Source organism: Hemitrygon akajei, chromosome 9 (genome assembly GCF_048418815.1).
Source record: "Hemitrygon akajei chromosome 9, sHemAka1.3, whole genome shotgun sequence".
NCBI classification, from domain to species: domain Eukaryota; kingdom Metazoa; phylum Chordata; class Chondrichthyes; order Myliobatiformes; family Dasyatidae; genus Hemitrygon; species Hemitrygon akajei.
In genome coordinates this window covers 103,193,198-103,337,376 of record NC_133132.1, presented here as the reverse complement: position 1 = coordinate 103,337,376, position 144,179 = coordinate 103,193,198, and the positions used below count along the sequence as shown (strand labels likewise).

At 42.3% G+C, this 144,179-nt stretch overlaps 2 protein-coding genes across 2 annotated transcripts; one reads left to right on the top strand and one right to left on the bottom strand.

The window, feature by feature from the left end:
* Window positions 1-36,389: 36,389 nt before the first annotated feature.
* On the top strand, window positions 36,390-102,697 carry ddx43 (DEAD (Asp-Glu-Ala-Asp) box polypeptide 43). Its single transcript, XM_073055361.1, has 17 exons — window positions 36,390-36,789; window positions 37,267-37,322; window positions 44,192-44,330; window positions 45,193-45,327; window positions 45,450-45,531; window positions 64,794-64,950; window positions 65,077-65,195; window positions 70,288-70,398; window positions 72,521-72,662; window positions 73,832-73,932; window positions 75,998-76,085; window positions 78,297-78,424; window positions 87,239-87,348; window positions 97,186-97,324; window positions 97,728-97,815; window positions 100,883-101,020; window positions 102,406-102,697. Exons 1-17 carry the CDS (start codon window positions 36,390-36,392, stop codon window positions 102,412-102,414), a joined length of 2,142 nt encoding a protein of 713 aa, XP_072911462.1. The 3' UTR covers window positions 102,415-102,697.
* A 6,875-nt stretch (window positions 102,698-109,572) lies between these two features.
* Window positions 109,573-138,421, bottom strand: LOC140733410 (cyclic GMP-AMP synthase-like). The gene is made up of 5 exons (XM_073056696.1): window positions 137,385-138,421; window positions 133,436-133,658; window positions 131,275-131,553; window positions 128,825-128,924; window positions 109,573-114,700 (listed from the first exon to the last, which is right to left on the bottom strand). The coding sequence occupies exons 1-5, from the start codon at window positions 138,294-138,296 to the stop codon at window positions 114,343-114,345; spliced, it is 1,872 nt and encodes a 623-aa protein (XP_072912797.1). The 5' UTR covers window positions 138,297-138,421; the 3' UTR covers window positions 109,573-114,342.
* Between the last annotated feature and the right edge of the window lie 5,758 nt (window positions 138,422-144,179).

Sequence of the window (144,179 nt, the reverse complement as noted above, 5' to 3'; positions counted from 1 at the left end):
CCGACATCACCAGCACACTGCCTCAGAGAAAGGTTCAGTTGAACACGGATTTCTGAAAGTATGACCAAAAAAATGGACTACAAAATAAGAACTTCAAGAAACAAAATTTATTCAATGACTTTATGCACAAGAGTGGATAATATGTATGATTATCATTGATTAGTGCCTGGTAGATTTTATTTATTTTTTATTTAGAGATACAGTACAGAACAAGCCCTCCTGATCCAGCAACTCATCTGTTTCACAATACCCTCATTATGGTACAATTTATAATGACAAGTAAGGCATTGGACTATCTTGTCCATTGGTGTCTCACTACTGCGATCCAGTTGGGTGCAGTACAGGAGCCCCAGGACCCACAACACCAGATTCAGAAACTTAACCATCAGGCTCTTGATCCAGAAGAAATAACTTTACTCACCCCATCATTGAACTGCTCCCACAGCCTATAGACTCTTTCAAGGACTCATGTTCTTGATACTTATTTCCCAGTTATTTATTATTTTCCCTCCTTTCTTTCATATTTTCACAGTTTATCTTTTGATTGTTTGTCCATCCTGTTAGGGGTATTTTTCCTTGATTCTAGTGTGTTTCTTGTATTAACTGTGAATGCCTGCAAAAAGATGGATCTCATGATTGTATATGGTGACATATGTACTTTGATAGTCAATTTACTTCAGACATTGAAGACCATGCAGTCACGGAGAGAATGTAGAAACTCCTTAGAGACAGTGCTAGCTATTGAACTCCAAACTGTGGAACTGTAATAGTGTGCACTAATTGCTATTCTACTGTGGCACCCCCATGGCATTTTAGATTGTATTTTAGTCTTGAGGGCTGTTAAGACAATACAGTATTGTGTGTGGGGGGTGGGGTTGGATATAATTTAATGGAATCCAAATACCATTCAAAGCAGTTTAGTTGATGGGTGTGTAGCAATGGGACTATATTTAGCAGATAACTTATCTGAGCATTTGCCCTGCAGAGCAAACGTTTCTAAGTGCAAATAATCAGCATGGAAAAACACTCAATTAGCAAAACTTCTTCCTTCCATGGAAATTAATTTATGTCAGTACAGCAGCTATTCCAACTTCCACACCCACAGTAAATTTATTAAGATGAAGCTTACAGTTCCATCTCCTTGATTGGCTTTATTTTTCTCACTGAAATTCCTCCTAAAACAATGCAATCAAAAACAAGATATTTCATCTATACTTTGCCAAGGCCCATCCATTAAACTAGTTTGCAGACCATTGCATTTTCAGTGAATATTTCACGCAATATGGCCAGAGGAACAGAGGAACATTTAAGTTAGTGTATTTCTTTTACAGATATCCCACCTCCCCTGGAAGTTCCGGGAGCCTCCCACATTATGATTGCAGCTCCCTGACCCCTGCAAATTATATACAATATCCCAGAAATCGTTTTTTTTTTTAGAGTGAGCGAGTGGGGGGGGGAGGAGGAGGAGGGAGGGAGGGAGAGAGAGAGGGGGGGAGAGAGAGAGAGAGAGAGAGAGAGAGAGAGAGAGAGAGAGAGAGAGAGAGAGAGAGAGAGAGAGAGGGAGAGAGGGAGAGAGGGAGAGAGGGAGAGAGGGAGAGAGAGAGGGAGAGAGAGAGAGAGAGAGAGAGAGAGAGAGAGAGAGAGAGAGAGAGAGAGAGAGAGAGAGAGAGAGAGGAGAGAGAGAGAGAGAGAGAGAGAGAGTGAGAGAGAGAGAGAGAGAGAGAGAGAAAGAAAGAATCCTCTCTTTGTGCTAAGTAGACCTATCAGTTTTCTCTGTGGGCGGGCGGGCGGGCTTTACAGTCACCTCTCTTTCATTGTCCATCAGTTCAGTTTAGTCTCCTGCACCGCCATGGCAGAGTGTTTCAAAAAAAAGAATATAAAATGTACTTCTCCCCAGACTACACTAAAGTGTACCCCTGCCTGATAGGGGTCAAAAATAATGACGGTGTTGCTCGCTGCGCTGTTTGCAACACTAACTTTTCTATTGCCCATGGTGGATTAAATGACCGTAAAAGACATGTTGAGGTGAGTTTAACAGGTGTCATTCGGTCGTTAGCACAGCTAACGTTATTTAAACTAGCTGGCTCGCTGCTAAGGAACTACTCTATTGACGTCCTACATGATGAGGCCAAACTCCCTGTACCTACACCCTTGAAAAATTGTCGCGAAAATCTTGCCTTTAAAATCTCGACAGCCCTCCTGATTAAAAGGAAGCTCTTTTTACACTAATCCCTGATGTTTATTGTCCAGCCAAGATTGCCGCGAAGCTCTGATTTAAAATCTTGAACATGAACCTGAGTGAAAGATAGCTTTTTTAACACACCGCCTCTTGCTGATTGGTCGCTCCTCAACTCGGAGAAACTGCTGCGAAAATCTTGCCTTTACAATCTCGACAGACCTCATGATTAAAAGGTAGCTCTTTTTACACTAATCCCTGATGTTTATTGTTCAACTGAGAGAAAACTGCCCCGAAGCTCTGCTTTCTAAATCGCGATCGCCCTCCAAATGAAAAGGTAGCTCTTTTTACACTCATCCCTGATGTTCATTGTCCATCTGAGAGAAAACAACGGCGTGAAGCTGTTTTCTAAATCTCGATCGCTCTCCAAATTAATCTTTTAACACTCAGCTCTGAACTTTGAACTCGAACTGAGAGAAAATTGCCTCGCCTCAAAGCGCTGCTTATAAAATCTTGAACGCGGATCTGACAGAATGGTAGCTCTTTTATTACACACTCCATCTTGCTGATCGGTCGCTCCTCAACTCAGAAAAACTGCCCCAAAATTCTTCGCTTTTAAATCTCGATGGCCTTTATGATTAAAAGTCAGCTCTTTTTACACTTAGCCCTGATGTTTATTGTCAAACCGAGAAAAATGCCTCGAAGCGCTGCTGAAAAAATTTTGAACGCAAACCTGACAGAAAGGTAGCTCTTTTTTTACACACTCCATCTTGCTGAATGTTCGTTCTTCAACTCAGAGAATCTACCACGAAATTATTGCCTCGATAGCCCTCCTGATTAAAAAGTAGCTCTTTTACACTAATCCCCGATGTTTATTATTCAACTGAGAGAAAACTGCTGCGAAGCTCTGCTTTCTAAATCTCGACCGCCCTCCTGATTGAAAAGTAGCTCTCTTACACAGCTTGAAGTCGATTGTCGAACTGAGGGAACTGCCGAGAAGCTCTGCTTATGAAGCCTGGAAGCGGACCTGACTGAAAGGTCCGCTTACGCACTGCCTCTTACTGATTGGTCGCTCCTGAACTCAGAGAAACGTCCGTGAAACTCTTGCCTTTTAAATCTCGATAGCCTCCAGATTAAAAGGTAGCTATTTTTATGCACATCACTGACATTGTTGGTCCAATTAAGAGAAAACTGTCGCGAAACTCTGCTTTCCAAATTTCGATCGGCTTCCTGATCTTTTTGCAGAGCCCCGAGGTCTCCCAAAATACACAAAGGGAATCCCCACTACTTTCTTGATTCATTTTTGTTCACTAACAATTGTCCCAAAAAAGCGGCTGTCCCAATTAACCGATGACCCAATTAAACGTATATACAGTATACATATAATCTACCATGTATCAATCAACACACATATATACACTGTTTACTAAATAATCTTCTTTTTCAGGTGCCTTGCGCGTCACACGCTTGGACGATCATGGCTCTCCACATCGAACGATCCCTTGCAGCGTCAATGATATCTCGCACACTTAGATCTGTTAGTTCTTTCACAGTGTCCATATATTTTCTTCTTTACCTTCCTTGTCCGCCTTTTCCAGGCACACGGGCTTGTAAGGTAAGGAATTCTATTTCTCCCTTTCTGATGATATGGCCCAGCAATTTAAATTTCCTCTCATTTAATGTTCTAATTAAAGATCTTTTTCTATGGGCAAATAGGAGTAATGGCTCATTAGTTACCCCATCTCTATATGATATTTTGAGCATTTTCTAAGAAAACACATTTCTGTTGCTTCTAAGTTTCTTTGGAGTTCTGGTCTTATAGTCCCTGTTTCAGAAGCATACAGCAAGATTGACCAGATGTAACATTTTAGTAGCCTAAGCCTTGTTGTCATAGAACTGTATCTGTTGGTAAAAATTATCTTTTATAATAGCACTGTCGACGTTTCGGCCCAAGACCCTTCATCAGGACTTAGTGCTTCTCCTTATAGATGCTGCCTGGCCTGCTGTGTTCCACCAGCATTTTGTGTGTGTTGTTTGAATTTCCAGCATCTGCAGATTTCCTCGTGTTTGCAAAGTAATTAAAGCTGGTCTTTTGTTCAGTCTCTTGGTTACCGAAGTACAATTGGCAGTTGGGAGTATCCTGCTGTTTTGATATTACCATACATTATTTGTTTTTTTTTACAGTTGATAGTTAGATCAAAATCTGCACTTGTTTGTATTACTTTGTCTAGGAAGCTTTGAAGTTCTTCTGCAGCACGTGGTATTAGAGTGGTAGAGTGGTTTTCGAGTTGATGTTAACACCTCCAATTTTGGTCCCATCTAGGTCTTCTATTTCTCTGAGAATCATTTCACTATAGATATTCAATAAATCCGGTGAGGCAACACATCCCTGTCTAGCTCCTCTTTGAATTTTAGTACAACTGCTTATGTTATCATCAATTTTTACCACTGCCATTTGATTCCAATACAGTATAAATTTTGAAACGGTTGTTGCTCCCTTCCATCAATGTTTAGTTTAGCGAGAATTTGAAATAATTTTTTATGTTGCACTTTGTTGAATGCTTTAGTGAAATCAATAAAACATAAAAAGACATCATTTTGATATTCAATTGCCCTGTCTGAAAGCATTCATAGTACGAAAATTGCATTCCTAGTTCCTCTATTCTCAATAAACCCATATTGCAGTTTAGAAGTTTTTTTTCTTTTTTTTCAAATCTCTTTATTATTATTATTCAAAAATAGCACAAGTGCATCGGAGTAACAACATTTACAATGCCTTATAAAAGAGGAAATTATCTTAAGGATTGAAAATTTTGTGAATAAAAAAAACCCTACTAAGCAAGAAAAGTGAGGAAAAAAAAGAAACCCATTGGGGGTACAACCCCGGAGCCATGCGTCATACAGAAAGCTTCTAAAAATAAACATCAAACCGCCAACAAGAAAAAAAGATATATCAAAAAAATTTACATTTAGATCGTGGAGGAAATCTATCAGTTAACTGAAATGATAATAACGAGCAAATGAACCCCATCTCTTCTCAAAATCAAATAAAGGTTCAAAGGTTCGACTTCTAATTTTCTCCAAGCTAAGACACAGCATCACTTGAGAGAACCATTGTGACAAAGTAGGAGCTGATATATCCTTCCATTTCAAAAGATGGCCCTCCTAGCTATCAATGTAACAAACACAATAACATGTTGGTCAGACACAGAAATACCATGGATATTTTGAGGAATTATTCCAAAGAGCACAGTCAATTTAGAAGTTTCTAGCCTTAACTTGTTCTTAATTCGACTCAGAACAATTCTCAACAAAATTTTTATTATGTGACTCATAATACTGATTTTCTATAATTTTCACAGTCAGTAGTTGCAGGAATTTTTGCCAGAGTTATAAATACTGATTTCAAAAGATTGTCAGACAATACACCAGACTCATATATGCCATTAAACAGTTCAAAAAGATTATCTATGCCCAGATCTTCTAGGGCTTGTATCACTTCCACTGAAATTTCATCAGGTCCAGTGGCATTACCATGTTCCATGCTTTTCATTGCTTTAGTTATTTCTTCTTTGGAAATAGGTGGGCCAGAATTGGGGTGTTTAATATCTGGGGGTTCCCCTCTATTATCTTCAAACAACTGTTCTATATACTGAACCCACCTCTCACATACTTTATCTGGATCTGTTAGTATGGGATGTATAGGGTGATTGGGTCCTGACTGATCAAGAAATGCCAATAACGATAATATGGCTTCTACCACCCAAGACAACTCTGCCTTCACGTAGGATTTAGGTCCGGGTGCACCCTGGCTCACTGAAGAAGCTCTGTCTATGGCAAGTGTTTGGCACAAGAAAAATAACCAATGATGGTGGTGTCATCTAAAATCACTGAAGTCTTCAGCAGCAGGGAGATGGATTCCAAGCTTTGGTAGAGGATTGTCTTTAACATAGAATAGTACAGTACAGTACAGGCCCTTTGGCCCACAATGTTGTGCCGACCCTTAAACCCTGCCTCACATATAACCCCCCACCTTAAATTCCTCCATATACCTGTCTAGTAGTCTCTTAAATTTCACTAGTGTATCTGTCTCCACCACTGACTCAGGCAGTACATTCCACGCACCAAACATTCTCTGAGTAAAAAACCTTCCTCTAATATCCCCCTTGAACTTCCCACCCCTTGTCTTAAAGCCATGTCCTCTTGTACTGAGCAGTGGTGCCCTGGGGAAGAGGCGCTGGCGGTCCACTCTATCTATTCCTCTTAATATCTTGTATACCTCTATCATGTCTCCTCTCATCCTCCATCTCTCCAAAAAGCAAAGCCTTAGCTCCTTTAATCTCTGATCATAATGCACACTCTCTAAACCAGGCAGCATCCTGGTAAATCTCCTCTGTACCCTTCCCAAAGATTCCATATCCTTCCTATAGTGAGGCGACCAGAACTGGACACAGTACTCCAAGTGTGACATAACCAGAGTTTTATAGAGCTACATCATTACCTCGTGACTCTTAAACTCTATCCCTCGACTTATGAAAGCTAACACCCCATAAGCTTTCTTAACTACCCTATCTACCTGTGAGGCAACTTTCAGGTATCTGTGGATATGGACCCCCAGATCCCTCTGCTCCTCCACACTCCCAAGTATCCTGCCATTTACTTTGTACTCTGCCTTGGAGTTTGTCCTTCCAAAGTGTACCACCTCACACTTCTCCAGGTTGAACTCCATCTGCCACTGCTCAGCCCACTTCTGCATCCTATCAATGTCTCTCTGCAATCTTCAACAGTCCTCTACACTATCCACAACACCACCAACCTTAGTGTCATCTGCAAACTTGCCAACCCACCCTTCTACCCCCACATCCAGGTCGTTAATAAAAAGCACGAAAAGTAGAGGTCCCAGAACCAATCTTTGTGGGACACCACTAGTCACAACCCTCCAATCTGAATGTACTCCCTCCACCACAACCCTCTGCTTTCTGCAGGCAAGCCAATTCTGAATCCACCTGGCCAAACTTTTCCTGGATCCCATGCCTTCTGACTTTCTGAATAAGCCTACTGTGTGGAACCTTGTCAAATGCCTTACTAAAATTCATGTAGATCACATCCACTGCACTACCCTCATCTATATGCCTGGTCACCTCCTCAAAGAATTCTATCAGGCTTGTTAGACACAATTTGCCCTTCACAAAGCCATGCTGACTATCCCTGATCAGACCATGATTCTCTAAATGCCCATAGATCTTATCTCTAAGAATCTTTTCCAACAGCTTTCCCACCACAGTCGTAAGGCTCACTGGTCTATAATTACCTGGACTATCCCTACTACCTTTTTTGAACAAGGGGACAACATTCACCTCCCACTAATCCTCTGGTACCATTCCCGTGGATAACAAGGACATAAAGATCCTAGCCAGAGGCTCAGCAATCTCTTCCCTCACCTCGTGGAGCAGCCTGGGGAATATTCCGTCAGGCCCTGAGGACTTATCCGTCCTAATGTATTTTAACAACTCCAACACCTCCTCTCCCTTAATATCAACATGCTCCAGAACTTCAACCTCACTCATATTGTCCTCACCATCATCAAGTTCCCTCTCAGCGGTGAATGCCGAAGAGAAGTAGTCACTGAGGACTTTGCTCATTTCCACAGCCTCCAGGCGCATCTTCCCACCTTTATCTCTAATCGGTCCTACCTTCACTCCTATCATCCTTTTGTTCTTCACATAACTGAAGAATGCCTTGGGGTTTTCCTTTATCCTACTCACCAAGGTCTTCACATGCCCCCTTCTTGCTCTTCTCAGCCCCTTCTTAAGCTCCTTTCTTGCTACCTTATATTCCTCAATAGACCCATCTGATCCTTGCTTCCTAAACCTCATGTATGCTGCCTTCTTCCACCTGACTAGATTTTCCAGCTCACTTGTCACCCATGATGCCTTATAGCATCATAATTTGCCCTTCCCCAATTAAAAATTTTCCTGTCCTCTCTGATTCTATCCATTCCATGATAATGCTAAAGACCAGGGAGCGGTGGTCACTGTCCCCCAGATGCTCACCCACTGAGAGATCTGTGACCTGACCCAGTTCGTTACCTAATACTAGATCTAGTATGGCATTTCCCCTAGTTGGCCTGTCAACATACCGTGACAGGAATCCATCCTGGATGCACTTAACAAACTCTGCCCCCTCTAAACCATTGGAACTAATCAGGTGCCAATCAATATTAGGGAAGTTAAAGTTACCCATGATAACAACCCTGTTATTTTTGTACAAAACAGCAAAGGTTGGGCAACGTCTAGTGTATGATTCCCAACTGGGAACACCAGTAGAGGTCAAATGCTCCAGTTAGATGAGCACTGCGGCAATAGACGGCAACAGCAAACTGCTGTTGAAATTGCTGCCTAGTCAATCATGGAAAGAAACAAAAGAAGGAAATCAGACAATAGCATGAATGGGGTTGATTCTAATCAACAAAACAACACCTCGCTTGGTAGAGGTAGTCATGTGCTGCAGCTGACACCAGACCGTCATCCAGAGCCTGTTAGCAATAGGGAAAGGCTAAGGGTAGCAACATGGAGCATCCATACACTTCACCAGAAAGGAAAGTTGGACAACACATTAAATGGAATGAAAAGGTTGGAAGTTGATATCTTAGGCCTGTCAGAAATTAGATGGATTGACAGTGGCAAATTCACTAAGAATGGTTCTCTTATAATGTATTCTGGAGGTGAACAGCATATGTATGAAGTTGGAATTATTTTAAACAAACAAGTATCAAAATGTCTTATGGGATATTGGATAATATCTGATCGTCTGCTTTTAGTTAAATTAAGGGGTAACCCTTTCAACATTAGCATAATCCAAGTCTATGGGCCAACAAATGATGCAGATGAAGAGGATATCAACAAGTTTTATGAAGATCTCGACAATGAGCAATGTAAATCTCAGGATGTAAAACTAGTCATGGGAGATTTTAACTCCAAAGTTGAACAGGAAAGGGTTAATAACATCATAGGTCCTTTTGGATTAGGGGAGAAAAATGAAAATGGAGAAAGGTTTACTGATTGGTGTGTCAGAAACAACCAAGTGATCACCCATACTTGGTATAAAAGCCATCCACATAGACTGTGTACTTGGATTAGCTCTGGAGATAGAACAAGGAATCAAATAGATTTCATTACCATCAATGAACACTTTAGAAATAATATCACAAATTCTAAAGTCTACCCAGGAGCAGACTGTGGTTCAGATCACCATCCAGTAATAGCTACCATTAAAACAAAATTAAAGAAACTTGAACATGGAAAAAAGAGAAAGAAGTATACGTTGGGAGAACTTAAAAATGATAACATACTTAAGCAACAATTCAAAACAGCTGTAGAAGAACACCTCAACGAAAGCTAAACAAAACCTATTTGGGACAGATTTAAATGTTATACAGCAATCCAACACACCAACAAGGGGTGGATAACCCAAAAAATTCTAGATCTGTTGGAACAAAGAAGGTTAGTGAAGAATAATGAAGTGCAATACAGAGAGCTAGACAGACAGACCAGACAGTTGTGCAATATTGCAAAGGGAGAATGGCTGAATCAAAAATGCAATGAAGTAGAAGGCCATATTAACTATATAATACAACCATTATATAAACATCCACAGCAAGGGAAATTTTAAATTGTCCCATTTCAGCCTAAAGATTTAATTGCTGTAGAGGATTTCTTACTCTTGTGGGATATGTCTTTCCTGACAAGAGGTGTCACTCTGCTTGGCAGGAGAGGCATGTAGCTGTGAAACAATCTCGGATTCTGGGGCCTCCTCCATGGTGGTTGTAGTAGTTGACTCTGGGACCCCAGCAAATGGTTCTGACACCTTTTTTCTCTAACGGTTGTCTCCGCTCTCCTCTTTTGATCAATGTGTCATCGGCAAATGACATAAGATGTAATCTCCACTGTGTAGGAGAGTGGTCCTGTTTTGTCTTTAATCTTTCCAAGTAACCACTTTTGATCACATCTGCGGTCCTTCACCAGTTCTGCTTGTCCAAGAGTGAAACATCAAACTTCCTTATTTGAGGAGTCCTCAATTTGTCTTAGCAGTTTGTCCTGCAGACTCCTGCTGAGACTGGGTTTGAGGAGATCCAAGCATGAGGGCGAGGGAGAACCTAGGAACAACTAGTGAGTTGTTGGTTGTAGAGTGTGCTGCATTGTAATATGCAAAGAAGAAATTAGTGATTAGTGACTATGCAGTGTTAGTGTAGAGTGTTCTGATGTTGCTCACAATCTGTTCTTTAGGCTCTAGACAACCCTTTCTGCCAAGCCATTTATAGCTGGGTGGTATGTTTTACTCCATTCATTTTCAATGATTGAAACTGTTTTACAACAAACTGTGATCCATTGTCACTGACTAAGTGTTCTGGAACACTTTTCAACATATCATCAGTATGCAAGGCTGTAGTGGAGGCTAGTGGGAATACATCTGACCAGTTTGTAGTTGCATCAACTACTACAAGAATTTATGCCCATAACTGGTCTAGCAAAATCAACATGAGTCCTCTGCCAGGGCAATGCAGACCATTCCCAGGGATGGCGGGGCACTGCTCTTGGCAAATTAAGGACGTGTGGGCATCCCTGCAGAGGAAGCTGCTTAATGAGCCAATCAATCCCAGGCTAACAGACAAAGCTTCAAGCCAATTCTTTCATTTTGGCCATGCCTAGATGACTGGCATGTAACTCCTCCAACACATTAGCTCTCAGCAGGAATGGTACAATAACTCTCAATCCCCACATAAGGCAACCCTCTGTCATCCTGGGTGCGGGTAAAAATGGGGGAACTGGAATTACTGCTGCACATTCCAGCCACTTTGTGTTGCCATGTGGCCCTGAGAGAGTGTGGAGTCTTTTCTGGTTTCCCCTTTGATCATCTCTGCCGTAATAGGGAGACTTTCAATTTGCATTAGGGAGAATATATCAAGAAGAGTGTCCTCTTTTGTAAATTTTTCAAGAATTTCTTTTTCTAAGAGTAAATGGGACAGTCCATCAGCATTTCCATGATTAGTTATCCCCTTGAACTCAGTCTTGTAATTGCGTTCTCCAAGAAACAGAGCCCATCTCTGCATTTGTGCTGCTGTTAATGGAATATCCTTCTGTGAATTCAAAATAGACACTTCTGTTTGATGATCAGTAATGAGGGTAAACTCTCTCCCATACAAGTGCTGGTTGAAATGTTTTACACCCTAAACCAGTTTCAAGGCCTCTCTGTTAATCTGTGTGTATTTTTTCTCTGCGGCAGTAAGGGAACATGAGGCAAAGGCTATGGGGTGTTCACTTCCATCACTCATAACGTGTGACATGATTTCACATATGCCACAAGGTGAGGCATCAATAGTAAGCTTCACTGAACAATGCCGGTCATAATTTGAGAGTACAGTGTCTGATGTCACCATTTCCTTTGCCTTTTGGAAAGCCACTGCTTTGTCCATTGCCCGATCTGTAGTAATGAGTTCTAGGGAAGGAACACAGTAGTCAGGTTTAGCAGGAACCTATTTTAGTAATTGACAAATCCTAAAAAACACTGCAACTGTGCCAAGTCCTTTGACTTTGGGGCATCCACCACTGCTTGAATTTTTTCAGAATACTTGTATAATCTTTGTGCATCAATAGTGTGACCACTGTAAGTGATGCTTAGTATAAAGGATTCACAATAGTTATGTCATGCTCTGAGCCCGTAATCTTCTCATCTTTGTAACGCTGTCTTCAGATTTTGGAGATGTTCCTTATCGTCCTCACCAGTAATCACAATGTCATCCAGGTAACTCTGAGTGTCTGGACAGCCTTGTAGCACCTGGTCCATAGCTTTCTGCCAGAGTGCAGGTGCAGATGATATTCCAAAAATAAACATATATGGCAATAAAGCCCTTTGTAAAGTGTTTATGGTGAGAAAAGCTTTGGACTCTTCCTCCATTTCCATCTGCAGGTGAGTCTCAGCTAAGTCCACTTTGCTGAAGTGTTTTCCTCCAGAACGGTTTGCAAAGATATCCTCTATCCTGGGCAGAGGGTATTGATCTACTCTCAGTACTGGGGTTGATGGTGATCTTAAAATCAGCACAAATTCTGACAGACCTATCCGCAAGTAACCAATGGAGACACCAACCTCTGAGGGATGAAATGACAGAAGGGATTACTTGAAAATAGATACTCAGTTGAAAAAAAATTGTTGTTCCTTTTCATGCCTTATGGCATATTGGGTGGCAATCTTGCCATTTCTTTAATACTTGTGTCTGTGTTTTTACGAGGCTGAGTTGCTAGCTTGATACTCAACCCAGCACGGATGGCAAGTGTGCAAGGAGCTGGCCAGATTTGAACCCGGAACCACTCACTTCGAAGGCCAGTGCAGATGCCACAACACCACCAGCTAGCATTTGAAAAACATAGTGTTCAATAAATCTTAAAGAAATTCTGGAAAAATCTGGGGTTAGAAGCGATCAAGCTGTAAAGGTCCTGGTTAGACCACACTTGGAATATTGTGTTCAGATCTGGTTGCCTCCTTGTAGGATGGATGTAGAAGCTTTAGAAAGGATGCAGAGAAGATTTACCAGCCTACTCCCTGGACTAGAGACCATAAGACATAGGAGCAGAATGAGGCCACTGTAGGGACTCCTTAATTTCATTAGGCAGAATTCACCCGAACTGTAAGGGGTTAAATTTGCCCTGTGCATTACGTGTTGCGCATGTTATTATGCTATTACGTTTTGAGGGTGGAGTTTTTGCTTATATATGTACGATGTTGTCATTTGTTTGCCATGGGAATAAGGTGTACGTTAGAAGTAATTACACTGGTGTCAATTTTTGTTGACACTCCTACACCATTTTAGCCCATCGAGTCTGCTCCACTATTCAAATATGACTAATTCATTGTCCCTCTCAAACCCATTCTTCCCGTTAACTTTGATGCCCTTACTAATTAAGAACCTATTAACCTCCACTTTAAATATACCCAATAACTTGACCTCCAAAGCCATCTGTGGTAATGATTTCCACAGATCCACCAGTCTCTGGCTGAAAAGATGTCCTCTTTATTTCTATTCTAAAGAGGCATCCTTGTATTATTTTCTTTGCTAAGGGGCCCAGAACTGTTCACAATACCCCAAGTGCAATCTGCTGAATGCCTTAAAAAGCCTCAGCATGTCTTATGAGTGAGTTAGGGCTTTTTTCTTTGGAGCAAAGGAAAATGAGAGGTGACTTGACAAAGGTGTGCAAAATGATAAGAGGCTTAGATTGAGTGGATAGCCAAAGACTTTTTCCCAGGGCAGAAATGGTTAATACCATGAGCATAATTTTAGGGTGATTGGAAGGAACTATAGGGGGGATTCAGAGGTAGGATACACAGAGAGTGGTGGATGCATGGAATGCACAGCCAGAGTGGTGGAGGGGAGGGTTATATTGACCTTGGGTTAGAGTCTTTTAATTATTCTCATATCAAGGCCCTGGTTAAGGGAACAAAGGAAGTATATAGCAGGTGTAGGCAGAAAGGAGCAAATCAGGTACAGAGGATTATAAGAAATGCAAGAAGACATTTAAGAAGGAAATCAGAAATCCTAAAAGAAGGAGTGAGGTTGCTCAAGCAGACAAGGTGAAGGAAAATCCCAAGAGCTTTTATAGATATGTTAAGGGCAAAAGAATATCAAGGCCCTGGAAGACCAAAGACCTATGCATTGAGCTGAAAAAACACAAGGGCATCATAAACAGACTTTTGCATCTTATTTACCCTGGAGACAAATACAGAGTCTATAGTAGTGATGGAAAGCAGCAGTATGGTCATGGACCCTATAGAGAGTGCAGGGGAGGAAGTGTTTGCTTTTCTGAAGAAAATTAGGGTAGATAAATTCCCCACATTCTGACAATGTGGTCCTTTGGACCATGTGGGAAGCAAGTGCAGAAGCTGTAGGTGCCCTAGCAGAGATATTTAAAACATTCTTAGCCACAGGTCAAGATCATAGGATAGCTAATATTGTTCCATTTTTTAAGAAAGGCTCTTAGAATAAGCCAGGAAATTATAGGCCAATGAGCCTGAAACCTGTAGTGGCCAAGTTATTGGAAGTTATTCTAAGGGATCAGATATATAAGCATTTGGATAAACAGGGACTGATTAGGGATAGTCAACAGAGATTTGTGTGGGAGGTTGTGTCTAACAAATCTTATAGAGGTTATCAGGAAAGCTGATGAAGGCAAGACAGCAGATGTTGTTTACATGGACTTTAGCAAGGCTGTTGACAAGGACCTGCATCGGAGATTGGTCAAAAAGATTCAGTTGCTTGACGTTCAAGATGAGGTAGTAAATGTGTGGAGGAAGCTGGAGAGTGGTAGTAGATGGTCAGCTCTCTGACTGTGAGTGTTGCAGGAATCGGTGCCAGGTCTGTTGTTGTTTGCCATCTTTATCAACAATCTGGATGATAATCTAGTAAACTGGATCAACAAATTTGCAGATGACACCAAGATTAGGGGGGTAGTGGACAGCAAGGAAGACTATCAAAGCTTGCAGCGTGATCTGGACCAGCTGGAAAAATGGGATGAAAAATGGCAGATGGAATTTAATGCAGACAACTGTAACTCTTTGGGAGGATAAACCAGGGTAAGACTTACATGATGTTCAGTGGGGCACTGAGGAGTGCAGTAGAACAGAAGGATCTGGGAATATAGATCCAAAATTCTGTGAAAATTGTGTCTCAGGTAGATAGGGTGTAAAGAAAGCTTTTGGCACATTGGCCTTCATAAATCAAAGTATTAAGTGCAGGAGGTGGGATGTTTTCTTGAAATTGTTAAAGATGTTAGGGAGGCCTAATTTGGAGTATTGTGTGCACCTACCTACAGGAATGATGCCAATAAGATTGAAAGAGTGCAGAAGAAATTGAGGACCAAAGCCATAGGGAAAGGTTGTATAGATTAGGACTTTATTCCCTAGAGCATAAAAAATGAAGGGAGATTCGAATGAGGTACACAAAATTATGAGGAGTATAGATAGTGTGAATGCAAGCAGGCCTTTTCCATCGACATTGGGTGAGAGTAGAACAAGAAATTATGAGTATGGGTGAAAGGTGAAATGTTTAAGGAAAACATGAGGGTGAACTTCTTCACTCAGAGGGTGGTGAGAGTGTGAAATGAACGGGCAATGAAAGTGGTGGATGTAGGTTTAAGAGAAATTTGGATAGGTACATGGATGTGTGGTGTATAGATAGATAGATAGATAGATAGATACTTTATTCATCCCCATGGGGAAATTCAACTTTTTTCCAATGTCCCATGGTACAGGTCAAAGGGACTAGGCAGATTAATAGTTTGGCATGGACTAGATAGGCCGAAGAGCCTTCTTCCATGCTGTAGTATTCTTTGACTCTAACACTATGACTTCATTGGGGCCAGCGACATTTTTAAATGTATTTAGATCCCAGAGGCATTTCTCCCTCCTGCCTCCTGACATTGACCAACTTATCTGTTAAGAAACAATCTGTTACAAAATATCAGCAGTATATTCAGTATGGTTTTGTTTCTCAGTCTCAATGTATGTTTTAATGTTGGCTTTCTGTCTGATATTCACCAATTTTCCTGTTTGCCCAGGGTGAGAGGTTATTTGATAGAGGTGTACAAGATGATAAGAGGCATAGAAAGAGTGGACAGTCAGAGACTTTTTCCACAGGATTATACAAGGGGGTATAATTTTAAGGTGACTAGAGAAAAGTATGGGGGTTATCTCAGACATAGGTTTTTTTAGAGTTTGCTGGGTATGTGGAATGCACTGCCAGGGATGATGGTGGAGGTAGATACATTAGGGTAATTTCAGAGACTCTTAGATAAGCACGTAGATAATAAAATATGGAGGGCTACAGTAGAGCTAGAAAATTTGTAAACTCTTCAGAATGTTCTCTATTTCTGCATAAATATTATCTAAAATGTGATCAGATCTTCACATGTCCTAAAGCTAAATAATAACACATTAAACATTATACTTGTTCATTTATTTATTGAGAAAAATGATCCAATATTACATGCATTTGCCAGAAAAAGTATGTTGACCATTGTTTTCAGTAACTGGTGTGACCCCGTTGTACAGCAATAACTTCAACCAAACATCTGCAATAATTGTTGATCGGTCTTACACATTGGCTTGAAGGAATTTTAGGCCATTCCTCCTTTCAAAACTGCTACAACTCAGATGTTGGTGGGCTTCCTTACATGAACTGCTTGCTTCAGGTCCTTCCATAACATTCCTACAGGACTAAGATCAGGACTTTGACTCTGCCTTTCCAAAATGTAAATTTTCTTCTTTTGAAACCATTCTGTTGATGATTTATTCTTGTCTTTCAGATCATTGTTTAATTGCATTATCCAACTTCTATTAAGGCTCAGGTGACGGACTGCTACTGTTACGCCCCGAAAAACCAGGAGAAATAATCATGACAAAGACGTGATGTGGTTTCCTCATTGAGAATTTACTCAAGTCAACAAAATATACACAAATTACAAAAAACATATCTTCACAACAAATTAGTCACAACAGAATGCATACCCTCTGTAAATTACAGCAATACATAGTATTTCCCTGAGACGTCATTCACATTTTCTCTACTGTTACTGGTGCATAATATGTAGCATTAGCTCAGTAAACTCTCACAACTTAAAGTTACTAAATAAATAATACACAAACAACTGTGCAAAATGCATTTACATAGGTGTACATGTAAACTCACAAAGCAGCAAAACACGCGGTATCGGTACACAGAATGGCGGCGGCTCCGCTCACACACGCGCTTTAATACACTCGGCAAACATTGCTCTTACTTAGTCGAACGTTACATAAACACTCTCTTGGCACTTTACACATATTAGGAAGTTATCATGACCCCTTTAACAGCGTAAATTACCGACAACATACCTGAAAAGCGGGGAGAAATAATCATGACAAAGACGTGATGTGGTTTCCTCATTGAGAATTTACTCAAGTGAAGAAAGTACCGCGATGTTCCCTGGGTATGTGGGTGGAAACAGAAGCAATCGTCCTCTGCTAGCAGATCAAGGCTACTCTGCAGATCAGTGATAATACTATCAGGGCTTGACTTTACACAATAAAGAATGAAAGAAACAATGAAATGAATTAAATACCTGTTAGTACTTTAGCCCTTTTTAACATGTGTTTTCACTGTTTTTAAACAATTTTTGAACTTAACAGATCTTCAGTGTCTTATCCTTTAACTTGTCACACACTCCCCTACAAAAGTAAATGTTGTCCCAACATTAAACAATTTTCCCTTTTCCCTTTTTTTCCAGTCTCTCATGAACTTGGCACTGAAGACCTTCTGTGAGTTGGTACTCAAGGGTCACAGTTTGAGGACTGTCAATAGTCCATAATCACAGGGCCACAGTCCCTGCCTGGTGACGAGCCACTGAAACAGTCTATACGCAGTCTTTCAACAGTCCATTAGTCTCTCATGGCAATGATCTGCATAAACAGTCTATGCATTGCCCGTGACGTTAGTCAAACATCAAGTCTGTAGGCTCACACTGGCTGGTGTCCATACATGGGGGGCGGGGGGAGGCTGGAAGTAGAATGGCTGTACGGGTGGCAGCCGTGGGACCAGTCCTGGTGTATGGTAGACAGGCAACATCTGAGGTGCTGGCTGGACACTGTAGCAGGAAGGGGCGCCAAGCTGATCGTGGGTCATACGTCTCGGCGGGTGTCTCTGCCTTTGTGGCAGCTGGTAGGGCGACTCCTCAGGTTCAGTAGCACCACCTGATGAAGACGAGGTGTGTGAGGAATGCTCATCAGGCAGATTTCCAGCAGGTAAGTCTGTTTCCTCCCCAGGCGGGTTTTCAGCAGGTACACTAAACTCCTCTTCAGGAGGCTGCATGGGTGGTGCAACAGGAGCTTGTGTTTCAACCCTCCTTTCTGCTGGTGGGTGCCTGTGTTCAGGCTCCATCTCTGGTTCACCCAATATCTCATTTCTTTCTGCTGGCACCGTGGGGGGCCGGAGCGGCTCATAATGAAGCTCATACTCATCCTCACTGTCCTCATCCGATTCCCGAGTTTGATGTGCAGGCTGGTGTCTCTTTTTCCGTCTCCCCTGGTCGTTTGTAGCTATCTCTGGTTGTGTCTCAAAAGGCAAGTGATCACAGGGCGTTAGCAAGTTTCTGTGCAGGACTCTGGAGCATCCCTTACCCCTTTCTGGTCTCAGTTCATAAATTGGCAGGTCTGACCCCATTTGTCTCACCACTGTGTGGACTGTGTCCTCCCAATAGTTTCGGAGTTACCTGGTCCTCCTCTGGGTGTCTGGACACGCTCACCAGGTTGTAGCACTGAACTCCTTACTTTTGTGTCATAGTACCTCTTACTCCTTTCGGCAGCCCTTTGAGCATTTTGGTTCACAATGGCATATGCTTCCTCCGTACCTTGTTTCCATTTTTCAACATAATTCCGCTGATCACTGGAACCTGGCTCTGTGCGCAGTCCAAAGAGCATATCAACTGGCAGCCAGGGTGATCTCCCGTGCAGGAGGTAAAACGGTGAGTAACCTGTCACTTCGCAGTGTGTGCAGTTATAGGCACACACCAGTTTGTTCAGGGACTCCTTCCGGTTTGATTTCTGTGTCTCCGTCAGTGTCCTTAGCATTTGCAACCATGTCCTATTCATGCGTTCCACTCGACCGCTCCCCATCGGGTGATAGGGCGTTGTTCTGGACCCAGCCACTCCACTGACCTTCTTTAACTGACTGAACAACTGATTCTCGAACTCTCCTCCTTGGTCGTGGTGGATGCGAGAGGGGAAGCCAAACTTCAGGGCATAGTCATTGAAGATGAGATTTGCAGCAGTTTTCCCCGACTTTGATGTGGTTGTGTACACCTGAGCAAAATGTGTGAAGTGATCAACAACAACAAGGATGTACTCATACCCACCTTCGCATCGGTCGAGATGGAGGAAGTCAATACACACCAATTCAAATGGCTGGGTTGTCACAATATTTGTCAAGGGGGCCCTGGTATCGTGGCAGGGCTTTTTCTGTTTTAGACAAGTACAGGCTTTGGTCACATAGTGCTCTGTGTCTGATTGCATATATGGCCAGAAGAAGCGGTCACGCACTAAAGATACTGTGCGATCAGCGCCTTGGTGTCCCATGTGATTATGCAGTTCTTCCAACACCTTCCCTTTGTAGCTTTCTGGCAAGACTAATTGCTTGTGGGCCATGGTGGTTCTGTGTAGAATGCCATCATTGTCTATTGTCAGTTTGTCCCATTCTCTGAACAGGCATTTTGTCCTTGGACTGAATGCTCTCAGCTCTCTGACTGGTGGCTTGGAACCTGACAGTTTACTCTCTAACACAGGTCAGATGACGGGGTCTGATTTTTGTGCTACTCTTAACTGCTTTTTTGGTATGGGGCTGATTGACGCAGTGGCTGGCTCATTTTCATCTGAGGCTGACGTGGATACCACTGTGAGTGACCAAGTTGCTGGGGACTCTTTCTGTACCTCAACAGCTTGTATGGCGGCAGCGATGGTGTTAGGCGGCAGTTCCTCTGAACATTCTCTCATCATTGACTCTACATCCAGCGGCATTCTCGACAAAGCATCGGCATCACTGTTCTCTTTTCCCAGTAAAGTGGTAATCAGCCAACTCTGCAGCCCACCTGGAAGTGGTCGCGTTCAGTTCTGCAGTCGACAGGATGTAGGTGAGCGGGTTGTTATCACTATATACAGTGAAGGTCGGGGCATAGTACAGATAGTCATGGAACTTGCCAGTGATCGCCCATTTTAAAGCCAGGAATTCTAGCTTGCCTGCATGGAGGTGATAGTTCCTTTCAGCTGCCGTCAATGTGCGAGAGCCATAAGCAATAACTCTAAGCTTGCCGTCTTGTTTCTGATACAGTACCGCTCCCAAGCCCTGGTGTGATGCATCCGTGTGTACAGTGAATGGCTGGGTGAAATCAGGGAAACCTAACACTGGTGGATGGAGCAGACAGTCAATCAGCTGTTCAAGTACTTGTTGGTGCTGGTTTGTCCACATGATCGGATTGTTTGAGGGTACAACATGGCTCGCTTTCTTTACCCTAGTTTGCGGTTTTCTGTTGTCAGGAACTTCAGCCGGATCTGTTTTCAGGAGCTCATACAGACATCTGGCTTTCCATGAAAAGTCTTTGATGTACTGCCTGTAGTAGGTGAGCAAACCAAGCATTTTTCTGAGTTGGCTCACAGTCTGAGGTCTGATGTCTTTTAGTGCTCTAACAGCTTCGAAGTCAGCTGGATCAACTCTACTGCCCTCTGCAGAAACCCTTCTGCCCAAATAGCGGACGTCAGGTTTGAATAGGTCACACTTACTTGGTCGAGTTTGATGCCGTACTCTGTGAGGCGTTGCAGCACTGTACGTACATTATTCACATGGTCGTCAAAGGTTTTACTGAAAACCAGTGTATCGTCCAGATAAGGAACGCAGATGTCATCCCCAAGCCCTTCCAAACATTCCTCCATACAATGTTGGAAGGCCGCAGGGGCGTTCATGAGGCCGAAAGGGATGCAAATCCACTCATAAAGCCCCCACGGGGTAACAAAAGCTGTCAGTGGTCTGCTCTCTTCTGACATGAATCCCTGGTGGTAAGCTTTTCCCTGATCGAGGAGGGAAAACCAGGAGTTACCACCTAGTCTGTCCATGGTGTCTCGGACACGAGGGACAGGCTGACGGTCAGGATGGATCTTCCTGTTCAGGTCTCTGTAATCTATGCACAACCGGAGGGTGCCATCTTTTTTTCTAACGCACACAACTGTGGAGGAGTATGAGGAGTTTGACTTCCTGACCCAGCCCTGTGCTATTAGATCGTGGAGGTAACCCTTCATTTCCTGGTACAGGGGGCCTGGCACTGATATATATGTGTGTTTGACTGGTTCGGTGTCTTTGAGGGAAATAGTCATATGCAAGTTTTCAATGCGACCAATATCATTGTTCAACCTCGAGAAGGAATGACCCTCTTCTCTAAGCATCTGTCTGACTACCGGTCTCTGATCCTCACTGAGGTGACTTAGATCTACAGGTGGGTCCCACTGTTCACTGGCACTACCTGTGGGTCTCATGCTGGTGTGGCTCACTGTGGCTGGTGTTGCAACTTTCTCAGAAATCAGGGCGGGCAGAACTGTCATAATAGTTTGTACTGTGCCGATTAAAGTGCGCCCCGGACGAACAATGTCATGGCCAGTTGGGTTAGAAACATTATCTGTGATGACTGGGAGTACACCCTTCCTGACTCTGACTAATGTGTCATAAAACTCAAGGCCATCTGCCCACTGCGGATTCAGGTCTGGCTGGAATAACATGGTCACATCCTCTTTAAAAGGCTGTGCAGCTACACGACAGTTAACTTGAATAGTACCGTGTTTTGAGACTGCAACCTCCTCTTTCTTCATTTTCACCGCATACTCATCTTCTTGCTCTGCACTAACAGCCAGGATAAAAGCTCTCACCTTGTTTCCTTTGAGACCTGGGAAAGCTTTCCTCACCGTGCTGTACTGTTTAGTCTTCTCGGTCTTAGTCAGGATGTGCTCAATAACATTGAAGCCAATGATGGGATGAGACAGGTGCCAGCCTTTCATTACAAGCACTGGAATGGTCAGTTCTTCTGCTTGGTCAGGTTCAGAGGCTAGACGGAAAGTCATTGCAATCCATCCCAAGTACGGCACTTCCGTTCCGTTTGCGGCAGTCAATGTCAAATCATCACATGAGTCAAGGATCTCCGAGACATCTCTCAGCATTGTGGTTGGCAAGTATTTCTCTTTCCACCTTTCATCGATTATTGACACCTGAGAGCCTGTGTCCCATAAAGCTTGCAGTTGGTGGCCATCCAGGTAACACTCGACAATACACTGCCTGCCAACTAGCGAGGTGACTTTGTTGGGGTGGCGAACCTTCTTTTCACAGGATGACCATTGTTTCCATTTGTGTGGTGAACTAGATATACCTGTCTGGACTGCTCCTGTGGCTCCTCCCACAGACACCTGCTGACTGCTCCTGTGGCTCCTCCCACAGACCCCTGTATAAAGGCGACTGAGGCCTGTTGCCCTGCCTCATTCCCCAGGCAGACCAGTGGCATTTTTTTCTCGTACCCTTCAAGGCTCTGAACTTTGGCACTCCGCGGTGGAGAAAGAAGCCCAGGCCATAGTGGAAGCACTGGAGGCGCTATCTCGACGGCAAAAGGTTCACCTTGCTGACCGACCAGCGCTCGGTTGCGTTCATGTTCAGCAACCAACAGCAGGGCAAAATCAAAAATGATAAAATTTTGCGGTGGAGAATAGAACTCTCCACCTACAATTATGATATCCTGTACCGGCCTGGCAGACTCAATGAACCCTCTGATGCCCTATCCCGGGGAACGTGTGCTAGCGCACAGCTCGACCAGCTGTATGCCCTTCATGCACATCTTTGCCATCCGGGGGTTACCCGATTTTACCATTTCGTTAAAGCCTGGACGATGACCAGGGACTGCCAGATCTGCGCTGAGTGCAAACCGCACTTCTACCGTCCTGACACTGTGCAGCTTGTCAAGGCCACCCGCCCTTTTGAGCGACTGAGTGTTGACTTTAAGGGCCCCCTTCCCTTCACCGACCGCAATGTCTATTTTCTCAGTATTATTGACGAGTACTCGCGGTTCCCCTTTGCCATTCCCTGCCCCGACACTACTACCACGTCCGTCATAAAAGCCCTGCGCCAGCTCTTCACTCTGTTTGGATATCCCTGCTATATCCACAGTGATAGAGGGTCCTCCTTTATGAGTGACGAGTTGCGCCGGTTCCTGCTAGCTAGGGGCATTGCTACTAGTCGAACCACGAGTTATAATCCCCGGGGGAATGGACAGGTGGAGAGGGAGAATGCCACAGTGTGGAAGGCCACACTTTTAGCCCTTAAGTCAAAAGGGTTGCCGGTCTCCCGATGACAGGAGGTCCTCCCTGAGGCACTCCACTCTATCCGCTCCCTGTTGTGTACGTCCACCAATGCCACCCCTCACGAACGCCTATTCTCTTTTCCCAGGAAGTCTGTCACTGGGACCACCCTACCAGTTTGGCTGACGTCCCCGGGGCCAGTGCTGCTACGTAAACATGTGAGGAGTAATAAATACTCCCCGCTGGTCGAGAGGGTTCACCTCCTGCATGCTAACCCCCAGTATGCCTACGTGGTCTTGCCTGATGGGCGGGAGGACACGGTCTCTATCCGTGACCTGGCGCCCGCAGGAGCAGCAGACCACTACCCCGTACACTCCATGGTAACTATGAACCCTGTACCCGAGGTGACACCGCGCACACCGTGCCACACCCAGACTCCTCACGACGCTCATGTACCGGGCATCTCGTACGCGTCTATTCCGGGGGCCTCGCACACACGTGAGGGATCCCTGACACCTCCAGTTGAGCCAGAACCAGCCCAATCTCCGCCTCCAGTGCAATCACCACCTCCGGCACCTGTGCAATCACCACCTCCGGCACCTGTGCAATCACCACCTCTGGCACCTGTGCAATCACCACCCCCGGCATCTGTGCAATCACCACCTCCGGCACCTGTGCAATCACCACCACCGGCACCTGTGCAATCACCACCGGCACCTGTGCAATCACCACCACCGGCACCTGTGCAATCACCACCACCGGCATCTGTGCAATCACCACCGGCACCTGTGCAATCACCACCGGCACCTGTGCAATCACCACCACCGGCACCTGTGCAATCACCACTGGCACCTGTGCAATCACCACCTCCGGCACCTGTGCAATCACCACCTCTGGCACCTGTGCAATCACCACCTCCGGCACCTGTGCAATCACCACCGTCACCTGTGCAATCACCACCGGCACCTGTGCAATTGCAGCCGGAGCTACGTAGATCGCAGTGAAAGATTCGACCACCTGATAGACTTAACCTGTAAATATACTTGTAAGAAACTTCGCCACCTGGGGACTCTTTTAAAACAAAGGGGGGGTGAATGTGCTGAACTACATATACCTGTCTGGACTGCTCCTGTGGCTCCTCCCACAGACCCCTGTATAAAGGCGACTGAGGCTCCTCCCACAGACCCCTGTATAAAGGCGACTGAGGCTCCTCCCACAGACCCCTGTATAAAGGCGACTGAGGCCTGTTGCTCTACCTCATTCCCCAGGATGTAGTGTTGTTCATTCTTCCAGTCAATAAAATTGATGCACCATCAATAACTCACGCTGAGATGTAGGAAGCGAGGTATCGGCTTTTATACAGGGGTCACATGGGAGGAGCCACAGGAGCAGTCCAGACAGGTATATGTAGTTCACCACAATTTGTCAGGTAAGTCTATACTGCCACAATTTGCACGTTTCTGGGACTCTTTGTTTGTCACAGTTAACACCCGTCCTGTGGTGGTAACCATTCCCTGTTTAACGGAGCCTCTCTCGGTGGTCTGATTCCTCTAATTTTGCAGCCGCGTTGAAAATGTTCTCCACTTCCACATCGGTAGCAGTGCTCCTGTCTGCTGGCAGACAAAACATCTCCGTGGAGCATGGACAGAGTGGTTAGTGTACTGATTAGGTCCGTACTGAGGCTGTATTGGAGCAGGTGCTTATGGCTGACTGTAGCTGTTGTAATACTGTGGCGGTGAAGCAGGTGACTGAGGGTCTCTATCCGGCCTGACTGCAGGTGGGGCACAGGGCTGTTGCTGAAACCTCATCTGTTGTAGAGTCTCTTTAATCTGAGCTATCTCGGCACTGAGACCTTTTAAAGAAGCTACACCTGTTTTGAGCGCTTGTATCTCCGTTAACAGTTCAGGGGAAACCTGTGTTTTGTCTTCCTTCACCCGGCACTTAGCAGGTGGCCGATCCTCTGACTGCACTACGCTTATACTTGTTGCTGACTGTGGGGTGTTAGACTTCTTTTTGTTTCTTCTCTCGGCCGTATTAGCACAGGCGATGTTCAACCTCTCTAACAAAAGCTCATCTGAGGTCTCAGTATCGAGGAGTTGAGGCTGCATGTCTACCCTGATACTGTCATTCTGGAGACCAGTAAGTAATGTGTGTAAACACAGGCGCTGGACTAAAGCTGGATCACACCTAAGCCCTGATTCTGACTCTTGGGAAGCAAACAGCACTTTCTGCCTCAAATCTAGAACCCGCATGAGAAAACTCTGAGGGGTTTCTCTGCTGTTCTTTGCTTCAGAAGCTAGCTGCTTGTAAAGCTCTGTGGCGCTCTTTTCTTGGAAGTGGGAGCGCAGGATACGTCGGAGTGTGGGGAGAGTCAGGTTGGGTCTTCCCTCCAAATAGCTGCGTAACTGTGAGCCGGGAAAAATAGTTCTAATTACTGCATCTACTATTTCTATTTCAGGATAACCTCTGTTCAGTCTATTCTCAATCTGCTGAGCAAAGCTGGAGAATGTCAGTTTATCCTTTTGGCCTGGTTCACCTATTTGACCAGAGATTTTGAAATCTTTGTGCCAGCATGGGCTTAGCTGCTGCGGCTGAGCACTGACGGAGGGCTGCCTGCTGACTTGTGGGCTCACGGTAGTTTGAGACTGGTACTGAGACTCATGAACAGCAGCATTAACAGGGGTGAGCTGCTCACTTTGCCCGGCTGGGGCTGCTCCATTATTTGTACCCTTAGTCAAGTCTGCAATTCTCTCCTTCAGTCGCAACAATTCCGACCTGCCGTTATCGTCTAACTCTGCCACTTCTTCTCTTTCAAGAAATTTCATTACATGAGTCGCTAGTGATATGCAGGACTTTCCTTCAAACAGCTGTTCTTCGCTCACCTGATATGTCAAGAAAATCACAAACTTCGAGCAAAGTGTCTCTAGTCAGGGTATGTAGCCCTCCTACTACCGCTTCCTGTAGCTCTTCTAAGGCTGGTATGTTGACAGGACAGGAGAAACTTACTGTGCAGGAGCTGGCTCTGAACTGGATGGCCTTTAACATCCCTGATGATCTCTGACTGGCCTCAGATGATGTGTACTCCACCACCAACTTCCAGCTCTCCTCAAACAGCAGCACCTTTTCTCATTACAGTACGCCAGAGTTGTGTTGTGGGGAGAATTTAGCTGCTGCAGAATCCGGCCACCAGGTTGTGGACACCGGACATCTGAAGTGCCATCTCAGCGGTGCCTCCCTGAAAAATGGGGAGAGATAATCACGACAAAGACGTGATGTGGTTTCCTCATTGAGAATTTACTCAAGTCAACAAAATATACACAAATTACAAAAAACATATCTTCACAACAAATTGGTCACAACAGAATGCATACCCTCTGTAAATTACAGCAATACATAGTATTTCCCTGAGACGTCATTCACATTTTCTCTACTGTTACTGGTGCATAATATGTAGCATTAGCTCAGTAAACTCTCACAACTTAAAGTTACTAAATAAATAATACACAAACAACTGTGCAAAATGCATTTACATAGGTGTACATGTAAACTCACAAAGCAGCAAAACACGCGGTATCGGTAAACAGAATGGCGGCGGCTCCGCTCACACACGCGCTTTAATACACTCGGCAAACATTGCTCTTACTTAGTCGAACGTTACATAAACACTCTCTTGGCACTTTACACATATTAGGAAGTTATCATGACCCCTTTAACAGCGTAAATTACCGACAACATACCTGAAAAGCGGGGAGAAATAATCATGACAAAGACGTGATGTGGTTTCCTCATTGAGAATTTACTCAAGTGAAGAAAGTACCGTGATGTTCCCTGGGTATGTGGGTGGAGACAGAAGCAATCGTCCTCTGGCTAGCAGATCAAGACTACTCTGCAGATCAGTGATAATACTATCAGGGCTTGACTTTACACAATAAAGAATGAAAGAAACAATGAAATGAATTAAATACCTGTTAGTATTTTAGCTCTTTTTAACATGTGTTTTCACTGCTTTTAAACAATTTTTGAACTTAACAGATCTTTAGTGTCTTATCCTTTAACTTGTCACACTACCCTGATGTTCTCCTGCAAAATGTCTCGACACCATTTTGAATTCATTGTTCCCTCAATGATTGCAAGCTGTCCAGGCCCTGATGCAGGAAAGCAGCTCCAAACAATGATGTTCCTTCCAACATGCTTCACAGTTGGGATGAAGTTTTAGTGTTGGTGTGCAGTGCCTTTTTTTCCTCCAAACATAGCAATGTGCATTTCTGCCAAGAAGTCCTACTTTTGTCTCATTTAACCATAGAACATTGTCAGAGAAGCATTGTAGAAAATCCAGGTGGTCTTTTGCAAACTTTAGATGTGCAGCAATGTGTCTTGAGAGATAATGGTTTCCTCCGTGGTGTCTTTCCATGAACACCATTCTTGTTCAATATTTTTCTTATAGAGGACACAGGAACAGAGACTTTAGCAAGTTCAAGAGATTTTTGCAGGTTTTTTTGTTGTTATCTTTGGATTATTTTTCACCTCCTTTGGCATTGCACATTGTGCTCTTGGAGTGATCTTCAGAGAATGCCCTGTCCTTGGGAGAGGCCATAAGACATAGGAACAGAATTAGGCCATTCAGCCTATCGAGTCTGCTCCACCATTCCAACATGGCTGATCTTGAATTCCACTCAACCCCATACACCTGCTTTCTCTCCATAACCTTTGGTGCCCTGACCATAGGAAACTATCAATTTTCGCATTAGATATAGCGACGATCTTGGCCTCCATGGCTGTCTGTGGCAGAGCATTCCACAGATTCACTACTCTCTGGCTTAAACAATTTCTCCTTACCTCTGTGCTAAAGGGTCGCACATCAATTTTGAGGCTTTGTCCTCTAGTTCTGGACATCCCACGACAGGAAACATCCTCTCCACATCCACCCTATCGAGTCCTTTCAATATTTGGTAGGTTTCAATGAGGTCCTCCAGCATTCTTCTAAATTCCATTGAGTACAAACACAAAGCAGCAAAATGCTCCTCATATGTTAACCCCTTCATTCCCAGAATCATCCTCATGAACCCCCCTGGACTCTCTCCAATGACAACACATCCTTTCTGAGATATGGGGCCCAAAACTGTTGACAATACTCCAAGTGCAGCCTGACTAGTATCTTATAAAGGCTCAGCATTATCTCCTTGTAGCTATATTCTGTTCCTCTTGAAATGTATGCCAACATTGCATTTGCCTTTTTTTTAACCATGGACTCAATCTGTTAATTAACCTTCTGGGAGTCATGCACGAGGACTCCTAAGTCCCTCTGCACTCCTGTTGTTTGAATTTTCTTCCCACTTAGATAATAGTCCGTACTTTTGTTCCATGTACCAAAATGTATTATCATACATTTCCTAACACTATATTTCATCTGTCAATTTTTGCCCATTCTTCCAATTTGTTTAAGTCCATCAATCACATTTCTTTCTCAGGACTACCTACCCCTCCACCTATCTTTGTATTTGTATCATCTGCAAACTTTGCTACAAAGCCATCAATTCCATTAACTAAATCACTGACAAACAATGTGAAAAGCAGTGGTCCCAATACAGACCCCTGAGGAACAGCACTAGTCACCAACAGCCAACCAGAGAAGGCCCCTTTTATTTCCACTCACTGACATCTGCCTGCAGCCATTCCTCTATCCATGTCAGTATCTTTCCTGTAATGCCATGGGATTTTATCTTGTTAAGCAGCCTCATGTGCACACTTTATCAAATGTCTTCTGAAAATCGAAGCAAATGACATCCACCGTCTCTCGTTTGTCCGCCCTGCCTGTTACTTCCTTGAAGAATTCTAAGAGATTTGTCAGGCAAGACTTCCATGCTGACTTTGACTTATTTTGTCATTAGCCTCCAAGTACCCTGAAACCTCATCCTCAGTAATGGACTCCAACACTTACCCAACCGCTGAGGTTAGGCTAACTGGCCTATAATTTCCTTTCTTTTGCCCTCCTCCCTTCTTGAAGAATGAGTGACATTAGCAATTTTCCAGTCCTCCAGAACCATGTGATTCTTGAAAGATCATAAACAATGCATCTGCTCTCTCTTCAGCAACCTCTTTCAGAACTCTGGGATGTAGTTCATCTGGTCCAGGTGACCTTTCAGTTTGCCTAGCACTTTTTTGTGTGTAATAGCAATGGCACTCACTCCTGCTCCCTGACACTCACAGACCTCTGGCACACTGCTAGTGTCTTCCACAGTGAAGACAGATGCAAAGTACCCATTACGTTCATCTGTCATTTCTTTGTCCCCCATTACTACCTCACCAACATCATTTTCCAGTGGTCCAATATTAACTCTCACCTCCCTTTTACTCTTGATATAACTGAAAACACTTATATTTATATTTTATATTATTGGCTAGTTTGCCCTCATTTCATTTTTTCCTTTCTTGTAGCTTTTTTTGTTACCTTTTGTTGGATTTTAAAAACTTCTCAAGCGTCCAACTTCCCACTCACTTTTTCTACCTTATATGTCATTTCCTTGGCTTTTATGCAGTCCTTAACTTCCCTTGTCAGCCATGGTTGCCTACCCCTGCCATTTGAGAACTTCTTCTGTGGGACATATCTATTCTGAGCCTTATGAACTATTCCCAGAAACTTCAGCCACCTCTGCTCTGCCATCATCCCTGCCAGTAACCTCGCTGGTGGCGCAATGGCATCAGCGCCGGACTCCAAAGCGAAGGCTCCCGAGTTCGAATCCGAGTCGGGCCACCATTTCCCATCTGTGCCGGGTTGAATGTCGAGCTAGCCACTTGGCCTCGTAAAAAATACAAGGGTCGAGTCAGGAACGTTCATATCATGACCCGGTTAATCCGAAAGGACACCAAACCTGACACCATGCGCCAGACAAGAATGGCTGACTGTCTGGTGCGACACGCTAAAAAAACCCTCCTCCAGTCCACCTGGACAAGCTCCTCTCTCATGCCTCTGTAATTCCCTTTAATTGCGATTCTCTGTAATTGCGATGCTGATACATGTGACCTATGCTTCTCCCTCTCAAATTGCAGTACGAATTCAATAATTTTATGATCACTGTCTTCTAAGGGTTCCTTTACATGAAGCTCCCTAATAAAATCTGGATTTTTACAGAGTACCCAATATAAAATAGCCTTTCCTCGAGTAGACTCAAGCACAAGCTGCTCTGAAAAGCCATCTTGTAGGCATTCAACAAATACCTTCTCTTGTGATCTGATACCAACCTGTTTTTCCCAATCCCCTTGCATATTATTAAAGTCCCCCGATACAATTGTGTCATTACCCTTATTACATGCCTTTTCTAGCTCCCTTTTCAATCTCAACCCCACATCTTGGCTACCATTTGGAGGCCTATATGTGATTTCCGTAATGGTTTTCCTATCCTTGCAGTTTCTTAACTCCACCCGCAAAGATTCGACATTCGCTGACCTTATGTCACCTCTTTCTTACCAACAGAGTCACACCACTGCCTATGCCTTCCTGCCTGTCCTTTCAATACAAAGTATATCCTTTGACCTTCTTTCAGCCATGACTCAGTGATGCCCACAACATCATACCAACCAATCTCTAATTATGCCATGAGCTCATCCAACTTTATTGTGAACACTACGTGCATCTAAATACAACACCTTCAGTCTTGCATTCTTCACCCTTTTGAATTTTGCCTCTGTTGTACAATTTAACTCAATGCACTGTCTGCATTTGTACCCAATCTTCGGCTTGTCCTTCCTTACATTCTTATTACACCCATTTGTAAACCTACTGGCTCATCCTCAGCTCTACCATACTGGTCCCCAGCCCTCTGCAATTTAGTTTAAACCACTCCCAACAGCTTTAGCAAACCTGCAAGGATATTGGCCCCCTCATATTCACATGTAACCCGTCCCTTTTGTACAGGTCCCACCTGCCCCAGAAGAGGTTCCAAGTATTCAGAAATATGAATCCCTGCCCCCTGCTCCAATTCTTCAGCCACACATTTATCTTCTACCTCATTCTATTCATATCCGCACTGTCGTATGGACAGGCAGCAATCACAAGATTATTACATTTGATGTCCTGTTTCTCAACCTCCTTCCTAACTCCCTGTATTCTTTTTTCAGGACCTCCTCTCTTTTTCTATCTATGTTGTTGGTACCAATATGTACCAGGACTTCTGGCTGCTCACCCTCCCTTTTCAGGATATTGTGGACACGTTCAGAAACATCACAGACCCCGGCACCATGTTTTTGTAGAAGGCATTATCCCAGAGGTTCACATATTTTTTCCAACAAGTGCATGTAATACTCCTCAGCTTTTTTTCTCCAGTCCTGCTGAAGAGTTTCAGCCCAAAACGTTGACTGTACTTTTTTCCATAGGTGCTGCCTGGCCAGCTGAGTTCCTCCAGCATTTTATGTATGTTTCATGTAATATTGCATCACTTTTCCCAATAAATAAATGAACAAGTATAATGTTTTTGTGTTATTTATTTAATTGAGTTCTCTTTATCTTGTTTTAGGACTTATGTGAAGATCTCATCACATCTTAGGTCATACTTTTGCAGAAATAGAGAAAACTCTGAAGGGTTCACAGACTTTCTAGCATCACTGAATGTAGGAGAAAAGGGCTGGATTGTGGGAGGGAAAGGGTAAACAGATCTTAGAGTAGAGTAAATGTTTGGCACAAGATCATGGGCTGAAGGACCTGTACTGTGCTGTACTGTTCTATGTTCTATGTTCCATGCCCAGTGAACCATTTGCTAGCTTTTCTGCCTAACTAATTTGTCCTAGCTCCTCTGAACCCTGTCCTCTACACTCAGTGTGGTCCACCTCTCATTCAATGTTTTTCTTGCAGCATGTTCAAGCAATTATTTTGCTAACTGTATGCCAACTTTCACATCAGTTGTTTTGCCTGCTCTGTGGTTCCTAGAATTAAATCAAGCTACAATTGCCTCCTCCTTGCTCTGAGCATAAACTAGGCGAAAAAACAGCCCGGGGTGCACATGTTCCATAATTTAATTATATCCATCACCTTTACTCCAGTGAGTTTTCTTTCGTTACCCTACTGCACTCCTGAATTGCTTTCAGATGCTTATGCATCTCCCAATCTACCACTAAGTCTGACTGGGAATCCAGAAACGCCCTTGGCGTCCCATTGCAAATCAAATCTGCACCACAGCAATTATTGCAAAGCTACACTATCAGAATCTGAATCAGGTTTATTAACACTGATGTGAAATTTGTTGCTTTACAGCAGCAGTATAGCGCAAGATGTAAAAATTACTGGAAGTTATAAAATAAATCTCTGAGAGCCAGAACTCCTGTCAGTGGGAAACAAAGGAATGTAAGGTTTTGTGCTTCTTGGAGACCTGGCTGATGGAGGAGATACCGGATCGCGCTATCAAACCCTCGGAGTTCTTCCTGTTCCAGGCAGAGAGGTCGAAAATCCTCACTGGGAGGAGTAAAGGAGGAGGGGTAGGCTTCATGGTCAACAATGCTTGGTGCGACCCCCGCAATGTGCATGCACTCAAATCCTTTTGTTTCCTGGATTTGGAATACCTGGTGCTGCTGTGCAGGCCCTTCTGGCTGCCTAGGGAGTTCACAGCTGTTACTATCACAGCTGTGTATATTCCGCCACAAGCTGATACTGACCTGGCTCTCAAGGAACTGTACAAGACCATCAGCACTCTGGAGACTGCACACCTAGAGGCTGCCTTCATCGTTGCCGGTGACTTTAATGAAACTTCGAAAAATAGAGGGCTATGGGTAAATTCTAAGGTAAGGACATGTTTGGCATAGCTTTGTGGGCCAAAGGGCCTGGATTGTGCTGTAGGTTTTCTATGTTTCTAATGTTACGAACCCCATAACTGGGTCACTTACCAGCAAAGATGGAGAGGTCCATTGAAGTCTGATGGTACTATTTTTAACAGTATTTATTAGTAAAAATACACAAAAATAATACCAATGCAAATATACAGATAATATACGTCATCAATACTAAATCTAAAAGTGCGGGTATAATAATAATCAATAAGAAATAAGCTCTATCGTTGTCTAGGGGATAAATGTATTGTCCGATGGAAATATAAAAGTCACTCAGTTCATGCAGGCTGCAGCCTTTGGGGACCGCTGGGTTTGCAATGGTTGGAGAGAGAGAGAGATTTGGGAGAAAAACTTGCCGGCTTTCCTTTTATGATTTCGATCCGTCGGGAGTCCCATTGGTGTGGCCGTTCACTCGTGGCCTCTCCTTTAGCTAAAGCCGTTCTTCCGTGGCGAGCCCGCCAATCCCACGCAAGGGAAGGACACACACGAGCCCCCCACCGGCTGTCGCTATTAAACGCTGTCACGGGATTTCTAGCGTTTCTCCTGGTGTGTCTAAAGGGGTTGTTCCCCAGACCCTCTTTTATCCTTACTCACAGGGTCTCAGATGTCAATCAGGTTGGGATGATGCAATCCCTCAACCAGCCCACTCTGGTCGTCGCCTGAGGGGCTTCAATGATCTGAAGTATCTTCAGTACTCAATACACAATTCCGTCTCCAAGAGACAATAGCCGTTATCATTGGTTTTGTTTCACTGAGGCCAGGACACATTCCAAACCTTGTGGATTCTCTCTCATTTCCTGGGCCCCAGACCCAAATTAATAGCGATCTTGCGATTCTCAAAAAGGAGGGGGCAACTTTGTACCCTTCGGCCCCTCAGAGTTGTGGCACATTCGTAACACTAAATACTGCAAAAGTGTTTGTGGATCATTCAGAAATCTGATGGTGATGGGGAAGAAGCTGTTTCTCAAGCATTGAGTGTGGGTTTTCAGACTTCTTTACTTCCTCCCAAAGGTGGTAACAAGAAGAGAGCATGTTTCAGTTGGTGAGGGCCTTAACGTTGAATGTTACTTTCTTGAAGCACTGTCATAAGTCTGTAAAACCATAAGAAATAGGAGCAGAATTGGACCCCGCTCAGCCCATCCTCTTAAGCATGTCCTTGACAGTGAGAACATTTGTGTCTGAGATGGAGATGGCTGAGCCTACACCCTTCTACAGCCTCTTCTATTCCCGTGCATGGGAGCCTCCATACCAGGCAGCTAGAATGCTCTCCACCGTACATTTCACAAGAGCCGTTGATGAAATATCAAATCTCTTTAAACTCCAAAAGAAGTAGAGCCACTGGTGTGCCTTCTTCACGATTGCATCAATGTGTTGGGCCCAGGACAGATCCTCTGAAAGATTTTATGGATGTCCAATGAGAATCCAAATGGGGCTACAACTATCCAAAAGGAAATCCATATGAGGTGTCAACTGAGAATACATGCTCAGCTAGGAATTTGCGGAGCTCTGACGGTGTCCCACTGTAATTGAACATTAAATCTCTGGGTAGAACATAGAACACAGAACAGTACAGCACAGTACAGGCCCTTTAGGCTACAAAGTTTTGTGGAACATTTAACCTACTTCAAGATTAATCTAACCCTCCCCTTCCACATATTGTAACCATCCAGTTTTTTTCATCCATGTGCCTATCTAAGAGTCCCTTAAATATACCACTACCCCTAACAGTGCATTCCAAATACCTACCATTCGCTGACATTCCTTCTATAATTTCCTCCCTGAATCTTATGATCACTTTAGTCCTGGGAAAAGGTCTCTAGTTGTCCACTCAGTTTATGCCTTATCATCTTGCACACCTCTATCAAGTCGCTTCTCATCCTTCTTCTCTCCAAAGAGAAAAACCTTAGCTTGCTCAACCTATCTCCATAACACATGCTCTCTAATCCAGGCAGCATCCCAGTAAATCTCCTCTGCACACTCTCTAACATCCTCATCCACATCCTTCCTATAATGAGTTGAACAGAATATGGTCTAACCAGGGTGTCTTCCAGGTGCTCTGGTTTTCTCCCACAATCCAAAGACGTACCGGTTAATAGGTTAATTGGTCATTGTAAATTGACCTGTGATTAGGCTAGGGTTAAATAAGTGGGTTGCTGGGCAGTGCAGCTCATTGGGCAGGAAAGGTCTGTTCCATGCTGTACCTCTAAATAAAATAAATAAATAAAATATATTGGAGTGCACAAGTGTATTGAAGAAACCTATTTGTAGAGTTTGCTGGGGTTCTTTTATGGCATATTGTTATATTATTTGTATATAACAGTATATATACTGCTCTGACTCATGGTTGGGGTTCATGTAGGAAACCCCCTCCTTTATTCTCTGTACACCCATAGCTGTGTCACCACCCACAGCTCCAAACTGTTAATTAAATTTGCAGATGATGCTACATTGATTGGCCTTATCTCAAATACTAAAGAGGTAGCCTACAGAGAAGAAGTCATCACTCTGCCACAGTGGTGTCAAACAAACAACCTCTCCCTCAATGTCGTAAAAACAAAGGAGCTGGTTGTGGACTACAGGAGAAATGGAGACAGGCCTACCTGTTGAAATCAACGGATCTGGGGACTGAGAGGGTGAACAGCTTTATGTTCCTCAGTATACACATCACCGAGGATCTTACATGGTATTTACATATTGGCTGGGTGGTGGAAAAATCACAAAAGCACCTCTTTCACCTCAGACTGTTGAAGTTCGGCATGAATCCCCAAATCCTAAGGACTTTCTACAGGGGCACAATTGAGAGCATCCTGACTGGCTGCATCACTGCCTGGTATGGAAACTGTACCTCTCTTAATTGCAGGACTCTGCAGAGAGGGGTGCAGACAGGCCAGCACATCTGTGGGTGTGAACTTCCCACTATTCAAGACATTTACAGCAACAGGTGAGTAAAAAGAGCCCGAAGGATCACCGGGGACTGGAGTCACCCCAACCACAAACTGTTCCAGCTGCTACCATCCAGGAAATGTACCACAACATTAAAGCCAAGACCAACAGGCTCTGGGACAGCTTCTCCCACCAGGCTATCAGACTGATTAATTCACACTGACACACTTGTATTTCTAAGCTATATTGACTGTTCTGTTGTATATCTTCTGCACATACTATTTATCACAATTTGCTATAATTTGCACATTGTACATTCAGACTGAGACTTAACAAAGATTTTTACTCCTCACATATGTGAAGGATGTAAAGTCATTTCAATATCAGGAATGCTGCTGGGTTCTGTTCTGTTTGGGGTGTGCTGTTGGGATCAAAGTCTGTTGATGGTTTGGACTGTCCACCAATATTGGGGGTGCTAGTGGGATTAGGGTCTTTATGTGTCCTTAGGTGACCTATTGGGACTGTCTTGTCCTTTTCATGACTGGGATTGGGACCCCACGATGGGGGGTGGGATCAGGGTGTACTGTTGATTGTGGAGTTGTGCTGAGGTCGGGTGGGAATGGAAGGGGCGGCTCTGGTTGGGATGAGGAGCGTTTCCCAGGTGCCGCGCGCCCCGCTCGCGCCTGATATTGGGCTCCCAGGCGGTCACTGCGACTGGCGCGCAGGCGCGGCTGGGCAAGCGATGTCGGACTGGGAGGAGGAGAGCGACCACGAGTGGAGTTCGAAGCCTTATGTCGAGTGGCAGCCGCCTGCACCCAGCCCTGCTCCTGTGCGGCCCCTGGGCCAGAGCCACGGGCTGGGGTCTGGTGACCGGCGGGGATACCGCGGACAGTATGGCTGGGGTGGGCAGCGGGTGGAGCGGCTTGGGGCTTGGGAACGAGACGGTGGGGCTGAGTGGTCGGGGTCGTCCGACCCCCTCAGCTTCTACATGGAGAGCACGGCGGTGGGCACCGTGATAGGTGAGGCCAGTCAAACACCCAGTCCTGGGGGTTAAGGTCAAACACTTGAGTGCGGGGCTACGGCTTAAACACCGGGATGAAAGGGTCGGGATAAACATGGGTATGGGGTCAGAATTAAACACCTGTATATAGGGGTGAGGGGAAAATTCAGGTATCAGAGCTAGGGTAACCATCCAGACGTGAGAATAAGGGTCAGTGTTAAACACCCAGGCTTGAGGATGAGGGTCAAGATCAAGGTCACATGGGTGTGAGTCAGGATCTAACAAATGCCAGAGGTTATTTCCATATTTAAAACAACTGTTATGATTTATAGTATAAATAAAATGAGATATTAGCTTTTGGGATTTATGAAATGCCCTGGTGTGGATATCTGCGATTTGAAAACTCAGCCTTGATTATTTAGTCAAGAATCTTTGCTTGTAAGTTGAGCATTGGTGTCCATCTGAGGGTTTAATGTCATCTTTCACACATCTTTAGGTCGTGGAGGATCAAAAATACGTGACTTGGAAGAAGCATCAGGATCAAAAATTCAGGCAAGGACTTTTGAGAACTCTGTCAAAGCTGAAATTAGTTCTGATCAAGATCAGTGAAATGATTGTAGATGATTTTTGTTTCCCCCTTCCTTCCTGCCCCTTCCAAAAAATCTCTGGCATACTATTGTGCTTAGTTGTGGTCACCTCATAGGAAGGATGTAGAAGCTTTAAAGAGAGTACAGAGGAGATTTATCAAAATGCTGCATGGATTAGAGAGCGTGTCTTATTGAAACTAGGTTCAGTGAGCTGGGGCTTTTCTCTTTTGGGGTGAAGGAAGATGAGAAGTAATTTGATAGAGGTGTACAAGATGATAAAAGACATAAATTGCAGGGATAGTGAGATACTCTTCCTAGGGTGGAAATGGCTAATACCAGAGGGCATAATTTAAGGTGATTGATGGAAATAGAGGGGATGACAGAGGTGGGTTCTTTATACAGAGTGGTGAGTGCCTGGTATACCCTGCTGGAATAGGGGTAGAGGCAGATACAATAGAGACATTTAAGAAACTCTTAGGCATTTGGAGGATTGAAAAACAGAGTGTTATTGTGAGGGAAGGTTTAGATTGATCATAAATTAGGTTAAAAGGTCAGCACAATATTTGGGTCAGAAGGCCTTTACAATGTTGTAGAGCTTTATGCTTGTTCTCCTGGTTGTATGACTACACGTTAGGGACTTCTAATTTAGTTTAAATCAGCTGCTACTCGAAGATGTGGCAATAATTAGTACCAATAACTTGACTTACAGAATTGTTACTGGTCTTGTATGTGTCTGTGCTCTGAACCAGCCTTACTGCTCCATCAAACTATTTGAATTGCTTGTCTCCAGTCCCATTATCACTGGGAAAAGTAGTGCTGTGATCTGGAGAAGCTATTTCAGGAACTATTGAAAGGTATTGAAGAATGGCATTTCTCATTTTATAATATAGTGACCCTTGTAGCCCCTTGAATCTATGTTGACTCTCCAGAGGTTTTCCCTTGTTCCCATCTCCCCCACTTCTTACTTTGTTACCTCGTCTCATATGCCAGTCAATTCCAGCTTGATCATCCTGCTGCCAATCTATATTGTATGTAATTTACAGCAGCCAATTAACCTACCAACCAGCACAGCTTTGGGATTGTGGTGCAGTGAATTTATTTGTCATATAGCCTGCAGAAAGAATGCTGCTTAAAATGGGTATAATGTTCTACTAACTGTACTAAACATTCTGACAGTTTTAATTCTCGAATATAATGATACTGGCTTTGGTAAAAGCATCATTTAATCAACCTAAAGTGATAGTCTTTAGATCTTTATAAGACCATAAGACTTGGGCCATTAATTCCATCGAATCTGTTCCACCATTTAATCATAGCTGATTTTTTTTCTCAATCCCATTCTCTCACATAGACATAAGTTATCAGAGAAGAATTAGGCCATTTGGCCCATCAAGTCTGCTCTGCCATTTCATCATGGCTGATCTGTTTTTCCACTCAGCCCTAATCTCCTGCCTTCTCCTTGCATCCCTTTGTGCCCTGACAAATCAAGAATCTAACAACTTGTGCCTTAAAGACTTGGCCTCCACAGCTGCCTGTGGCAACAAATTCCACAGATTCACCACTCTCTGGGGAAAGAATTTCTTCCTCATTTTTGTTCTTAAGGATGCCCCTCTATTTTGAGGCTGTGTCCTCTGGTCTTAGACACTCCCGCCACAGGAAACATCCTCTCCACATCCACTCTATCAAGGTCTTTCACCATTCAGTAGGTTTCAATGAGGTCACCCGTCATTCTTCTAATTTCCAGTAAATACAGTGCTTTTATATTCTAGTCCTCTTGAAATGAATGCTAATGTTGTATTTGCCTTGCTCACCATAGATTCAGCCTGCAAACTAACCTTCAGGGCATCCTGCACAAGGACGCTTAAGTCCCTCAGTTTTTTGTATCTTCTTGCCATTTAGAAAACAGTTAACTGTATCTTTATTCTACCAAAATGCATGACTACACACTTCCCAACACTGTATTCCATCTGCCATTTCTTTGCCCATTCTCCTAATCTGTCTGTCTTTCTGTAGCTTCCCGGTTTTCTCAAAACTGTGTGCGCCCCCCCCCCCATCTATCATCGTATCATCTTCAAACTTTGCAACAAAGCCATCATCCAAATCACTGACATATATAATGCAAAGAATCGGTCCCAACACAGCCCCCTGTGGAACACCATTAGTCCCCAGCAATCAGCCGCTGTTTTATCCATGCTAGAATCTTTCCTGTAATACCATGGGCTTGTAGCTTGTTAAGCAGCCTCGCGTGTGGCACCTTGTCAAAGGGCTTCTGAAAATTGAAGTACAACAACATCAACCGATTCTCCTCTGTCTTTCCTGCTTGTTATTTCTACAAAGAATTCCAACAACATTTGTCAGGCAATTTTATTATGTGCCTCCAAGTACCCTGAGACCTCGTCCTTAATAATTGATTCCAACATCTTCCCAACCACTGAGTTCAGACTAACTGGCCTATCTTTCTTCTGCCTCTTATCCTTCTTGAAGAGTGAAGTGACATTTGCAATTTTCCAGTCTCCCAGAACCATTCCAGAATCTAGTAATTCTTTAAAGATCATTACTAATACCTCCACAATCTCTTCAGCCATCTCTTTCAGAACCCTGGGGTGTACACCATCTGGTCTAGGAAACTTGTCTCCCTTCGGATCTTTCAATGTCCCAAGAACCTCTCTAGTTATGGTAACTTCACACACTTCATGGTCCCTGACACCTGGAACTTCCAGCCTACTGCTAGTGTATTCCACAGTGAAGACTGAAGCAAAATAGTCAGTTCATCTGCCATTTCCTTGTCCCCCATTACTACCTCCCCAGTAGTGTTTTCCAGCAGTCTTTTATGCACTCCTGCCTTTCTTTTACACTTCATGTATCTGAAGAAACTTTCGGTATCCCTTTTAATATCATTGGCCCGCTTACTTTTGTAGTCCATCTTTACCTTAATTACTCTTAGTTGTCTTCTGTTGGTTTTGAAAGCTTCCCAATTCTCTAATTTTCCTCTATTTGTTGCCCTCTCTTTGGCTTTTATGTTGGCTTACTTCTCTTGTTAGCCATGGTTGTGTCATTGTGCCTTTAGAGTACTACTTTCTCTTTGTGGTCACAAACGAGAAAATCTGCAGTCGCTGGAAATCCAAGCAAAAAAAACACACACACACACACAAACACGCCTCCCCCCCCCCCCCCCCCCCACACCTACCTACCTACCTATCGGGAAAAAGGTACTGTCGACATTTCAGGATAAAACCTATCAGCAGGACTAGAGAAAAGAAGCTGCTGAGGAGTAGATATAAAAGTTTGGGGGTGGGGTGAAAAGAGTTAAACACCAGGTGATAGGTGAAACTTTGGCGGGGGGGAGTGATGAGGTAAAAAGCTGGCAAGCTGATTGGTGAAAGAGACAGAAGACCATGGAAGAATGAAAAAGGGTGAGGAGCACCAGAGGGAGGCAATGTCTGGGTAAGGAGATAAGGTGAGGGTGGGAAAAGGGGATGGAAAATGGTGAGGGGGGGGGGTGTTGAGAGGCATTACTGGAAGTTTGAGAACTACAACATCACACTTGCCAATCTGTAACTATGCTAAAAGTTCATCGACCTTATTCTCTATACTGCGCATATTTAAATATAACACCTTTCATTCTGTATTCACCCTTTTCAATTTTGTATGCCTTTTACATTGCAACTCATTCTGTTGACTGCAATTTTGCCCTAGCCCCCCCCCCCCCCTTGCTCAGAGTCTCACTATACATTGCCTCTGTTTGTAAACCAACTACCTCATCTTCCACGCTATCACTCTGGTTCCCATCCCCCTGCCAAATTAGTTTAAACCCACCCAAGTAGCTCTAGCCAACCTGCCTATAAGAATACTAAACCCCCTATTGTACAGGTCATGCCTTCCCCAGAAGAGATCCCAGTGGTCCATAAACCTGAAGCTCTGCCCCCTGCACCAGTTCCTCAGCCACACATTCACCTGCTAAATCATCCTATTCTTGCCCTCACTGGCACGTGGCACAGACAACAATCTAGAGATTACTACCTCTGGAGGTCCTTTTTCTCAGCTTTCTACCTAGCTCCCTAAAATCTCTCTTCAGGACCACCTCATCTTGTCTACCTGCAGTATAAAACTGGTGCCAATATGTACCAAGTCTTCTGGCTGCTCACCCTCTTCCTTGATCGCCATGGACATGATCCGAGACATCCCTGATCCTGGCACCAGAGAGGCAATATATCATCCAGTGTCTCTATCGCTCCAACAGAACTTCACATCTGTTCCTCTGACTAAGGAATTTCCTATCAACACTGCAGTCCTCTTTACCTCTCTACTTTTCCGAGACACAGCACCAGACTCAGTGCCAGAGACCCAATCACTGTTGCCTCCGCCCCCCCGGTAGGTCATCCCCCTCAATGGTATCTAAAGTTGTATACTTATCATTGAGGGGAATGGCCACAGGTGTACTCTGTGTATTTCCCCCTCTTTTTCTTGACAGTCACCCAGTTGCGTGTCTCTGGCAGCCCTTAACCCCCTTAACAGTCAACAACCTCTCAATCTCTGACTCAAGTACATCAAGTGACTTGGTTTCCATAGCTGTCTGTGGCAATGAATTCCACAGATTCACAACCCTCTGGCTGAATAAATTCTTCATTTCAGTTCCAAACAGACATCCTTCTATTCTGAAATTGTGCCCCTGCTTGCAAGACTTTCCTACAAATGAAGATCTTCTCCACATTCACTCTGTCCAGACCATTCAGTATCCAGTAGGTTACAATGAGATTTCCTTTCATCTTTCTGAATTCTATTGAATACAGGTCCAGAGACATCAAATGCTCTTTTGAATGAAAGGCATGTTCAGCCTTTCATTCTTGTAGACCTTCTCTGAAACCTCTCCAAGGCCAGTACATGCGGCCCAAAATTGCTCACAATATTCCAAATGGTGCCTGGCCAGTGTTTTATAAAATCTCTGTAGTACATCCTTATTTTTATCTTCTAGTCCTCTTGAAATTACTACTCATTCAACCTGCAAGTTCACCTTAGCGGTGCCCTGAAGTAGGACTCCCAAGTCTCTTTGCACCTCTGATTTCTGAGTTTTTTTCTCTGTTTAAGATGGTCTACACCTTTATTCTCCTTACGAAATAGCATTCCAACTTCCACCTCTATATCCATTCTTACAACCTGTTGAAGTCCTCCTACAGACTCTCTTCCCCCGACACTACTTGTTCCTCCACGTTTGGTACTCCACTAGTTACCGACTGAAAGGATCCCTCAAAGTCAGGCAAAATCTCCCCTTAATGAAGCTGTGCTGATTTTTGCCCTGTTATATACTTCCATGTACTCTGTAATTTCAACCTTGATAATGGACTCTTAACTACCAACTACCTAAGTCAGGCTAACTGGCCTATAATTTAATGAATTTTGTCTCCCTCCTTTCTTAAACAGGTGTCAAGTTTGTGTATCTCAGATCCTCTGGAACTCTCCCTGACGCCAGTGTTTCTTGAAAGGTCACTACTAATGCCTCCACAATCTCTTCAGCTACCTCTGAGCTGTAGTTCATCTTGTCTGGATGATTTATCTACCTTCAAACCATTCACCTTCCTCGGCACCATCTTCTCTTTAGTAACAGCCATTACACTTGCCTCTTGAATTTCTATCATGTTACAGGCGTCCTTCACTGTGAAGACTGATGCAAAGTATTTTAGTTTCTTCTCTATTTACCTGTTTCCCATTACCACTATTCTGCTATCATTTTCAAGTGACCATTGTCCACTCTTGCACCTCTCTTGCCTTTATATTAAAAAGAAACTTGGAATCCTATTTTCTATTATTGGCTAATTTGCCCTTGTATTATGGGTGATCATGGTGGCCTGATGGATAGTGGAACACTACAGTGCCGGTGATCACTGACTGGGGCTCAATTCCTGTTATTGTCTGTGAGGAGTTTGTACATTCTACCTGTGACCGCATGTTTTTCTCTGGGTGCTCTGGTTTCCTTCCACATTCCAAAGATACACTATTTAGGGTTAGTGAGTATTGGGCATGCTACATTTACACCGAAAGCATGGCAACACTTGCAGGCTGCCTTCGCTCAATCCTCAGACTGCTGGTTGTTGACACATATGATGTATTTCACTGTAATGTATGTTTTGATGTTTCAATGTACATATGACAAATAAAGGTAAGCTACTTCCATCTCAACCTCTCATAGATTTTTTATTAGTCCTTTGGTTTTTAAAAGCTTCCAGTCCTTTGGCACCCCATTAACTTTTGCCATATCATATGCTTTCTCTTTTGTTTTTATGCTGTCCCTGACTTACCTTGCCAGCCACAGTTACCTTGTGCTCCCTTTAGTGTGCTGCTTCTTCCTATCGTTTCAGCAGCATAATAAACCATGTAAATGTTATGTCTCTCATGTCAGAGATGGAAGGAACTGTCGCCTATCTCACTAAGCATACAGCCGGGTTTGGAGTATTTTGAGTGTACATCAGTGGCATATTTGAGCTCCGTTTACCCGTGCTGGGCGCAAATGTTCTGGGGTACAGGGTTTGTTCAGTGTATGCTCTATAGATAGAAGTATTTTTATATTTATATACAGGACAGTGCAATAGTGTAATAAGCAGCACAATTAAATGTGGTTAAGAACACTTACACCAGTGATCCAGGTTCAATTCTGCCACTATCTATAAGGAGTTTGTGCATTCTTCCCTTAGTCACATTGGTTTCCTTTCACGTTCCAAAGACATGCGAGTTAATAGGTTTATTGGTCACATGGATATAATTGGGAAGCGTGGGCTTGTTGGGCTGGAAAGGCCTGTTACAGTACTGTATCTATAAATAAACTAATATTTTTCATGACAGATACTAAAAGGTGATGTTGAAGTTGAGGTGAAGCTTTTTGGCAGCCATGAGGCCCAGCTGAAAGCTAAAGAACTGATTCAGAATCTAATTGAGAAGAGAAATATAGGTCATCTGAATGGAGTAGAAAGGAATGATCGAGGTATGTCTGATCAGTCCTTGATTTTTCTTTTAACATTGTTTTTGGAATTGAATCATGAGTATCATATTTCTTCAAATTGTCATGGACTAATGTGTATGTTTTGTATTTGTTCTTTGACTTGGGTGTGGAAGGAGGTGTTGATTGAAAGTTTTTGTGATAAAACTGATCCCAGGATTTGGTTCTTGATGTCAACCTGGATTTTAGAGTTGACTTTATTGTTTCTCTCCATGTGTTATATGGACTGTCATTCAATATTCTAAGCACTTTGATTTATTGGGCACTCTGTCATATCGTGTGGTGTATTGTTGGTCTGTGCAGACCCAAGGTAGGTAGATTCCATAGGGGCTTGTCCCATTCCCATCAGGGAAGTTGCAATGCAGCATCCACGCCAGGATTATAGACTCAAAAAGTTATCTCCCTCAACCTGTCAGGCACTTCAACATTTGCACCTATTAATCCCCTTCTTTCCACCTCCCCCCCCCCCCCTCCACCACCACCACCACTACATACACATCACCTAAAGTCACTTTATATGCATTTAATCAGTCTATGTATACAATAGTTACTTATACATTTTACTTTGTAGGATTGCTGTTAAATTTGCTGTGAGTTTCAGTTTTTTTTATTGTGTCCTTTATGCTTGTGTTTATGCTGCATTAGGTCTGGAGTAATAATCATTTTGCTTTCCTTTACCCTTGTGTACTGAAGAATGACAAATAATCTTGAATCTTGAAAATCATGGTCTTGTCTCATTTGTCTGGTCAACCTGTGCCAACAACTCCCAACTTAAGAGCTTCATCTTCTTCAGGAATCAGCACTAAATGATTGCCTTCTTGCTTTCCTTTCTGCCCATCCTCAAAAGGTGTGGCATCAAAGATCGGCAGTAGCTCAATCACTTCTTCAGTCCCAAGTGGCCGCGCAGACTCGACCCGTCCTATGATTAACTGGAGTTCGGTGCGTGAGAACAAGGAAAAATACAAAGCTATGAAGTGGGCTGGTTAGTATTTTCCTCTGCTTCAATTAAACACTGAGGCTGTGATCATCAGTGTAGGCAAGCCTGTATGCCCTTCATTCATGTCAGGACAATCCGGAGTAACAGCTTTCTCCTCTTGCTTTAAGGTCTTCCGCCAATCAAAAAAAACTTCTATATCGAAGCTGAGTCAGTCATCAATATGACACAAACAGAAGTTTCCAATTGGAGGTAACTTAGTACCATAATCTGATATAAATTCTAAATTTTAATTATTTCATAGTATCTTTGAATGAACCGAACTTTAGTCTGAATGAGTAGAAATAGTATTTACTTCAGCTGTTTCCTTCATTCTCTGCAAGAAATTAACTGGCAATTTGGTCTGAGACTGAAAATCCAACAGTTAGTCTCACTAGACTGCAACTTCATTCAAATGGCAGGATGCAGAAACAGATTTTCCACACTAAGTTATAGACACAAAATGCTGGAGTAACTCAGCAGGTCAGACAACATTTATGAAGAGGAATAGACAGTCAATGTTGTAGACCTCATCAAGACCTAAAAGGAAGAAAAGAAGAAACCAGAATAAGAAGGTGGAGAAGGGGAAAGAGTAAGGTGATGGTTGGAACCATGTGAAGAGGAAGGTGGGTGGAAGAGGTGGGATGAAGTGAGAAGCTGGCAGGTGATGGGTAGCAAAGTTAAAGGGCTGAAGAAGAAGAGGGAGAGTGGATGTTTCGGGCCAAACTGCTGAGTTCCTCCAGAATTTTGTGTGGATTTCCAGCACCTGCAGAATCTTTTATGTTTAGTTATGGTGATATGTCTAACTCTCTTGTATGAGTAAGAAGGCTGTGCTATAGGAAAGTGTAAAGATCAGAGAAACTTCTATGGCAGGAATAGTAGAGTTCTTGAAATGTAGTGTTAAACAAGGAACCTATGATATATTAGGTTGGTGTGAAAGATCCCACAGCACTACGTTGAGGGGATGTTTTCTCCTATGCTGTTGCATAAGACAAAGGAGCAGAATTAGCCTATGAGGCATAGGAGCAAAATCAGGCTATTCAGCCCAATGAGTCTACTCCGCCGTTTCATCATGGCTAATCATTTCTCTCTTAACACCATTTTCTTGCCTTCTCCCCATAACATTACATGCCCTGAATAATCAAGAACCTCTGCCTTAAATGTACTCAGTGACCTAGCCTCCATAGCCGTATGTGGCAACAAATTCCATAGATTCACCCTCCTCTGGCTAAAGAGATTCCTCCTCGTCTCCATTCTAAATGGATGTATTTTGAGGCTGTGCCCTCTGGTCCTAGAGCTCCCCCACCAAAGGGAACATCCTATTCAGATCCTCTCTATCTAGGCCTTTCAACATTCAATAGGTTTCAATGAGATCTCCCCCCCAAAAAAAAACTTTCTTCTAAATCCCAGCAAGTCCAGGACTAGAGCCTGCAATCACTGCCCAAATGTTAACCCTTTTATTCTCATGAACCTCCCCTGAACACTCTCCAATGTCAGCACATCCTTTCTTAAATAAGAGGCCCAAAACTGCTCACAGTACTCCAAGTGAGGCCTCACCAGTGCTTTGTACAGCCTCAGTCTTGCATCCTTGCTTTTATATTCTAGTGTTCTTAAAATGAATGCTAACTTTGCATTCACCTTCCTCACCACCAACTCAACCTGCAAATTAACCATTAGGGAACTCTGCACGTGGACACCCAAATCCCTTTACACCTCTGACTTTTGAATTTTCTCCTTGCTTAAAAAATAATCTTTGCTTTCATTGCTTCAACCATTGTGCATGACCATACACTTCCATACACTGTATTCCATCTGCCACTTTGCTCATTCTCCTTTATCTATGTCCTTATGTAGCAACTCTGCTTACTCAACATTACCACAGAGCCAGCAATTCCATCATCCAAATTATTGACACACAATGTAAGAAGTGGTCTCAACACAAACCTCTGTAGAACACCACTAGCATTCAGTAGTCAATTCAAAAAAGACCCCTTTATTCCCAGTGTTTGCCTCCTGCCAATCAGCCAAAGCTCTATCCATGCTAGTATCTTTTCGGTAATACCTGGCTTTTATCTTGTTTAGCAGCCTCATATGCAGCACCTTGTCAAAGGCCTTCTAAAAATCCAAGTACACAACATCCACCGATTCTCATTTGTCTATCCTGCTTGTTATTTCTTCAAAGGATTCCAACAGATTTGTCAGGCAAGATTTTCCTTTGAGGAAACCATGCTGACTTTGGCCTATTTTATCATGTGCTTCCAAGTACCCTAAAGCCACATTCTTAGTCAATTCCAACATCTTCCCAGCCACTAAGGCCAAGCTAAGTGACCTGTAACTTCCTTTCTTCTGCCTCCCTCTCTGAAAAGTGGAGTGGTTTTCCAATCCTCTGAAACTATGCCAGACTGTATTGATTATTGAAAGATCATTACAAATAGAAACATAGAATATAGAAAAACCAACAGCACAATACAGGCCCTTCGACCCACCAAGCTGTGCCAAACATGTCCTTACCTTAGAACAACATAGGCTTACCCATAGCCCTCTTATTTTTCTAAGCTCCATGTACTCATCCAGGAGTCTCTTAAAAGACCCTATTGTTTCCGCCTCAACCGCTGCCGCCAACAGCCCATTCCACGCATTCACCACTCTCTGCGTTTTAAAAAAAACTTACCCCTGACATCTCCTTTGTACCTACTTCCAAGCACCTTAAAACTATGCACTCTCATGCTAGCCACACGATCACGGCCTCTCATTATCTTGAACACCTTTATCAGGTCACCACTCATCCTCCATTGCTCCAAGGAAAAAAGGCCGCGTTTACTCAACCTATTCTCGTAAGGCATGCTCCCCAATCCAGGCAACATCCTTGTAATTCTCCTCTGCACCATTTCTATGGTTTCCATGTCCTTCCTGTAGTGAGGCAACCAGAATTGAGCACAGTACTCCAAATGGGATCTGACCAGGCTCCTGTATAGCTGCAACATTACCTCTCGGCTCTTAAACTCAATCCCACGATTGATGAATGGCCAATGCACGATATGCCTTCTTAACCACAGAGTCAACCTGTGTAGCAGCTTTGAGTGTCCTATGGACTCGGACCCCAAGATTCCTCTGATCCTCCACACTGCCAAGACATTAATTCTATATTCTGCCATCATATTTGACCTACCAAAATGAACCCCCTCACAATTACCTGGGTTGAACTCCATCTACCACTTCTCAGCCCAGTTTTGCATCCTATCAAAGTCCCACTGTAACCTCTGACAGCCCTCCACACTATCCACGACACCCCCAACCTTTGTGTCATCAGCAAATTTACTAACCCATCCCTCCATTTCCTCATCCATGTCATTTATAAAGATCACAAAGAGTAGGGGTCCCAAACAGATCCTTGAGACACACCACTGGTCACCGGTCTCCATGCAGAATATGACCCGTCTGCAATCACTCTTTGCCTTCTGTGGACAAGCCAGTTCTGGATCCACAAAGCAATGTCCCCTTGGTCCCATGTCTCCTTACGTTCTCAACAAGCCTTGCATGGGGTACCTAATCAAATGCCTTGCTAAAATCCATATACAGTACATCCACGGCTCTACCTTCATCAATGTGCTTAGTCACATCCTCAAAAACATTCAATCGGACTCGTAAGGCACAACCTGCCTTTGACAAAGCCATGCTGACAATTCCTAATCATATTAGGCCTCTCCAAATGTTCATAAATCCTGCCTCTCAGGATCTTCTCCATCAACTTACCAACCACTGAAGTAAGACTCACTGGTCTATAATTTCCTGGGCTATCCCAAATCTCTTTCTTGAATAAGGGACCGACATCCGCAACCCTCCAATCCTCTGGAACCTCTCCCGTCCTCATTGATGCAAAGATCATCGCCAGAGGCTCAGCGATCTCCTCCCTCACTTCCCACAGTAGCCTGGGGTACATACTGTAAGATCCCGGTGACTTATTGAACTTGATGCTGTCCAAAAGCTCCAGCACATCCTCTTTCTTAATATCTACATGCTTAAGCTTTTCAGTCCGCTACAAGTCATCCCTACAATCGCCAAGATCCTTTTCCGTAGAGAATACTGAAGCAAAGCATTCATTAAGTGCCTCCGCTATTTCCTTCAGTTCCATACACACTTTCCCACTGTCACACTTAATTGGTCCTATTCTCTCACATCTTATCCTCTTGCTCTTCACATACTTGCAGAATGCCTTGGGGTTTTCCTTAATTCTGTCTGCCAAAGCCTTCTCATGGCCCCTTCTGGCTCTCCTAATTTCATTCTTATGCTCCTTCCTGGGTAGCCTTATAATCTAAAAGATTAATATCATTACCTAGTTTTTTGAACCTTTCATAAGTTCTTTTTTTCTTGACTATATTTACAACAGCCTTTGTACACCACGGTTCCTGTACACCCTATCCTCATTGTATGCGGGGGATACGTTCCTGGCATTCAACACATAATGTGAAAACGCATGATGTGAATAATTATTTAAATGGAGAAAATACAGATGCATTCCAGAGGGCTTCCTTAATATGTTTTATCTGTAATTTATTCACATTTCATACCAATAGGACACAAAAGCAGTACCACAAGGCAACATTCGTATTATATTTAATCATTTTAAGGTAATATTCAACGTAATAAATCATAGAAAGTTAACATACTAGGGTGTACAGTACTCACCACCAGTGGCAGGTGTGTTTGCTCTGGGAGATGAGTGGTTGTTGTGGTGTCAGGATCATATCAAGCACAGCAAGGGGTGAAGGAAGACTCACAGAACTCTTAGAACTGCCGGCAGCAGGAGATGACACTGGTTTGAAGAAAGTGCTGAGGGTGGTTGGCTTGGCAGCATTTTGTTTTTCAGCATCAATTTGCTTGTAGGGAAGAGGGGTTGATGGCAGGGAATGACTGAAATGCTGACTCCATTCTAAACTTGGGTCCATGTCTATCGCCATTTGTGCCAAGTGTTCTGACTTCTACCATTCCCTCATTGTTGGCAAATTCCCGGGATTTTCAAAATTGTCTGTTGCTCGGAGCATCTGAGAGATAGTTTGCCATTAAAAAGAAATACACCTTGAATATGGATCACACCTTGGTTGAGTGACTGAATTAGCGATGTTGTGTTAGGCGGCAGGAAATGCACTGTTATGTTAGGGTGAATGCTGTCCAAATGTTTAGGATTGGTGGCACATTGTTTAAAGGCAAGATTCTGTTCCCGGCAGTAGCGTCCCAGAGCTGTGTTAACTTCACCTGATGCTGCACTGTTTATAATTTCCAACTTTTTTTCAAGTGTTGAAGCGGTTCTCTGTCGCTTGGCTGATGGCCCAGGACATGACATCGGACGCTTAGGAGGCATAGTTAAATATTTCAATCACAAAATCACTGTACCATAGATAAAACCAGCAAAAGTTTAAGAGCACAAGATCGCACATCCACACCTTGCCAAAAGTATTGCGAGACTGGTGGGAGTGAGATTGTGAGGCGCACGCACCTGACTTGTATTGTCAGGAAAGTGGTGCATCTCGTCCCAACAGTGAGGCGTGTGCACCTGACTTGTATTGGTGGGAAAGCGGTGGTCCTCGCATAACTGAGTTTTGGACGCATATAAGGAGACATTGGTAGAAGTAGGTTTCTCGCATAACTGAATCCGCATAGTCTGAAGACACACACAACGAGGATAGGGTGTACCTGTTATTGACAGGAACAGCCATAGGAGTACTCTGTACCGACTACCTATTTCCCTTAATCTCCTGACAGTTTCCCGTTCACCTGCCTCCTGCAACTTGGGGGTGACTCCCTCACTGTAGTTCCCATCTGTCATCTCCTTAGTTTCCCTTATGAACCGAAGGTCAAAAGTTGGAGCTCCAGTTCTTTAACGTGTTCCCTGAGGATCTGCAGTTTGGTGCGTCTGACGTAGGTGTGGTTATTCGGGAGGCTAGATGTTTCCCAGAATTCCCACATCTCACACAAAGAACAATACACAGCCACGGAGCCATACTTACTGTCCTATCTATACACTTACAGATGAAAAATGAGTAGGAAAAAGCTTACCAAATACTTTCCAATATCGCCTTGCCTGTTATTGACGAAGCCTGTTGAGCCAAACCCCACTCTAGCAATGGCTGCTATACTTGCCCCTCCCTTACTTTTATTTGGCTTTGCTAACGAATCCTGACCATCAACTGGCAGCTGTTCAAGCTCGGATAAATCAGCCACAAAGAATTGATTTTTAAAGTTCTCTCCTGGACCTGAATGAAGATACCTTTACTATTCAGCTCCGAACTCCAATTGCCCACTGTTCAAATTCCAAAATAACAGGCTACAAAACACTTTTTTTAAGCTCTCTCCTGGACCTGGGTGAAAGCTATTCAGCTATCAAATCTGCTCGACCTTAGATCATGGCTGATCTATTATTCCTCTCAACCTCATTGTCTGCCTTCTTCCCATAACCTTTGCTCTTATGAAACAAAAACCTATGAACCTCTGCTTTAAATGTACCCAATTCCTTGGCCTCCACAGCTGTCTATGGCAAGGAATTCCACAGATTCACCACCCTCTAGCTAAAGGATGACCTCCTCATCTCTGTTCTAAAGGGATATTCTTGTATTCTGAGGTTGTGCCTTCTGGTCTAAGACTCCCTCATGATAGGAAACATTCTCTCCACATCTATTCTGTCTTGGCTTTTCAATATTTGATAGGTTTAAATGAGATTTCTCTTATTCTTCTAAACTCAGTAATTACAGACACAGAGCTATCATACACTTCTCATACTTTTAACACTTTCATTCCTACGACCATTCTTGCAAATCTGCTCTGGTCTGTTCCTACCCTGCTGTTCCTTGGCTAGTAACATCAGAATTGGATATCCATTTATTTCTCTCATAGCTGTATTTGTAGTTTTGCAGTGTGTAAAATGACTGCATTTAAGAGTATAATGGGTTATGAAGTGCTTTGGAACACATAGCAGATGTGAAAGATGCAGAAAATGCATACTTTTTCATGTTTATATGCTCCATCTGCAAAGGGAGGATGGGCTTGGTAAGTCTTGGCCAAAAGTTGGGCATTTGAAAGTCAAAGAAAATTTATTAGCCAAGTATGTATGTGTGTGTGTGTGTATTCATTTTCTTTCAGGCATCTACTAGAAAATAAAAAAAACACAATAAGATTTGTGAAAAGGGTGCATAAACAAAGACTTGGCATTATTTATTTATTTGCAAAATTTGCAGAGAACATGCGTTATGGAATCCTTGAAAGTAAGTTCATAGGTTGTGGAATCAGTTCGGAGTTGAGGTGAATAAGTTATCTGTGCTGGTTCAGGAGCCCACATTTGTAGGGTAATAACTGTCCTTGAAAATAGTGTGTGAGACCTAAAATTCCTGTATTTCCTGTCCAATATTAGATTATGGCCTGAATGATGGGGTCCTTGATGATGGATGCTGCTTTCTTGTGGCATCGCTCCTTGTAAATGTGCTCATTGCTGCGGAGAGCTTTGTCTGTGATGGACTGGACTTTGTCCACCACTTTCTATCTCATTTGGTGATGTTGGATTGCCCTTGGACTCGGTGCTCCAGACAATTACATTTAATTCTTAACCACTAGATTTGATGCAGTGTCCAGGATATTATGTTTGCATTTTGACTGTTATCAGCTATTGACATGCAGTCTGTTTTGTGGAATGTCTGTGGTTCCTTGCTGACAGCAAAGAAAAATTATTGCTTTGCTATCCTTGTTTTCTTTCTTTGTCCTAATTCCTGAACTAATATCAATAATCATTCTGGCAGATGTAGGTCTTTTCTTGGCCAGTCACATCCTTTTAAGCACCTTTATTGCTGTGTTTCTTGGAAAGCTTCAGCAACTACCTAATATGAGAGGCAAAGATGGGCGAGATGGTCAAAATCTTTCTCTCATGATCAGGATTTGAAAAACTACAGTGTCTTTAAGCTGAGCGTTGGAGTTCTAAAGGAGACTTGGAAGGGTAAGCTTATTTTGCACCAATAGCGATTGATATCTAGAGGCCTTTTTCTATGTTGTACTCTGTTACTCTAAGGATGTTGATTAGTGGGATGATATTTGGAAGGAAGGAAATAGCTGCGATAAACATATTTTGGCTCCAGGTATGGGAGAAATTTTTTACAGAAGAGTGTTGAGTAGACCAAGGTCAGGAGTTACTCATGCTAGTTTTTTTTCCCACAGTTACATCAACATTCCAGTCTCTGAAGAGTAATTTAAAGCAAGTTGTTTCATTGCTGGACAGGAAAAGCAGATAGCTGTACAGTCTTTGTTACGCTCTTGGAAAGAATGTTGAATTTGCAGTTTACAATTTTCATTGTCTTTCTCTCTGAGATGCATGTGGTCCTTCACACCTTCCTTTGATCTGTGTTGATTTTATTTTGATTGGTCAATTCTATCTAATCCATGTTAAATTGAATTGAAAGTGCATGAAAAGTCTCAGTGATGTTAACTTTATTTGAAATTACATACAAGGCAATTTTATTTGGAATAGAACATAAATTACCTGAGTACACATTTTCCAGTATATATTTTGTTACCAGTAGCATGTCAGGTAGCAACATGCTTTACAGCAAACAGTTGTAAGATTAGGGTTCAATTTTCACTACTGTAAGGAGTTTGTATATTCTACTTGTGACCATGTGGGTTTTTTTCCTGGATGGTCCGGTTTCCTCCCACGTTCCGAAACATACAGTTAGGATTAGTGAGTTGTGGGCATGCTATGCTGACACCAGAAGAGTGATGACACTTGTGGGCTGCCCCAACACAATCCTCACTGAATTGATTTAACACAAACAACACATTTCACTGTATATTTTGATGTTTATGTGATGTATCTGTGACAAATAAGGCTTATTTTTTTTCTTCAATATCACTTTAAGCTGGAGAGCTGACAGGCTGGAATTCTATTCATTACATATATAATTTGAGTGAAGAGAACAAAAACAATGAAAGTGGTGAAAGAATTTAAAGTATAAATTATGGTTATCATATATTGAGCTTCTGTGATCTGTTGCACTGATTTTATTTTACACACTGGTTTAAAAACTGATCCCATCCATAAAACAGGTGTGAGCCTTCAGACTGGTGCTAGAAGTTAAGATGGACTTTACTGGAGCAAGACAGGTTTTAAAAGCTAATAGATTTAAAGAAAAATGAATAAGCTGATTATTGTACTCTCATTTTACCAAGAAGTGGATCTTTATAGTTTTTATGTTTTGTAATTTAAAACAAAACTTATTTTTAACTCGTAACTATTTTAGAGCTCTTAAAGATAGCAGAGTCAAGGAATATGGGGAGAAGGCAGGAACGGCGTACTGATTGTGGATGATCAGCCATGATCACATGGAATGCTGGTGCTGGCTCAAAGGGCCAAATGGCCTACTCCTGCACCTGTTGTTTATTGTTTATAACTGTATTAACAGAACTGCATTAAGTGACCACTGATTATTAAGGCTTGGCAGAATCTGATTCATTCAGTTGACAGGGGGGAAATGATTTATTGACATTTATTAATTTTTGAACCCTGCACGAACTAAGATGGGGACAGACAGTTAATCACATGTAAATTTATTTGAAATAAAGTACAAACTCCTCTAGATTTTTTGCACCATATTGTGCATTAGCTTTTGGTAAATTTGTATAGGGGTGTAATGGTAATTAGTTCTCAAGGAAATGTCTGTTTTATGAATAGGACCAGTTTTTAACCCAGTATGTAAAATAAATTTGTTGATTATAGTAAGAAAGTCGGATCTGTGCAGTAAATGGTGGATTGGATAGTGGACTACTTGACAGATAGACCTCAGTATGTGCAGTTGGGAGACTGTAGGTCTGACACGGTGGTCAGCAGCACAGGAGCGCTGCAGGGGACCGTGCTCTCTCCGGTCCTGTTCACCCTGTACACATCAGACTTACAATATAACTCGGAGTCCTGCCATGTGCAGAAGTTTGCTGACGACACGGCCATAGTGGGGTGTGTCAGGAATGGACAGGAGGAGGAGTATAGGAAACTGATACAGGACTTTGTGATATGGTGCAACTCAAACTACCTGCGTCTCAATATCACCAAGACCAAGGAGATGGTGGTGGACTTTAGGAGATCTAGGCCTCATATGGAGCCAGTGATCATTAATGGAGAATGTGTGGAGCAGGTTAAGACCTACATGTATCTGGGAGTACAGTTAGACGAGAAGCTAGACTGGATTGCCAACACAGATGCCTTGTGCAGGAAGTCGAATGTACTTCCTTAGAAGGTTGGCGTCATTCAATGTCTGCAGTGAGATGCTGAAGATGTTCTATAGGTCAGTTGTGGAGAGCGCCCTCTTTGTGGTGGCGTGTTGGGGAGGCAGCATTAAGAAGAGGGACGCCTCACGTCTTAATAAGCTGGTAAGGAAGGCGGGCTCTGTCGTGGGCAAAGTACTGGAGAGTATAACATCGGTAGCTGAGCGAAGGGCGCTGAGTAGGCTACGGTCAATTATGGAAAACCCTGAACATCCTCTACATAGCACCATCCAGAGACAGAGAAGCAGTTTCAGCGACAGGTTGCTATCGATGCAATGCTCCTCAGACAGGATGAAGAGGTCAATACTCCCCAATGCCATTAGGCTTTACAATTCAACCGCCAGGAGTAAGATATTTTAAAGTGCCGGGGTTGATTGTATTTAATGTATTTAAGTAAACTACTTAAGAACTTTTTAAAAGCTATTATTAATGCTTTTTGAGAGAGTGATTTAGATGCATATCATATTTTTACTGAGTTAAGTATTGTATGTAATTAGTTTTGCTACAACAAGTGTATGGGACATTGGAAAAAATGTTGAATTTCCCCATGGGGATGAATAAAGTATCTATCTATCTATCTATCTATCTAAATGACAGGCATGTTAACCATATGAAAGGACTCTGCTTTTAGTATGAGTTGGAGGGTAAAGGTGATTTGGGAGTAATGCTCAATTATGAAGATAAGTGTAGGTTAAGCAAATATCTATTAGTCTCATCTCATGCCTGGTATTTTTTATTTTGTTTAATTTATCCCTGCTAAATGTTGTTTTGTTGAATTGAGTGTAACAGTTCAACTCTCTTACAGCTTGAGGCATGCATGGTGACACTTATAGGTGATACGGAGACTGTGTTGGTCGTTGACTCGAAACAACATATTTCACTGTATGTTTTGATGTTTCAATATGCATGTGACAAATAGTTTAATTGAGCTTCATTTCAAATGCACTCAGTGGTTCAGGCAGTAATTGTGGAGGTAAGTGAACAGTCTACACTTCAGGCCAAGACCTTTCATCAGGACTAAAGGTTTAGAGACTCAGTGCAGATTTTTTCTGAAATAAATATCAGCTTATTGTCGCATGTACATCAAAAACACACAGTAAAATGTGTTTTTTGCATCAATGACCAACATAGTCTGAGATATGCTCAGAACAGCCTACAAGTGTTGTCGTGCTTCCAGTGCTAACATAGTATGGCCAGCTATGATACTTATTTATTTAAAGATACAACAAGGTAACAAGCATTTTCAGCTCAATGAACCTGATATGATCAATCAACCTACTAACCCATACATCTTTGGATTGTGAGAGGAAACCAGAGCACTTGGAGGAAACCCACATGGTCATAGGAAGGATGTACAAACTCCTTATAGACAGCAGCAGGAATTGCAGGTTGCAGGTTCTGGAATAGTATTACAGTAGTAATACCTGCTATACTACTGTGGTGCCCTGAAAGTAAATTTTCTGCTTATCTTCCCTTTAACTTGTTTATGGGATGTGGGCAGTGCTCTCCAACCCTAAGAGAACATGAACTGAATGGTTTGCTAGGCGACTTTGGAGGGTAGTGAAGAGCCAAAGGCACTGAAATGTGTCAGAGTCCAAAAGGATGACTGACATTAATGTATCAAAGCTTTTTATGATCCATTAACTTCATGGTCATGATTACTGATCCAAGTTTGTCCAAACATCATTATCTATTTGACACAAAGTACACTGCAGGTGCTGTGGTCAAATCAACACATACAAACACGCTGGAGGAACTCAGCAGGTTGGGCAGCATCTGTGGAAACAAGCAGTCAACGTTTCAGGCCAAGACCCTTCGTCGTTTCCACAGATGCTGCCCGACCTGCTGAGTTCCTCCAGCATGTTTGGACGTGTTGATCTATTTGAATTTGGCTTCTCTGACTAGTCTAATGGAATTCCATGTCAAATCTCCAGACCATTATACCAGCCTCTGAATGTTAGCTTAGTAAATTACCCAACGCACTTCTAAAGTAGTGGTTGTTTGATCACAATTAAGGCAAAAGAAAATTGGTGAGATCCTGTATCTCACTGCTCATGAGGCCATTGTGGCTGGAGATCTGTATTATGGAAGAGCAGTTGCTGGCAGCTTGCTATTCAGCATGCTCTAGTAACCAGCACTATGAGATGTCTGTATCTTGATGAAAGGTTTCAACCTAAAATGTTAACTCTTCATATACTTCCATAGATTCTGCCTGACTTGTTAAGTCCACCAGTATTTTAACTCTCAACTTATGTCCTCTTGTTTGAATCTCCCCTACTGTCAATGGAAAAAGCCTATCCACATCAACTCTATCTATCCCCCTCATAATTTTAAATACCTCTATCAAGTCCCCCCTCAACCTTCTATGCTCCAAAGAATAAAGACCTAACTTGTTCAACCTTTCTCTGTAACTTAGGTGCTGAAACCCAGGTAACATTCCAGTAAATCTCCTCTGTACTCTCTCTATTTTGTTGACATCTTTCCTATAATTTGGTGACCAGAACTGTACACAGTACGCCAAATTTGGCCTCACCAATGCCTTGTACAATTTTAACATTACATCCCAACTCCTATACTCAATGCTCTGATCTATAAAGGTCAGCATACCAAAAGCTTTCTTTACCACCCTATCCACATGAGATTCCACCTTCAGGGAACTATGCACCATTATTCCTAGATCACTCTGTTCTACTGCATTCCTCAATGCCCTACCGTTTACCATGTATGTCCTATTTTGATTAGTCCTACCAAAATGTAGCTCCTCACACTTATCAGCATTAAACTCCATCTGCCATCTTTCAGCCCACTCTTCTAACTGGCCTAAATCTCTCTGCAAGCTTTGAAAACCTACTTCATTATCCACACCACCACCTATCTTAGTATCATCTGCATACTTACTAATCCAGTTTACCACCCCATCATCCAGATCATTAATATATATGACAAACAACATTCGACCCAGTACAGATCCTTGAGGCACACCACTAGTCACCGGCCTCCAACCAATTTGAAGAGAAATCACAGACAGTTGCAAGAAACATAAGGTTATTACAGAAGGCACACACAAAATGCTGGAGGAACTCAGCAGGCTAGGCAGTATCTATGGAATTAGTACAGTAGACATTTCAGGCCAAGACTCTTCATCAGGACTGGAGGAAAAAAGATGAATCAGAGTTAGAATGTGGTTGAAAGGGAGAAAAAAAACAAGGTTATAGGTGAAACTGGGATGGGGGGGTGAAGTAAAGAGCTGAGAAGTTGATTGGTGAAAGAGATCTAGTGCTGGAAAAGGGGTAATCTGATAGAAGAACAGAAGGCCTTGGAAGAAAGAAAAGGGGGAAGACCACCAGGTGATGGGCAGGTAAGGAGATGAGGTGAGACAGGGGAATGGTGAGGGGGGCATTAATGGAAGTTTGAGAAGTTGATGTTTGTGCCATCAGGTTGGAGGCTACCCAGACGTAATATAAGATGTTGTTCCTCCAAATTGAGTGTGGTCTCATTGCGACAGTATAGGAGGCCATGGCCTGACATGTTGGAATGAGAAGTGGAAGTAAAATGGGTGGCCACTGGGAGATTCTGCTTTTCTGGCAGACAGAGTGTAAGTGCTCGGCAAAGTGGTCTCCCAATCTACGCTGGAATACAAAAAGTTTCTTCAGATAAATAAAGTATATAGGAGCAGTGAGAACGGATATCGGACAGCTGGAAAATAATGCTTGGGGGGTGGGGTAGTAATGGGGAATCAAGGAAATGGCGGATTATCTGAGTAAGTATTTTGCATCAGTCTTCACTGTGGAAGAAACTACCAGTATGCCAGAAGTTCAAGAGTGTCAGGGGACAGAAATATGTAAAGTTGCCATTGCTAGGGAGAAGATGCTTGGGAAACTGAAGGTTCTGAAGGTATATAAGTCACCTGAACCAGATGGTCTTCACCCTAGGGTTTTGAAAGAGGTGATTAAAGATATTATGTAGGCATTAGTAATGATCCTTCAAGAATCAACGGATTTTGGCATAGTTCCAGAGGACTGGAAATTGCAAATGTCACTACACTCATCACGATGTGAGAGAAGCAGAAGAAAGGAAATTATAGGCCAGTTACAAACAAGAGAAAATCTGCCAGGCAGCATCTATGTAAAAGAGTACAGTTGACATTGGGAAGATGTTGGAGTTGATTGTTCAGGATAAGGTTTCAGGATCCCTGGAGGCACATGATAAAATAGGTCATAGTCAGCACGGTCTCCTCAAGGCTGATGTACCTGTTGGAATTCTTTGAAGAAATAACACACAGGATAGACAAAGGAGAATCAGTGAATGTTGTTCTGGGATTTTCAGAAAGTCTTTGAAAGGTGCCGCACATGAGTCTGCTTAACAGGTTAAGAGCCCGTCATGTTACAGGACAGATACTAACATGGAGAAGGCATTGGCTGATTGGCAGGAGGCAAAGAGTGAGAATAACGGGAGCCTTTTCTATTTGGCTGCCACTGACTAGTGGTGTTCCATGGGGATCTGGGTTGGGACCACTTCTTTTTGCATTATATGTTAATGATTTTTTGGCCAAGTTTGCAAATGATACGAAGATGGGTGGAGGGGCAGATAGCTTTGAGGAAGTGGAGAGGCTACAAAAGGAATTAGACAGATTAGCAGAATGGGCAAAGAATTGGCAGATGAAATACAGTGTATGGTCATGTACTTTGGTGCAAGGTGACTTGAAAGTCCACGAGCTGTTTAGGTGGTGAAAAAGGCAAATGCAATGTTAGCATTCATTTCAAGAGGACTACGATATAAAAGGAAGGGTGTAGTTTTGAGGCCTTAGAAGGCACTGATCAGGCCTCACTTGGAGTATTGTGAGCAGTTTTGGGCCTCTTATTTGAGAAAGGATGTACTGACATCAGAGAGGGTTTGAAGGAGGTTCATGAAAATGATTGTGGGATTGAAAGGCTTATCATACAAGGAGCATTTGATGACTCAAGTCCTGTACTCACTGGAATTCAGAAGCATGAAGGAGGATCTCATTGAAACCTATTGAATGTTGAAAGGCCTCAGTAGAGTGGACAACAAAAAGGTATTTCCTACAGTGGCTTTGAACACTACCTCACTTTTTTAATATACAGTATTTCTGTTTTTGCACATTTTTTTAATCTATTCAGTATACCTAACTGATTTACTTGTTTATTTATTCTCTCTCTCTCTCTCTCTTTCTCCCCCCCCCCCCCATTATGAATTGCATTGCACTGCTGCTAAGTTAACAAATTTCACGTCACATGCTGGTAATGATAAACTTCATTCTGGGAGAGTCTTAAGACCAGAGAGTGGTGAACCTAGAATTCATTGCCGCAGGTGGCTATAAAGGCTAGGTTATTTGGGTATATTTAAGACTGAGATTGATGGATTCTTGAGTATGAAGGGATATGAGGAGATGGATCAGCCATGATGAAATGGCAGAGCAGGCTTGATAGGCCAAATGGCCTCATTCTGCTCCCATGTCTTATGGTCTCTAATCACTTGAGCTTTAAAGGGAGTGGATCACTTAGCAGTGAAATAAGAAGCTCAATATTTGTATCGATGGATAAAGAAATGTCTCATAGTTGATTCAGATCATGGTGAATCTGTGAAATTAATTGCCACAGAAGGCTGTGGAGGCCAAATCATTAGGTATATTTAAAGCAGAATTTTAGTTTTCTGATTTGTAAGGGTGTCAAGTGTTACAGGGAGAGGGCAGGAGAATAGGGTTGAGTGGAAAATATAAATCAGCGTGATTAAATGAATTGTCACTGGCCTTTGAAGGCCACTTTCAGAAAAGTGAAACACAGTGCATGTGTAGTTTTGCTGAATACTTCCACACGTCATAACTAATTGAATTATATTTCTGGGAATGTCTTTACTATATTTGTACCTCACAATGTAACCTCTTTAGTATACCTGTGGACCAAAATTTAACTTAAAATGTGAAGTTTTTACTAGGGAAAAAAATCGTAAGGAAGCTAGTAAGTTACAATTCCACTATTCAAAGTTAGGTCTATTGCCATATGCACAAATGCAATGATAAACATATTTGCAATAGCATCATATAAGCATTTATGGAAAAAACATAAACAGCATAATTTTTAACAGGAAGGAACACAATTAAGAACAAAAAAACCAAGTCCATTTTAGTCGGTTCATTTTTGTTCAAAATGTTTCGAGTGATATAGGTGTTACCAAACTGAAATAGTGATCGACGTTGTGCAAGTTGGTTCAAGAACTGAAAAGTTCAAGTAGCTGTTCTTGAGCCTAGCTATTGTGGGACTTCAGGCTCCTGTATCTCTTCCCATAATGGTAGTAAAGAGAAATTGGCATGTCCCAGATGGTGAGAGTCCTTAATGATGGATGAGGTACCACCTTTTGAAGATGTCCTAGATGGTGGGAACAGTTTTGCCCAAGGTTGGAGCTGGCTGAGTTTACGAACGTCTGCAGCCTATTGTGATCCTGAGTATTTTCTAATGTAAAATTTCTAATCAGTTTTCAATGTTAAAGACACAATTTATAATGTAATAACTGCCAACCAACTGGTGAGAATATTCAAGGACATCTTCGATCTCTCACTGCTGCAGTTGGTGGTTCCCATTTGCTTCAAAAGGGTGACAATGATACCAGTACTCAAAAAGAAAAGGATGAGCTGTCTCATTGACTATTACCCAGTCGCACTTGCATCTACTGTGATGTAGTGCTTTTAAAGGTTGATCATGGTTAAACTCAACTCCTGCCTAAGCAAGGGCCTGGACCAATAGCATTTGCCTGTCGACACAATAGGTCTACAGCAGATGCAATCTCACTGGCTCTCCACTCCCCTAACGATAACTTGGACAATAACAATACCTCAGGCTGCTGTTTATTGATTACAACTCAATGCTCAGCACAATCATACTCTCAGTTCTAATCACCAAGCTCCAAAACTTTAACCTCAGTATTTTCTGCTGCAACTAGATCCTTGACTTCAGCACTGGGAGACCAGTTAATATGGATTAAACATAACATCTCCTCACTGGCAGTCAACACTGGCACACCTCAAGGATACATGCTTAGCCTACTGTTCTACTTTCTACACCCACAACTGTGTGGCTAGGCAGAGCTCAAATACCATCTATAAATTTGCCAATGACACAGCTATTCTCGGCAGAATTTCAGATGTTTATAATGAAGTGTACAGAAGTGATGTAGATCAAAGTACTTCAAAGGTTAGAGTAAGTTTATTATCAAAGAGCATATATTACCATATGCAACCCTGAAAATTGTTTTCTTGCAGGCATACACAGTAGATTCAAGAAACACAATAAAATTAATGAAAAACTACACCCAGAAGGACAGACAGCCAATGTGCAAGACAACAAATTGTGCAAATACAAAAGTGAAATTATTAAATAAATAAATAGATATAGATAGATAGATAAATAGACAATATCGAGAACCTGAGATGAAAAATTCTTGAAAGTTTGTAGGTTGTAGGAACAGTTCAGTGATGGGGTGAGTGAAGTTATCTCCTCTGAGTTAATAACTACAAACTTTCTGCATAATCACTCAGAGTTGAACTGCATGTGCATGTAACAAGAGGAAATGTTGTAAGGCTTTAAGAAAGTTTGACAAAAAATTAAAGGAAAGGCAAGCTAAATTGATATAATCTCTGTCCGTTATATATTAAATAATCCAGCACCTGTCAAATCTGGTACCTGTCAGATAACTGAGCATTTACTACAATCTCCCTGTTGTTCTGAAGCAATGTCATTGCTACCTTCTAGGGGAAGTAAACTGTGTACTACTTGTTCCATCAAAGTCCTGACTTTACACTTTCCACACCCTACAACGCAAATCCTTTCTGCACATATTCTTTACTTTCCTTCCTAGAAATGACATCTTAGAATCCTTGAGTCCTAAGTTTCAGGTCATTACCCTTGAAGGTTCAGATTTTAATTGTTTTATATATATATATATAATGTGTGTACATTAATATGTGCTACTTTCCTCCAATCACCTTAAAATTATGCCTCCTTGTATTAGCAATTTTCACCCTGTGGGAAGGTCTCTGGCTAGCCTCTTGTCTTTTACAGCTCTATAAAGTTGCCTGTCATTTTGTACTCCAAGAACAAAAACATTAGCTTAATCAACCTATCCTCATAAGGCATGCTCTAAAATCTTGGGAGCATCTTGGTAAATCTCCTCTACACTCTCTCTGACATATCCTCCCTATAACAAAGTGACCAGAACTAGTTGTTAAGAAGGTATATGGTGTGTTGGCAGTTGTTAAGAAGGTGTATTTAACCACCATAGGATTGAGTTCAGAGCCATGGGGTAATGTCATAGCTATATAAGACCTTGGTCAGGCCCCACTTGGAGTACTGTGTTCAGTTCTGATCACCTCACCTGTAGAAAGTTGTGGATGCTATAGAGAGAGTGCAGAGGAGATTTTCAAGGATGTTACCTGGATTGGAGGGTGTACCTTATGAGAATAGGTGGAGTGTTCTTGGCCTTTTGTCCTTGGAGTGACAGAGGATGAGAGGTGACCTGATAGAGGTGCATAAGATGGGGGGGCATTGATCGTGTGGATAGGCAGAGGCTTTTTCCCAGGGCTGAATGGATAACACGAGAGGGCATAGCTTTAAGGTCATTGGAAATAAGTACTGAGGGGATGTCACGGGTACTTTTTTTGATGGGTATGTGGAATGCACTGCCAGCGGTGGTGGTGGAAGTGGATACAATAGGGTCTTTTAAGAGCCTCTTGGATAGGTATATGGAGCTTAGAAAAATAGTGGGCTATGCACCAGGGGAATTTTAGACAGTCTCTAGAGTAGATTACATTGTCGATACAACATTGTGGGCCGAAGCACCTGAAATGCTGTAAAATTCCATGTTCTATTAACTAATACTGCTTGCATTCACCATTCTAAGCATCTGTATGAATGCATTGCTCTTGTTCCTGAAAATTGACATAAGATGCATCAAAGAGAATATTTCTTCTACTGTGATCTTATTACAGAGGCTGTAAAAGCCTCTCAGGACTCTTATGGTTTTTACTCCCCTAAACCTTCAGAATTGGGTTAGGGTTGGAGATGGAAAGAATTGATTTCTCTCTAATCTTCTAAGTGAGTTTCTTTTAATCAAGGTATGCAGAGTCTCAGCTGTTTATTTTCTCTGTACTGTCATGCTTGTTTTAATAGAAAGCAAAATAACAATATAACATGTGAAGATGTGACTGAAGGTACAAAGCGACAAATTCCTAATCCAGTGTGCACATTTATGGAAGCTTTCCAGCATTATCCTGAGATTATGGCAAGTATTAAGAGAGTTGGGTTCCAGTGCCCTACTCCAATCCAGGTATGAAAACTTCACTTTGTATTCAACCAGATTCTGATTTATCTGAACCAGTTGCTGTAATCTAATTTTTCAAACAATGCCAGTGAAATTTGGTTTAGTTATCTGTGGAATGTGCTTATGCTTCAGTCTCAAGCGTGGCCGATAATTTTGATGGGGATTGATCTGATTGGGATAGCACAGACTGGAACTGGAAAAACTCTGGCATATCTCTTACCTGGGTTCATCCATCTGGATCTGCAGCCGATGTAAGTTTCTTGGTGTTTTCCACAATGCCTCAAGGCAATAATATCCCACCTCCTTTCTTCTTAACCCTATCAGATTGTTAACCCTCTTGTGTCCAAGAGTGATGTAAGAGCCTCAGAGCAGCTATTTAGCTGTGTTCACCTGTATTGTGCTGAGCGGGGAGGTGAACCCTGGTGCTTTCTTCGATGATCACCCCAGCAGACTGCTGAAATCTGGTGCAGCCAAGCCTACAGGGTAAGGCTGAGTTCACAGTGACTCGCAGAGCAATCCCAGTGACTGGCAATATTGAGACAAAGTCAGGAGTTGAAACATAGCACATACACTCAATGCCCACTTTATCAGCTACACTTGTACACCTTGTTAATGCAAATATCGAATAGCCAATCATTTGGCAGCAACTCAGTGCAATAAAGCATGTAGACAGCATCACGAGGTTCGGTTGTTTACCAAAGAGGTTTTGACCAAATATCAGAATGGGTAAGGAACCATGGAATGATTGTTGGTACCAGATGGGGTGGTTTGAGTATCTCAGAAACTGCTGATCTCCTGAGATTTTCACATACAACAATTTTGAGAGCTTACAGAGAATGGTGCGAGAAACAAAAAAAACAAGTCCAGTGAGTTACAGTTCCATGTGTGAAAACACCTTGCTACAGGTCAGAGGAGATTGGCCAGACTGGTTCAAGGGGCAGTAACTCAAATAATCAAACATTACAATAGTGGTGTGCACACAAGAATCTCTGAACACACATGTCGAACCTTGAAATAGATGGTTCACAGCAGCAGAAGACCACAAACCTACCTATTCAGTGGCCACTTTATTAAGTACAGTGGCCTAACGTACAATGTTGTGCCAACCTTTTAACATAGAGTTGCAGGTTAGAGTTCCAGCATCAGTAGTGAGGATTAAGAAGGTATGGACAAGGGAAGCACAGGAGCACTTTCAGGACTGTTTTGAATCAATCCACTGGACTGTATTCAAGGATTCATCTTCGAATCTGGATGAGTATGCTGCGCAGTTGTTATCAACTTCATTAAACCTGTTTAAATGAATGTGTACCTATTAAAAACCTGTACATTCCCAAACCAAAAACCATGGATGAACCAGGGGGTTCAGCATCTGCTGAGGGCTAGATCTGTGGCATTTAGGTCTGGCATCCCAGGTCTGTACAAAAAACGAGGTATGATTTGCAGAGGGCTATTTCAAGAGCGAAGCAGCGGTTCCGAGCAAGGTTGGAGGCAACATTGGATGCATGTCAACTCTGGCAGAGTTTGCAGGACATTACTTCCTAAAAAGCGAAACCCAATAGCACGATTGGCAGTGATGCTTTACTACCAGACAAGCTTAATGCCTTTTATGCCCATTTTGAAAGGGAGAATATACTACAGCTGTGAAGATCCCTACTGCACCTGGTGACCCTGTGATCTCTGTCTTGGAGGCCAATATCAGGCTGTCTTTCAGGAGGGTGAACCCTCGCAAGGTAGCAGGCCCCGATGGATGTATGGTGGGTGTATTCAAGGACATTTTCAAACTCTCACTTCTACCGTAGGAAGTTCCCACCTGCTTCAAAAGAGTAACAATTATACCAGTGCCAAGAAGAATAATGAGGGATGTTTAATGACTATTGTTCAGTAGCATTCACATCTTTGGTGATGAAATGCTTTGAGAGGGTGGTCATGGCTGGAATTAACCCCTGCCTCAGCAAGGACTTGGACCCTGCAATTTGCCTATCACCGCAATAGCTCTACGACAGACACAATCTCTGTCTCTTCACACGGCTTTGAATCACCTGGACAATACAAACACTTATATCAGGATGCTGTTCATTGACTATAGCTCAGCTAAACGCATCATAATTCCCACAGTCCTGATGGTTAAGCTACAGAACCTGGGTTTCTATCTCCCTCTAAAACTGGATTCTTGACCTCATAACCAAAAGACCACAGTCTGTACGGATTGGTAATAATATGTCCTCCTCGCTGACGATCAATATTGGTACACCTCGGGTATGTGTGCTTAGCTCACTGCTCTATGTGTGGCTAGGTATAGCTCAAATGCCATCTATAAACTTGCTGATGATACAACCATTGTTACTAGAATTTCAAATGGAGACGACAGGGCATAGAGGAGCAAGATATACCAGCTAGTTGAGTAGTGTTGCTGCAGCAATCTTGCATTCAACATCACTAACAATAAAGAACTGATTGTGGACTTCAGAACGGGGAGGACAAGGGAGACAAACCAATCCTCATTGAAGGATCAGAAGTGGAGAGAGAGCAGTTTCAAGCTCCTGGGTATCAAGATTTCTGAGGATCAAACCTGGTCCCAGAATATTGATGCAACTACATAGACAACAGTTGTATTTCATTAGGAGTTTGAGGAGATTGGTTTGTTACCTAAAACACTCAAACCTCTACAGATGTACCATGGAGAGCATTCTGACAGGCTGCAACACTGTCTGGTACGGTGGGGCTAGGGCGCAGAACTGAAAGAAGCTACAGACAGTCTTGGGTACTATCCTCCATAGTATCCAAAACAGCTTCGAGGTGAGGTGCCTTAGAAAGGAAGTGGCCATAATTAAGGGCCCCCATCACCCAGAGCATGCCCTCTTCTCATTGTTCCCATAAAGAAGGAGGTACAGAAGCCTGAAGGCACACACTCAGCGATTCAGGAACAGCTTCTTCCCCTCTGCCACCCAATTTCTAAATGGACATTGAACCCATGAACACTAATTCACTTTTTTATTATTTCTGTTTTTGTGCTATTTAATATACATATATACTTACTGTAATTGATTTACTTATTTTCAGTATTATCATGTATTGCATTTTACAACACCCAATCCAGAATAGTTGATTGACTGCGCTGCCCTGAGCTGCTCTAAAAAGTCATTTCGTAGGCACTCTAGAAATTCCCCCTCCTAGAATCTAGCACCAACCTGAGTTTCCCAATCTACCTGCATATTGAAGTCCTGCATGACTATTGTAACATTGCTCTATTGTCACGCATTTTCTATCTCCTGTTGTAATTTGTAGGCCACATCCTTACTACTGTTTGGGGGATCTGTAGACAACTCCCATCAGGGTCTTTTTACCCTTGCAGTTCATTAGCTCTATCCATAATGATTCAACAAGTTCCGACCCTATGTCACCTCTTTCGAAGTGATTTGATTTAATCTATTACCAACAGAGAAACACTACCCCGTCTGCCTTCCTGCCTGTCCTTTCAATGCAGTCTATATCCTCGGACATTAAGCTCCCTGCTATAATCTTTCAGCCATCATTCAGTAATGCCTACAACATCATACCTGCCAATCTGCAACTGTACTGCATGTTCATCTACCTTATTCCATGTACTGTGCACATTCAAATACAATACCTTCAGTCCTGTATTCACCATTTTCAATTTTTGTCTGCATTTTACATTGCAATTCATCCTGTTGACTGCAGTTTTGCCCCATTAGCAGCCTCTTTTCACTACACATTTCCTCTGTTTGTAAACCAGCTTCAGCACTATTATCTGCTCTTCCTACAATACTACTTGCATTGAAATACATGCAACTCAGGACACTAGTCACACCATGCTCAACATTTTGATTCCCAACTTTGTATGAGGTCTTACCAACATCTGCCTCCACAACCTCTCCACTAACTGTTCTGGCACTCTGGTTCCCAACCCCCTGCAGCTCTAGTTTAAACCCCACCATGTAGCATTAACAAACCTTTCCATTATGATATTAGTTACCCCTTCAGTTCAACTCCAAACCATCTTTAATCTGATTGATATGGAACTTGAAAGAATCAGCAGGGCATTTTGAAGATCCATTTGCATTTCTACGGGTAGCATGAGATCATCAGTTGCAGATAGTTTTCTCATTAGGCAAAAATCGGGGTGGGGGTGCAACTGGACAGCATGGCTAAATACCTGCTGGTGCAATGTTTTACAGGACTAGCAATCAGCGATTGGGGTTCAATATCCAGTACTGTCTGTAAGGAGTTTATACGTTTTCTGAGTGCTTCTGTTTCCTCCCACAGTTCGAAGACATGCAGGTTAGGATTAATGAGTTGTGGGTGTGCTGTGTTGGCACTGAAAGCATGGTAACACTTGCGGGCTTTTATCAGGACGTCCTCGGACTTTGTTAGTCATTGACGCAACAACCCATTTCAGTGTCACCTACTGAGTTCCTCCAGTACATTTTGTGTATTTTGTAGTATGTTTCAGTATTCAATATGCATGTGCCAAATAAAGCTAATTTTTATCTTTAAAACAGAATGTTATTAAATGCAGGTGTGGAATATCCATTAAGTGGAAGCCAGTGAACTTAATTGAGGAAGATAAATATTTGATAAAGGAAGATGGGACTGAGGGTATAGATCTCTCAGAGCAAGAGGGAGCGCAAATCACAGTTCTTTCAGAGAGGAAAAAGCGATTGCTGGGGAATGTGGAACCGAACTAAAGAATGTGCTTGATCACAGGGCAATGAAAAGTGAGCATAAATGTTGTAATATTTGAGATCCAGCATGCATTGCAGTGAACTGAATCTGCTATTTCTGCTGCAAAGTTCAATAAATGAACAATCATATGAGTATCAAAGTTATAACATAATGCTGGAGGAACTCAGTAGATTAGGCAGCATTTGTAGAAGGGAGTAAACAGCCAATGTTTTGGGCCAAGTCCCTTCATCAGGACTGGAAAGGAAGGGGGCACAATAAGATGGGGAAGATGGGAAGGACCCATACGGTGCTGTACTATTCCTGTGTTCTTTTCCACAATGCCTTGGATAATTGGTTTGCTGTAATTTACATCTAAAGTCAACGATTGAGGAAGACTTATTCTTGGATAACTAATCTTTTGAATTTTTTTCGAAGCTTGCTGGGAACTCTTAAGATGAATCAATACTTTTAGCATAAAACCAGGTGTTGAAATTTTCAATGATTGTGAATATGAATGAATATAAACATTGTAGCTAGCTTCCTCTTAGGAATTACGTGCCTCTATTTGTTTTGAGAGCATAAAGTTCATCTGTCTGAGTAGGGTAGTTACCTGTAGATTACACTGTGCCCAAATTCTGTAACTGCTCTACTTGTTTTCAGGCATCGAGACAAAAATGATGGCCCTGGAATGCTGGTCCTCACGCCAACCAGGGAGCTTGCTCTTCAGGTACAGGAAGAGTGCAACAAGTACAGCTACAAAGGGATTAAGAGGTATTGATTACTGTACAAGTATTTTAAATGCAAAAGAGTTTTTGATAAAGACTTATGTATGGGACCTTAGCACAAACAAAATTTAAGGTGACCAGCCAGATAAATATTGATGGAGCATTGTATTGTTGGGTGTCATCTTTCAAATGAAATATTCATTCGAATTCCCATCTACCCTTCTCCAGTTGATTGAAAAGATCCAGTCATTCTGCCTCAACCTCAGATTATCTATTATTCAAAATCTTACTGGTTCAGCACCTGGCTCATTTGGGTCCTGTTTACCTTGCTCCCATTAAACTCAGCTAGATCCTGTCTCCCTCGCTCACCTTAAATTCAGCAGAGGCCCGTCTCCCCTGCTTCCTTTAAGCTCACTGATTCACTGTAAAATTTATTATATGGTGTAACAGCTTTCGTAATAAAAAGTCAGTTAAATATTTGGCATTACTAAGAGTAGTTTCCAATGGAGGAAAACCTGCATCACAAAGCTCTGTTGGAATTATCAGAGTTTTACCTCATCTCACATGATAGTCACTTAATTGGCCAGGACTTCCTCAAGCCCAGGGACAACATTTCTGAAATCAAGCTTGTATGTTGCGCTGTATATCTTTTGAGATAAATTTCTTCCATAAGGATATCTTCATCATCAGTTTGTACGGAGGCACTTTATGTGTAAAATTATCCTTTTTAAGGTCAAAAAAGGACCATTTCATTAACTCTGATTTCAATAACTTTGTCAAAGTTACGAAACATCTTTAGAACCTAAACATAACCATTGATGTGATATTGAAAATGAGAAAAAGTGGTAGCACTTGTTGCAACTTTCAATGACTGACAATGAAATTACTTCATTGATTGGGTGAGGGGTAGTCAAGCAGTGGAGATGTCATGGGTGCATTTATTTAGTCATGAGTGTTTAATTGACTAATAGAAGTTGCACTAGTAGCAATGAAATTGAATGATAAAGTAATTAGCTTCACAAGGGCAGAGTGGTTTTGGCAAGGTATATTAACTTTCATTACAATAAGCATATCAGTTCATGTGGGAAAGGTAGTGAACTCTGGTGACTGCATAATGGTTTTCTGTGGTATTTTTAGAAGCATAAGAAGATCACACAGTATCTGTGAAGGAGGTATCAGAATTAGTGTTATAGCTCACCTTAGAATTTGTATCCATGGCTTCTTAAGGTGCTGAGTATTTGCAGTGATTTCACTCTTTACCTCATGATTCCAGCATCTCTAGAGTTTTAGATGAAAATGTAATAAGCTCCTGCCCATCATTGGAGCTTGGAATTTAGAATTATGAGGAGGGATCTCATTGAAACCTGTTTGTATATTGAAAGGTCTGGATCGAGTGAATGTGGAAAAGATGTTTCCTATAGTGGGTGATTCTAGGGTCAGAGGACGCAGCCTCAGAATAGAGGGACATCCATTTAGAACAGAGATGAGGAGGGATTTCTTTAGCCAGAGGATGATCAATCTGTGAAATTCATTGCCATAGATGACTGTGGAGGCTAAGCTATTGGGTATATTTAAAGTGAAGGTTGATAGGTTGATCAGTAAGCGTGACAAAGGTCATGGGGAAAGCAGGAGAATGGGGTTGTAGACTCTGTGGGGTGAATGGCCTAATTTTGCTCCTATGTTTTGTGGCATCGTGGTCTTTTTATCATGTCAGTAACGGGAAGCAATGACCTCCTTTCTGGAAACGTTTCTCAACTGATCACCCAGAAGTTTGCAGCACTAACTTGCAGAACATTATTTCACCATTGCCTCTGCATTTATACAGATAAAATCAAGAAATCAGTTAATGTTTCCAGTGATTCCATTTCAATATAACCTTCTCTTCAATGTTACTCCTTAAATATTGCCAAAGGTCAGGATTAGAGTATATTTATCACATGTGCATCGAAATGCATTGTTTGCATTAACAACCAACACAGTTAATGATGTGCTGGGGTATCCCACAAGTTGCAGAATTTCAGTGTCGTAAGGAGAATTTCACTCTGAGAATTTGGGTTCTGAATCAATTTATTAGAATGGATTTTTTTGTTTTGTATATTTCAGAGAGGCTTTAAATATTCCTGCATTCCCAACTATTTGGTTTAATTACAAAATGTTTTGTTTTGCAGTATTTGTATTTATGGAGGGGGAAGCCGTAAAGATCAGGTTAAATTCATTACAAAAGGAGTGGACATTGTTATTGCAACTCCCGGGCGGCTGAATGATCTTCAGATGAACAACTGCATCAGTTTGAAGAGCACAACATATTTGGTCAGTGAATAGAGGAACTGAAGCAGTGTTAACCCAATGTCTATAACTGCATTCTATTTAGAATTGTTAATAAAGCAGAGTGAATGTAGTCCTGGTGTGGGTGTTTCATAGTGATCATGTTTATTGTACAGGCGCTCTGCCAATAGCTCACAAAACTAATTCAAGAATGAATAGTTTGTCATTTCTATACTATCATCACTCTATCAAGTTTCAATGAAGAAAGATGTTTTGTTTTTTAAGTCAGGAGAGAAATGAAGTTTGGGGGTACCAACCCAGTCCAGAAACCCAGAGTCTCTATGGCCCATTGATTTTGTGCTGGCTCACAAAGCAATCATATCAATCCAAATCTTCTTTACTCTCCCCCCCCGGTTTCCCTCGATTGTTTTTTTTCTGATCCTCCGTTCACCCACCTACCCAAGGGCCAATTTACCTATTTAACCACGTGTTAGGGTTTGAAGATACAAAAGCCTGAAAACACTTATCACCAAGCTTAATAATTGCTTCTGCACCAGTGTATGAATGGTTCCCTAGTACAGTGAGAGCAGACTCTTGACCTCACAGTCTGTTTCATTCTGACCTTGCACCTTATTGTCTATCTGCATCACACTTTCTCTGTAATTGTAAAACTTTATTGTTTTACCTTGTTCTACTTCAGTGCTCTGCGATGAATTGATGTATGAATGCTGTTCTTCCAGCATTTTGTGTATGCAAGACAAGCTTTTCACTCTACTTTTTCACTCTACTGGAATAAACAAATTCCAGTTCCAATGGGATATGGAGGGAAGCAGGAGCATCTGTAGGAAGCCCACGCAGTCACCTCGAAAGCATGTAATCTCTACACAGATAGCATTGTATTTCAGTAATTAACCTGGTTTGCTGAAGTTATGAGGCAGGCTTTCTGCTGTTGGAAGATTAACACCACAAAGTGATGGGCTTTGTCTTAATGTTACTATTTTACAAGTTTCCTACTCAGTTAGTGAGGAAACAATTACAGATACATATATTTAATGAACCTTGGGTGCCCAAAACACTTCAGGTTATAATTACCTATCTACCCCAGTTAAAGTGTTTTATAGGCAGATATAATAGTGACATTGCAAACAGCAGCTGAAGATTATGATAAATCCATAATTTTCTTGCTAAGTTTTCCCACTTCTTCCTTTTTAAAGGTATTGGATGAAGCAGATCGAATGCTGGATATGGGATTTGAACCTCAGATTATGAAGATCATTTTGGATATACGACCTGATAGACAGACAATTATGACTAGGTATAAAATAGTACCTGGTGTACTCTGATTAACTTTCTGGCAAAAGAAATCAAGCCTCAATAATTGGTCAAGAAAAAAATCAAATGCATGTTCTCAGTACTTCACCACTTGGTAGTAGAGGGATGTGTGTAGAGTTTGATGGAGGTAAGATCAGATCCCTTCTGATTGTAGTGTCATAGAATGCTACAGCACAGAAACAGGCTCTTTCGTCCATCTAGTCCATGCTGAACTATTAACCTTGTAAACACAAGATTCTGCAAATCCAGGGCAACATGAACAAAATGAAGGGTCTCAGCCCAAAGCATCAGCTCTTTATTCCTCTCCATAGATGCTACCTGACCTGCTGAGTTCTTCCAGCATTTTGATTGTCCTGACATTGATAGCAGAGCTGACCAGCTCCTTTCCATTGGCTGATTAAATTTTATTCATCTAGTAATAATGTCATCTGGCCCAACAAGCTTGCATTGCCCAATTACAGCATGCGATCAATTAACCTACTAACCTGTATATCTTTAGGATGTGCGAGGAAACTGATAACGCTCACCTTACAGATAGCGGTGGAATTAAACCTAGGTTGCTGGCTTTAAGATAGTGTTATGCTATGCTACGCTGCTGCCTCATTTTTAAATATTTAGCAGTGCTAACAACAACGATGGTGCTGTGTCTTAGCATCACAAACATCAGTCTGGAGCACCACCTACTATGGATAGCTCAAATTAATGAGCTCAGAATAATTCACTTCTCTAGCGCAAGTGCCCAACTGGTGGCAGCTACCTCATAGAAGCTATGCCTTGTGTTTAGTTTTATTTCTTGTTTATTTTATTTAGAGTTAAAGTGCAGGACAGGCCCTTCTGGCCCAACAAACAGCACTGCAACTGCCCACCTATTTTAACACTAGCCTAATCACAAGACGATATACAATGGCCAGTTAACCTATTATCTAGTACATCTGGACTGTGGGAGAAAACCAGAACACCTGGAGGAAACTCATGCAGTTCACGGGAAAAATGTATAGACTCCTTACAGATGGTGCTGGAAGTGGACTCCAAACTCTGGAATGCCCCAAGCTGCAATAGCAGTCGCACTAGCCGCTATGCTACTGTGGCACCCTCTTTCAGAAACTGGTGAAATGGGGTAATGTGCGTAATTCCACTATTGCCAGCTGTATGTATAGAAATGGCTATGTATCATTGGAGGTCAGTGTTGCTTTCCCTTTACTGGAGCAGCAATATGTTCTATGTTTTAACAATTGGGTGTATAAAGAGAGGATGGGAGGATGAATTCAGGGCCCTGGTGAAGGATTTGTCAAATGCTGCAAGCTGAATCATCTGCAGCTCAACATCAGTAAGACAAATGAGATGGTGATGGACTTTAGGAAGACTAAGCCTGCATTGCTCCCTGTTACTATTGATGGTGAGGATGTGGATGTGGTGAGCTCATACAAGTACCTGGGGTGCACCTGGATGACAGACTTGAGTAGAGCACCAACACAGAGGCTGTGTACAAGAAGTGCCAGAGTTGCTTCTATTTCCTAAGGAGACTGTGGTCCTTTAGTGTGCAGGCCTCTCCTTCACATGTTCTACCAGTCTGTTGTCACCATTACAATCTTCTACGTGGTGGTGTCCTGGGGCAATGGCATCTACACGGGTGATGACAGCAGGCTCAATAAACTGATTAGAAAAGCTGGCATTGTTTTAGGAATCAAAAACTGGACACTGCAGCCTGTGGTAGAACAAAGGACCTTATGGAAAATCTTGGCAATTCTGGACAATGTTTCTCACCCTCTGAATACCATCTTGGCTGAACTGAGGAACACTTTTAGTAATAGACTAAGACAACTGCGCTCCTCCAAAGAGCGCCATATGAGGTCATTCTTGCTATTGGCCATTATTTAGACTATAAGTCTCATTGGGCTGTTTGTGGTAACATTTTTTTTATTCTTCCTACTTCTAATATTTATAGTGCACTTGTAAAGCTACTGTGCCACTAATTTCCTTTGGCATCAATAAATCTATCTTTGCTAGAGACATCACAGTGTTGTTAACGCTTTCTCCTCCCACCACAGTGCAACATGGCCTGACGGAGTTCGGAGATTATCACAATCCTATCTAAAGAATCCAATGATGGTTTATGTAGGAACGCTTGATTTGGCAGTAAGTAAAGTTTATTGTCATTTATTCCGTACTTGAAAAAAAATTAATATAATTTGCATTGCAGGAGCAGTTTTGCAAATAGAGGCACCTATCATGGTTTTGAAGTACACTAAATGGCAACTGCTGTGTTCCTCCAAGGTAACTGGGACCGTCCTCTGCTGCCCTTCCCACTGTGCCAAGAGGCTAATGCAAGCCACTGCCTCTGCTTCTACACCAATTCATCGCCATGGCTTGACATGAGGAGGCCACTGGTGTTGTGTGCCCTGGGGTAACATCGCTATTGAGATGTTAGGCTTGTTACTACACCCTAGACAGAGCGTGCAGTGATGGGGATTTAACTGGCTGCTCTGTGGTGAGTGACAAGTCATAGACCACGACAGCACTGAAACAGGCCCTTCAGCCTGTTTGGTCCATGTCAACCTGATCTTCTGTCCTATCTTACATGCACATGGAGCAAAGCCCTTCAAAGTCCTCTCATCCATGTATTTATCCAAACTTGTATGTTGAAGTTAAACCCACATTCTCCACTTCTACTGGCAGCTTGCTCCACACTCTCACCATCCTCTGAATGAAGAATTTCCTCCTCAGGTTCTCCTTAACCCAGGGGTCACCAACCGCGGTCCGGTTTAATATTGACAATATTCTTGCAGATCGGCCAACAGTGGGGGTGGGGGGGGGGGGGGTGTTAATCACGACTGGAATATAGGCGATAAGTCAACTATAAGTCACTTATAAGTGGCTAATACACTCAATTTCGTTTCTAAAAGGGTTTATCTAATGAATTTAATATTAAACACACAGCGCATATTTTCCTTGCTTGAATATAGTGATAAGTCAATTATAACTCACTTATAAGTCAATAGCATCATAACATTTTAAGTAACGTTTGGATATTAAAAACACAGAGCGCATATTTTCCTTGTATGAACATATAAAATCATTGCAACACACCAGTGAGAGGACAAGGTAAGGGCCGGAGGTCCCCGTGCCGGGGCCGCGGCAGTTGCAGTCCAGAGAGAGTGACCGACCAAGCAAGGAGTGCAACAGGACGCATGCCTGCCCCCTTTGTAGGTAGGTAGGATCTATCGGCCAACAAGAGTCCTGACGAAGGGTCTCAGCCCGAAACGTTGACTGCTCATTTCAACGGATGCTGCCTGACCTGCTGAGTTCATCCAGCTTGTTTGTAAGAGTTTGGCTTGAGGGATGACTTTCAGTAGATCACAGCGAGGTAGCTGCTCTGCTACTTAAAAAACCCTGAGCCCGCATTAGGTCGTCTGCAAGTATTTTAGCACCGGGTTTCCCACGAGCATTCGGTGTGCTAAACGGATTTAGAGGCGGTGCCCATCTGTCTGTGCTCCAGGCCTGTAGCACCGACACTTCTCACCAGCCAGGCGATGCGGACGGTTACCCGAGGCCAACCAGTGATCCCTGGCGCTAGGGTATCACTGCGTTTAGGCGACTGATGACCTCGTGTGGGTAATGACTTTACGTGCGTAATGACCTCGTGCATTCAAGTTTAACAGTGGGCATGACAGGAAATGGGAAAAGGTGCAGCTGACTCATAACGTTTCATATCACCAAATCATATTGATTCCTCGCGGCCCGGTAGCACGTGCTTTGCACCCCGGTGGTTGGGGACCACTGCTTTAACCCATGACCTCTAGTACTAGTCTCAGACAACCTGAGGGAAAATAACCTACATGAATTTACTCTTGTCTATACCCCTTATAATTGTGAATACTTCTAAAAGATCTCCTCTCATTCCCTTGTGCTCCAGGAAATAAATTCCTAACCTGTTCAACCTATCCCTGTAACTCAGGTCCTCAACTCTTGGCGATATCCATACAATGTGGGAGAAGCTACAGGATCTAGCCAGGCTGGGGGTGGAAATTCCACATGATGGCTTGGACTCAAGATGTCTGTCACAGTGTCGTCCTAAGCTCCAGCATTGAGTGGTTGCCTGCCGAAGGTTAGCCTCTCACCTTCGAACTATGAGGCAGTTCTTGACTGAATTCCCTTAAATGGCTGACCTGATGGGTGGTTCACTTTCAGAATTTAAACAAGAGGACCAAGAATGCTGTAATAATTGAATGCTCTGTAGAGTAGCATTAAGTGTAGTCCAGTGTATAGCAGCAACAGAATGACTGTATCTACAGAACAGACAAAGCAAGAGAGCATATGTAGGATAATATCTAATTGTGTTTCTGGCAGGCAGTAGAGACAGTGGAGCAAAATGTAATGGTTATCCCTGAAGAAGAGAAAAGAAACTATGCACTTCACTTCATCAAATGCATGAAACCAGAGGACAAAGTCATCATTTTTGTTGGAAAAAAGGTCATGTAAGTACTGTAGCACCAATGTGAGAGTAGTGGTTCTTTGCCTTTCTTCAAATCTAGTGCATGCAAGCTTACAGAGACATTGTGTTTCTACATGGGGGGGGGGGGGGGGGGATACATGCTGTCCACTGACGTGTGTTAAAACTAATTTGGCAGGTAAGTGGGAACCAGAGTGAAGGGACTCGGGAATTTAGAAGCAGGAAGGGGTCAATAAGTCCACTGGGTGTTTTTTATAGACCACCCAATAGTAACACGGACATCAAGGAGCAGATAGGGAGACAGATTCTGGAAAGGAGTAATAATAATAGGGTTGTCGTGGTGGGAGATTTCATTTTCCCAAATATTGATTGGCATCTCCCTACAACAAGGGGTTTAGATGGGGTGGAGTTTGTTAGTTGTGTTCATGAAGGTTTCCTGACACAATTTGTAGATAAGCCTACAAGAGGAGAGGCTGTACTTGATCTGGTATTTGGAAATGAACCTGGTCAGGTATCAGGTCTGTCAATGGGAGAGCATTTTGGAGATAGGGATCACAATTGTATTTCCTTAACATAGCATTAGAGAGGGATAGGTACAGACAAGTTAGGAAAGCATTTAATTGGAGTAAGGGGAAATATGAAGCTATCAGGCAGGAACTTGGAAGCATAAATTGGGAATAGATGTTCTCAGGGTTATGTACAGCAGAAATGTGGCAAATATTCAGGGGATATTTACGTGGCATTCTGCATAGGTATGTTCTATTGACACGGAAAGAATGGTAGGGTACAGGAACAGTGGTATACAAAGACTGTTGAAAATCTACTCAAGAAGAAAAGAAAATATGTAGCATATATGATGGCAGAATATAGTATTAATGGTAAGACTTGCCACTGTGGAGGATCAGAGGGATCTTAGGGTACGAGTCCATAGGACCTTCAAAGCTGCTGTGCAGGTTGACTCTGGTTAAGAAAGCATACAGTTCATTGACCTTCATCAACGGTGGGATTGAATTCAAGAGCTGAGAGTTAGTGTTACAGCTATATTATACCCTGGTCAGACCCCACTTGGAGTACTGTGCTCAGTTCTGGTCACTCCACTACAAGAAGGACAAGAAAACTATAGAAAGAGTGCAGAGGAGATTTACAAGGATGTTGCCTGGATTGGGGAGCATGCCTTAGGATATTAACTTGAGTGGGCTCGGCCTTTTCTCCGTGGAGTGGTGGAGGACAAGAGGTGTATAGGATGATGAGTGGCATTGATCGTGTGGATAGTCAGAGGCTTTTTCCCAGGGCTGAAATGGCTACGCAGAAGGGCACAGTTTTAAGGTGCTGGGGAGTAGGTACAGAGGAGATGTCAGGGATAAGTTTTTTATGCAGAGAGTGATGAGTGCATGGTATGGGCTGCCAACAACAATGGTGGAGGCAGATACAATAGGGTGTTTTAAGAGATTCCTGGATAGGTACATTGAACTTCGAAAGAGGGCTATGGGTAACCCTAGGTAATTTCTAAAGTAAGTAGATGTTCGGCACAGGATTGTTGGCTGAAGGGCCTGTATTGTGCTGTAGGTTTTTTAAGTAAAGATAGCGTGCAGTAGATTGTCAGGAAGGGCAGGCAGATGATAGGACATTATGCAGACAGAAGTGTGAGTATCAGTGCATTAGGGATGCAAAATCAAAAAGAGTACAGTATTCAAAAGTGTTAAATCACAATGCACAGTATATAAGTAATTAGGTGGATGATCTTGTTGCACTGTAACAGATAGTCAGGTATGGTGTTGTGGCTATTGCTGAATCTTGGCTGAAGGATGATTGTAGTAGGGAGCTAAATGTCCAAGGTTACATATTGTATTGGAGGGATAAGAAGGTAGACAGAGGGTGTGATGTGGCCCTGCTTGTAAAGAATAGCATCAAATCAGGAAAAATATGACATTGGATCGGAAGATATTGAATCCTTGTGTGTTGAGTTAAGAAACTGCAAGGGTAAAAGGACCCTGATGGCAGTTGTGTATAGGCCTCCGAACAGTAGCAGGGATGTGGACCACAGATTACAACAGGAAACAGAAAAGGTGTGTTACAATGACTGTTATGATAGTCATGGGAGATTTCAACGTGCAGGTCAATTTGGAAAATTAGATTGGAAATGGAGTTTTGAATGCCTACGAGATGGCTTTTTAAAACAGTTTGTCATTGAGCCTACGAGGGGATCAGCTATACTGGATATATACAGCATATAATGAACCAGAGATGATTAGGGAGCTTAAGGTAAAAGAATGCTTAGGAGGCAGTGATCACAATATGATTGAGTTCAACTTGAAATTTGATAGGGAGAAAGTAAAGTCTGACATAGCAGTACTTAAGTGGTGCAAAGGAAATTACAGTGGTATGAGGAGGAGTTGGCCAAAGTAAATTGGAAGGAGATGCTGGCAAGGATGACAGCAAAGCAGCAATGGTGTGAGTTTCTGGGAAAAATGAGGAAGGTGCAGAATAGATGTTTTCCAAAATTGAAGAAATACTCAAATGGTAAAATAGTACCATTTGACATGGTACATTTGGCTGACAAGCGAAATCAAAGCTAATATATAAGCAAAAGAGAAGGCATACAACAAAGCAAAAATTAGTGGGAAGCAGAAGATTGGGAAGCTTTTAAAACCCTACAGAGAGCATCTAAAAGAATCATTAGGAGGGAAAAGATGAAATATGAAAGCAAGCTAACAAATAATATCAAAGTGGATAGTAAAGGCTTTTCAAGTATGTTAAAATATATATATATATATATATATATATATATATGTATATAAATAAAAGAGATGAGAGTGGGTATAAGACCACTAGAAAATTAGGCCGGAGAAATAATAACAGGCAAAGGAATGGCAGATTAACTAAATGAGTATTTTACATCAGTCTTCACTGTGGAAGACAGTAGGATTGTGTCAGATGTTGAAGGATGTGAGGGAAGAGAAGTGAGTCCAGTTACTATTACAAGGGAGAGGGTGCTCAAAAAGCTGAAAGGTCTGAGGGTACATTAGTTGGGTCAGATGAAAGAGGTAGGAATAGAGATTGTGGAGGCATGAGTGATGATCTTTCAAAAATCACTGGACTCTGGCATGGTACCAGAGGACTGGAAAATTGCAAATGTTATTCCACTCTTTAGGAAAGGAGGAAAGCAACAGAAAGGAAATTATAGGCCAGTTAGTCTGACCTAATTGCTTGGGAAGATGTTAGTCATTTGTTAAGGATGAGGTAATGGAGTACTTGGTGACATGGGACAAGTTGAAGGAAAATCTTGCCTGACAAACCTGTTGAAATTCTTTGAGAAGATTACACATAGGACAGATAAAAGGGATGTAGTAGATGTTGTATATTTGGACTTTAAGGAGGCCTTTGACAAGGTGCCACACATGAGGCTGCTTACCAAGTTAAGAGCCCATGGTATTACAGGAAAGTTACTGTCATGGTTAGAGCATTGGCTGATTGGTAAGAGGCAGCAAGTGGGAATAAAAGGATCCAGTAACTAGTGGTGTTCTGTTGGGGTCAGTGTTGGGACTTCTTTTTATGCTGTATATCAATGATTTAGATCATATATGTCAAACTCAAGGCCCGCGGGCCAAATCCGGCCCGCGGTGGAATTATCTTTGGCCCACGAGATAATATCTAATTACTATTAAAGCTGGCCCCAGTAATCGAAGCGCCTATTGCGTATGATATGGCTAATGCTGAGTTTATTCAGGTACCAGGTTTTCAGGGTTTTTAGTGTTTATTCGGCAGTCTTGCTCGGCAGTCTTCTTCATAAGAGACGGAATTTGTAAAGTGAAACACTTAGTAGTTATAGCAGAGACTGAGACACATGAGAGCAGGCTGAAAAAACGGAGGCAACGAAAGCTGCGTTCGCACGCGTCCGACTGATCCGGCCCGCATGAAGCTGCATTTTGCTCAATCCGGCCCGTGACCTAAAATGAGTTTGACACCCCTGATTTAGATGATGGAATAAAAGGTTTTGTTGCCAAGTTTGCAGATGATACAAAGATTGGTGAAGGAGCAGGTAGTGTTGAGGAAACGGGAAGGCTGCAGAAGGACTTGGATTAGGAGGATGGGCAAGAAAGTGACAAATGAAATACAACGTTGGAAAATGCGTGGTCATGCACATTGGTAGTAGAAATAAATGTGCAGACTCTTTTCTAAATAGGAGAAAATCCAAAAATCTGAGTTGGAAAGGGACTTGAGAGTCCTTGTGCAGAACAACCTAAAGGTTAACTTGCAGTTTGAGTCGGTGGTGAGGAAGGCAAACGTAATGTTAGCATTCATTTCAAGAGGTCTAGAATACAAGAGCAGGGATGTGATGCTGAGGTTTTATAAGGCATTGGTGAGGCCTCACCTTGCGTATTAAGAATAGTTTTGGGCTCCTCATCTAAGAAAAGGTGTGCTGGCATTGGAGAGTGTCCAGATGAGGTTCACAAGGATGATTCTTGGAATGAAAGGGTTATCATATGAGGAATGTTTGATAGCTCTGGGTTTGTACTCGCTGGAATTTAGAAGGTTGAGGAGGATCTCAATGAAACCTTTTAAATGTTGAAAAGCCTAGACAGAGTATATATGGAAAGGATATTTCCTATGGTAAGGGAGTCTAGGGCAAGAGGATACAGCCTCAGGATAGAGGGGTGTCCATTTAAAGCAGATGTGAAGAAATGTCTTTAGCTGGTGGTAAATTTGTGGAATTAATTACCGCAGGCTGCTGTGGAGGCCAGGTCGTTGAGTGTATTTAAGGCAGAACTTGATAGGTTCTTGATTGGACATGGCTTCAAAGGTTACAGGGAGAAGGCCAGATAGTGGGGCTGAGGAGGGCGGGAGAAAAGGATCAAACATGATTGAATGGTGCAGCCAGACTCGATGGGCCAAATAGCCTAATTCTGCTCCTATGGTCTCATGGTGTTTGACCCTTGATCAAGTTATTATGGCTGAGTCTGGTTTGGTAAATTCCATCAGGATGTTTCTTTACTACTATAGACAATGGCACCTCAATCACTGTCAGGCACTAATCCGCCTCAGGATGTACTGAGATCAAATGCTTTGATTGCAGTAGGGACCTCCTTATTTTTTTGACTTTAGGATGTTAAAAAGCATATCAAAACTGAACAGGTGCTATTGATGTATAACACACACAAAATGCTGGAGGAGCTCAGCAAATTAGGCAGCATCTATGGAAGGGAATAAACAGTTGACATTCATGCTGTGACCTCTCATTGGGCTCCAATAAGACTCTTAGCCTGAAACAATGACTGTTTATTTCCCTCTGCAGATGCTGCCTATGCTGTTGAGTATCTCTAGCAATTTTTGTGTGTTGCTCTAGATTTCCAATATCTGCAAAATCTCTTGTGCTGTTGAGGTGTAGTATGGTTGTGATGTGATATAGAGCTAATCTGCATCATAGAACTCCATGATTAGTACTGTGAATAATGATCATCTATCATGACTTGTTGGCTAAGAAAAATTCATCAGCTAGTACACTGGAGAACTTACCTACTTATAGGACCTAGTAGCAGAATTGGGTCATTCAGCCCATTGGGTTTGCTCCACCATTCCATCATGGCTGATTTATTATCCCTCTCAACTCCATTCTCCTGCTTTCTCCCCAATAACTTTGCCTTTTCTAATCCAGAACCTATCAACCCTTTACAGAAAGAAATGAAAATAAAGGAATTATCTGGCTTTCCATTGAATTAGTTTCCCTTTCTGACTGGCAGGAAGGAAGATCTCATCCAGAAACACCAATGTTTATTCCTTTCTATAGCCTGACTTGCTCAGTTCCTTCAGTACTTTAAATGTGGTACTCCGGATTTCTAGCATTTGCAGAATCGATTGTGTTTCTAATTGGATTAATCTTTGCAACAAGTCAACAAAGCATAATGAGCTCAGTGATTATCTCCCGTGCTATAAGATGTACAATTCTAAAATTAGAAAATGGATTTTCGTCGCCTGGTTTGAACTGAGTTCTTCCCTCAAGCTCAGAACTTATATAAAAAAAATTCACCCTTGAGTGAGAATTGCTGAGTCACACTTGATCCACTGTTGTCCCTGGGATCAAGATGTTGTACAAAGATTTCCAGGCTTTTGACCCAAAATTAGGGTGATATTTGACTTATGAACTGGAGTTCACTTGGGAGAAAGATGTTTGACTGGAATTGATCCTGTAAGCTATGTCAGCAATGGAGAGAGTAGAAAATTCATTGTCAAAGGACTGGATTTCTGATGAATTGGGTGTTGTCCTGAATGTTGTCAAGCTGGTTCTCAAGCTATTTAAGAGATATTAACGTTTGAATCATACGGGCCTGTGGTCAGTATTACATCATACTTGTAATATATGCCTTTAAACAAGACAACTTGATGTCCTCTGTCACATTTCAGTTTCCAGCTGCTTGTTCCCAACCAGTTTATCTCCATCATAGATGTACAGTTCTCCATCCCATGTCAGGATGGTCTGAGGGCATTCATCTTCCAGAGCAGGGTTTCCCAACTTCTTAATGCCATGAGCGAATACCATTAAGCAAGGGATCTGTGGACCAAGATTGGGAACCCCTGTTCGAGAGGGACTCACTCAAGATCCTAACTGGCCCCCTCCTCTGCCACTGGTGCACCATGGTTGTAGCGTGTATAGATTGAACAAGAAGCACAGCCATCATCTATCCCCAGTGTGGAAAAGCCATTGCCAACATGTTCAACCTCCTAAGTTGTACACCATCCAGTTTGGTTACTTGATTATCACTGGGTCAAAATGGATCTTCATGTTAAATATTAACTTATATTTTGATAGTAATTTTACTTTAAACTTTTGAACTTCCAAAACCAATCAAGTCCTTTACTTCTCTTGGATTCTAGTGCTTTTGCAATCCAAGGGTTCTTCGGAGGTCTAGAAAGAGGCATAAGCTTGCTTATGGCTGTTTAATCAAGTGTTTTTACAAGGATCTACCCCTTAATAATAATGATCAGAGAGACACAGAGAATCTATAATTACCGACAAATAGCCTCAATGGAAGGGCATGTAAATTTACACAACAAAATACCTGTGTGTAGACCTAAGTTTTCCTGACCTTCCAATAACAATTAAAGAATAGAAAAGGTTATACTAGTAAAAGGGGTCTGTGCTAGCCATGTGTTCCTCATGGTCCCACCCCAATCTCCACATATCCGTGGGGTACTCCACATCCGTGATGGTTTCTGGTGATTGGAGAGTTGTCACTATTTTGCATTCAAAGAGTCTACTTTTATATTTATTCCGTACCAGTTCAAATGTTGCATTTCATTGTTGTTGGCTATGGGTCATCTGACTGATCTAAAACACCTTATTACCTCTGGTCCGAAGGCTACACAGCTTCATGCCTTGGGTGACTTATGTTCTCCTTGATGCTGGTTCAAACCACTGGACCAAGGTAACGAGATTACCTCTGAAAACCTGCCATTATACACAATACACAGCTTACCAAAGAATGGTCTTGGGTTTAACAGGTCAATAGCAGAAACTCCTTGTGTCCACATTTAGTTGCTCTAATTAGATTATCCCAGAGCAAGGATCAGTTCTCAAACAGTTCACAAGATGGAAGTTAGCAGCTTCACAAAATGGCAGCCTCCATCTCTTTCAAGCACATGGCAAGAACAAAGACAATTGGCTTGTCTACTTCCACTGCTCTTGATTCATTTGAATTCACTAATTTGTAGACTGTACTTCTTTTGATACTACTTTGCTCTTCTAACTGTTGGCCAGAAAGAACTGAGCAGACTAGAAATTAGTTATGGTCTTCTCATACCAGACTAGAAATGAACAGAAATTACATTGATAACATTTAAACAATAAAATAGCCAGATTCAAGTACCAGAATGCTGCCTGGATTAGAGGGGATGTGCTATAACAACAAATTTGAGTCGTTCTCTCTGGAGTGGCAGAGGCTGAGGGCAGATCTGATAGAGGTTTATAAGGTTGAGAGGCATAGATAGAGAGAACAGTATCTTTTTCCCAGGGTTGAATTGTCTCATACCAGAGTGCATGCATTTAAGGTGAGGGGGTAGGTTCAAAGGAAATATGAGGGACAAGTTTTTTTTTACAGAGTGGTGGATGCCTGGAATGCTGTGCCTGGGGCTGGTGGTAGAGGCCGCTGCTTTAAGGGCTTTTAAGAGTGTGGTAAACTATGTATACCTGTCTGGACACGCCCCTCTGCTGACTGCTCCTGTGGCTCCTCCCACAGACCCCTGTATAAAGGCGATTGGGGCACTGCTCCTCCCTCAGTCTCCGAGATGCTGTGCTCCTTTTTGCTGCTAATAAAAGCCTATCGTTCGCCTCCCATCTCCGAGAGTTATTGATGGTGCATCAAAGAGATGTTTACATAGGCACATAAATGTTAGGGAAATGTAAGGATATGAACATTGTGTGGGCAGAATGGATTAGTTTAGTTGGCCATTTGATTACTAATTAAATGGTTCAGCAAGCATTGTGGGCTCAAGGGCCTGTTCATCATGTGGAAAGGGTTGGGAGACATACAGATGCCTCAAGACCCACAATGAAACTATCAGTCTTAATGCCATGAGAACAAATGTTTAGCTCCAATATGGCAAGAAGTAACCAATTGTTTGTTAATTTAACATGTAGTATTTTACCCAAGAAAGAAAATGATGGAACCAATACTACCCTGAGTTATCAATTAGCCTGTGCAGAGTTCTTGACAATGGAGGTCAGTGCGGGTGAAACTGTACTACCACTTGTTCACATTTTCAACAGGGTGGCATACAAAACCACTGAGACTGAGTTGTTTTTTTGATGAAGGCGGATTGATGTTGTAAATTTACCTTGTTCTAGAGCTGATGACTTATCAAGTGACTTCAGCCTCCAGGGGATCCCAGTCCAATCTCTTCACGGTGATCGGGAACAGTGTGACCGAGAACAGGCACTCAGTGATTTCAAAGAAGGTATGTTAAAGGATGATTTCTGATGTCACAAATCATTTTGGGTTGAGGTATTTATCCATTACATAAGATTTATGCACTGTTAGGGAAAAACAGAGCAATTGCTGAACCTCAAAATGATTAGATTTAGCTTTTTCATTTTTCATCTTTCTACGATACTTCCTTGCTTACCTCGTAATGTGAAGTTTGTTAACTTGTCACCAAATGTGTGAGGATGCCCAACAAGTGATCATAAATTATGTCATGTAACCAAACTCAAGAACAGATTATTGGAGCACTACCACACTGCTGAAGTAGGCCCTTCGGCCCATCTAGTCCATGCTAAACTGTTATTCTACCGAGTCCCATCAACCCACACTTGGACCATAGCTCTCCATACCTCTCCCATCCATGTACTTGCCCAAACTTCTCTTAAATGTTGAAATCAAAACCGCATCCACCATTCCATTGACAGCTCATTCCACACTCCCACCAGGAGTGAAGAAGCTCCCCCCTCAGATTCCCCTTAAGTATTTCACCATAACACTTAATCCATGGCTTTTAGTTCTAGTCTCCCCCAAACTCAATGGAAAGCAATTAAAAGAGCCTCAAGTTGTCTCAATACTTATTTTAACTTAAAGAAAAAAATTTGAGGAGATTGGGTTGTCGGCACAGTTTAGATGTATTGCTAAAGCACTGATCAAATAATCTTCCTGATCTCCGACCACCCTATCTATTCAAACAGCCCTTTCTTGGCTGAACATAGAAATCTACAGCACATTACAGGCCCTTAGGCCCATAATGTTGTGCCGACCATGTAACTTACTCTAGAGACTGCCTAGAATTTCCCTGGCGTATAGCCCTCTATTTTTCTAAGCTACATGTACCTATCTAAGAGGCTCTTAAAATACCCTATTTTATCTGCTTCCACCACTGCCGCTGGCAGTGCATTCCATGCACCCACCACTCTGTGTGAAAAACTCATCCCCGACAAACCCTTTGTTCCTATTTCCAAGCACTTTAAAACTATGCATCCTCATGTAAACCTCTGGCTATCCACATGATCAGTGCCCCTCATCATATTATACACCTCGATCAGGTCACCTTTCATCCTCCGTCGCTCCAAGGAGAAAAAGCCAAGTTCACTCAACCTATTTGCATAAGGTATGCCCTCCAATCCAGGCAACATTCTCTCTGTAGTATCCACATCCTTCCTGTAGTGAGGTGACCAGAACTGAACGCAGTACTCCAGGTGGGGTCTGACCAAGGTCTTACATTGTTGTAACATTACCTCACGGCTCTTGAATTCAATCCCATGGTTGATGAATGCCAACACAACATACGCCTTCTTAACAACACTGTCAACCTGCGCAGCAGCTTTGAGTGTCCTATGGACACGGACCCCAAGATCTTTCAGATCCTCCACACTGCCAAGAGTCACCATTAATATTCTTTTATATTAATATAAAATTAATATTAATATTCTTTATAGTGCTTTGAATATTCTTGTAAATAAAGTATTCTGACAAGTTGTATTACTTCCCCTTTGCTGGGACTGAGGAATTGTTTGCTGTGAGAGGCTATGCTGTTGAAATCTGTATGCGAGAATTAGGAAGGCAGAATGTTCAGGAGGAGCTGTGGTGTGGACCACGCAGAGGAAGAATGGAGGATCCTGAACCTAGGATGTGATGTGATGAGAGCAGAGGAGGAGAGTCAAAAGGCAGGAGATTTTATAACGTGATATAACAAGTCTGTAGATGACATCACTGGAAAGTAAGAGAACATAAAACACTATTGCACTATACAGGCAATTCAGCCTATGATATTATGCCAACCTTCTAACTTGCTCTAAGATTAATCTAATCCTTCCCTCCTACAAAATTGTCCATTTTTGATATCATCCATGTGCCTATCTAAGAGTTTCTTAAATGTCCCTATTTTATCTGCCTCCTCCAACACCCTCTACACTTTCCTCTAATTTCATGGGTCTGGGCCTGTACTCAGTGGAGTTTAGAAGATTAAGTGGGCATGCAGAGGATGATTCCGATAGTAAGGAAGTTCAGGACCAAAAGACATAGTCTCAGAATGCAAGGATGTCCATTTTAAAAAGAAATGTTAGATTTTGGGGTTGTGACTAAAGGAAAACTGGCTGGAGTTGTTTAGCCTTTTCATGTAAGGGTGTTTATTGGGTGGCCAAAAATAAAAATTACAAAAATTATCAAAAATAGTGAAAAGAAAACTGCCAAAGAATAACTACCAGGAAACACAATAATAGTTCCATTCTATTTTGGTCCAGTGTATATTCCCGGCAGCCCTGATCTCCCTCCTACTGAGGGCAGCGACCCTCATTTTTAATTACCCATCTTTAATTACCCACAAAGAACTTGAGACTAAACATGAATTAGAATATGATGCACCTCACAATGTAGTTACAATCATATTACAAAATTAACAGAAGTATCTATCTGAAATACAATATACAAACAACATATACACACTTGCACATCCCAGTTACTAAAGAAATTGAATATTTCTGTTGTGTATGGCAGGAAAGGCACCATAACGTCAACTCAAGTGCATCAGTTCAGTTTTATAGGTTTCACTAGTTTCAATAGGTACATTTAATGTCAGAGGAGTGCCCCAAAGAATGAATGATGGTTAAATGTTAGAACCCCAAAGCCCCCACCCCTCAGCTCCCCCCTCCCATGCATAAGCACCAGCAAAGCAATGACCTCATTCTGAGAATATACCAGGGAAGACAGCAGAATGACGAGTGAGTCAGTGTGTTTGTTTACAAAATGCCCTCCATCACAAATGAGGAGGAATCTCTTTAGCCAGAGGGTGGTGAATCTGTGGAATTCATTGCCGCAGATGTCAAGTCATTGGGTGTATTTAAAGTGGGGGTTAATAGATTCTTAATTATTAAGTACTTTAAAGGTTGTGTGGGGAATGCAGGAGAATGGGGTTGAGAAGGAAAATAAATCAGCCATGGCTGAATGGTGGAGCAGCCATGATGGGCTGAATGGCCTAATTCTGTTCCTATGTCATTTAGGACTAGACCCACTGAATAACTGCTTGTGGTGAAATTTTTAGCGGTGCTAGTTTATTGATGTGATAGTTTTGGAGTTGATAGGCACTGATTGTGAAGAGCGTGTTAAGCCTCTGACTTCTTCCCAGATCTTATTACTCCATGATACTGTGATTATTTATAAAGGTAAGTATTGTGTGATCGATGCTAGACCTCAGCTCTTCCCATGGCACTCTGAGACGGCCTCTCATTAGTCCTCACACCAGCCACCATTTCTTCAGAACAGTAATGACTTATAAAGGTTAGCTTTATTTTTCAGATATACATAAAAATATACAGTGAAATGTGTCGATCAAATGCATTTCCATAAGACCATAAGATATAGGAGCAGAATTAGGTATTTGGTCCATTGAGTCTGTCCGCCATTTCATCATGGCTGATCCATTTTTCCTCTCCGTCCCAATCTCCTACCTTTCCACCCCCCTCCCCCCCATATTCCTTCATGCCCTGACCGATCAAGCATCTATCAACCTCTCCCTTAAAAATACATAAGATTCTCCTCCATAGCTCCTTGTGGCAACTAATTCCACAGACTCACCATTCTCTGGCTAAAGAAATTCCTCCTCATCTCCATTCCAAAAAGACAGCTCTCTATTCTGAGGCTGTGTCCTCTGGTCTTAGATTTTCCCACCATAGGAAACATCCTCTCCACATCTACTCTATCAAGGCCTTTTCACCATTCGATAGGTTTCTATGAGGTCACCCCTCATTCTTCTGAATTCTAGTGAATACAGGCCTAGAGCCATCAGACGCTCTTCATATGACAAGCTATTCAATCCTGGAATCAATTTTATGAATCTCCTTTGCACCCTCTCCAGTTTCAGCACATCCTTTCTAAAATAAGGGACCCAAACCTACTCTCAATACTAAAAGTGACACCTTATAAAGTATCAATACTACGTCCTTGCTTTAATATTCTAGTCCTTTTGAAATGAATGCTAACATTGCATTTGCCTTCCTCACCACAGACTCAACTTGTAAGTTAGCCTTTAGGGAATCCTCTGCAAGGACTCTCAAATCCCTTTGCACCTCATTTTTTTTTCTCCATTTAGAAAAGTCACTCCTTTTGTTTCTTCTACTAAAGTGCATGACCACACATTTCCTGACACTATTCCATCTGCCATTTCTTTGCCCATTCTCCTAAACTGTCTAAGTTCTTCTGTAGCCTACTTCCTCAAAACTACCTGCCCCTCCACCTATCTTCACATCATCTGGCAAACTTTGCAACAAAGCCATCAATTCCATCATCCAAGCCATTGACAGATAATGTAAAAAGAATCCGTCTCACCACAGACCCCTATGGAACACCACTAGACACTGGCAGCCAACAGAAAAAGCTCCATTTATTCTCACTTTTTGCCTCCTGCCAATCAGCTACTGCTTTATCCATGCTAGAATCTTCCATGTAATACCATGGGCTCATAGTTTGTTAAGCAACCTCATGTGGAACCTTGTCAAAGACCTTCTGAAAATCCAGATACACAACTGATTCTCCTTTCTGTATCCTGCTTATTTCTACAAAGAATTCCAACAGATTTGTCAGGCAAGATTTTCCCTTAAGGAAACCATGCTGACCATGGCCTATTTTATCATGTGCCTTTAAGTATCCTGAGACTTCGTCCTTAATAATCAACTCCAACATCTTCCCAACCATTGAGAGCAAACTAACTGGTCTATAGTTTCTTCCTTGTGCCTCTCTCTCTTCTTGAAGAGTGGAGTGACGTTTGCAATTTTCCAGTTTTCCAGAACCATTCCAGAATCTAGTGATTCTTGAAAGATCATTACTAATGCCTCCACGATCTCTTCAGCCACCTCTTTCAGAATTCTAGAGTGTATACCATCTGGTTTAGACCTTTCAGGTTTTCTTAGAACCTTCTCTTTAGTTGTGGTAACCTCACTGTGCTGCCTTTATGGCAGTTATTTAGTTTATAATATTTTCGCTTAGTAATTTGTTTGTTAGCATTTTTTAGTTAAAGTTAGGATTGTTTAAGTAAATTCATTTGTCTGTAATATATCGCGGCTGCGATGATGTCACATCCGGTTTCGCCGCGTCTTGTGGGAAAATACCGGTTTGGGATAAACGCAATTGTTTTATCAACAGTTTTCACCATACGTTAATGTGAAGAGTGAACAGTAAATGGTTAATCTTACTGCGACCTTGTTTTCATTGACTACAGTTTAACTCGACGTTTAATTCGGGTTTCGTTACACCCGAGCGAGAACGTTACAGTGAAAAAGCGGCATTATCAGGTGTTTCAAGTGCAGCAATGACAACTCGGTCCAGCATCAAGTCGTTGCCATCCTGCGACAGGGGCAGTAGGGCATCAAGTAAGGCCACCCAAGCAAGAGCTAAAGCAGAAGTCGCCAAATTGCGAGCGCGCTTTGCCAAACGAGAAGTAGAAATAAAAATGGAAGCGGCTGCCAAAGAAGCCGAAAACCAGAAGGAAGAGGCTGCCAGAGAAGCCGAAAACAAGAGGAAAAAGGCTGCCAGAGAAGCCGAAAACCAGAAGGAAGAGGCTGCCAGAGAAGCCGAAAACAAGAGGAAAGAGGCTGCCAGAGAAGCCGAAAACAAGAGGAAAAAGGCTGCCAGAGAAGCCGAAAACCAGTTGGAAAGAAAAAGGGTAGAGGCAAAGTTAGAAGTGCTGAAGCTAGAACGAGAAGCAGCAGCTGCCAGGGTGGAAGCAGAGTTAATAGAAGATGCTGAAGAAATGCATGATCCGGTTGACGGAAAATCTACTTCAGAAAAGATCAGGTTGGAACGCACAAGAGACTATGTCCAATCTCAAATAAACTGGAAGACTCGTTCTTCCGCTCCACACTCATTTGCTAACGTCCCACTTCATGAGGAGTCTCAGAGAGGCCCGACCGCATCACATCCATCCGAGGAAATCAATTTACGCATGCAACTCCGCGACGAATCCAGGAATGAAAGGGCTCACGACAAGTACTTCTCGACACCAAACTTACCAGATTTGGGCAGAAGAGGGGCAAAGACCAAGTCCAGAACAGCAAATTCCATAACAGATGTACGCCCTCAGTCGTATACCCGCAGTCATGTTTCCTCAGCCCGCATGCCACTTGCAGTCGAACCCGTAGCACGGTATTTAGCACAACGGGATCCCGTCACTTCAGGACTATACCAGTTCGACGATAAACCTGAAAATTACCGTGCATGGCACTCCACATTTACCAACGCTATCGACGGAGTCCAGCTCAGAGCAACCCAGAAGTTGGATCTTATGGCGAAATGGCTGGGAAAAGAATCATGCGAACAGGTGAGACGCATACGTTCAGTGTACATCAATAAACCCGAGCTAGCATTGAAGAAAGCATGGGAGAGACTTCAGGAGGGCTATGGGGCCCCCGAAATTATTGAAGCGGCGCTATGCCAACGTTTGGGAAATTTTCCTAAGGTGTCAGCCAAGGACCACACTAAGCTAAGAGAATTCAGAGATTTACTCATGGAGATTCAAGGCGCCAAAGAAGATGGCTACTCAGCTGGTCTAGTATACCTAGACACTCCAACCGGGATTAGACAAATCGTGGACAAACTTCCATTGGGGCTGCAGGACAGGTGGTTGTCCGTTGCCTCAGAGTACAAGGAAGATCACAGAGGTCGATTCCCTCCCTTTGAGTATTTCACTAGGTTTGTGTGCAAGGAGGCGAAGAAGCGAAATGATCCTAGCCTCATAGGTCCAGGAAGCAGTACAATTTACACCAAGCCAGATAAATCCTCTCCGAATAATTTCAACATTATTAAACCAGTCTCAGTGCTTAAGACTGAAGTCTTTACAACTAACAACGACCCTAGCAAGAATTGTCCATTGCATAACAAACCCCACCCCCTCAAGAAATGCAGAACGTTTAGGGAAAAACCTCTTGAAGAGAGGAAGGCCCTTCTCAAGGAGAAAAGAATATGTTTTAAATGCTGTTCCTCAACCTCTCACCTTGCTAGAGAGTGTACTATCGCCGTGAAGTGCCCGGAATGTAATAGCACTAATCACGATGGGGCCATGCATCCCGGCCCGTTACCGCGAACCGACAACGCTCCTTCACCCCCACAACAGGACGGCGGGGAGGGAGAAGCTCACTCCAGGACAACTGTTGTCAGCTCGAGCTGTACAGAAGTTTGCAGTCAAGCTCAGTCAAGCCGTTCGTGTTCAAAGATCTGTCTCACTAAGGTGTACCCTAAGGGAGCCAAAGACAAGGCCATCAAAGCCTACGTAATTCTGGATGATCAGAGCAATCGCTCGCTAGTCAGTCCAGAGTTCTTTAACTTGTTCAACATTGAGAGTGAGCAGTTCCCATACTACCTTAGAACTTGCTCAGGCAACATGAAAACTTACGGAAGGAAGGCTGAAGGCTTCCAGATCGAGTCCCTGGATGGTAAAGTCCTCAACTGTCTCCCTCCACTCTTAGAGTGCGATGAAATCTTGAATAACCGCACTGAGATCCCGACGCCAAGTGCGGTGCTACACCAGCCACATCTCCACCACATCGCCAAACACATCCCAGAGCTAGATCCAAAAGCAGAAATACTCCTGCTATTAGGGAGAGATGTTCTCCGGGTACACAAGGTTAGGCAGCAGGTAGATGGACCACACAACGCCCCCTTTGCGCAACGCCTGGATCTGGGCTGGGTGGTGATAGGAGAGGTGTGCCCTGGCAACATACACAAATCGACGGTTAACACACTCAAGACCAATGTGCTAGAGAGTAGCCGCCATTCGATTCTTCAACCCCGCACAAGTTCCATGTGTGTCCAGGAAGCACAACAAGGCTTTAACAAGCGCAAAGTAACTGACAAGATGCTGGGTCAGTCAGTCTTTGCTCAAACGGAGCATGATAATAAACTTGCTCCATCGGCTCAAGACGCCATCTTCTTAAAAACAGAGGACACCAAGGTCTTCAGAGACAAAGCAAATAGTGGGGTCGCCCCACTACCTTTCAGAGAACCACGTCAGTGCTTGCCAAACAACAAAGAGCAGGCAGTCAAGCGGTTCACGTCCTTGCAAAAAACCCTGAAAAGGAAACCGGAGATGCAGCAACGCACCCGATTGACCCACGAGGTACTGTGCACACTAATGGCAGAGGTCACAGCCATTATGAATGCACGACCACTCCTTCCTGTGTCTTCTGACCCGGAAAACCCCTTCATACTCTCACCATCAATGCTCCTTACGCAGAAGGCAGGAGCTGCCCCTCCACCAGGGGACTTCTCTGATAAGGATTTGTACACAAAGCAATGGAGACAGGTCCAGGCCCTGGCAAATCGATTCTGGTCTCGTTGGAGACAGGAATATCTACCTTTGTTGCAACACAGACAAAAGTGGACAGAACCCCGCAGGAACCTTCAAGTTGGAGATTTAGTCCTGCTCAGGGACAAGCAAATCGCCCGCAACTGCTGGCCAATGGCCAGAATCACTGCCACATTCCCTAGTAGGGATGGACATGTCAGGAAAGTTGAGTTGAAAACTATCGACCAAGGCGATGTGAAAATTTACCAAAGGCCAGTTACAGAAGTCATTCTACTTCTACCTAATGACTGATTTAGAGACTGAAGTTTTGTAGTATGTTCATTGTGACCTTTCGAAGGTCAAGCGGGGAGTGTGCTGCCTTTATGGCAGTTATTTAGTTTATAATATTTTCGCTTAGTAATTTGTTAGCATTTTTTAGTTAAAGTTAGGATTGTTTAAGTAAATTCATTTGTCTGTAATATATCGCGGCTGCGATGACGTCACATCCGGTTTCGCCGCGTCTTGTGGGAAAATACCGGTTTGGGATAAACGCAAGGGTGGGGGGCACTCACATGTGGCAGTTCAGCGCAAGTTAAGGTTGTTCTCTACGCACCAGAGACACAGTGAAAGCAATGCTGTAAGTCATGAGATAATCGATATGTTGAATTAAAATGTTAACGCTGATTCTGTTAAAAGTAACGACGGTCGATAAGGTTTATGTTTTCGTTAGTTAAAGAGTCGGGATAGTTTGTGTTGAAGTGTATTTAAAGCAGTCAATGGAGCAGGTAGATTCTGACTGTATGCTGCACTTTAATGTAATGTAGTTATTGTAGTTTTACCTTTGCAAGTATTCATGATGTAAATGTGATATTTAGAAGGAAACAAACACTGTACCAATCTTGTATTGTTTTATCAACAGTTTTCACCATATGTTAATGTGAAGAGTGAACAGTAAATGGTTAATCTTACTGCGACCTTGTTTTCATTGACTACGGTTTAACTCGACGTTTAATTTGGGTTTCGTTACACCCGAGCGAGAACGTTACACTCACATACTTCATGTTCTCTGACACCTGGATGAGCTTCCACCATACTGCTAGTGTCTTCCACAGTGAAGACTGATGCAAAATACTTATTTAGTTCATACGCCATTTCATTGTCCCCCATTACTATCTCTCCAGCATTGTTCTCCAGAGGTCCGATATCCACTCCCTGTTACACTTTGTGTATCTGATCCTAAACAGCCACAAAAAGGTGATGAGTTGCTGATGTCACATAAACAAAGCATCAAAAACCTGTCATACCACTGTTGACAGGGAACCATGCTCAGGGTCACTGGGTCAGGAAATGGCATGGACATGATAAGAGAGACTGAATCCACAAAGATGGTGGGGGTAGGGGTAGGGTTCTGAGTCTGGAGTGGGGTGGGAAAGGTTGAGGGCTGAGTCCAGTGTGTGTGTGTGTGTGGTGAGGGAGGAGTTTTTCAGAAATACATTTGATTCCTTCAAAATGACTGCAAGTTCCTCTTCCCCACAGGCAGAGTTCGGATTCTTATCGCAACAGATCTTGCTTCGCGTGGCCTTGATGTGCACGATATCACGCACGTATTCAATTTTGACTTTCCTCGCAATATCGAAGAGTACGTGCACAGAATTGGACGGACCGGCAGAGCAGGGTAGGTATTGCTTTGTGCTGCTGTGGACATTGGTTCCAACCCTGAGTTACCTGATGAAAGGTACCAGCCTGAAACATTGACTGTTTATACCCACTTCGTAAATGCTGCCTGACCTGCTGAGTTCCTCCAGCACTTCTGTGTTATTCAGGTTTTCCAGTACTTTGTGTTTGTGGTTGGTTATCCAGTCTTTCACTTATCTTGTGTTTACTACCAGCTAATTCCCATGGATTATTGGTATGAAAATGCCAGCCCATTGTCCCTCTGACCAGGAGCAACTACTGGCTCTTTCACTTTTCACAGGGCCAAGTTGTAAGCTTCCTTCAATGTTGTACTATTCCCAGTACTTCATGCAGATCCCCAGGATTTTATGGAATCACTTTTGTTTGAAATGTTCCCTTTTCAGGCGCAAGGGAGAAGCTGTAACACTTGTTACAAGAAGCAACTGGAGATTTGCTGCTGAGTTGATTGCAATTCTGGAACGATCGAGTCAGGTATATTTTAGTTCTGTTGGCATTACACTTCAGTAACTCATTGGTCAGTTCGACTTGCTTTCCTATTCCATCAGGAGCAGGTGAAGGTGCTTTGTTTTAGTGTATGCTGAGCACCAGTTGCAAACTGAATGAGTTTGGATGAAATGATGCCCCAACTTATGGCTGAAAAGCTTAAAAGAGAGATCTACGTTTAACACGATGTGAAGTATCTTCTACACCTCATCTTTCATAGGATGTTCTCATCTCAAGATCATATCACATAACATAAGATGAAGGAAAATCCTTTTAGTTGGGGTTGCACTATCAAATCATCCAATCCAACTTTTCATTAAATAATTCAGTCATGGTGAATGGTGAACTGAATAGAATGTATCTAGCATTAAAGGCCGAAGCATGGCCTGATAGAGGACGTGAGATTATGAAAGGGTTTGATTAGTTAGATTTTCAAAATAAGGTTCAATTTATGAGGGAAACCAAAGTGACTGAATCAGAATCAGGTTTAATATCAGTAATGTTATTCACTGATGAAGTGTGTCATGGTAGTGTAGCAGTTAGCGTAATGTTATTACAGCTCAGGGCATCTGGGTTCAGAGTTTAATTCCAGCACTGTCTATAAAACATTTGTATGTCCTTCCCATGAGTACGTGTGTTTCCTCCAGGTGTTCCGGTTTCCTCTCACAGTCCGAAGACTCTCTAATTAATTTAATTGAACTCTCTAATAAGAATCTCTATTTCTAATTAATTAATTCATTGACTTGCATCATAAAATGTGCTGTTTTGCGACAGCAGTACAGTGCAATACAAAAAAAATCACGATAAGTTACAATAAGAAATATTTTAAAAACCGACTAGTGAGGTTCATGGTTCATTCAAAATTCTTATGGTAGAAGGGAAGATGTTAGAAACAGAAATCTACAGTATATTACAGGCCCTTCAGCCCACAATTTTGTAACCTACTCTAGAAACTGCCTAGAATTTCCCTACCACATAACCGTCTATTTTTCTATGCTCCGTGTACTTATCTAAGAGTCTCTTAAAGGACCCTATCATGTCTGCCTCTACCACCATCGCTGGCAGTGCATTCCACACACCTACCACTCTCTGTGTGGAAAAACTTGCATCTGACATCCACCTTGTACTTACTTCCAAGCACCTTAAAACTATGCCTCCTCATGTTTGCCATTTCAGCCCTGAGAAACAACCTCTGGCTATAGACACGATCAATACCCTTCATCATCTTATGCACCTCTAATCCTCTATCACTCCAATGAGAAAAGGCCAAGTTCACTCAGCCTATTCTCGTAAAGGGATGCTTTCAATTCCAGGCAACATCCTTGTAAATCTCCTCTGCACTCTCTCTATAGTGACCAGAAGTGAACACAGTACTCCAAGTGGGATCTAACTAAGGTCTTGTATAGCTGTAACATTACCTCACGGCTCTTGAACTCAATCCTACACACCTTAGGCTTTCTTGACACTGTCAAACTGCGCAGCAGCTTTGAGTGTCCTATGGACATGGACCACAAGATCTCGCTGATCCTCCACACTGCCAGTCTTACCATTAATATTATATTCTGTCTTCAAAATTGACTTACCGAAATGAACCATTTCACACTTATCTGGGTTGAACTCCATCTGCCCAGTTCTGCACCCTATCGATTTTGCATTGTAACCTCTGACAACCCTCTAGAGTATCCATAACACCCCCAACTTTTGTGTCATCGGCACCCTCCCTTCTACTTCCTCATCCAGGTAATTTATAAAAATCACAAAGAGGAGGGTCCCAGAACAGACCCTTCCGGAAATGCTCATGTTCATAAAACATCTAGCATGCCTCTTAGGTTTCCTGTACCTTCTCCCTGATGGTAGTAATGAGAAGAGGGCATGTCCTGGATGGTGGGGATCCTTGATGTTGAATGCTGCCTTCTTGACGTATTGCCTATTGAAGATGTTCTTGATGGTAGGTAGGCTAGTGCCCATAATGGAGCTGGCTGAGTTTACAACCCTCTGCAGCTTTATTCGACTCTGTGCATTGGAGCCTCCACATCAGATTGTGATGCAGCCAGTTAGAATACTCTGCACAGTACCGCTGTAGAAAATGTGCTGTAGACATACCTAATCTCCACAGACCTCTAATGAAGTATAGCCACTGACATGCATAATTGCATCAAGATGTTGTCCACAGGTTAGATCTTCAGAAATGCAGACACCCAGGAGCTTAAACTGCTCATCCTTTGAACTGCCGACCCCCTCAATGAGGACTGGTGTGTGTTCTCCCAACTTCCCCTTGCATTTCACAATCGGTTCTTTTGTCTTACTGGTGTTGTGTGTAAGGTCATTGTTGTGATACTACTCAACCAGCTGGCTGTAAATATGACAATTAATAAATCCAATGGATAAAGGCTTTAACTCAAGATTAGGAAGAATATAGAGCTTGCTACCGTGATAAATAGTTAAGATGAAAACAGACAAAAAGATAAATGAGTTTACTGAAAGGATAGCGCGGTGGTATGGAAGAGGTGTAGGCTATAAACTCAGATGTAGATCAGTCAGAATGAATGGGTCTGATTCAAGTTTGTTTGTCATTCAACCATATAAATATATACCACCAAACAAAACAAATTTCCTCCATATCAAGTTGCATAGCACATCACATATTGCTCACACACAACACATAAAGTAATATTATCACAAATAAATTAACAAATAATAAAATATATTCTAGAAGATTGACATTTAGCGTAAGGTGCATTTATGACTCAAGTTAAAAAGTAAATAATATAACGCTACTGGCGCTTCACACATGATGAGATGGGTGGTGGCAGGGAGTTAAATAGCCTTGTGGCCTGGGGGAAGAAGCTGTTTCCTATCCTAATAGTCCTTGACCTAATGCTGCAATACTTCCTGCCTGATGGTAGGATGTCAAAGAGATTGTTAGATGGCTGGGAGGGATTCTATGCAGTAAGCTGCTGTAGTCCTGTCTTAATGTGTGTCTGTCAGCCATGTGAGTCTGTTCTCTTGCTTCATTATCTCAACCCTGTTCAGTTGTGTAACTTCTCACATGCAGCCAGTTCCTGCAGAGTTACTGATGATGGCTGAGAGGTACAAGCAGGACAGAATGAAGAAGGAGTACAAACGGGAGATCGCAGCCTCCTCTAGTGAAAGGCACAGAGACCACAGGCGTGGACGCAGGGACTGGAACAAAGTAAGATCAGTAATCACAATTCCAGCTGTTCTGTGTCCGTGCATCTTTAAAAATCAGGTTATTCCTTAATTTGATATTTAAGTCTTTTGTTTTTGCTAACTGTTAGCGATGGTCTCTGACCAAATTACTGTAGTACAACTAATGATGGTGGCACTTGCACTGGGAAAGATGTCTTTCTCAGTGGAAGAAATAAGTCAGGAAACATAAATTTGAGGATTATTTTTCTTCAAAATTACCTCGAATGATAGTGAATATTAAAAGCAAGCATTTTTCGTTGCTACACACAAGACACTGGAGGAACTTTCCCTCCCTACCCCTCTCAGCCTTTCGCAGGGATTGTTCCCTCCGCGACCACCTAGTCCACAGGTCCCTCCCCACAGAACTCCCACTTATCCCTGCAAATGCTACACCTGTCCCCACACCTCCCCCCTTACTACCATTCCGGGCCCCAAACAGTCCTTCCAGGTGAGGCAACACTTCACCTGTGAGTCTGCTGGAGTCGTCTATCGCATCCGGTGCTCCCGGTGCGGCCTCCTCTACATCGGTGAGACCCGACGTAGATTGGGGGACCGCTTCGTCGAGCACCTATGCTCCGTCCATCACAATAGACAGGACCTCCCAGTTGCCACCCACTTCAACTCTGCCTCTCATTCCCATCTAGATATGTCCATACATGGCCTCCTCTACTGCCATGATGAGGCCAAACTCAGGTTGGAGGAGCAACACCTCATCTACCGTCTGGGTAGCCTCCAGCCTGGTGAACATTGAATTCTCCAATTTCCGGTAATTCCCTCCCCCTTCCCCTACCCCAGGTCCCTCTCTGCCTCTTTCCCCTTTCAACTTTCTGCTTCTTTATCTCTACAGTTCTTTCATGCTTATCCCCTCCCCCTCCCCCTTTATCTTTCCTCTGATTGGTTTTCCACCTGGCGCCTTTAGGCCCTACCCCCTCCCCTATCTCTATTACTGGGCATCGGCCCTCTCTTCCCCCCATTCCTGATGAAGGGTCTTGGCCCGAAACATTGGCTACTCTTTTCTCACGGATGCTGCCTGACCTGCTGAGTTCTTCCAGCGTTGTGTACGTATTCTTTGATCCACAGCATCTGCAGTTGTATTTTTGTGTTTTGACTGGAGGAACTTAGCAGGCCAGACAGCATCTATGGAAAAGAGTCAACAGTCATCGTTTTGGGCTAAGACCCCTCCTGATGAAGGGTCTCGGCCCAAAACAGCAACTGTTTACTCTTTCCATAGATGCTGCCTGGACTGCTGAGTTCCTCCAGCATTTTGTGTGTATTACTTTGATTTCCAGTATCTGCAGATTTTCTCTTGAATTTCAGTTGATTAAAGCCCAACATTGGGATAATTTATACAAATTTTTATCTTTTCAGAGAAACTAAAGTGATGACTCTGTGATCTATTATAATGGAAAAATAAAACCTGAATTCTGCTGCACAGGAAAATGCAAGTGCCTATCCAGACCCTAACCCAAAGTATGTGAACACTACATTTCACTTTTCACTATTTGAAAATATTTTCTTTAGATGATTTTTTTTTGGTAAACATGTTGATTTCTACTGAGACTGCTCCTTAGCAAAGGTGGTGAATGTAGTTCCACCCTATGACAGAGTGTGCTGTCCCTGTATGTTGATGCTAGCTCTGTAAAGTTATTGTATATTATTTAAAGGTGAATAAACATAGAACTCATATTTAAAAACACTTGTCAATGTATAATATGTTATATCTAAGGTTCAGGAGCATCCTGTGTTCAGATTTCCTATTGTAGCATAATACCCTCATGCCGATACAGTTCATGCATTTGGCATACAGCTGGCCCCCGTTTTTCGAACATTTGCTTTACAACACCTTGCTGTTACTGAAGACCTACATTAGTTACCTGTTTTTGCTAACAGAAGGTGTTTCACTTCTACGAAAAAAGGCAGCGTGCTCCTCCCCCAGAACTGCATTCTAGCCGCCATTGCTTAAACACGTGCCCCTGAGCATCTGTGCTTTATGTCGATTTATTTTTGCATCCGTTAGCAAGATGAGTTCTAAGGTATCGGAAAAGCCTAAAAGAGTTTGTAAGGGTGTTACACTTAGCGTAAAACTGGACATAATTAAGCGTTTTGATCATGGTGAACAAAATAAGGGCATTGTCTGCGCGTTGAACCATTCACACTATTTATATGCAAAGTGAAAGAATCTTGAAAGCTGCTGATGTTACTGTTGGTTCTGCTGATAGCAAAGTGGTCTCTCTTAGTCGGCATCCAATAATGGATAAAATGGAAACTCTATTGCTTGAGTGAATTGATGGGTGTACAAAGCGTGGTGTTCGATTAAGTTACCTTATACATAAGGAGAAATCAGTCAGTCTTTTTAATAAGCTGAAACAGAAAGCACTGGACGATGGTGATGAAAGTGTTGCAAAAGTGGAATTTAAAGGTAATCATGGGTGGTATGATCGGTTTCTGAGGCGAGGGCAGCTTCATAGCTTAAAGTTTACTGGAGAGAGTGCTTTAGTTGATACTGAAGCTGCCGAAAAGTTCCCAGCAGAACCGAAGAAAATAATTACAGAAGGTGGTTATTCGTATAAGCAAGTGTTTAACTGTGACGAGACTGCAATTGATTGGAAAAAATTGCCAAGCACCCCAACCTCCGACGACTCAGCCTAACACACCACCATCAGTGTGCTTTCTATCTTCCCGATTCCAGTGAGTGAAACTACACCGTACATACATTATTTCTACTTTATATAGGCTGTGTATTTTTGTGTGTTATTTGGTATGATTTGGCAGCTTCATAGCTTAAAGGTTTCTGGAGAGTCTACTTCCGCTGAGACTGCTTCCGCTACATAGTGAGATTACACGCTACGTAGTGATATTTTCACTACACTAGACAGTGCTGTAATGATTGCAGAACCATAGAACATTACAGCACAGAAACAGGCCTTTTGGCCCTTCTTGGCTGTTCCGTACCATTTTTCTGCCTGATCCCACTGACCTGCACCTGGACCATATCCCTCCATACACCTCTCATCCATGTACCTGTCCAAGTTTTTTTTAAATGTTAAAAGTGAGCTCACATTTACCACTTCATCTGGCAGCTCATTCCACACTCCCACCGCTCTGTGTGTGAAGAATCCCCCCCTAATGTTCCCTTAAACTTTTCTCCCTTCACCCTTAACCCATGTCCTCTGGTTTTTTTTCTCCACTAACCTCAGTGGAAAAAGCCTGCTTGCATTCACTCACTCTATCTATACCCATCATAATTTTATATACCTCTATCAAATCTCCCCTCATTCTTCTACGCTCCAGGGAATAAAGTCTTATCCTATTCAACCTTTCTCTGTAACTCAGTTTCTCAAGTCCCGGCAACATCCTTGTAAACCTTCTCTGCACTCTTTCAACCGTTTTAATATCCTTCCTGTAATTCGGTGACCAAAACTGCACACAATACTCCAAATTCGGCCTCACCAATGCCTTATACAACCTCACCATAACATTCCAACTCTTATACTCAATACTTTGATTCTTAAAGTATTGAGTATTCATAAAGGCCAATGTACCAAAAGCTCTCTCTTGTACCCTATCTACTTTATATAAGCTGTGTATTTATCATATCATTCCTGCTTTTACTTTATGTTACTGTTATTTTAGATTTTATGTGTTATTTGGCATGATTTTGTAGGTTATTTTTTGGGTCTGGGAACGCTCTCAAATTTTTCCCATAGAAATAAATAGTAATTGCTTATTCACTTTACGACATTTTGGCTTACGAACCGTTTCATTGGAACGCTCTACCTTCAGATAGTGGGGGAAACCTGTATTGCATTATAGAAGTGGAGTTTGTAGGAACCAGTGCTGCATTGACCAAGATCTCATTTTGTGCTTTGGATAAGACCTGACATTATTGCCTAATGTATGTAAATCAACCTCCCTTGCTTCAGCAATGAACAGGCTCTGAGTGGGCTTGAATATGAGCATATCACCACTGAATCGTTTGTTCAGTAATCTTAGGTTAAGCTTAACCCAAAGTTCAAGTTCAAAGTAAATTTATTATTAATATACATGTACAGTACTGTGCAAAAGTATTGTATATAAAGTTAGGATGTCTTAAGATTTTTGCAACAGTACTGTGATAAATTTATGTATCGCACTGTGCTGCTGCCACAAAAACAAATTTTATGACATATGTGAGAGATGATAAACCTGATATTTATATTAATTGTGGACTGAGAGTGGGAAGGGGGTAGGAAATCATAGTTAGGAAAGGGGGGAGGGAGCAGGAAGCACCAGAGATACAATCTGTAATGATCAATAAACCAATTACTTGAAATCAAATGACCTTGCCTGGTGTCTCAAGACTGGGTATGTACACACCCGCACCACCCCCAGCCCCTGGCACTCCTCTGCCACCTGTACCACACCCCTTCCAAGGGGCTTCATCTTTGCCATCCCCATAGCCTTTCCCTGACAGAATGTAGGAGGTTAAAATACCTATTCGATTTCTGTGAATGATACCTGGCTAAGTAATGATAAATTTCTGGCTTGACCATGAAGTTCAGCAAGTTATTGCCCTTCAACCCATCAGGCTCCTGAACCAGCATGTTAGATTTACAAACTCACTCTCCACTCGATGTTGACCAATACAGTACTGTATGTCACCATATACATACTACCCTAAAATTAATTTTCATGTAAGCATTCACAATAGATACATAGTAACACAATAGAATCAATGAAAAGCTACACACAAAGACAGACAGCCAATGTACAAAAGACAACACATTGTGCAAATATTTTTAAAAAACAAAATAATAAATAATATTGAGAACACTAGTTGTAGAGTCTTGAAAGTGAGTCCATAGGTTGTGGAATCAGTTCAGTGTCGAGATGAATTAAGTTATTCACGTTGGTTCAGAAGCCTGATGGTTGAAGAGTAATAACTTCTACAACTTGGTAGTCAAGCCAGAAATTTATCATTACATACCCAGATATCATTCACAGAAATAGAATGGGATTTTTACCCTGTGCCTTCTCCTACATTCTGTCATGTAAATGCCGTTCAGCAAGCTGAAAGTTAAATTCTGTTCAAAGTACTTTCGCAACTTCCCTTTCTGTATTTTTTTGCAACTGTTAGACTTAAATTTGTGAGTTTTTGCTGGAGGGGAATTGAAAGTGCATATCATCAACAACATTGGCACATGTGGTTTTCTGCAGTATGTGGATTCTTAACCTTCCTTAACGCAACTTTAATTAGGTATGCAAAATTCCATCCTCTGAATCTATCCATCCCTTCCTCCCTTTATGATTTGGGGTGTAAAGTACAAGTCCATCACTGGTAAAGTCCCCTTTCCCCCACCATTCTTCCCCAATTGAGCACATGACATGGAGCGCTGTCACAAGAAAGCAGCCTCCATCATTAAGGATCCCCACCATCTGGGCCATTTCTCCTCTCGCTACTGCCATCAGGAAGGAGGTACAGGAACCTCAGGATCCACGCAACCAGGCTCAGAAACAGTTATTTCCCCTCAAGCATAAGATTCTTAAAACAGAGGGGATAACTTTTTGAACTTCATTCACCCCATCACTGAACTGTTCTTGCACTCTGTGGTCTCCCTTTTAAGGACTCTTCATCTCATGTTCACACATGGTTTAAATAGTTCAACTTAATATCAGAGAAAGTACACAGTATACAACCTGAAATTCTTGCTCTTTGCAGACATCCACAAAACAAAAAAGCCTAAAGAATGAATGACAGAAACGTCAGAAACCCAAAGCCTCCCACACACACAAGCAGCAGCAGAAGCATCAACCCTCCACTTGCATCAGCAAGCACTGACCCGCTCCCCCACCATACAATCAATAACAGAAGCCCCCAACGAGACCTTGATCTGGAGTCCCATGAAAAGCTACCATCCATCCCAACACTTAGGACTCACCAACCTATGGACTCACTTTCAATGACTATTCATCTCATGTTATTGCATATTTATTTATTATAATTATTATTTTTTGTATTTGCACAGCTTTGCTGTCTTTTGCACATTGGTTGTTTGTCCTGTTAGGTTTGATCTTTCATTGATTCTATTGTTTCTTGTATTTACTATGAATGCCCACTGTTACGTATCCCGTAACTGGATCACTTACCAGCAAAGATAGAGAGGTCCGCTGAAGTCTGATGGTACCATTTTCAAACGGTTTTATTTATAAAGGGGCACAAAAGAAAGGTTAATACAAACATTCAGATACCATAAGTCGTCAATACTCAATCTAAAGCGCAGGTATAGTAATAACCAGTAAGAAATAAACTCTATCGTTGTCTAGGGGTAATGTATATATTGTCCGCTGTATATCTGAAAGTCTCTTGCGGTCACTGCAGTTCCACCAGCTGCCGTCTTTTGTGGTGTCGCGTTGGTGCACTTTTGTTAGAAAGAGAGAGAGAGAGATTGAATTAAACAGTTACCTGCCGGGTTTTTCCAACCTTTAGGGGTTCGATTCCGTCTTTTGTCTCGTTGGGGAATGAACGCTCACTTGTGGCCTCCCCTGTAGCTAAGCCGTTCTCTCGCCAATCCCAGGCAAGGAAAAGACGCACACGAACCCCACCACCGGCTGTCGCTATTAAACGCTGTCGCAGGATTTCTAGCGTGTCTTCTGGTGCGTCTGGGGGGCCGTCTTTACAACCCCTCTTTTATCTGAACTCACGGGGTCTCAGATGTCAATCAGGTTGAGATGATGCAATCTCTCTCCATCTCTCCACCCACATTGCCCTGAGGGTATACACGTAGTACAGTTCCCAATTCACAAAGGTGTCTCCATGAGACAATGACCACCGGCGCCAGCTTTGCCTCGCCGTGAAACGAGGAACACCGCACATATCTCTCTCCATCTCTCCACCCACGTTGCCCTGAGGGTATACACGTAGTACAGTTCCCAATTCACAAAGGTGTCTCCATGAGACAATGACCACCGGCGCCAGCTTTGCCTCGCCGTGAAACGAGGAACACCGCACATATCTCTCTCTTCTCTTGGGTCATTGACCCCTCCCTTCACTAGGGCTCTGGCGATTCTCACAAAGGAGGGGGCTGGGATCATAACACCACAATAAAATTAATCTCAGGGTTGTAAATTGTAACGTATACTTTGCTAATAAACTTACTTGGAGCTTTATTGAACTTTGAACTCATAGCCAGTGATTTTCTGAAGGATGGCTACTAAGGTTTTCTAGGAGATGAACCAGGCATTTGGTGCACAGCAAGGTCCAACGAAGAGCTGTGTAACTATGCCTATTGTGTGCCTACTTAAGTTAGGCCAAGAGACTGGGTACACCTACCAGTTATTTTGAAATAAGACAGGAAAGATCCTAAAGTGCAGACTGAGAGTAGACAGACAATGTAAAGTTACCATCAAAGGGTAGCATCTAGGTTAACATAACACATAATAGAATGATAACCATAATAGAATCAATGAAAGGCTGTGCTAACTTGGGCATCCAACCAGTGTGCAAAAGGCAACAAACTGTGCAAATACAAAAGGAAATAAATAATAAATAAGCAGTAAATATTAAGAACATGAGATGAAGAGTCCTTGGGAAGTGTGTCCAGAAGTTGTGGGGACAACTCAGTGGTAATGTTGAGTGAGGTTATGATCCAGAGTCCACTGTATTCTCTGGAATCTGGGTAGGCACCAAAAGTTGGGTCGGGGAAGTTTGCTATTGGAGCTTGAGTCTTGGTTCTAATTCTGTAGCCAACATGCTGTTCCTCCATGTCCCTTCACTCTTCTGGATGAAGTCATGACCCATTTCTTCATGCAGTTCCGGGGATTCCTAGCAAATCTATGGCTTGGGTTAGCTTCCCTCACTAATGGCTTCAACAGAAGTGCACCTGATAGGGTCACTACACCAATTCAGTGAAATGCCAAGTCAGTTGAGAGGGGGAAATGGTAAAAGTTACAATGTATATTTACAAAAAAAGGCGAGCAGCTTGTATAGTTGTTAAAACACCAAGTGCTAAATAAGACCACATCAGATCCAGGAGCATATTTTACAGTGTTGTCTTCATTGAAGCTTCAGTAACCTGCAGTTGCTCAGTGTACGGGCTAATATCACAACCAAAACCCATTTATTCTCTTTATGTCCAGGAATATATTTTTTATATTTATTTAACTTTTGAACTGGCACTCAAACTTGTATTCCTGGTGAGCAGAAAAGACTTAAGGTTAAGGAATTTGTATATGTGCAATGTAAATAACTTTGTCCCACTCCCATCAGGGAGGAGGCTACATAGCATACACGCCAGAAATTTCAGATTTAAAAACATTTGCTTTCCCCAAGCAGTAAGGCTGATCAACATGTTCGCCCGCTAACCAAGCCCTCCACTCACCCCCACCACCACTACCTTATCATTTCCTGTCAGTTACCTTGTGTACAGACACCCCTGTTCTTAGCATCACTTTATACACATACAAATAATCTGTGTATAAACACTTGCCTGTGTATTTATATTTATTTTTTATTATTGTGTTCTTTATCTTGATGTGTTTTTTTTTGTGCTGCATTGGATCCAGAATAACTATTATTTCATTTCCTTTACACATGTGTACTGCAAATGACAATACAAATGACATTAAACAATCGTGAATCATTAAAGGCTATTTTTAAAGCAAAGGTTTATAAGTTCTTGATTAGTAAGGGTGTCAAAGGTTACAGGGAGAAGGCAGGAGAATGGGGTTGAGAGAGATGTTTAATCAGCCGTGATGGAATGGCAGAGTAGCCTCAGTGGGCTAGATAGTGTAATTTTGCTCCTATGTCTTGTGGTCTTAATCTGAGACCATAAGACATAGGAGTAGAATTAGACCATTCGTCTATGGTAATGACAATCTGGAGTCATTTGTTAATGCAGTGGTTCACATACAAACTAATGCAAGGTCAGTTTCAATTATTCATTATCAGTAATTGACAGACTTTTTAAATAAATGTTTTAATGAAGGTTGAAACCAGATTTAGGCCAAGTAACAGTTTAACATTTTAACCACATCCCAAGAGTCACCAGACTGGTTATTTGCTTTTTATATTTAAAAGTATAACAAAGATATCTTGGTGAATCCAAAGTAGATCTTAGCTGGAGAGCTGCACTTTGTTCAGTTTTGTTTCATTTCCAACCAAAAATGCAAGACATACAATAAACAGAAGTAAGCAAGTATTTATATATAGGAATTGGAAACTTGTAGGGAAATAGCAGACCCCGTTGCTGCACTTATGACATAGTTACATGAATAGAAAATAGAAACTGTGAAGATTTGAAGGAGATCAGTCAAGCTTGCATTGGTACAAGTGGACCTGGGCCAACGAAGGTGACCATTGTATATTTTATTTCCAGCAAGAAAGAGATGCAAATGTGCACTTTTCATGTCAGACTTGTATTTTCCAGTCCACGTCATATTTGGGCAGTAGATTTATAACAAGGAAAACAAATGTTATTAGATTTAGCCACTCAGCCAGGTTCATGATGCAGTGCTGCTCCTGTAATGTGCCATGCCTTTGATCACTGCTATAAATATCATTATTACCTTACTACTAAATCCGTCCATCTATATGGTGTCTGCTTGAGGCTGGAAAAAGCTGTGTGCAACTCCAAAATGAGCTTTTGCACCTGTGCACTTTGCTCAGGCAATCTGTTCCAACCTCTAACTCCAACCCTAACCCTCCACATCTCATCTGGTGCTAAAACTCACATCTGTGCCTTTTATAACTCTATACTTGACTACCCTCATGCCCTGTCAGCTGGATTCCTCCATTCTCTCCTCTGCAGACATGTCCAAAAAGAACCACTGATGTTGGAAATGCCCATCAGGTCAGGCAACAATTGGTGGACAGACTTTTCACCACAAATGCTATCTGACCTCGGAGAACATACAGCATACTGATAGATCTAATGAGCATTTCCATCATTCTCCTTTATTTCAGACTTTCATAAACTACTCTGCTCGCTATCTCAGTTTCCCAGCAGTACATTTTTTGTCCCTCTATTCTCATTCATCCTTCTCTCAACTCCTCCAGACAGATCAGCTATGATGAACAAATCCTCACTATCCTCTTTCAAGTAGCATCATATCACCTTGGTTCTCCTGGTCTACAACCTGTTACAGATATTCACTTTGCTTGCTCCACAATGCCCCTTCTCAACATATATGCTTACTTTCTCAATTTCTCCCAATTGTGATGAAAAGTCAGAACTTGAAATACTAATTTACACAAAAGTCACTACCTTAACTCCAAGGTTTTCCAAAGTTTACCTCTCAATCATCAATCTCCTGAACAAACATGGATAACTTCACTCACCTCAACACTGAACTGATTCCACAACCTATGGACTGATTTTCAAGGACTCTACAACTCATGTTAATACTTATTTATTACATATTTACCTATTATTATCTTTTTCTTTTTGTATTTTGCACAATTTATTGCTGTAAGGTCCTGATGGAGTATCTGGTAAGGCTCTGAAAACCTGTGCCAACCAACTAGTGGGAGTATTCAAGGAGATTTTCAACCTCTCATTGCTATGGGCAGAAGTTCCCACTTGCTTCAAAAAGGCAACAATTATACCAGTATTTAAGAAGAATAATGTGAGCTGCCTTAATGACTATCACCCAGTAGCACTCACATCGACAGTGATGAAATGCTTTCAGAGGTTGGTCATGACTAGAATGAACTGCTGCCTCAGCAAGGACCTGGACCCATTGCAATTTGCCTATTGCCACAATAGGTCGACGGCAGATGCAATCTCAGTGGCTCTCCACATGGCTTTAGACCACCTAGACAACACAAACACCTGTGTCAGGATGCTGTTCATCGACTAAAGCTCAGCATTTAATACCATCATTCCCACAATCCTGATAAAGAAGTTACAGAACCTGGGTTTCTGTACCTCCCTCTGCAATTGGATCCTTGACTTCCTAACTGGAAGACCACAATCTCTGTGGATTGGTAATAATATATCCTCCTCGCTGACGATCAACACAGGCACACCTCAGGGGTGTGCGCTTAGCCCACTGCTCTACTCTCTCTATACACATGACTGTGTGGCTAGACATAGCTCAAATATCATCTATAAATTTGCTGCTGATACTACCATTGTTGGTAGAATCTCGGGTGGCGACAAGAGGGTGTACAGGAGTGAGATATGCCAACTAGTGGAGTGGTGCCGCAGCAACAACCTAGTACTGAATGTCAGTAAGTCGAAAGAGCTGATTAGGGATTTCCGGAAGGGTAAGAAGAAGAAACACTTACCACTCCTTATAGAGAGAGCAGAAGGGCATGCCCTTTTCTCGCTGTTGCCCTCAGGTAGGAGGTACAGAAGCCTGAAGAGACACGCTCAGCAATTCAGGAACAGCTTCTTCCCCTCTGCCATCCGAATCCTAAATGGACACTAGCTCACTTTTTTAATATATAGTATTACTGTTTTCTGCACAATTTTTAAATCTATTCAATTTACGTATACTGTAATTGATTTAGTTACTTATTATTTTTATTTTTTGTTCTCCTATATTATGTATCGCATTATACTGCTGCTGCTAACAAATTTCACATCACATGCCAGTGATAATAAACCTGATCCTAATTTTGCACATTTGTTGTTCTTTATATATAGATTTTCATTGATTCTACAATGTTACTTTGTATTTACTGTGAATGAAAGCAAGAAAATTAATTTTAGGGTGACATATGCACTTTGACAATAAATTTTCTTTTGAACTTTTATTTAAAATCATCTTGCCCCAAACTATTCTGCAAGTCTCTTCGACTCATCCTTTGTGTGCTTGCTGTCAGCTCCCAGTTCAACACACCTTAATTTTAAACCTCTCATCCTTGTACTCCAATTCTAGAATCTTAATCAACTCTAATTTTAACCAATATGCCAAAATGTTGGAGGAACTCAGCAGAACAGTTAAGCTAAACAGAGTTCCTCCACCGATTTGTATATATTGGTCAAAATTTTCAGCATTTGCAGAATCTCTTGTTTCTAATTTTAACCCCTCCTCTGTTGATGGCAGTGTCTTCAGTTGCCATCCAATGGAGAATGGGATTGAGAAGGAAAATAAATGAACCATGATCAAATAGTGGAGCAGACTCAATAGGCTGAATGACTTAATTCTGCTTCTGGTTATTTATCTCAATTTTTCCATTAAAGGCAAAATTCATTTTGATAATATTTCTGTGAAGGACCTTGGGTTTCTTTTTCTTTCTATAAGAACTTGTTTATTTGCAGTACGATAACAGGCCCTTCCAGCCCATCGAGCCCACACCATCTAATTACAGGCATATGACCAATTAACCTTCTAACCTAACTGTGGGAGGAAACTCACATGGTCATAGTTAGAACAAACAGGCTCCCTACAGACAGCAGCATGAATTGAACTAGGTCACCAGTGCTGTAACACCGTTACAGTAACTACAACACTACCATGCTGCCTTCTAACGTTTGCTCCCCTTGGATCCCTTTCTTTGCATCTTTGATTTGGCTGTATAGGACCTTAAATTTAGTGTTCGATGCAAATTTGTTTAAAAAGTATTTGCTTTCGTTATTTTGTCAAAATTTTCTAGTACAGAAGGAAGCCATTTTCACATCCTTTTAGGCCAACTCACCAAGTCATGCAGTCATACTTCCTTCCCTCATTTTCTCTATCAACCTGCGGATCTCTGCTCTTCAAGTAACTATCCATTCTCTTTTGAATGTGATATTGAATCTGTTACACCATCATCTGACCAGTATTTTTCAGATCCTATCATGTTTAAACACAAAAGTCAAGCAACTGTTTCTCCTTGGGTACCTTTGCCTGTACCTCAAAAGTAATTTGGTTACAAGTCCATCTTAAAGTTCAGCTTTATCTGCCACATATACATCGAAGCATCATAAAGTGAAATGCACCATTTGTGTCAATGTCCAGTACAATCCAAGGATTACGCTGGGGCCAGCTTGTAAGTGTCACCACAAGTTCAGGCGCTAGCAAACTTAAATGTACTGTACATTTTTAAAATGTGGGAGGAACCCCACACGGTTATGGAGAGAACGTACAAGCTCCTTACGGACAGTGGCGGGAATTGAACCCTGATCAGTGATTACTATTGCTATGCTATTGTGCTGCCCCTGGTGGTGAGTTTCCTTCTCCCCTGTCATTCAGGTAAATCTCAGCAGTCTGAAACAGGAGAGGCTTTTCTAAAGGTTCATGTCACTTTTGTGCAATCCTAATAAGGCTAATGACATTAGACACTGGTTTTTAAACAGCCTTCCCAGCTTGTACTGCTGCTTATTAAAATCACAAGCCAAATCACTGTGACTGAAGATTTATCCCAAAGATAGGAAAGTTTTTTGCTCTCTCTCTCTCAATGAAATCTAGAAGACGAGTCCTATCTTTTGAATCAAATTTCTGAGAGTCAAAGAAATTGTAAGAGGGGATGAAGAAGTGAGGAAGGTCTGCCTTTTTCAGACATTCAGTGAAGTCATCTAATAGCTGCAGAAAGCAGCGGGCAAGGTCTTCAAGACGCCACATGTCATCGCTGGGTCTCTTGATGCATGCATGGAGCAGAGTTGTCTTTGCGTGGTATGAGCAGACATATGCCAATATACGAGGATGCTTCTCCTTCAGTTTCCCAATGAGGTTTTTCAGAAGCTTCAAACAGGATTTCCTATAAAAATGAAAGTAGTTTCAGTACAATGTACCAATTTTGTATCCATCTCTCATCAATCTCAACTTGATGAAACCACAAGCTCTCATGAGCTATTCCACATATTTTTAATATAATGGGGGTCAACAAAAGCAATGAATATCAGAGCACAAAATTGTGGATGAACATGGCAGGTCAGGCAGCATCTACAGAGGGAAATAAACAGTCAACATTTCACACTTTGACTCTTCATTAGATAAGGAAAGAAAGTGAGAAGAAGCCAGAATAAGAAGGTAGGGCAGAAGGGAATGAGTATAAGCTGGCATATGATAGGTGACACCAGATGGGTGTGGGAGAGAAATAGGAGCAGAAGTAGGCCTTCTGGACCATCGAGCCTACTCCACCATTTAATAAGATCATGGTTGATCTGACCCTAGACTCATCTTCACCTACTTGCCTTTTCCGCATAACCCTTAATTCCCCAACTACGCAAAAATCTATTCAACCTTATTTTAAATATATTTACTGAGGTAGCCTCCACTGCTTCATCGGGCAGAGAATTCCACAGATTCATCAGTCTTTGGGAAAAGCGGTTCCTGCTGATCTCTGTCTTAAATTCACTCCCCTGATTCTTGAGGCTATGTCTCACCTATCAGTGCAAACACCTTTCATAATCCCTTTCATAATTTTATATGTTTATATAACATTTTTCTTTCTTCTGAATTCCAGTAAGTTAAGTCCCAGGTGACTCCATCTCTCCTCATAGTCGTAGAACATAAAAAGCATACAGGACAAAGCTGTGCCGAACATGTTCCTACCTTAGAACTACCTAAGCTTTACCCATAGCCCTCTATTTTTCCAAGCTCCATGTACCCATCCAGGAATCTCTTAAAAGACCCTATCATTTCTGCCTCAACCACTGCCTTGCAAATCTCCACTGCACCCTTTCTATGGTTTCCATGTCCTTCCTATAGTGAGGCGACCAGAACTGAGCACAGTACTCCAAGTGGAGTCTGACCAGGGTCCTATATAGCTGCAACATTATCTCTCGGCTTTTAAACTCAATCCCACGATTGATGAAGGCCAGTGCATTGCATGCCTCCTTAACCATAGAGTCAACCTGTGTAGCAACTTTGAGTGTCCTATGGACTCGGACTCCAAGATCCCACTGATCTTCCACACTGCCAAGAGTCTTACCATTAATGCTATGTTCTGCCATCATATTTGACCTACCAAAATGAACCACCTCACAATTACCTGGATTGAACTCCATCTACCACTTCTCAGCCCAGTTTTGCATCCTATCAAAGTCCCACTGTAACCTCTAACAGCCCTCCACACTATCCGCAACACCCCCAACCTTTGTGTCATCAGCAAATTCACTAACCCATCCCTCCACTTCCTCATCCAGGTCATTTATAAAAATAACAAAGAGTAGGGGTCCCAGAACAGCTCCCTGAGGCACACCACTGGTCACCAGCCTCCATGCAGAACATGACCCATCTACAACCACTCTTTGCCTTCTGTGGGCAAGCCAATTCTGGATCCCCAATGTCCCTTTGGATCCCTTGCCTCCTTACTTTGTCAATAAGCCTGGCATGGGGTACCTTATCAAATGCCTTGCTAAAATCCATATACACTAAATCTACGGCTCTACCTTCATCAATGTGCTCAGTCACATCCTCAAAAAATTCAATCAGGCTCGTGAGGCACAACCTGCCTTTGACAAAGGCATGTTGACTATTCCTAATCATAATATGCCTCTCCAAATGTTCATAAATCATGCCTCTCAGGATCTTCTCCATCAACTTATCATCCATAAAGCTGTGTCGAACATGTCCTTACCTGAGAAATTACCTAGTTACTCATAGCCCTCTTTTTCTGAGCTCCATATACCTGTCCAGGAGTCTCTTAAAAGACCCTATCGTATCCACCTCCACCACCGTCCAAGTGGTGTCTGACCAGGGTCCTATATAGCTGTAACATAACCTCTCAGCTCTTAAGCTCAATCCCACAGCTGATGAAGGCCAATACACCGTATCCCTTCTTAACCACATAGTCAACCTGTGCAGCAGCTTTGAGTGTTCAATGGACTCGGACCCCAAGATCCCTCTGATCCTCCACACTGCCAAGAGTCTTACCATTCATACTAATATTCTGCCTTCATATTTAACTTATCAAAATGAACCACCTCACACTTATCTGGGTTGAACTCCACCTGCCACTTCACAGCCCAGTTTTGCATCCTATCGATGTCCCACTGTAACCTCTGACAGCCCTCCACACTATCCACAACACCCACCCACAATCTTTGTGTCATCAGCAAATTTACTAACCCATCCCTCCACTTCCTCATCCTGGTCATTTATAAAAATCACAAAGAGAAAGGGTCCCAGAACAGATCCCTGAGGAACACCACTGGTCAACAACCTCCATGCAGAATATGACCCGTCTCCAACCACTCTTTACCTTTTGTGTGCAAGCCAATACTGGATCCACAAAGCAAAGTTCCCTTGGATCCCATGCCTCCTTACTTTCTCAATAAGCCTGGCATAGGGTACCTTATCAAATGCCTTGCTGAAATCCATATACACTACATCTACTGCTCTACCTGTACTATGCAATAGATTTGCTGAGAATGCCCATAGGACAGTGAATCTCAGGATTGCATGTGGTGACATATATATACTTTTTATAATTTATTTTATTGAAGTTCATCATCAAACAAACATTTCCTTAAGATATATTTCAGATATTTTACATAAAAATCATATAGTCATATATGCCACAAATCTCCACAATATTTATCTGAGGTATACACTTATAGAAAAGAGAGGAAAGAAAGATCAAGCGAAAGGAGAAAACTATGTACAAGTAGGGAGTGATCATTTTTTTTACATTTTCTTGATTTTTGAAGATAAAATCAGACTTGTGAGGTGTTATGTAGTTAAACAATTTTTCCCAGTATGAATCAAATTGTTCCAACTTATGATTAACAGATGCTGTTATCTTCTTCATTTTGTAAATGTCCATTGTAATTTCCATCCATGCATTTAAGGTTGGGCTCTCCTGTGATAACCATTTCCTAGTTGATCCCAGAAAGTTGCCTCACAGGTAGATAGGGTAGTCATAAGTTGAGGGATAGAGTTTAAGAGTCATGAGGTAGTGATGCAGCTCTATAAAACTCTGGTTAGGCCACACTTGGAGTACTGTGTCCAGTTCTGGTCACCTCACTATAGGAAGGATGTGGAAGCATTGGAAAGGGTACAGAGGAGATTTACCAGGATGCTGCCTAGTTTAGAGAGTGTGCATTATGATCAGAGATTAAAGGAGCTAGGGCTTTACTCTTTGGAGAGATGGAGGATGAGAGGAGACATGATAGAGGTATACAAGATATTAGGAGGAATAGATAGAGTGGACAGCCAGCGCCTCTTCCCCAGGGCACCACTGCTCAATACAAGAGGACATGGCTTTAAGGTAAGGGGAGGGAAGTTCAAGGGGGATATTAGAGGAAGGTTTTTTACTCAGAGAGTGGTTGGTGCGTGGAATGCACTGCCTGAGTCAGAGGTGGAGGCAGATACACTAGTGAAATTTAAGAGATGACTAGACAGGTATATGGGGGAATTTAAGGTTGGGATTTATATGGGAGGCAGGGTTTAAGGGTCGGCACAACATTGTGGGCCAAAGGGCCTGTATTGTGCTGTACTATTCTATGTTCTATGTAAGAGTCGTTTTACCAGCCAAGAGCAGTATATTCATTAAATATTTATCTCTTTTCAAACATTCTTGAGGTATATACCCAAAATATATGGTCTTACTTTCTAAGGATATTTCACATTTAAAGATGTCTTGTAGGACATTGTGTATCCCACTCCAATAGTCTTTGATAACAGGGCATTCCCAGAAAATATAATAATGGTTTGCATTTTGATTTCCACAATTTCTCCAGCAAACAGGGAGGTTACTATCATAATGGGATTTCTGAGAGGGTGTAATAAAATATCTTATCAAGTTTTTCGATCCAAACTCACTCCATTTCTGTGAACTGGTACACTTCCATTGGTACCTCCATATTACTGTCCATTCTTCCTCAGATATAATTATCCCTCCTTCCTTCTCCCATTTTGTTTTAATGTATGTAGTCGAATGTGTTTTAAGATTTGACAAACCCTTTCCACGCTTGAAATGATTCTACTAACATTATCTGAATTATATGCTTTTCTAAATAGCTCTATTAAACACGTTCTTGCCTTGGTTAAATTTTTAACCTTCCTATTAACATACTGTCGCATCTGTAAATACCGATAAAAATCTCGTTTTTCTAATAAGTGTTTCTCTTTAAGCATTTCAAAACTGAACAGTGTTCCTTCTTTCATTATATTGCAAAGAACTGTTATTCCTTTAGCTGTCCAGTCCTTAAATCTAGCATCCAGTTTATTCGGCGTAAAATCAGTCATATGCACACCATTTAAGAATTGCAATATCTCCCTCTAGTTTATATTCTTTTATAATAGTTTTCCATATTTTAAGAGTCCATTTCACCCATGGGTTAGCAATAGTATTTATGTACCTTTGTAGGTTGTTATCAGCCAAAAGTGCCTGTACGGGGATGGGAAGTATCCCCTCCTCAATGTTTTTCCATTAAGTGTCATATGATGGGTTGCACCAACATATCACAGCTCTCAACTGTGCTGCAAAATAATAATCTCTAAGAGAAGGTAGGCCCCATCCCCCTTTTCCGTGGCTAATTGCAAGGTTTTGAGACGAACTCTAGGTCTTTTACCTTGCCAAATATATCTTGATAACATTTTGTTCCATTCATTGAATTGATTTTGATTAATCTTTATTCATAGGGTCTGAAAGAGATATAATAGTCTGGGCAGTATATTCATTTTAATAGATTCAATCCTTGAACTGAGACTAAGAAAAGGAATTAGTTCCATCTTGTTAAATCTTCCTTAATTTTTTGATATATAGGCTGATAATTGCATTCTGATAATTTTGCCAGATCTTTTGGCATGATGCCCAAATATTTGAAAGACTGTTTGCCGTGCCCAGGGATATCTACTTTCAATTTCTCTTGGTGGGCTACAGTTATATGAAAGTAATTGGGTTTTATCTATGTTGATCTTGTATCCTGATAATTGACCATATTGTTCTAAGGATTGCATCAATTTAGGTAAAGAGTATGTTGGTTGCCCTAGATAGATCAAAATGTCATTTGCGTAACAGGCCAATTTATGCTCTGTCCCTTTAATAGTAATTTCCCTGATATCTTCATTTTGTCTGATGTATTGAGCTAATGGTTCCAGAGATAATGCGAAGAGTAGCAGTGACCATGCACAACCCTGTCTTGTGCCCCTTTCTAGGGTAAAACTTTGATAAATATCCATTGATTTTAATCCTAGCAGTAGGGTTGTCATATAGTTTTAATAATTGTCATGGAAATCAAATCTATGTAAAACTCTGTAAAGAAAATTCTAATTAATCGAACCAAATGCCTTTTCAATGTCCACGCTTATCACTATTGCTTCAATTTTATTTTTTTGTATATGATCCATAATGTGAAGAGTCCTTCGTATATTGTCTTGTTTGGTGGTGTTGTATAAAACCTGTCTGATCGTTATGTATCAGTATGGATAGAAACTCTTCTAATCGTTTGGCCATGATGGAGGTAAATAATCTATAATCTACATTAAGAACGGATATTGGTCTAAATGACCCACATTCCATTTACTCCTTGCCTTCTTTCGGTATAGCTGAGATTATCACTTCCTTCCAGCTGGGTGGCATTTGTGGCTTTTCTAGAGCCCAGTTCAGTGTGAGGAGTAAGACAAGAATTAACTCACTTTTAAATTCTTTGTACCACTCTGCCATATACCCATCTGATCCTGGTGACTTGCTTAATTTAAGCCTAATAATTGTAGCTTTTAGTTCAATTTCAGTTATGTCAGCGGTCATGATTTTGTTCTTCACTTAAAGTGGGTAACTCTAGAGAATTCAGGAAGGTGTCAATTTGGGTTATGCTTCCCCCTGGAACTTTGGAATATAGAGTTTTATAAAACACTTCAAAAGCTTCTTGAATTTTACTTAGCTTATTTTTTATCATTTTTGTTCTTGGTACCCTAATTCTATGAATTGTATTTTCTGCTATTTTTTTTTCAGTTTCCACGTCAGTATTTTCATAGACTTAGATCCACTTTCATAATGTCTCTGTTTCAGAAACATTAATTTTTTCCTGATTTCTTGCGTAGCTAAACTATTAATTTAATCCCTAATTTTTTTTTATTTCCTCTAATGTATCCTGTGCCAAATTCAATTTGCTTTTTTTTCTAGTTCCTTCAGCCTATTTTGTAATTCCTCTAATGTTTAATTCCTTTTTTTTCCTTCTATGAAGACATCGCTATAATTTTTCCCTCTTAAAACGGCCTTCAGAGTATCCCATAGAATGGGAGGTGAAACCTCTCCATTATCACTGAATTCTAAGTAAAGACCAATTTCATTTTTAATTTGTTCCTTACAGTAGGGATCATTGAGTAGAGTTGAATTTAGTTTCCAAATAGTATTCCTTGGTTGTAGGTCAAAATCTACAGATAAATATATAGATGCATGGTCACTTACATCTGTTGTCCCAATTCCACATGTGTTTATTTTGTCTTTGTCTTTTCCAAATGTTATGAGATAGGCTATTCTTGTATATACAGAATGGAGGGCAGAATAATGAGTGTAATCCCTTCTGTTGGGGAAAAGGTCCCTCCATATATCCATTAGACCAACTTCCTCAAAAAGTGTATTAACTTCCTTATGTAAGGATTTTGTTTCATAGGTTTTTCTATTGGAAGAGTCTAACTTTGGTTGTAATTGTATATTTAAGTCTCCCCCACATATCAGGAGACCTTCTGTTTCTGTTACCATAATATTAGTAATTTTCTGAAAGAAACTAATATCACTTCCTGGGGGTGCATATATATTCAATGGAGTAACTGAATTTCCGTCTATATTCTCCCTTACCAGAATATATCTGCCCCCCTTATCTCCCAATTCGAATACTTTTTCAAAACTTAGCTTGCTTGAGATTAGAATAGCAACTCCTCTCCTATGTCCTGATTTATATGAGTAAAACAAATTAGTGAAGCCCATTCTCTTTAGTTTTCCACGCTCATTATCACTTAAGTGAGTTTCCTGTAAATATACTACACGGGCTTGTTCTTTTTTCATTTCAGATAGAATTCTACTACAAACCCCATTTCCAGAAAAGTTGGGATATTTTCCAAAATGCAATAAAAACAAAAATCTGTGATATGTTAATTCACGTGAACCTTTATTTAACTGACAAAAGTACAAAGAAAAGATTTTCAATAGTTTTACTGACCAACTTAATTGTATTTTGTAAATATACACAAATTTAGAATTTGATGGCTGCAACACACTCAACAAAAATTGGGACAGAGTTAAAATAAGATTGAAAAGTGCACAGAATATTCAAATAACACCGGTTTGGAAGACTCCACATTAAGCAGGCTAATTGGTAGCAGGTGAGGTATCATGACTGGGTATAAAAGTAGCGTCCATCAAAGGCTCAGTCTTTGCAAGCAAGGATGGGTCGTGGCTCACCCCTTTGTGCCAAAATTCATGAGAGAATTGTTAGTTAGTTCAAAAGGAACATTTCCCAACGCAAGATTGCAGAGAATTTAGGTCTTTCAACATCTACAGTACATAATATTGTGAAAAGATTCAGAGAATTCAGAGACATCTCAGTGCATAAAGGACAAGGTCGGAAACCACTGTTGAATGCGCGTGATCTTCGAGCCCTCAGGCGGCACTGCCTAAGAAACCGTCATGCTACTGTGACAATTATAGCCACCTGGGCTCGGGAGTACTTCGGAAAACCATTGTCACTTAATACAGTCCGCCGCTGCATCCAGAAATGCAACTTGAAACTGTATTACGCAAGGAGGAAGCCATACATCAACTCTATGCAGAAACGCCGGCGAGTTCTCGGGGCCCGAGCTCATCTCAGATGGACCGAAAGACTGTGGAACCATGTGCTGTGGTCAGATGAGTCCACATTTCAGCTAGTTTTCGGAAAAAACAGGCGTCGAGTTCTCCGTGCCAAAGATGAATACGACCATCCTGATTGTTATCAGCGAAAGGTGCAAAAGCCAGCATCTGTGATGGTATGGGGGTGCATCAGTGCGCACGGCATGGGTGAGTTGCATGTATGTGAAGGTACCATTGACTCTGAGGCGTATATTAGGATTTTAGAGAGACATATGTTGCCATCAAGGCGACGTCTCTTCCCGGGACGTCCATGCTTATTTCAGCAGGACAATACCAGACCACATTCTGCACGGGCTACAACAGCGTGGTTTTGTAGACACAGAGTGCGTGTGCTTGACTGGCCTGCTGCCAGTCCAGATCTATCTCCTATTGTAAATGTATGGCGCATCATGAAGAGGAGAATCAGACAACGGAGACCACGGAATGTTGAGCAGCTGAAGTCTTATATCAAGCAAGAATGGACAAAATTTCCAATTGCAAATCTACTACAATTAATATCCTCAGTTCCAAAATGATTAAAAAACATTATTAAAAGGAAAGGTGATGTAACACAATGGTAAACATGCCTCTGTCCCAACTTTTGTTGAGTGTGTTGCAGCCATCAAATTCTAAATTTGTGTATATTTACAAAATACAATTAAGTTGGTCAGTAAAACTACTGAAAATCTTTTCTTTGTACTTTTGTCAGTTAAATAAAGGTTCATGTGAATTAACATGTAACAGATTTTTGTTTTTATTGCATTTTGGAAAATATCCCAACTTTTCTGGAAATGGGGTCTGTAGATCAATGGGTAAGGGTCATTCAATTTCATACAGAGGAGACTATTTTTCTGAAATACCCTTTAGTACAAAAAAATCTGATATGTCTATCCACGGCCTCCTCTACTGTCAAGATGAATCCAAACTCAGGTTGGAGGAACAACACCTTATATACCGGCTGGGTAGCCTCCAACCTGATGGCATGAACATTGACTTCTCTAACTTCCATTAATGCCCCTCCTCCCCTTCTTACCCCATCCCTGACATATTTAGTTGTTTGCCTGTTCTCCATCTCCCTCTGGTGCTTCCCCCCCTTTCTTTCTCCTGAAGCCTCCTGTCCCATGATCCTTTCCCTTCTCCAGCTCTGTATCACTTTCGCCAATCACCTTTCCAGCTCTTAGCTTCATCCCACCCCCTCCGGTCTTCTCCTATCATTTCACATTTCCCCCTCCCCCCCACTACTTTCAACTCTCTATCTTTCCTTTCGGTTAGTCCTGACAAAGGGTCTCGGCCCAAAACGTCGACAGCGCTTCTCCCTATAGATGCTACCTAGCCTGCTGTGTTCTACCAGCATTTTGTGTGTGTTGTTTGAATTTCCAGCATCTGCAGATTTCCTCATGTTTGCTTCATAAAACACTTGCAGTTCATCAGGGTACGGAGTTTGAAATCTAATCTTTCCTTGCTTTAATATTCTCTTGACTGCAGAGTATTCTTTACGTTTCTGCAGGACCACCAGGGGGTAATCTTGATTGAAACACCCTCTTCTTTCCCCAGGCCCTTCGTAGAATCTCCACCTTGGTATTGTATCAAAGGAATCTAATTACTATTGAGTATGGCTTATCTTCTCTGTCTCCAGTAGGCCTCAGGGCGAGCGCACAATTCGCCCTCTCAATTTCAAGCTCCACAGTCGAAGGAATCTCTAGCACGTCCTGCAGCAACTTTCATACAAACTCCATCATAGACAAACCCTCCATTCCTTCGGGAAAATTGTATATCCTGATATTTTTCCACCATGATCTTCCCTCCTGGTCAAGCAGTTTACTTTCTTGTTGATTTAATATTTTTATCGTCTTACTTAGTATCCATTCCACGTTTTGCATGCGATCTTTCACTTTCTCAATTTGTGTCTCTGCCACCGCTATTTTTTGATTGATGTTGGCGAGCTCTGACTTGATATCATTTAGTTGCTGTTTTATATCTTATTGGAATTCCCATATCTCTTCCAGAATGTTTATCATATTTGCTGCTTCGCCTGAACAAGGCCCATTGTCAGCCTTGCTGCTATGCGTTCGGGTAGGAGAGCCGCTCGCTGCACCCCTCTCGTCCACAGGCTCCGCAGTGATGCTTTTTTTTATCTCCATTCTTTTTCCCCATTCTTGCTTCTCTTATCAATTCAGATATTTTCAAAAAATCTTATATTAGATGGATTAACGGGGCAAAATATGTGTTTTTCCGGAGGAGACTTAAGCTGCCATTCTGGATGATGATGTCACCGGAACCTCTAAAACTCCACATATATATACTCTGATAATAAAATTTACTTTGAACTTTGAACATTTTCGATTTCCAAATTGTATTTGTAAACCACATCTTTGCTACTGTTCAGAGGTCTATATACAATTCCCTTTAGTCTTTTTATCCTTGCAGTTTCTTAGCTCTATCCACAATAGTTCTACACCTTCTGATCCTATGTTACCTCTTTCTCATGATTTGATTTCAATTTTAATCAACAGACCTCTGCCTACCTGCCTGTCTTTCAATGCAATGTGAATCCTTGGATGTTAAGCTTTTGGCTGTTTCAGCCACGATTCAGTGATGCCCACATCATAAATGCCGATCTGTTACTGTGCTACCAGTTCATCTACCTTATTCCATATACTGTATGCATTCAAAAACAGTAGTCTCACTACACAACAACCCCATCCTCAGCCCTATCACTCCAGTTCCCATCCCCCTCCCAAACAGAAGGGGCTAGTGGGGAGCCAGAATAAGAAATTGAAAAATAGAGATGGGGAGGGGAGAAGAGAAATTACAAGAAGATAGAGAAATTGCTATTCATGCCATCAGGTTGAAGACTACCCAGTCCTGATGAAGGATCTCAGCCCAAAACGTTGACTATTTACTCCTCTCCATTGATGCTGAATGGCGTGCTACGTTCCTCTAGCATTTTATGTATTTTGCTCTGAATTTCCAGCATTTGCAGATTCCTTTGTGTTTATAACAACACTTAATTGTAGAAAATGCCAAAGGCACACCCTACAATGTCCACATAATGACATGACAACAGGAATATATGATTATAACACTTGCGATTGTGTGTCATTCCTAGTTGCTTTACTCTACAACGGCACAAGACCTGCTTTGAGTAGCCTGGCAACCATCAACTAATTCTGACAAAGCAAAAATCCACAGTGTTACCTGTAATTTGTGCAACTTGGTATTTTAAGATTCAAGATTCAGGATTGTTTAATGTTACTTCCAGTACACAAGAGTAAAGGAGAACAAAATAATTGTTAAAAGATCTGATATAGCTCAAAAAACCCCACCAAAAATAACACAATAAGATAAAGAGCACAATAAATATAAATATGATAGATAGTTAGACTGACACCAAAGGACTGATAGATAGATATAGATGTATATATAGTGCTGTGCAAAAGTTTTAGGCATATATATATATATAGCTAGGATACATAAGAGGTGGTTGGGAAGCAGAAATAAAGAGCACTTAACAAACACGATACAAAACATCTGGTGGAACTAATCCTCACCCTCCATAATTTCTCCTTCAGCTCCTCCTACTTCTTTCAAACCAAAAGTGTAGCCATGGGCACTCACTTCGGTCCCAGCTATGCCAATCTTTTTGTCAGCAACATGGAATAATTCATGTCCAAGCCTACACCGGCAATGCTCCCCAACTCTTCTTACGCTATATTAACAACTACATTGATGGTGTTTCTTGTAACCATGCTGAGCTCTTTGACTTCATCAACTTTGCCTCCAACTTACACTCTGCCCTTAAATTTATTTGGTCTTTTTCCAACACTCCTCCCTCTCCTTTCTTGATCTCTCTGTCTCCACCTCTGGAGACTGATTTCTTTTGTAAACCTACTGACTCTCACAACTACCTGAACTATAACTCTTCCCTCATTGTCTCTTGTAAAAATGCCATCCCCTTCTCTCAGTTCCCCTGTCTCAGTTACATCTACTCTCAGGATGAGGCTTTTCATTCCAGAACTAATTAGATGTCCTCCTCCTTCAAAAAAAGGGGCTTCCCTTCCTCCACCATCAATGCCGTCGTCACTCCATCCTCCCGTCGCCTCCCCAAGGATAAGGTTCCTCTTGTCCTCACCTACACCAGCACATAATTCTCCATAACTTCCAAAATTTCCATCGAGATCCCACCACCTAGCACATTTTTCCCTCCTTCCCACTTTGCACTTTCCGCAAGGATAGTTCCCTATGTGAATCCCTAGTCCACCCATCAGTCCCCACTGATCTCCTTCCAGGTATTTATCCTTACAAGCTGAACAAGTGCCACATCTGCTCCTATACCTCCTCACTCACTAATATTCAGGTTCCCAAACAGTCCTTCCATTTCACCCGCAAGTCTGTTGGGATCATCTACTGTTTCCGGTGTTCCCGGTGTGGCCTTCTGGATATCGGTGAGACGGTTAGGGCATTTTTGGGGTTAGGACATAAATTAAATGTTGACTTCAGAGACCAACATTCAGATCTGAATTTGCATTGAAGATTAAATCTAAAATGCAACAATGAACAATGGGTAGATAACGCTGATTTAAATTTGTTATTTGTGTGCATTTGGATGTCTGTAGTCTAGGTATAAAGGTGAGAAAGGGGTGTGTAATTCAAAGGAAGTATTGTAAATCTGGATTTGTTTGAATTGTCCTGAATATTTCTTTGATCATTAGCACATAAAATGTTGTGTAGGGCTGGGCCAAGCAGACCTTCTTCCAACAAAAATTATCTCAATACGGTGCCTGCTGTATCAGTTTTGTTGAATAAAGAGGCTGCTTCATATCCACCACACTACTCTGGTGACTTCATTCACGCAACAACAGAGGCATGACGTAGATAGGGAGTCTGCTTCACTGAGCACCTACATTCCGTCTGCCAGAAAAAGCAGGATCTCCCAATGGCCACCTACTTCAATTCTATATCCCATTCCCATTCCAACATGTCAGCCCATGGCTTTCTCTTCAGCTACGATGTGGCCATACTCAGATTGGAGGAACAACATATTCTGTCTGGATAGCCTCCAATCTGATGGAATGAACGTCAATTGATTGAACTTCCAGTAAATACTCCTCCCTTTCACCATTCGCCATTCCTTTTTCCCTCTGTCATCTTATCTCTTTACCTTCCCATCACCTCCCTCTGGTGCTACTCCCCCTTCATATTCTATCATGGTCTTTTACCCTCTCCTATCAGATACCACCCTCCCTTCTCCAGCCCTTTATCTGTCACCAATCAACTTCCCAGATCTTTTCAGCCCCTCGCCAGGTTTCACCTATTATCAATTACTTCTTCCTTCCCTCCCCCCACATTCTTAGTCTAGCATTTCCTACTACTTTCCAGTTTTGATGAAGGGTTTCAGCCCAAAACGGCAACTGTTTACTCTTTTCCTGAGACATCCACACCCAGCACTAAAAAACTAGAATGTCTCTGGTGCTTCTTGCTCCCTCCTTTCTTTCTCTTCAACCATGATTCCCCTCTCCCTGCCCTCTTACTGCTCTCAGTCCACAATAGAAACCCATATCAGAATCAGGTGATCATCACTCATGGTTTTTTTTGCTGCAGCAGCAGTACAGTGCAATACATAAAATTGTCCTGTTGTGTTTGATCTTTCATTGATTTTATTGCATTTCCTGTATTTACGGAGATTGCCTGCAAGAAAATGAATTTCAGTGTTGTATATGTACATTAATATTAAATTTATTTTCAACATTGATTGCATGTCCATAAAGGGACATTAGGCATTGGAGTTTCTATGCATAAGGTGATTGACTGGAAATGATAAAGCAGTGGTAGTGGGGCATGGAGGGGTGAGTTAGTGGGTGCAGGTGTTCATGAGCCTTATTGCTTGGGGAAAGTAACTGTTCTTGAGTGGTCCTGGCACAGATGCTACACAGCCTCCTTGCCCACAGTGGGGCAAACAGTCCATGAACAGAATGGGTGGGACCCTTCATGATGCTACTGGCCCTTTGTCAACACTGTTCTGTATAAACATCTTTGATAGCGAGTAGAGAGACAAAGTATATAGGAAATGGGAACAAACACAACATTACACACAACAAAACAAACCTGCAACACTTCGGTGATTTATTCTCACAGCAAATTTTTGCGCTGCCGTGGTTCATGATCATCATCTTCTCAATATGCGAGAATGAGATTCGCCACATTTCTGCAACAATTAAAACAGAGTTAAAATCCCAACAAATGTTGTTAACCGTGCTATTTGGCAGCTCTCCCTGTGACACCACCCCTTTGACTGTGGACTCTGGTACAAGGCTTTGTGTTATTACAAACATTTACACTACACGCTGCATCCGCAAAGCAAACAGCATTATGAAAAACCCCACGCACCCCTCATACAAACTCTTCTCCCTCCTGCCATCTGGGAAAAGGCACCAAAGCATTCAGGCTCTCACGACCAGACTATGTAACAGTTTCTTCCCCCAAGCTATCAGACTCCTCAATACCCAGAGCCTGGACTGACACCAACTTACTGCCTCTACTGTGCCTATTGTCTTATTATTTATTGTAATGCCTGCACTGTTTTGTGCACTTTATGCAGTCCTGGGTAGGTCTGTAGTCTAGTGTAGTTTTTTCTGTGTTTTTACATAGTTCAATGTAGTTTTTGTATTGTTTCATGTAGCACCATGGTCCTGAAAAACATTGTCTCGTTTTTACTATGTACTGTACCAGCAGTTATGATCGAAATGACAATAAAAAGTGACTTGACTTGACGTATTGCGACTGGGTTAGACTGACCCATGTGCATTCCTAATCCTGTAAAAGCCATTAATAAAAGCAACAGATCTCAGATTTCAAGGGAACATTCCACAGGACTTTTTCTTCATGCTGCCATAAGGTTTGCAAACAGAAACTACATTTACAGATACGCCTACTGGTCTGCTCATATTATAGAAGAAAACAGAAGAACTGAAGACATTCCAACAGCAATTTTACCATCCCACAATACTCAAGCAAATTCTTTTGTACAAGTGAACATGGAAAACATCTCATTCTGTAGTTGGGGGCAGATGGCTTGCCCATTATGTATAACAATAAATTATATTTGAGTACAAGAAAATGGATAGAGATTTGGCTGACAGGCAGGAGGCATTCCTTTTCTGGTTGGCTGCCAGTGACTAGAGGTGTTTCGCAGGGACCACTTCTTTTCACATATCAATGATTTGGATAATAGAATTTGATGGATTTGTCTCAAAGTTTGGGGATGATATGTAGATACGGAGGTTCATGGTGCTGAGGAAGCAGGGAGTCTGCAGACAGATTTAGATTAGAAGAATGGGTAAAGAAGTGGCAGATGGAATATAGTGTAGGGGTGTGTATGGTCATGTACTTTGCAAGATTGACTATATTCTAAATCATGGGAAAATTCAGAAATGAGAGGTGCAAAGAGACTTGGGAATCCTCCTGCAGGATTCCCTAAAGGTTAACTTGCCAGTTGATTCGATAGCCATTGCAATGTTAGCATTCATTTCGGGGACTAGAAAAGCAAGGATGTCATGCTGAGACTTTATAAGATATTGGTCAGACCACACGTGGAGTATTGTGAGCAGTTTTGGCTCCCTTATCTAAGAAAAGATATGCTGACAATGGAGAGGATCCAGAGGAGCCTAGTTACTTGAGCGCTTTTGCTCAAGAACTGCTACCTACTGTTTTTTCACACCATTCTTTGTAAACTCTGGACACTGTTGTGCATGAAAATCCCAGGAGATCAGCAGTCTCTGAGATACTCAAACCACCCCTTAACTTGGAGAGGGTGCCTTATGAGAATAGGTTGAGTGAACTTGGCCTTTTCTCCTTGGAGTGACAGAGGATGAGAGGTGACCTGATAGAGGTGTAATAGATGGTGAGAGGCATTCATCATGTGGATAGTCAGAGGCTTTTTCCCAGAGCTAAAATAGCCAACATGAGGGGGCATAGTTTTAAGGTGCTTGGAAGTAGGTACAGAGGGGATGTCAGGGATAAACTTTCCACACAGAGAGTAGTGGATGCATGGAATGCACTGCCAGCAATAGTGGTGGAGGCAGATACAATAGAGTCTTTTAAGAGACTCTTAGATAAGAACACAGAGCTTAGTAGAATAGAAGGCTATGCGATAGGGTAATTCTAGGCAGTTTCTAGAGTCGATTTCATGGTCAGCACAACATTGTGGGCCAAAGGGCCTGTCATGTGCTGTAGATTTCTATGTTCCATGTTCACCCCGCTTGGCACCAACATTCATTCCATGGTCAAAGTCACTTAGATCACATTTCTTCCCCATTCGGATGTTTGGTCTGAACAACAACTGGATCTCTTGACCATGTCTGCATTCTTTTATGCACTGAGTTGCTGTCACATGACAGGCTGATTAGATATTTGTATTAATGAGCAAGTGTACAGTGTACTTAATAAAGTACCCACTGAATGTAAATTTACTAAGATAATTGTCCCACTATCATCATAACATATTTGCCTTCATTTTCTGCTAATGCAATTTTTTAGAAATGTCTGTGGTAACACACCTTTCTGTGATTCAATTTGGACTCCTTCTGTATTCTCAAGTGGCTGTTGTTTTGGTACCAGATAAAATGGCTTTTGTCTGAATTCACTCCTGACCTTGTTTCCCAACCACTTTTCAATTCTCAGACCGTTAGTCGTGCTTGGTGGCCAGCTCTGTGACTTCACTTCCAGAGCTAATACCATGTCCAGTGAGATCCGCTGTTCATGTCCACTGTCTCCCTCAATCATGAGTGTCACAGCTGGGCTTCCCGATTTCTTCCTTTCCATCTTTATCTCGTGTTCTGTAAACAGTGACACTGAAATGAGTGAAACTCTCTTAAGCTTTGATCACAGTGAACCTCTCTTAAGCTTTGATTAAGCATGGATGATCCCAAGCCTGGCTGGAAAAGGAGCATGGGGCTAGCAACCCCATCCCGTAAAAACCCAGAACTACAGAATAGCTCCAAAGATCTCCTCCCTGGGTCAGAATGGACCTTTGCCTGGAAGACATATGATGGGCTACACCTGGAGACATCTTGAAAGACTGGCCAAGGACAGAGGACTCTGGCGAGCTGTTGTTGACCTCTACCCCAGTTGAGGTGATGGGCTAACTAACTTTGATTATAATAGCTAACTACAACATGATCCATGAACAAAATATCCATACATGGCAGATAGAGTTCAATGTTATCAAGTATGAAGTGTTGCACTTTGGGAGGATGATCCAGGGTAGAACTTACACAACAAAAGCTGGGGTATGAGGAGCACGGTACAACAGGGGGATCTGGCAATACAGATCCATAATTCTTTGAAAGTGGTGTCAACATGTTAATAGGATCATAAAGAGAGTTTTTGACACATTGGCCTTCATAGATCAAAGTACTGAGTACAGGAGATGGGATGTTATGTTGAAGTGATATAAGACATTGGTGAGGCCTAATCTGGAACATTATGTGCAGTTCTGGTCACCTACCTACAGGAAAAGTATCAATAAGATTGAAAGAGTACAAAGAAAATTTACAGGATGTTGCCAGAACTTGAGTTATAGGGAAAGATTAAATAGGTTAGAATAAGGGGAGATTTGATAGAGGTATACAAAATTTTGAGGGGTATAGATTGGGTAATTGCAAGCAGGCTTCTTCCACTGAGCTTGGGCAAGATTTGAACTAGAGGTGTTTGGTTAAGGGTGAAAGGTGAAATATTTCAGGGAAACCTGAGGGTGTAGAGTAATTTGGATAAGTACATGGTTGGGAAGTGCATGGAGGGCTATTCTCTACTGTAGTCACTGAGAAGAAGCAAAGCCATGCTGAAGTGACCAGTGGTCTGATCCTTATCCTGTTTGGAAGATCCTGGAGATTGGGTAGCACCAGAGACCGCAGTCACTGAACGTGTGAGATTTGCAGGTTCTCCCTGTAACTATTGTTTCTTACCACATTCCAAACATGTGCAGATTGTTAGGTTAATTGGCCACTGCAAATTGCCGTAAGTGTAATGTGATAAGTAGAAGCTTGTGGGGGGGGGGAGGGGGGAGAACAGAATTTATGTAGGATTAGTGTTAATGGGCAGTGATGGTCAGGGCAGACAAGATGGGCCAAATGGCCTGCTCCTGTGCTATATCTCTCTATGGATACTTAGTGGACTCAGAAGAGGTCATTCATCTCTAGTGTCCCTTCACTACCTACATGGCCATAGATAATTTAGTTATCAACTATATTAACCTGCTCTTTCTCTACAATCTCGGATACGACATCTGAATTGACTGTCAAACATAAGTCAATACCACAGCTCACTGAACCCCTTCCAGGTGTGGATCGGATTGGCACAATTGCCACCAGCCCTTCAACATGCAACCGTTAAACCCCAAGAGATTCTGCAGATGCTGGAAATCCAGAGTAACACACACAACCTGCTGCAGAACTCAGCAAATCAGGCATCATCTCTGGAGTGGAATAAAGAATCGACATTTATTCTGCACTATAGGTGCTGCCTGACCTGCTGAGTTCCTCAGAAATTTTGTGTGTGTTTCTCTGCAACTTCTAAGTTCTTGGATGAAATCCTGAGGAGGACAGTCATCACCAGATGTCTTCGCAACCAAGCACAATCCAAAAACAAACTGATGCACTGTACCATATGCAAGTTGTCTGACAGTGTAGTAAGGTATAAATTATATATCTGCCAACTAACCTGTCAATGACTTTACTGCGTCCTTTATGAGCTTCCTGAGTTCAGAAAGCATTTTTTCAGCTGAAAGCATTCCGTCATCATCAACAAATGAAGCAAGAGAGTTGCTACCAGGACATCTCTTAAATGCAACTTGGTAGAAAGCACCTTCAGAATCTATCTCTTCATACTTGATTCTTTCAACAGGGACTGTGATCATTACATCAAATTCGTTTGGTTCTGAAATCTGTAGAGGTCAGAGATTTAGAATTAAAATTATGCTCATCTTTCAAGTCAATTTTCATCCCAAAAACCTTCCTCAGCATTTTATGAAGGGTAAGTTCCCTCTGCAAAACTCCAATCCATTGTTCATTTGCCTCTAATGCCCACTTTCCCCAATACCTTAGTGTGAGATAAACTGTGCAGTTAATCACACCTTATCAAGCATCTAATGGCCCCCAGCCTTTGACATGAAGTGTGACTTCTCTCACCTGGACTTTTCCTCCCCAGCATTACACAGTACAATGATGTAGCATGCAACAAAATACTGTATGAATCTACTGTACAAAAGTGCTCTACGGTGTGGTCTCATTATCAATGAGACACAACATAGGTTGAGGGACTATTTCACATTGAGCGCCTTTGTATCATCCACCACAAAAGGCAGCGTTTCCTGTGGCCACCTATTTCAGTTTGGTTTCCCCATTCCCGTTCTGACATGTCAGTATATGGCCTCTTCTACTGCCACGATGAGGCCATACTTGGATTCAAAGAAAAACACTTCATATTCTGTCTGGATAGCTCCAACCTGATAGCATGGACATTCTGACTTGTGGAAATTTCTCTCCTCTCCCTCTTCCTGCCTTCACAGATAGCAAACCCAATACCATCATACTGTCTGGACGGGATCATTGCATGGAAGGCAATCCAAAGCCCAAACTTCACAATTTCAAAAGTCTAAAAGGCAAACGTTCCTTCACCTGACGGAGAGGCTGAAAATTCAATGTAAACACACAAAATGCTGCAGATGCTGGAAATTCAGAGCAACACACACTAAATGCTGGAGGAACTCAGCAAGTCAGGCAGCATCTATGGAGGGGAGTAAACGTTTACGGCTGAGACCCTTCATTAGGATGGTTAATATAAACAGCTGGAAAATGAACATAAAGGCATCCAGTGGAAGGAAAACACAAACACACTTTTAAAAAGGTGATCTCTGTCACTCACACCAGTGGTTCTCAATCTTTTTCTGCTCATGGCTCACTTGTCACTTTTATTTACCTCTGTGGCCCCAGCCTCCAGTAGTTGTTAGAGTTTTATACGCTCAATTGTACCAGTTATTCTAATATATTTAATATTTATGTTTCAGCTTACAAGTACTATTAAATGTTAAATATATTCTTTCAGGTGTATATGAAAAATAAAACTACTTCAAAGCACTGAATATGATACATTATTGATTATATATATATAATATTTTTCAACCAGCAACAACAAAAGGCACTTCATATCGTTACTTTGAGTATTTAATGACATGCTTGTGACAGATGCAAACCAGCAAGTTTTTGAATATCTGGTTTGAATTGAAGATCACTTTTTTTTCACAATATCAAGACTGTTTAGAGCTTTTGAAAGCAGGTGAAACCACATTTTACTAGATAAGTGGTGGTAAATCCAATTAAAAACAACTTCACTTTCTCCCGGAGCTGAGAAAACTTATTTTTGAATATCACTAGTTATCCAGAAATTGTATTGTTGCCTTTGAATTTTGTTTGAGCTATTCTGCAGGTCAGTAAGATATTCTTGCAATGTGGTGTCAACATCATTCACTTTCACCCCAAATGGATCCATCAATGAATCTGGAATATGTATCTCCAGCCAGCCTCTGAACCAAAATTCCTTATCAATGTGCAGTTGTGCACCTACGTCAGGATGCTGTTCATCGACTATTGCTCAGCATTTCATTCCCACAATCCTGATTGAGAAGTTGCAGAACCTGGGTCTCTGCACCTCCCTCTGCAATTGGATCCTCAACTTCCTAGCCAGAAGACCACAATCTGTGCAGATTGGTGATAACATATGCTCCTCGCTGACGATCAACACTGGCGCACCTTGAGTGTGTGCTTAGCCCACTGCTCTACTTCCTATATACATGACTGTGTGGCTAGGCATGGCTCAAATACCATCTACAAATTTGCTGCTGATACAACCATTGTTGGTAGAATCTTAGATGGTGATGAGAGGACGTATTAGTAGTGAGTTCTGCCAACTAGTGGAATGGTGCTGCAGCATCAACCTGGCACTCAATGTCAGTAAGACGAAAGAGCTCTTTGTGGATGTCCGAAAGGGTAAGATGAAGGAATACATATCAATCCTCATAGAGAGACCAGAAGTGGAGAGAGTGAGCAGTTTCAGGTTCCTGGGTGTGAAGATCTCTGAGGTTCTAACCTGATCCCAACATATCAATGTAGTTATAAAGAAGGCAAGACAGCAGCTACACTTTATTAAGAGTTTGAAGATATTTGGCATGTCAACAAATACACTCAAAAACTTCTATAAATGTACTATGGAGAGCATTCTGACAGGCTGCATCACTGTCTGGTATAAAGGGGCTACTGCACAGGACCGAAAGAAACTGCAGAGGATCGTAAATCTAGTCAGCTCCATCTTGGGTACTGGCCTACAAAGTTCTCAGGACATCCTCAGGGAGCAGAGTCTCAGGAAGGCAGCGTCCATTATTAAGGACCTCCAGCACCCAGGGCATGCCCTTTTCTCACTGTTACCATCAGGTAGGAGGTACAGAAGCCTGAAGGCACACACTCAGCGATTCAGGAACAGCTTCTTCCCCTCTGCCATCCAATTTCTAAATGGACATTGAACCCTTGGACACCACCTCACTTTTTAAAAAAATATACAGTATTTCTGGTTTTCTTTCACGTTTTTAAAATCTATTCAATATACATATACTGTTTTTTTTCTCTTCTAGTTTATGTACTGCATTGAACTGCTGCTGCTAAGTTAACAAATTTGACGTCACATGCTGGTGATAATAAACCTGATTCTGATTTTATACAATCTTCTTGCAATTCTATATTAAGAGTGGAAAGTGAAGGAAATTGCATTAACTCAACGTCCAATTGAGTTTTCCAAGGAAAGAGCCTCTTTGCATGATAAGAGATTGCAGACTTTTTTCCTAGTAACGATTTGTTCAATAAGTTCAGTTTTTCATATATATGGCAGGTAAAATATGTCATAGAAGTGACAATCTGGTTCCAAGCTCCTTTTCACTCAGAAATGTTATAATACTTTCAATAAAAGCAAGTTAAGCTTCCTTTCAGAATATGATAAGCATCAGGGATTTAATGGAAATTGTAGTGCTAGATAGTGATGCAGTTTTAGATTTCACGTTCTCCCTTCTGCAGTTTAGCCGTTTCCAGCAAATACCACAGCTGTAACTGCTGCCCTTGTGTCATGTTTTAGAAGTCAGTAAAAAGGGAAACAGAACCCGCCTTCTGCTGCGCACTCGCTGCTTGGCCTTGCTGCAAACAGTCCCGCCTACCGGCATTTTGTGATTTGAGTGTGGATGTGGAGCGGGGCTCAGCGGGCCACCCTGCCCTGCAGGATTTGAAGTGATTCCTGCATGGCCAAGCAGGGACAGAGATAACCGTTGACGTGCCGCCACCTCCCCCACCCCCCACTGACACACACACAGAGGCTATATTGCCTCATTTGCATCGGGCACATTTTCCCATTCATTTCACTTAGGTTCCAATCAAATCACATATGTTCATTTATTTTTCTTTATTTATATATTTTAGTAAGAGTTCATAAAATGGTAAATATGGCTCATTCAGAAACTCCCCAGTTTCTTGTGTTTATTTTTACTTGTGGTCTGTACGGAAATCGGGATGGCCCCTTGGGGAGATATGGCTCATGTTGAGAACCACTGTCTCAAACGGCCAGCCACACTTACCTTCACTTTTTCGTAGTAACTACCACTTGGCAATTTATCGATGGACGCAAATCTGCGATCCTTTTTAATGGAACGCAACAAATGATCCACCACCTCGTTCACTATTCTCGATGCTTTAGATCGCTCATCCGATCTAATCCGCAGACTTTCGAGAACAGTCTTCAGCAGTTTGCTCAGGTCCCCAGATCCCTCACTGCTGACAGTGCGCGGAGTCCTGATGACTATCCTGTCTTCGGCTCTCTCAGAACCGTCAGAAACGTTTCCCTTGTTAGCAGCCGCCCTGCCGGAAATGTTTTCCTTGCCAGCAGCAACCCTGTCGGGAATTATTCCCTCGTCACCTGCAGCTTTGACGGTAATGTTTTCCTTGTGTCTAGTAGTCCTGCCAGAAATATTTCTCTTGTCACCAGCAGCCATGCCGGGAATTATTCCCTTGTCACCAACAACGCTACTGGAATTTTTTCCCTTCTGAACAGCAGCCTTGCCGGGAATTATTCCCTTGTCACCAGCAACCCTACTGGGATTTTTTTCCTTCTGAACAGCAGCTCTGCCGGGTATGTTTTCCTTGTCACCAGCATCTTTACTGGGATTTTGTTGCTTCTGACCAGCAGTCCTGCCGGGAATATTTCCATTGCCTCCAGAAGCTTTGCTGGGAATGGTGGTGACAACATTGTCACCAACAGATCTGCCGCTGCCGGCATACTTTTCACTTCCGACTCTGTTCTTGCCGCCGGGATTTGCTGGGCTGTTGTTTTCAGCGCCAGCACCGTTGCTGTGGCCCGGCCGCCTCTCTGGGTCTTCTCCTCGGTGGCCCTTGGGCTTGGCGCCGGTAGCCTTACCACATCTGGCGGGCTTAGCCGCATCGGTGCCGATCTCTAAGTGGCCGGCTCCTCTCGGTGCCTTCTTTTTGCTCATTTCCAGCTCCTTCACCAAGCCGGCTCCAGTGTAACAGGTTCCTAATGCGGAGCTTCGACAATTCACTCCCCTCACAGACGCTGCTCGACCTCTGCTTTCTTCTCGCAGACTGTGTGTTCTGAATTACCTTCCCACCCCACAACTATCACGGTCTCATGCCCCGCCCCAGTCAGTTTCCGGTCGCAAACCCCGCCCCTCCCAATACGTCTACTGTGGAACCCGCCCTGTCGATCTCAGCAGGTAAGCGAGCACCTATGGAGTTAATGAAGAGTTGACGTTTCGGGCCAAGGGGCTTCATCAGGTTTCCTATCCCAAGCCCCGCCCCCGTCAATCCTCAGCCGATCCCCATCTCGACACAAATCCTGCCCCTTCAGTCTCCCATTCCAGGCACCCCCAATCAATATCCAGGCACAAACCCGGCCTCCATCAATCTACCATCCCAAGTCAAATCCCCGTCAACCTAACCCAAGCCACACCTCTCTTCAAAACCCATATCTGAGGAGGAAATGTGTTTGAATTTCCAGCATCTGCAGATTTCCTGGTGTTTGCTCTGAGGAGGAAAACTGGATTTGACCGTAGTGCACTTTCTGTTGATCTGCCCATTGCTATTTAACTGTATAAGAAAAAAAAGAGGACAGGGTAGGTGACAGACTTGTGTAGGGGAACACTTTGCATCTAGTGATCAGAAATATCATCGGTTTCAAAGTAAGTATTCAAAAAGACAGGACTGGTCTGTGGATTGAGATTCTAAATTGGAAAAAGACCAATTTTGATGGTGTCCGAAAAGGATTTGGCAAGTGTGGATTGAGATGGGCTGGTTTCAGCAAATGTATACTTAGTAAGTGGAAGGCCTTCAAAAGTGAAATTTTCAGAGTACAAAACTTGTATGTGCCTGGCAGAATAAAAGGTAAAGATAACAGATTTAGGAAACGCAAACACGAGGAAATCTGCAGATGCCGGAAATTCAAGCAACACACAAAATGCTGGTGGAACGCAGCAGGCCAGGCAGTATCTATAGGAAGAAGTACAGTCGACATTTCGGGCCGAGACCCTTTGTCAGGACTAACTGAAAGAAAAGATAGTAAGAGATTTGAAAGTGAGAGGGGGAGTGATGAAGTTAAGAGCTGGAAAGTTGATTGGCAAAAGGGATACAAGGCTAGAGAAGGGAGAGGATCATGGGACGGGAGGCCTAGGGAGAAAGAAAGTGGGAGGGGAGCACCAGAGGGAGATGGAGAACAAGCAAGGAGTGATTGTGAGAGGGGCAGAGAGAGAAAAAAAGGGGGGGGGGAATAATAAATAAATAAATAAGGCATGGAGTAAGAAGAGGAGGAGGGGCATTAACAGAAGTTAGAGAAATTAATGTTCATGCCATCAGGTTGGAGGCTACCCAGACGGAATATCAGGTGTTGTTCCTCCAACCTGAGTGTGGCTTCATCTTGACAGTAGAGGAGGCCATGCATTGACATATCAGAATGGAAATGGGACGTGGAATTAAAATGTGTGGCAATAGACAATAGGTGCAGAAGTAGACCATTCGGCCCTTCGAGCCTGCACCGCCATTCTGAGATCATGGCTGATCATCTACTATCAATACCTGGTTCCTGCCTTTTCCCCATATCCCTTGATTCCCCTATCCATAAGATACCTATCTAGCTCCTTCTTGAAAGCATCCAGAGAATTGGCCTCCACTGCCTTCTGAGGCAGTGCATTCCACACCCCCACAACTCTCTGGGAGAAGAAGTTTTTCCTTAACTCTGTCCTAAATGACCTACCCCTTATTCTTAAACCATGTCCTCTGGTACTGGACTCTCCCAGCATCTGGAACATATTTCCTGCCTCTATCTTGTCCAATCCCTTAATAATCTTATATGTTTCAATCAGATCCCCTTTCAATCTCCTTAATTCCAGCGTGTACAAGCCCAGTCTCTCTAACCTCTCTGCGTAAGACAGTCCGGACATCCCAGGAATTAACCTCGTGAATCTACGCTGCACTTCCTCTACAGCCAGGATGTCCTTCCTTAACCAAAACTGTACACAATACTCCAGGTGTGGTCTCACCAGGGCCCTGTACAAATGCAAGAGGATTTCCTTGCTCTTGTACTCAATTCCCTTTGTAATAAAGGCCAACATTCCATTAGCCTTCTTCACTGCCTGCTGCACTTGCTCATTCACCTTCAGTGACTGATGAACAAGGACTCCTAGATCTCTTTGTATTTCTCCCTTACCTAACTTTACACCGTTCAGATAATAATCTGCCTTCCTGTTCTTACTCCCAAAGTGGATAACCTCACACTTATTCACATTAAACGTCATCTGCCAAGTATCTGCCCACTCACCCAGCCTATCCAAGTCACCCTGAATTCTCCTAACATCCTCATCACATGTCACACTGCCACCCAGCTTAGTATCATCAGCAAACTTGCTGATGTTATTCTCAATGCCTTCATCTAAATCATTGATGTAAATTGTAAACAGCTGTGGTCCCAATACTGAGCCCTGTTGCACCCCACTAGTCACCACCTGCCATTCCGAGAAACACCCATTCACCGTTACCCTTTGTTTTCTATCTGCCAACCAGTTTTCTATCCAAGTCAATATCTTCCCCCCAATGCCATGAGCTCTGATTTTACCCACCAATCTCCTATGTGGGACCTTATCAAATGCCTTCTGAAAATCGAGGTACACTACATCCACTGGATCTACCTTGTCTAACTTCCTGGTTACATCCTCGGAAAACTCCAATAGATTAGTCAAGCATGATTTGCCCTTGGTAAATCCATGCTGGAGCCATTCTCCAATCCTCAGGAACTGATCCTGAATCTAAGGAACATTGGAAAATGATTACCAATGCATCTGCAATTTCCAGAGCCACCTCCTTTAGTACCCTAGGATGCAGACCATCTGGACCTGGTGATTTGTCAGCCTTCAGTCCCATCAGTCTACTCATCACCGTTTCCTTCCTAATGTCAATCTGTTTCATTTCCTCTGTTACCCCATGTCCTTGGCCCATCCATACATCTGGGAGATTGCTTGTGTCTTCCCTAGTGAAGACAGATCTAAAGTACTCATTAAATTCTTCTGCCATTTCTCTGTTTCCCATAACAATTTCACCCAATTCATTCTTCAAGGGCCCAACATTGTTCTTAACTATCTTCTTTCTCTTCACATACCTAAAAAAGCATGCCACTGGGAAATCCTGCTTTCTCTGGCAGACAGAGCGTAGGTGTTCAGCGAAACGGTCTCCCAGTCTGCCTCAGGTCTCACCAATATATAGACGTACAAAAAAGCTGGATGAACTCTGCAAGTCAGGCAGCATCCGTTCAAGGGTCTCGACCCAAAACGTTGACTGCTTCTTTCAACGGATGCTGCCCGACCTGCTGAGTTCATCCAGCTTTTTTGTATGTCTTGATTTGACCACAGCATCTGCAGTGTACTTTGTGTTTACTCACCAATATATAGAAGGCCGCACCAGGAGCACCGGACGCAGTATATCACATCAGCCAACTCACAGGTGAAGTGTCACCTCACCTGGAAGGACTGTCTGGGGTCCTGAATGGTGGTGAGGGAGGAAGTGTAAGGGCAGGTGTAGCACTTGTTCACTTACAAGGATAAGTGCCAGGAGGGAGACTGGTGGGAAGGGATGGGGGTGACGAATGGACAAGGGAGTAGCGTAGGGAGTGATCCCTGCGGAAAGCAGAAAGGGGGGGGGGGAGGGAAAGATGTGCTTGGTAGTGGGATCCCATTGGAGGTGCAGAAGTTACGAAGAATTACATGTTGGACTCGGAGGCTGGTGGGATGGTAAGCGAAGACAAGGGAAACCCTATCCCAAGTGGGGTGGTGGGAGGATGAGGTGAGAGCAGATGTGCATGATCCTTTAGGGAATTTAGGGAACCTTGGGTTTCAAGAGATTCTGAGGCCCTGGTTAAGAAAAATAAGGAGCATAGCAGGTATAAGCAGGCAGGAACAAATGAGGTGCTTGTGGAGAGTGTAAAAAAGCAAGAAAACACTTAGGTAAGAACTTAGGAAGGCTAATTGAAGGCAGGAGGTTGTCTTAGCAGACAAGGTGAAGCGGCATCCTGAGGGATTCTACAGATACATTAAGAGCAAAAATTGGTGCTCTGGAAGATCAGAATGATCATCCTAGCATCTTGCCAAAAGAGATGGGGGGAGATCTTAAATAGATGTTTTGCACCTGTGTTTACTCAGGAGATGGACACAGAGTCTATAGAAGTGAGGCAAAGTAGCAACAAGATGATGGACCCTATACAGATTACAGAGGAGATAGTGTTTGCTATCTTGAGGCAATTTATAGTGGATAAGTTCCCAGGGCCTGACAAGGTGTTCTCTTGGACCCTGTGGGAGGCAAGTGCAGGAGCCCAGCAGAATATATTTACATCATCCTTACCTGCAGGTGAGGGAAGGTATTCTAAAGTACTGGACACATAAGTATTTGGATAGATAGTTACTGATGAAGGATAGTCAGCATGACTCATGTCTAACCAATTTATAACATTTTTTGAGGATATTACCAGGAAAGTTGATGAAGGCGAGGCAGTGGATGTTGTCTACATGGACTTGCATTTGACAAGGTCTCGCATGGGAGGTTGGTCAGGAAGGTGCAGTCGCTTGGCATTCATGGTGAGGTAGTAAATTGGATTAGGCATTGGCTTTGTGGGAGAAGCCAGAGAGTGATAGTTGCCTCTCTAACTGGAGGCCTGTGGCTAGTGGTGTGCCACAAGGATCAGTTTGTTGTTTGTCATCTATATCAATGTTCTGGATGATGTGTCAAACTGGATAAGCAAATTTTTAGATGAAACCAAGATTGGGGGTGTAGTGGACAGCGAGGAAAATTAACTGAGCTTACAGTGGGATCTAGACCAGCTGGAAAAAATGGGCTGAGAAATGGCAGATGGAATGCAATGCAATGCAGACAAGTGTAAGTGTTTGCACTTTGATCGGACCAACCATGATAGGTCTTACACAGTGAATGGTAGGGCACTGAGGAATGTGGTAAAACAAAGGTAACTGGGAATACAGGTCCATACAGGTACAGTATGGCTACAGGAGATGGAATGTTATGTTGAAGTTACATAAGACATTGGCAATACCTAATTTGGAGTGATGTTTGCAGTTTTGCTCACTTACAATAGGAAAGATGTAACTAAGGTTGAAAAGGTACAAGGATGTCTTTGAGACTGAAGGGCCAGATTTAAAAGGAAAGAATGAATAGGTTAGGACTTTACTCCTTGGATCATAGAAGAATGAGGATCGATTTGTGACAGGTATGCAAAATTATGAGGAGTTTGGATAGGGTAAATGCAAGCAGGTTTTTTCCACTGAGGTTGGGTGGGACTACAACTAGAGGCCATAGATTGAGAGTAGAATGTAAAATGTTTAAGGGGAACATGAGGGAACTTCTTCTCAACGCATTGCTTGCACAAGTGGTGCATGCGAGCTCGATTTCCATGTTTAAGAGAAGTTAGGATAGGTACATGGATGGTAGGTGTATGGAGGGCAGTGTTCCAGGTATAGGTTGATGGGCCTAGGCAGTTTAAATGGTACAGCATGGACTAGATGGGCAAGTGGCCTGTTTCTGTGCAGTACTTTACTATGACTCTAACAAAGAGAAACAAAGCTTGTGTTTCGAGTTCCCAGGCCCTTCATTAGAACCGTGAGAGAGACAAATGATGCTTGTTAAGCTGTGGGGTGTAAGGGTGGGGAGGAATGTCTAAAGAAGGAAAACTAGGGTGACCATGGAGACAAACTGTACACAAGATTATTTGATAAATGAGGCAATGCTCTGTTCTTGCGGGGAAGAAGGTACAGGAGCCTTAGGACCCACAACACCAGGTTCAGGAACAGTTATTACCATTCAACCATCTG

Excerpts from the sequence above, each read along its gene's own strand:
- LOC140733410 (XM_073056696.1), bottom strand. The coding sequence starts at position 138,296 with ATGAGCAAAAAGAAGGCACCGAGAGGAGCCGGCCACTTAGAGATCGGC. Across the intron at positions 128,925-131,274 it reads CCAAATTGAATCACAGAAAG|AAATGTGGCGAATCTCATTC; the intron begins GTGTGTTACCAC and ends TAATTGTTGCAG. Across the intron at positions 114,701-128,824 it reads AAATCACCGAAGTGTTGCAG|GAAATCCTGTTTGAAGCTTC; the intron begins GTTTGTTTTGTT and ends TCATTTTTATAG.
- ddx43 (XM_073055361.1), top strand. The coding sequence starts at position 36,390 with ATGGAAGGGGCGGCTCTGGTTGGGATGAGGAGCGTTTCCCAGGTGCCG. Across the intron at positions 72,663-73,831 it reads TGAAGAGCACAACATATTTG|GTATTGGATGAAGCAGATCG; the intron begins GTCAGTGAATAG and ends TCCTTTTTAAAG. Across the intron at positions 87,349-97,185 it reads ACTCAGTGATTTCAAAGAAG|GCAGAGTTCGGATTCTTATC; the intron begins GTATGTTAAAGG and ends TCTTCCCCACAG.